The sequence below is a fragment of the Oryzias latipes genome, chromosome 24 (assembly GCF_002234675.1).
Source record: "Oryzias latipes chromosome 24, ASM223467v1".
Classification (NCBI taxonomy): domain Eukaryota; kingdom Metazoa; phylum Chordata; class Actinopteri; order Beloniformes; family Adrianichthyidae; genus Oryzias; species Oryzias latipes.
This window is the reverse complement of record NC_019882.2, coordinates 22,452,022-22,561,393: the sequence shown is the minus strand read 5'-3', so window position 1 is coordinate 22,561,393 and position 109,372 is coordinate 22,452,022. Positions and strand designations below refer to the sequence as shown.

The following is a 109,372-nucleotide window of genomic DNA, read 5'->3' as shown; positions in this document are numbered from 1 at the left end:
CTGCGTAGTAATGGAATTGAATGCTGTCACCACAGGCATGCCCGGTGCCACAAGGCACAGCAGGGGAACCAAATGTTTTCAGGTAAATTAATTGAGTGCGGTCTGAGAGATAAGATTGGAACCAGCGGAGAGGAGAGTTTGTGATTCCAATGACTGAAAGTCGGTCCAGAACGATAAAGTGTGAGATGGTGTCTACAGCTGAAGTTGGCTTCTGATTCACAGCTTCCGATTGGCGAGGGCACTTAAGGAACATTCCGCTGCATATTTCGCACTAAATCACCTAAAACTGGATTAACCTCTGGCTGGACCTGGACTGCTCAAACCTGGATTAAATTATGCATTACATACTAAAGAACACATTAAACCCAGTTTCTGATTTGTGAAAAACTTCCTCTGATTTGTGAAAATGTCACAAAGGTTGATTTTTAATCGCATTTTACGCACTGAGTCCACCTTAGACCGGGTCCTGTTCAAAAACCGCTGGACATGGACTGCTCAAACCTGGATTAAATTATAATTTAGATAGTAAAGAAAACAGTTTGTACTGCCCTTTCCACCTCACCATTGGAGTGCAGAGTGTTTGGCGATGATGTTTTGTGCTGGATTCCAATAGCTTTGGCAAAACTCCTTGAATTCTGCTGATGTATACTGTGGACCATTATCTGTTATGAGGATGGCAGGGATGCCATGCAGCCGAACTGAGCTTTTAGTGCCTCAATGGTAGTGCTGCTGCGCTGATCTTTTAGCTTGTCTGCTTCAATGAATTTAGAATAATAATCCACAAGTATGATGTAATGCTTATCCTCAAACTCAAACAGATCTGGGCCAACCACTTCAAAGGGAAGTTCAGGTGGCATTAGTGGTAGTTTTGGGAGTCGGTTTTGCACTTCAGCACACTTGGGGCAGCTTCTGACCTGCCTGGCCAGTATAACACTTTGCGTGCACGCTGTTTGCTTTTCACCATTCCCAAGTGGGACTGGTGTATGAGGTGAAGCATGTCTTTTTGCATGGTGGGGGGCACAACAATACGCATACCTTTGTAGACGATGCCATCTGTTACCACTAGTTGACTTCTTTAGTCCCAGTATTGCTGCACAGAGGTAAGCACCTCTCTTCTGTTGTCCGGCCAGCCATGCTGGAGAAGACTCAGTTCATTGTTAGTTCGTGTCTGCAGCTCAGTGTGTTTCTCTTCACTCACAGACAGAAAGTTGATCACGAAGACACACTCCAGACCTCCTGTCTCTGGTGTTTTGTTTGACAGTTGAGCTCGAGACAGCGTGTCTGGGAGTTCCATATCCTTGCCTCTCCTGTACCTGACTGTGATGTCATACCACTGAAGTCGCAAGCGCATTCTTTGGATACGCAGTGGTGTGGGCAGCAGCGGCCTTTTGGAGATGTCCTCGAGTGGCTTGTGGTCATTGAATACTGTGACATGTTTTCCAAAAGTTGTCATGGTTTGGGTTTCTTTTGTATTGGTTTTTGCTTTCCGTTTTGGTCTGTCATGTTTGAGTTCTGTTTCCTGTTTTATTTTGAAAGGTTTCCTGTTTTTGTCATGTTCTTGAGTTTTACTTCCTTTGTCCCAATCTGTCCTGATCATGTTCACCTGTGTCTTGTCTGCCCTGTTGGTATTTAAGTCTTGTTACTGCCTTCCTCTTGTGCTGGTCCATTAATGTCTTAATATCTCTAACGTTGTAATGTCCCTCATGTAATGTCCGTAATGTCTTAAATGTCTCTTCGTCTCTGCCCTCTACCATGTGTTCATGTTTTGTACCACAGTAATTTTAGTTTTGTTTTCCTGCTCTGCAGCGCTTTTTGTTAGTAATTAAACCCTTTGCCCTGGAACCGTGTGCCTCCCGCCTCTGCATTCTGGGTCCTTCCTGCTCACCAGCCTTCCCAACCTGACAGAATGGACCAGCCATATTTTTTCCTGGACCCAGCGGAGCGGGACATGCGTTTGCTAGAGGCCTACTGCCTGGAAGCACAGAGGACCAGGTCTTACTGGGACTTTGACCATGCCAAGTTCTTCGCTCCTGCCATGGTGGGGAGTCGTCTTGCCATGAGGGGGGGTCGTCGTCGTCACCGCCGCCGTCCCCGTCAACGTCCGGTTTTTGTTAAAGTAAGGCATGGAATCAGATGGAGTCAGTTCCATGCCTGACACGCCGGCTGACTCCATGCCTGACCCTCCGGCTGATCCCATGCCTGACCATGACTCCATGCCTGACCATGACTCCATGCCTGACCATGACCCCATGCCTGACCATGACTCCATGCCTGACCCGCCTGCCCTCTTGGTGGGCAACTTGACTGACCCGCCGGCCGACTCCATGCCTGACCCACCAGCCGACTGCTGGCAGAAATCAGTCTTAGCCGCGCTCACCCCAGACTTCATGCCAGACCCACCTCGTCTGCCACGCCGGACTGCGCGGCCTCCTGGCCGTCCTCCGGACCTGCCTCGCCGGACTGCGCGGCCTCCCGGCCGTCCTCTGGGCCTGCCTTGCCGGACTGCTCGGCCTCCCAGCTGTCCTCCGGACCTGCATCTCCGGACAGCGCTGTCTCCCAGCCGTCCTCTGGACTCTTCTCGGCCTCGCCGATGTGCCAAGCCCGGCCTCCCTGAACTCTGTTGCCTATCCAAGGTCATCTCACAGGCCCCCTCTTCCTTGGTTGCTTAAGGGGCTTAAGGCGGGGCTAACCCCCAGGTCGCCACACTTTGTTGTAGATTGAGGATGTATATGTGCTGAAACTGCGTGCGTGTTTAAGAAGGAACAGGGAGCGGCAGCGGAAGGAGGGGAAAACGGGAGAGCAGCTCTCCTCTCCTTCCGCCTGTGTCACGGCAGCATATGGTAGTAACAGGGCTGGTTAAAAAAACATACCAGTAAAAGAGAGCAACAGTGACTCAAAAGCCTGCGCCTCCGCGCAGTGCGGGTGCCAGAAGTTTCTTCCACAACAGTGACACACTGTTGCCCCGCGGGCTCCTTGTCTCTCCCTTCATATTTTCTCCGACAGGGAGGAGCGCTTCGTGCCCCCTGACGTCCGGTTCCTGCGCGCGGGGCACGGCTGCCGGTGGACTGAGCGAACCATGTCTCTGAGCAGAGCAGCCAGACTTAATAAGTTTTGTGTTTGAGGGGTGGGGAGGATGCTTTATTACGTGAAGGAGGCTTCAGACTGTTATCTGTCCCGCAGCTCTATGTGAACGAGCAGCCGAATTCAGGAGAACCATGTCTCTATCTCACACAGCGGCTTTGGGGCGGTGGGAGCTATGCAAAGCAAAATGCCACTCAGTCCTCAGAGTCCGTGCAAACGATCACGTGGATTTGTGTTTCTAGTCGTGTCCTGATGTTATTCCCACATATTTACATGCAGCCAAGCAGCAGATTGCGGCATTTCCCGCATGAATTTTATCATCCAGGCTAAATATTGTTGTTAGCGCATGTTAGCCTTCACCCAACCGTTCTTCCGGCTTCGTTCTGCCTCAAAAATGCACTGACCACACAGATTAAAAATAAAATGATGAGCGAACAGGCTCTTCATAACATTCACAACATTAATAAAAGCACGTTTAGAAGTTCATCTCGTATATTACGGAGCTGCTAAATAGATGGGCCAGTGTCGCTGTCCTCTCCGTCAGCAGCAGACCGGCTTTTCCAAACCCGTTGGTGATTTTTTCACACTGCTTTTAACGATTGCTTTAACTTGAAAGCTGCGTCATATTGTAGTGAGTGCACGTTGGGTCTAATGGCACCAAAGGATTGTGGGATGCGGCTGGGCATGGGTGTTTCTTATATTGCACCATGACTGAAGTGTCTAAGAGCTGAAGTGAGGTCCATGCTGTTTGGCTTCTTGTAGGTGTGTCTAATGCAAATAGACTTGTTGCTGGAAACAAGATCATGCATTCAGCCTCTCCTCCGAGACTGCACAAGCGCTCCCGGCGGCTGTCAAATAAATCCATAAATTAGCCGCATCATTGAATAAGTCTCAGGGTTGAAAATGTATGACAAAAGTAGGGGCTTATAGTTTGGAAATTACGGTACTCACAGTGATGTCCACTCACCCTCCCCACCAAGGGGACCTAAATGGCTAAGGTGCAGTTAAAGTTGGCGGATAGGGCACTAAAAGGAAATCTGCTGCTTGCTGGCAGTGATGTCCAAGCACCCCCCCCCTAGGGTCCTACATGTCTAAGGTGCAAGTAACCCTTGTGCTATCCTAGGCACTTTAACATTGGGAGTGGGGTCATCTGGACCCCACAAGACAGTGCGCTGAACCTTTTTTCTTCAATGATTTGTATTCTTCACTGGTGTCCATGGATTACATGAAATCTTTCCAACTTTATCCACCTTTTTCATGGTAGGGAAAACACGTCAATGGTCATCTTGACCGCATAGGATAGCACATTGGTTTTATATTTATTTTGTGTTGCACTTATGACAGGTCAGGGTTTTTTTCCGTTGTCATTCACCACCATTGCGAGTGTCAAGTTCCCACACACCGCAAAGAACGGATGTATGGTGATGGCGAGCCACCCAACTGGAGTCTGAATGCGAGCAACTTGGGACCCTGATTGCTACAAGGGAGAAATTGAACACTGCGTTCAATCGCGGTAGGAGACTGAATTTCATGGTGCCTCTGACAGTCTCTCCTCCCCCTCCCTTCTGTGCTCTGCTCCTGACTCATCCCAGCTGTGACTACTTACCTCATCACCTGCCAGCTCTACTTAAGAGGATTGTTCACCAGCATTCATCGCCAGTTCGTTGCCCCTTATGGTGCTTAATCTGGTCTCTTGTGCTTATGTCTTGCTTCCATGTTTTTGCCTCAAGCTAACTTTTGCTCTCCTGCCTCAGGACTTTCATCCACAAGTGTCACCTGAGTCAAAGATCTCCATGAGCAGCCGCTACGTTCCTGAAAATCCTGAGAACCCGAAAACCGCATCAAGACATCCAGTCACACCACGAATCCTGTCTACGCCAAGTCCTCCAGTCACGCCACGAATCCTTCCAAGACGCCAAGAAACCGGTAACGCTTTCTTTTACAGTATAGTACTTACAGTGTACTTAATTGGTATTTACATTGTACTTATAGTGTAACTACAGGGTACTTACAGGGTATTTACATCGTACTTTTTAATGGGACTTAATGGGTACTTTTTTGTCTTCTCTGTACTTACATGGTACTTGCTGTGTATTTATGTGGTAATATTTGGTTCATACTGATGTGGTACATACTGGGTATTATTAATATACTTACTGGGTATTTACATGTTGTGCAACGGTGTCGTTTGTGGTACTTACCACATGTAAGAACAAGGTATGTACAAATAAAGTACCTTGACCGTATGTTTCATGGTATTTACCATTAATTTACCAAAGAAACTACCCCTTAAGTACAATGAACCTGGACTTGAAAAGAAAGTCAGCCCTATTTCCACTCTATTACATGGTACTTTTAGTAGTAAACGCTGGGTATGTTTACTTGAATATTACTTGGAACTTACCCCTGAAGTACAATGAAACTAGACTGTAAAAGAAAGTCAGCCCTATTTCCACTCTATTACATGGTACTTTCAGTAGTAAATGCTGGGTATGTTCACGTATTACCTTCCTATACACTGTACATACACACTTGGTGTTCTGACCTTACCAAATGAGACAATGCTAACTTGTTGGTAAAGGTGAAGTTACTGCATTGTTAAAACATATTCTGGCCTGATTACTTCTTGTAACATGTGGCAAATTAAAGAGAAACAAGACAGCAGGGAAAACAACAATCTTTAATATGATCCACTTCTGCAGCATACAAAGTGACATCACAATGAAATTTGTTTGTATGTACCACATAGGTATGAACCAAATAGTACCACCTAAATACACAGCAAGTACCATGTAAATACCCTGTAAGTACCCAGTAAATTCCATAAAAAGTACCATGTAAATACCCTGTAAGTACCCAGTAGTCACACTATAAGTACAATGTAAATACCAATTAAGTACACTGTAAGTACTGTACTCTAAAAGAAAGTGTTACCAAGAAACCTAATCACGCCAGAACCTCCAGCCACGCCACTAGGCTACAAAATAAAAAATTATTACTCACCATCTAACTTACCTGTGTTTACCTTCGGGATTCCAGCATCTGGGTCTGCCTCGCCTCAGAGTCATAACACTGATTACTTTTTCCACAGGTCCTGAGTCACCGGGTTCCTCAGAAAGAGCTGGATGGAACAGATATTGCTTTGGTTTAGAGAATTTTATATTTTGTTTGTTGCCGTTTTCTAAACCAAGCTGGTAAAGTGGGTTTAAATTGAAAAATTAAGGTTAATCTAAAATTTCTTTATCAAAAACTTGCAAGGTAAAATTTGACCAACCCCGGGGTTAACCAACTTTCTTTCAACGCAAATTTTATTTGGGTTTTCAGGTTTAATTGTTCATGTTCTGTAATCATTTAAAAGTATTTTTGTTAATTAGCATCCATTTATAAATGAGTTAATAGTTAAAAATCATTATTGTGGTCTGTGGTTATTTATTTTCTGTAGTCTGTTTAACTGCTCCTCTGAACCTAATGTTATTCTGTTCCAAGTCAGCATTTGGTGTGCTACAATAAGCTTTAACATCTAACCTCCAGCAGCAGCTGAGGTAGTTCTTTTGAGACCACATATCACAGCTTTCGCTACATCATCTAGAGATCCATCACAGCAGCTCTCACATCCGCCCTTTCACAGTCTGATAGCATTGCATTGTGGAATTCTTACCACAATAGTTAACAGATATTGTCACAAGGACCAAAGATGTTACATTAAGACCGGTCTTGAGTTTGACTTACAGTACAGTTTTCTGGAAGTGGAAGAAGATGCGGTCAGTATAAACCAGTCTTCAAACATGTTCAGCTTACATGTAGTTCTGACTTCATTATCATTGCTGCCTTTTGTTTTATGTTCTTCAACCTCGTGTTTCTAATTTTAATGCAGCTCCTGTTTTTTAGCAATGCCTCATATATCAAAACTGTCTTCTGCTGTTTTTCTTTTTGTTGACATAACTAGGTTGGTGTCAGATTACATTTATTCTGTCAAGCTGTCCACAAGTCAGTGAGTCCCTTGGCCTTTGATCGCAGATGATCAAGCAAGCTATTTTGGTGCTAAGTAATGTTTGAAGGAATCATTTTCATCCTGGTGCTCATGATGTGAGTGCACTTTCATTGTTCAGAGCTGTGAGAATATGGAAACATCCCCAGAGAACTGGATGTGCAACATTCGATGGCAGTCTCTCCTGAGGAACTGTCTTTGTTTCTTTACTTGTAAGACTTCTTGCATGTTTATAACAGCAATGTTCTGAAGGACATTTTTTAGTCTTACTAAAAGTACCCAATGTTTCGCTGACAGATTAGAATGGAATAAACAGATCAGTAAGCTGTCAAAACTCAATGGTCTCTGCCAAAATAAAAAAAGTGTAAAAAGTCACAAAAATCTCTTTAATGCAATAAACTACCAAACACACTGTGTTCGGTTCCAGGTAAAAATGTTTCTTCCCCTGTCTTTTAGTCACTTCCATTAGGGGGTCCTTACAGCAAATCATTCACCTTCATCTAATCCTTCTCACTCACATCAATAATGTCCTCCTCTACTACATCCATGAACCTCTCCTTCGCTCTTCCTCTAGAGACGTTGTGCTATCCTAGGCACTTTAACATTGGGAGTTGGGTCATCTAGACCCACTAGACAGTGGGATCTTTGTGATCTTCGCTGGTGTCCATGGATTACATGAAATCTTTCCACCTTTATCCACCTTTGTCATGGTAGGGAGAACACGTCAATGTAAGGGTGGGGTCATCTAAGATAGCAGAAGGGTTAAACCTCTTTCCTGGGAGCTTTAACCTCAGTAACCTCCAACCTACACTCCAAACTGTAATATTTGTTTACTGTAGAATCCAAAATGACTAGTAACGCTCACCTGGAAACAACTATTTTAATTGCTCTAGTATACACAGTAAATCAAGACAGGGAGTCGGAAGCATCACAAGATGTCTTTGAATCAGCACAGGGAAAATCAGCAAAAAAATGAAGTGAGGAAGGATAACTGGTTACTCCTAGAGCAAGTGTAATGAAAGGTCTAGATGTAGATGGTAGCTGCTGATGAACAGATGATTCATGATATGCTCCTTAATGGGTTAAAGATAAATCTTCCACAGGAAATATTCAATCCATAAAAAAGCACAAAAACTAGGTCGGAACAACGGGCAAACTATCTCTGTTCAGGTCTGAAAAATAGGTAAAAATTAAAACATGTCAAATTCCATAATAGGTGCGTGACAGAAACCATGGTGGAGGTAAGGGCAATGGCAGAACAGACTTATGACAGATCTGCTCATCTGCTTCCCTGCATTTATCTCCAAAACATCGACTATGATCTGTTCCTCCGATGGATTTATTCCAGATCCATCCTGGATCAAAGAGAACCTCAACATCTCTGCTACCTCCAGCTCTGCCCCTGCATCAGAGCCAATATACCAAGACATGGCCGCTAACTTTAACTATCTAAGTTACTTTTTCCACACATCACACCTGAAACAATCCTCTACCTTTACAAAACACACAGTTTATTCCATAAAAGAGCAGCTTAACAGCTGGAGGGTCAAAGACATGTTCCAGTCTCTGCAATATGATGTACTGATCAATGGTGTCAAATGCAGCACTGAGATCTAAAAGAACTAGAACAGACACAAGTCCAGTGAGTTTGATCTTTAATGTTCATCATAGATACACTTCAACTGTGGGAGGCATCATGTAAAAAACAAATCTAAGAAATCACATAGTGTGATTTTTAATGTATTTGTGTAGTGGAACAGAAAATACGTTCATTTAAAAAAGTTTATTTCAATATTTTGTATGTATCTTGTCAGATTGACTGTGAAAAGTTTTTCAGGAGAAAAAAAGAAGTCCAGAGCTGGGAGACGGGAGAAGGTTGAAAGTTCATCATCTTGGCATTCTGTTTTGCGAGGAGATTTGATGGCTTGGTCATCAAGAGTGAAAGTCCAGCAGTGAATGAAAGAAAAAAATGGTGTCTGATGTGAAGATCCAATGTATTTCCTTTTGCATTAGTGGGAAAGTCTGTACTATAGTGGAATCCAAGGCTTTCAATGCATGAAGAATCTATATGAATAATATTGCTGAAGCGATTGGAAATTCCCTCATTCATTTTTATGCTGATGACACTATTTTGTAGACATTCAGTCATTCAGAAGAGACTGCAATATCATTTCTTCAAAGTAGTTGATTTGCAACAGGCCTTCTCCAGTCTAATCCTCCTGGTCAATACTAACAAAATTACATTTAGGATTTTCAATCGTCAGTCAGCTGAGACACCTTTGTGAGGGCAGTATCTCAACCTTCAATAACAAAACACTGCAACATGTCAGCTCATGTAAATATTTGGGTTTATGGCTGGACAGTACACTTACCTTTGATTCTCATATTAACACAATAGTCTATAAGGTTAAATCAAGAATTGACTTTCTGTTCCCTCTGCAAAGCATAAAATAGTAAAATTACAGTCTTACCTATCTTTATTGTATGGTGACCATAATCCTCCCGACGGGAGGTCAGGGAGAGAGCAAGACAGGGGCCCGCCCACCTCCACCCATGAGTAGGACGCCCAAGAGAGGTGGAGGTCCCCGAAGAGCGTTGTAAACATGGCCCGGCCAGGCTCCCACACAGATGAAATTTTGGAGGGAGCAAGGGCCTAAGGTCCAACCTTCCACGTGTAAGGTGTGTGTTGTTTGTTTGTGTTTGTGTGTTAAAGTGACTACAGTGATCCCTTGCTACAACACGGTTTACTTTTCACGATTTCGCTACTTCACGGATTTGCATCGTGCAATGTGTTCTGCATTCTGATTGGCTAAAAAGTCAGTCCGCTTCTTCTCTACCTGTGCGTCAATAACTTTGCAGTCTAATATGTACACATACGTAAATCAGCTTGCCAAATTTACATTATGTACGTGCAAATTCTCTTGCAATTTCGAGTTTCTCTAAAACCCATAGAAAAAAGAGCAACAACTGTCTATCACTATGTTCTTCTCCTGAACAAACACAGCTGCACCGCGGGCTTCAAAAGAAGAAAACACTGCAGAGCGGAGTCAGGATGCAGCGGCTCAGTCTGTAGAACAGTGAAATACACCTGACTCACTATTTGTCCCACTATACTTTGTATTTTTTCAAAATCATTTTAAATTTTCTCCCGTTTAATCCAATTACTCTCGGGTCGCGGTGGGCGGGGCTAATCTCCGCAATTTGAAGCCTTCTGTTCACATCGATGATTCAAATTATTATTTGACAGTACAGTACAGAAGTTATTTGTTGAAAAAAAAACTTTTATAAAGTACTTTTATTTGTGAAACAAATGCTTGAGACTGTAAAATGGTTTGTTCTTTATATTCAATGTATAATAGAGAATTTAATTGTACAATAATTGTAAACAAAAATAGAGGTTTCTACTTCACGGATTTTGCCTATCACGGGTTCTTTTTGGAACGGAACCCCCGCAAAAAACAAGGGTTTACTGTATTGTCATTATGTTTTTGTATTGTTTCTGCAAACTCAGGTCGTCGTTGTAAATGAGAAATTGTTTTCAATCGACCTACCTGGATAAATAAATAAAGGTTCAACAAAACATCATGAGCAGATGAAAAAGAAAACCATCAAAGTTAGGCAAAAGCAATGAAGGTGGCAAACATTTGCTTGTTGCTAAAGTGCAAAAAGAGTGAGCACAAAGAAAATAAAAATTAAAGCCATCTCAAAAGTAGAGATTGAACCTTAAACAGCTTCCCTAAATTTTCTGTATAAAAAAGAGGAGAAAAGAAATAAAATGGTAAACGGTGTATACTTGTATAGCACTTTCTACCTTCCTCAAAGGCCCAAAGCTTTACAGTCACAAACACATTCACACACACACACATTCACACACACATTCACAGACTCATGACGGCTCCACTGCAGAACACTGGCGCCAACCTTCCACCAGAGGCAAAGTGGGGTTCAGTGTCTTTCCCAAGGACACCTCGACATATGGGCGAGCAAGGCGGGAATCAAACCTGCAATATTCTGATCAGAGGTCAACCGCCCTACAGCCGTCCCTTGCAGAAGAAGCTCTTACTGCCCTAAAAATTACCTTACTGAAATCTATGTTCCTGGAGAATATTCACAATAGCTTGACCCTTACATGAAATCTTTCCACCTTTATCCACCTTTGTCATGTTAGGGAGAATACGTCAATGTAAGGGGGGGGGGGGTCATCTAAGATAACACAAGGGTTAAGTAATTCGAAAGTTTTTTTTTTTAAAACAAACAACTCTATTTACCACAGAGGACTTTAAAGGCTGGCCAACTAGATCAAATGAATTAGTAAGAGGTAAGATAGTAAGAAAGTCCGAAAAAAATAGGGAAAAGTCATGAACGGCGGGATCAAACATTCTCTTCTATTCATCCATTCATCCATTTTCTAATGTTTAATTCCTTTAGGGGTCACAGAGTTTCTGAAGCCTATCTCTGCCACTGTTTGCCTAAGGAGGGGTTCATCCTGAACAATTTGCCAGACCGTTGCAGGGCACATCCTACAGTGACCAGTAAAACAAGAAAAAAGATGGTGACAGACCGGCCCCTGGTGGCCAGCTGAGGTAGTATCTGGGTTATAAATATTGTTTGAAAGTAAACGCTACTGCTTAATAGCTGTTTTTACAGAGAAACACCAGAACTTAATTGTTTATCCTTTCTACAACTACATTGGCGTCTTTAATGCTGTCATATGTCTGATTGAAACACATTTTTACTAATTTGGTGAAGTGATTTTTTTCTGCCCTTTTTGGTGCAAACAATTTGCACAGAAGCTTTCTTCAGACACCTCTTTGTTATATAATAATATAATCATTTGAATTTGAATATTATGAATAATTTCTTCATGAAAATGTACAGGAAAGGGCCTTGAAATGTGTCAAACTTTGAACTGATAACACTACAACCTATTTTCAGTTATAAAATTGCCTTGGGTTTAATTTGTTCTGCTTTTTGTTGACCTTTTAGTTAATTTAAAAACTTTAACTATTTCTATTTACATTGTACAAATGTTTTACTTGGTGTACACAGTAATGGAAACTCTGGGGCTGTGGGCACCCCTCTCGGGTGGGGCCCTGCGTTGGGCCCTCCTGGCGCTGCAGGGGGGCTGTTCTACTGGTTGGGCTGGGGCGGCGCTTTCTTTCCCCCCATGCCTCCCTGCTCTCTGGCTTGGGGGGCCCCACGGCGGTCCTGCTGGCCCTGGCCTGGGTGGCGGATGTGATCTCTGCCTGCTGCCGTGTGGCTGCCGCTGCTGCTGTGGCGGGGGTCTTTGTGTGGGGGTGGCTGGTCACTCTCCCTCCTTCTTTTCACGTTCCACCATCCATTTTAGAAGAACATAAACACTCACCTGAGCACAGGTGTTAGCTCACTAACAGTTTGCATGATTGAATGACTGAAATATTTCACACTAGTTGGTTTGAAGTCACAAGTGTGCGTGTGTGAACACTATCTGTATTGTGTACATGTTGACATGTGGACATTTTTGCAGTTAACAGGTGTGTTTATAACATTTGAGTGTGTGTGTGGACAGGCCCCGCCCTTTGGGATTTGTATTACATCTGAACCTGACTGTAATGATAAACATCCAGTAGCTTGTTGCTTTATGCTGCTTCATGGTTTTACCCCCCCCTCCTTTGATAACCCTCCCCCCCCCCCCCCCCCCCCTCTCTCTTCTTCCCTTCTTTCCTTTTCCGTCCGGTCCAACACAAAAGATTTTCAAATACGATTAAAATGAATAAAGTTTGGCCTCGATTACAAAAGGGGTTTATTCAGACATACCTCTGGTTTGTCAGAAAATTCAGAACCCCTGTTGTAAAAGTAAAATATGTCCAACACAAGAGGCCTTCAGCTCTCATCTGTTTGCCCAGCTGTTGGACAGGACAAGTTTAAGAAATAAAAATAAAAAAAAGTAATGGAATCATTGCCCAGATTACATGATCCATTTTGACCATAGAAATGGTTTAACCCTTGTGCTATCTTAGATGACCCCCCCCTTCCATTGACGTGTTCTCCCTACCATGACAAAGGTGGATAAAGGTGGAAAGATTTCATGTAATCCATGGACACCAGTGAAGATCACAAATCATTGAAGAAAAAAGGTTCAGAGCACTGTCTAGTGGGTCTAGATGACCCAACTCCCAATGTTAAAGTGCCTAGGATAGAACAAGGGTTACAATGAAAAAATGTTAAAGCCATATATAAATAAATAAATATATATATTATATATATAATTTATATAAATAAAACTTCTGTTCATCTTTTTAAAACGTGCTGCATTTCTACTATAGTTTAAAAAAGGGCCTTTCCTCTGAGTTGACAATGCTAGCCAATGACAAACAAAAACACTCTGAAGTGTGACAACCACACTAGAAATTGGAGAATTTTTGACATTATTCCATTTTCCTGCTTGCCTGGTCATTTGAGGAACTACAACCTTTGGCACTTCCTCGTTTGTGATGAACTTGGAGGGTACGGGCTCAGTAGGGACAAATTTGGTGTTCACACCAGATACTGACCAGTTTTCTGAGTCCTCAGACCCCCAATAAAACAAAACTGCATATTTCTGAGTGGCATGACATAAACACTGGCTTTGGCAACTGCCGTTTGAGCAACCACTTTCAACAAAAACTCTAAATGGATACAACCCGTGAACCCAAAACTCAGGCTCAGATTTTTTAGTGTCGTTCAAGTTGCGTCCTTTTCAAAACACAGAAACCAGTTATAAATTGATCATGAAGGAGAAATTCATCATTGCGGTTTGCACCCAGCCAGAATTATATGATACAGAGTCTTTCTTTGGAATACAGCTGTGAAAGAAAAAGCCTGATGCAATATTTGTAAGATTTGCATCGCTTTGCCTCTTCCAACTTTAGGTGGCAGACATACATTATTAAAGAGTAGAAAAAGAAGAAGCCCCTCCCCGTTACTTCCTGCTTGTCTGGAGTGAACACCTTATGCTAAAAGTGTGTTCCTGAAGCAACGTATAGTGCGTTCTTGAACACGCCACACATGCCCTGTGTGTACATGAGGCACATCTTTCCAATAATCAAGCTGTCTAATCAACATCTTGATATTATACACCTGTGAGGTGGGATGGATTATCTCAGCAAAAAGAGAATTGCTCGCTATCACAGAGTTAAACAGATTTGTGAACATTGTGAGAAATTGCTATTTTGTGTGGACCCCGCCACAGATCACAGATAAACTGATTTACCATGGCAACTAGAGCCGCGTACCTTTCCCCGTCGGAAGCACAAATCCTCATGGAGGCATACGAGGAGGTAAAAGATATAATTAAGAAGAAAGGCAACACTGCCACAGTGATAAAGCACACTCAAAATTTTTTTAAATTAAATTACCAGCCAATTAATATTATGAAAATGTAACTTGTCATTTCAACCAGAAAATGTTATGTTTGTAAATCTTACGTGAATGAATCATGTCGATCGTACATAAAAATAATCCAAACTTCCAACATGGCCGAGCCTGGTCGGGCCATATTTATAACACCCCTTGTGGGCCGCCCTTTTTTCCCCGGGGTTCCCCCCTCCTGGGCGGGGGCGGCGGGCCCCTGCCTTGCTCCTACCTGGACCAACCGTGGGCCGGGTGGGTGGCTGCCTGGAGTGCGGAGCGGGTCTCCCTTGGGGGGTCCTGGCTCGTACCTGGGGTCGGGGCGGGGGGATGCCCGGAACTCCTGGGTGGTGGTGGGGTGCTCGTCTGGGGCTGTGGGCGTCCCTCTCCGGTGGGGCCCTGCGTTGGGCTCTTCCGGCGCGGCGGGGGGCTGCTTTCCTGGCTGGGCTGGGGCGGCGCTCTCTTTCCCTCTGCGCCTCCCTGCTCTCTGGCTCTGGGGGCCTCGCGGCGGTCCTGCTGGCCCTGGCCTGGGTGGCGGTCTTGGTCGCCCGGGGGGCGGTTGTTCCCTGCCTGTTCCCGTGTGGCGTTGGGGGAATTCCGGCTGCCGCTGCTGCTGCGGCGGGGGTATGGGTGTGGGGGTGGCTGGGCGCTCCTCCTCCTTCTTTTCACATTCCACCATCCATTTTAGAAGAACATAAACACTCACCTGAGCACAGGTGTTAGCTCACCTTTGCACTAATAGTTTGCATGATTGAATGAATGAAAGATTTCACACTAGTTGGTTTAAAGGCATAGGTATGCGTTCGTGAACACTATCTGTTTTGTGTGCATGTTGACATGTGGACATTTTTGCGGCTAGCAGGTGTGTTGATAATATTTGAGTGTGTGTGAACAGGCCCCGCCCTTTTTGTACTACATTTGAACCGTACCGTAACGATAAACAACCAGTAAACCTGTCTGCTCTATGCTGCTTCATGGTCTTATCCCCCTTCCCCTCCTATTATCACCCTCCTACCCCCCCCTCTCTCTAACGTCCCTCTCTCTTCTTCCCCTCTTTCCTTTTCCGTCCGGTCCAACACCAAAGATTTTCAAACATGATTGAAATTAATAAAGTTTGGCCTCAATTACAAAAGGGGTTTATTCAGACATACCTTTGGTTTGTCTGAAGATGAATAACCCCTCTTGTTAAAATAAAATATGTCCAACACAAGAGGCCCTCAGCTCTCATCTGTTTGCCTAGCTGTTGGACAGGACAAGTTAAAAAAAAAGAAAAAAAAAAAATAATAATCCATTTAAAAGTTACTAATTTCAATCATGTTGATCCAATATGATACCATTAAATTGGATACATTAGTAATCGCAAGGAATTGTGGGATTCCATTTTCTTTGTCTATTTGGGCAGATTGGGGTCTAAGTGTGAGTTTTTGTTTTATTGTCTAGCTGTTTTACTCTGTTTTTTAACTAGTGATTTAAACTGTTATGTTTATTTTTTTTCTGCACCATGAGTTAGAGTTTGGTAGAGGATGATGACAAACCCCCTTGTGCTGTAAAATGTTAATGTTACAGAACTTAAAACAGAATTTGTGTTATTTGAGCTCCTGTCTTGTGATGTGGGACTTTGCTGCGTAATTCATGTGTTTGATGTGAAAATTATTGGTTGTGACTTTGGAAAACATTATCAATGTCAGATGTATAAATAAAATTAAAGCAAAAAATTAAGTTATATCAACATAAATTGTCTTAGGTAGTCATACAAATGTAAGTTGAATAAACTTAATTTAATGAGGTGTGACCAATTGAAGTGATTCAGTTAAGTTGGATCAACTTTTATCCTTTGAGAGTGAGCAACAATATTAATTTAAAGTTGGGTCCAACTGCAGTATTTAGATTGAATCAACTTAAATTTATTAGTTTGAACCTAAGTACATTAAGTAGGACCAATATGATTCATTTTTGTTCAAGTAACGCTATCTAATCATGTGGAAATCATTTCCATAATTTTTCTTATGTTCTTTCAAAGTGAACGTTTTTTTGAGTGTAGTTTACCTGCTTTGTTTTGTCCTTATTCAACAGAGGAACATAATGTTACACATTGTGTTTTTATATTCATATGGAATGTGTATTATTTTATATGACAGAATACTAGGGCCCCACTGAGGAAAAAGGATAAAGTCATAAATTTATGAGGCTGGTTCTTTCTGCAGAAAAGCAAAATATTCTTTTAACAGTTTTGATAGTTATGACAATGTGATACTTCATATTCTGGCACATCAGCATGTCTTCGTTTATGAAACCATACTGAGGTACAATTTCATGATATGCTCCACATCTGTAATTTTAACAACTGTCCTCCTTTAAAACAACTGGTTACAATTTTATAACTTGTCTTTTTTTTCCAATGTGGCCCTAATATTCTATCATTTTACATATAGCCTTATAGTCTATGGGAAACTGTAAATTATCTAATTATAGCAACATCATCTAAAATTCATTATTTATCCAAAATGATTGAAATTAATGATCACAAACGTTTAAATAATGACAGCGGGTCTAGTTATATGTGATAACAATGTATAGTGAGCAGTGAAATAACTATTGGTTTCCATTTGTGGCGACTGCTGACTGACATTAGGGATGAGATTAAATAGATCCTGGAATTTAGCCTGGTCTGGAGCAGGCTAGCTCCACAGAATAAATCTCCATGGTAACTTATACCATAACATATCCTCCTGCCCCCTATCCAGCTTTAGTGCAACCGGATTGGGGATCAATTGAGCCAGGATCACCAAGATATCCTGGCTTAATCCCTTATCCTACTTTTGTGCAACAGGCCCCTGAGTATTGCCTTAGTGTGACATAAACATACAGCGGGGAAAATAAGTATTGAACACGTCAACATTTCTCTCAAAAAACATATTTCTAATCGAGCTTTTGACACGAAATTTTCACCAGATGTCGGCATCAACCCAAGTAATGCACACATAGAAAGAAATCCAAACATTTATGTCCATAAATGAAGTCATGTGTAATAAAGTGAAATGGCACAGGGAATAAGTATTGAACACATGAAGAAAAGGAGGGGTAAAAAGGTCTGGCAAGCCAAGAAAGCAGCTCGAGTTTGTCAGTATTCAGAAGGTTAACCTGCCCCCTATTAGTGCAAAGTTATATCAGCTGGTATAGTCCTGATTGATGCCTTTTAAAAAGGTTTCTCACCAGCAAGGTGTTAGACAAGAAGCATTGCATGATGGGTAAAAGCAAAGAGCTGTCCAAAGACCTACGCAACCTTATTGTTGCAAAACACACTGAAGGCATTGGTTACAGGCGCATTTCTAAACTTCTGAAAGTTCCAGTGAGTACCATTGGGCCCATCATCCGGAAGTGGAAAGAACACAGCATTACCATAAACCTGCCACGGCCAGGTGCTCCTCGCAAGATTTCAGACCGAGGAGTCAGAACAATCATCAGAAGGGTTCTCCAACAGCCCAGGACCACTCGTGGAGAGCTTCAGAAAGACCTGGAATCAGCAGGTACCGTTGTTTCAAAGAAAACAATAAGTAATGCACTCAACCGCCATGGCCTCCATGCACGCACACCACGCAAGACTCCATTTTTGAAGAAGAAGCATGTTGAAGCTGGTTTGGAGTTTGCCACACAACATTTGGATAAACCCATGACATTCTGGGAGAAGATACTCTGGTCAGATGAGGCCAAAATTGAACTCTTCGGGTGTCATGAGACACAACATGTTTGGAGGAAAAATGGCACCGCACATCCCCCCCAAAACACCATACCAACAGTCAAGTTTGGAGGTGGGAGCATCATGGCGTGGGGCTGTTTTTCAGCATGTGGTACTGGTAGACTTCATATCATTGAAGGAATAATGACTGGAGAAAAGTATGGAGACATTCTTGATCAGAATCTGCTGTCATCTGCTAGGCTGCTGAAGATGAAAAGAGGGTGGATCTTTCAGCAAGACAACCATCCCAAGCACACAGCCAAGGTAACACTCAACTGGTTGAAGAAAAAGAAAAGAAAGCTGCTAGAATGGCCCAGTCAATCACCAAACTTGAATCCAATTGAAGATCTTTGGAAAGAACTGAAGATCCGGGTTCACAGAAGAGACCCCCGGAACCTTGAAGGTTTGAAGGCAGTTTGTGTGGATGAATGGGCCAAAATCACACCTGAGCAATGTATTCCACTGGTTTCTCCATACAGGAGGCGTCTTAAGGCTGGAATCACCAACAAAGGTTTTTGCACTAAGTATTAAATAAATTTCAGTAAGCGTGTTCAATACTTATTCCCTGTGCCATTTCACTTTATTACACATAACTTCATTTATGGACATAAATGTTTGTATTTCTTTCTATGTGTGCATTACTTGGGTTGATGCCGACATCTGGTGAAAATTTCATGTCAAAAGCTCGATTAGAAATATGTTTTTTGAGAGAAATGTTGACGTGTTCAATACTTATTTTCCCCGCTGTAAAGTAGGAAACGACAGGAACAAGATTCCTCTATAAAAGATTTTTAAAAAAAGAAAGCAAAACCCTGAGAACTCTGGAAGTTTTGTTTTTCTCAAAAATTTGGACTCTTACATAAAAGTTGCATGTGTTATTTATAAAAACCACATTGAGTCCCATGGAGGAGTGAAAACAAGTCTTGTCATAAAAAAGCATAAGGCGGCACAATGATATCCTCTGTGTGCACCCGGAGCATGTTGGCCATCTGTCCTGTTGGCCTTCACCGTGGAAGTCTCTATATTTAGGTTTGGACCAAATTCTGTTCAGCTCTTTTATCAAATATTGGACGATGTTTATATATATATATATATATATATATATATATATATATATATATATATATATATATATATATATATATATATATATATATATATATATATATATATATATTTTTCTTTAGCTGAGATTTTGTGAGGACTGTCTAAACCAGTTTTAAACCACTTAGAAAACCTGTAACACAGAGAACTGTTTTTTTGTTTTTTTTTAACTTGTCCTGTCCAACAGCTGGTCAGACAGATGAGAGCTGAGGGCCTCTTGTGTTGGACATATTTTACTTTAAAAACAGGGGTTATTAATCTTCTGACAAACCAAAGGTATGTCTGAATAAACCCCTTTCGTAATTGAGGCCAAACTTTATTAATTTCAATAATGTTTGAAAATCTTTGGTGTTGGACCGGACGGAAAAGGAAAGAAGGGAAGAAGAGAGAGGGACGTTAGAGAGAAGGGGGGGGTAGGACGGTGATAATAGGAGGGGAAGGGGGATAAGACCATGAAGCAGCATAAAGCAACAAGTTTACTGGTTGTTAATCATTATGGTAAGGTTCAAATGTAGTACAAAAAGGGCAGGGCCTGTCCACACACACACTCAAATGTTATAAACACACCTGCTAGCTGCAAAAATGTCCACCTGTCGACATGTACACAAAACAGTGTGCACACGCATACCTATGCCTTAAAACCAACTAGTGTGAAATATTTCAGTCATTCAATCATGCAAACTGTTAGTGCAAAGGTGAGCTAACACCTGTGCTCAGGTGAGTGTTTATGTGCTTCTAAAATGGATGGTGGAATGTGAAAAGAAGGAGGGAGAGTGACCAGCCACCCCCACACAAAGACCCCCGCCGCAGCAGCAGCGGCAGCCGGAATCCCCCAAACGCCACACGGGAACCGGCAGGGAACAACCGCCGCCCGGGCGACCAAGCCCGCCACCCAGGCCAGGGCCAGCAGGACCGCCGCAAGGCCCCCAGAGCCAGAGAGCAGGCAGGCACGGAGGGAAAGAGAGCGCCGCCCCAGCCCAACCAGGAGAGCAGCCCCACCGCCGCGCCGGGAGAGCCCAACGCAGGGCCCGACCGGAGAAGGACGCCCACAGCCCCGGACGAGCACCCTACCACCACCCAGGAGTTCCAGGCATCCCCCCGCCCCAACCCAAGGTACGAGCCAGGACCCCCCCAAGGGAGACCCGCTCCGCACTCCAGGCAGCCATCCACCCGGCCCACGGTTGGTCCAGGGAGGAGCAAGGCAGGGGCCCGCCGCCCCCGCCCAGGAGGGGGAACCCCGGGGAAAAAAAGAGGGCCCACAAGGGGTGTTATAAATATGGCCCGACCAGGCTCGGCCACAGTTGGAAATTTGGCGGGGCCCAGCGCTCAGGAGCAGGGACCAGAACCCACCCCCCCGGGACACGAACACCCCCGGCTCAGATGTAATGTGAACCCCCCCCACCGCGCGGAGAGAGCACCGCCGGGCCCAGGAAGCCGGCACCCCGGGGACACGGCCGCCGTTGCAAAGGGGAACACCCCCGGCTCAGATGTAATGTGAACCCCCCCACCGCGCGGAGAGAGCACCGCCGGGCCCAAGAAGCCGGCACCCCGGGGACACGGCCGCCGTTGCAAAGGGGCCCGTACCCCCCACCAGGGAAGAGGTAGGGGACAGATGGTCCTAGGTCCCACCTTCCTTGCAAAATGTGTGTGCGTGTATGTGTGTTTCAGAGGGTGTGTGTGTGCATGTGTGTGTTTATGTTGGGATGTATATATTTAGGGGGGAGGGGTGTGTGTACTAAGGGCGGTGCAGTTAAAATTGGTGGGTAGGGCACTAAGGGGACATCTCCTGATTACTCACAGTGACGTCCCCTCACCCCCCCTACCAAGGGCCCTAAATGTCTAAGGTGCAAATAAAACCGTAAGAGGGGGGGCCCACTCCATACGGCAACCATAGGAGGGGGGCCACTGCCTAGTAACCCCCCTGTTTGAACTCAGGAAACTGTTTGTTTCCTGAGTTCAAAACAGAACCACAAATCCTCTTAACCCTTGTGCTATCCTTTGACCCCACCCTTCCATTGACGTGTTCTTCCTACCATGACAAAGGTGGATAAAGGTGGAAAGATTTCATGTAATCCATGGACACCAGTGAAGATCACAAATCATTGAAGAAAAAAGGTTCAGAGCACTGCCTAGTGGGTCTAGATGACCCAACTCCCAATGGTAAAGTGCCTACGATAGCACAAGGGTTACCAGGGACAACGTAATGAAGACTGAGAGGTGCCCTGTGTGAGGACTCCCAGTACATGGAGCAGAGACTATGGTGATGCTGAAATAATGTATTTTACAGTAAGTGTGCAAATAAAGGGCCACTGCAAAGACATGGAGACGGGAGACGTGGTGCAGTCAAGACAAACTTACTGAAAGCCAAAATAAATGGAGCGAGGAAAATCACATGTGAAAACAGCGACAAATCTGGATCTGCTCAGGCAGATGAGACTTTCACGATCAAGGAATTGAGATCCAGCCAACATAAAGGAGAGAAGCCTGATGCTCCATACCGTATCTGTTTCACACACGATATCCCAGCTGTAAGAGCTTCAAGCAAACTTTTAAAGTGAAAGTCCCACCCTTGTGCTATCCAAGGCACGTTAACATTGGGAGTGGGGTCATCTGGACCCCATAAGACAGCACTAGGGTTATCTGTCACACACCTGGGTGTGTGACATTTGTTCCCCTCATTTGACCCATCCCTTGGGTGAGTGGTGAGCTGCAGACACAGCCATGATCAAAAACCATTTTGTGGTTTTAACCCCCCCCCCTGTCCATCCTCTAAATGCTGAGTGTCAAGCAGGAAGGCATTGGGCATCATTTTTAGAGTCTTTGGTTTGACTCAATCTAGAACTCATGGCCTTCCCGTCACAGGGCGGCCAATCTACCACAAGACCAAGACTGCCCCTCAAGGAAAAATAAAATGCCAGATCTCCTGTGTACAAATGCTCCTGTTTTCCTCCATACCTTTCAGCAGACCCCAACCACCACCCTCCTTCCATCACTGCTGAACAGGTGAGCAGGGAGTTGAGAGGACTCCACCCCAGACAGGCAACCAGTCCAGATGTGTTCCAGAGGCCCTTAAATGAACTGGGGGACCCTCTTCAGCAGATCTATAGTTTGAGCCTGCGGCTGGGGAAGCTGCCTTTTTGTGAAAGGCATCCTGCTTCATTCCTGTCCCTAAGACGAGTCGCTCCAGAGAGCTGAACGACTGCAGGCCAGTCGTACTCACTTTGGATGTAATGTTGACACTGGAGTGGCTGGTCCTGCAGCTTCTGGGACCCAGGTGAAGGACCCTCTTACCAAGAGAAGGTGGTAGTGTAGGTCACCATTCTCTACCTACCTCTTTTAACCCTTGTGCTATCTCAGATGACCCCACCTTTGCATTGAGGTGTTCTCCCTACCATATAATAAAGGTGGAAAGATTTCATGGACACCAGTGAAGATCACAAATCATTGAAGAAAAAAAGGTTCAGAGCACTGTCTAGTGGGTCTAGATGACCCAACTCCCAACGTTAAAGTGCCTAGGATAGCACAAGGGATAATGTGTGTCCCAACTGCTTTTTACATACTGGCAGGCTGTTGTCTCCAGCGTCCTCCTTCATGCAGTGGTGAGTGTGTGTGGGGGCGGGGGGGGGTCAGAACTGCCTGATAAGGAAGGCAGGTCATCTGGTGGGTTTGAGCCCCCCCGCACCTAGTGTTCTCTGATCGGAGGAGTTCTGTCAACAACCGCCATCACTCACTGATGAGCTCCACAGAGATACAGGAGGTCCTTTGTACCAAGTGCAATAGGACTGTATGATACTGCTGGGAGGGGGTAAATGCCCAATGAATGTCCAACTACTTTTTCTTGTTTTCATTGGGTTAATTGTTATATTTCATTACTTTTTACTTCTGCTGAAAACAACAAAAATGTATCATTATTATTATTTGATATCAGATCTACATTTGAAGCAAATGTGCAACTTTTTCTTCTTTTACTTGGTCACGTCAGAGAATATGCTGACTCTGCAGCCCCCACTGAGAGAACAGAGACGAATCCAAATGCTGGAGAGAAAAGCTGATGGTATTTTTAATCCATGACGCAGGAAGCGGCTCCTCCCTGAGCGTCTGTTCCTCAGAGCTGACTGCCATCATCAGCTGTAGGCCCCCACCTGTCACACAGAGCAGCAACATGAGGGCCACCCCCTTTATGTGTGCTGCACAGGCCGTGTGCATTTATACATGACTGTTATATAGGCAGACCTCCAAATCAGATATTCTTTAAACAAACATGTTTTAAATTATTTATTTACCATTTATTGATTAATTAACGAGGAAACAGATCAAAACCATCTCTATTGTTTTCTCCATCCAGTCCAGACGCAGTCCAGAGAAACTGGTGTGCTTAACGTGTTCCTGTAGCATTTTTCTGATGATGGAGGACATCCATAAAGAACATTTACCCTTGTGCTATCTTAGATGACCCCCCCCCCCCCCCCCTTGCCATTGACATGTTCTCCCTACCATAACAAAGGTGGAAAGATTTCATGTAATCCATGGACACCAGTGAAGATCACAAATCATTGAAGAAAAAAGGTTCAGAGCACTGTCTAGTGGGTCTAGATGACCCAACTCCCAACGTTAAAGTGCCTAGGATAGAACAAGGGTTACAAAAGTCACCTGACACACACACACACACACACACAATCGGATTAACACACAGATCAGATTTGAGGCTCCTTTTGGGTCTCCAGATTCGTGTGTAAAGGACGTGTACACGTATTCTAATCACTTTTAGGGCGTTGATGTGGATCAGACCTGCACTTCGCTTTGCTCTCTGGGTGTGGAGAAGGACCAGGCGCTGAAAAAAGTGGGCGTGAAAATGTCAGACACCCCATGATTTCTACGTGAGAGAACTTGAAAAATCACTGAAAGAATCTACTTGTTCTGATTTTATATCATCAAGAGAACGACTGACCTTTTGAGCCCTCCCTAATGCATTTCTGCATCCAGCTGCAGACACACCACTGCAGCTCACATTTCACATCTGATAAATCAATTAGAATCAGACCCTGCTTTTGCAGCAGGGTTTGAACACATGAACAACTGATCCTCTCAGGGGGTCATCCTAAGTATCAGCCATTTGAGAGAATAAAGAGGAGCATTTTTTACTTCCTTGTGGCCACTCGGGTCAGTTCCTTCAGAAAGACACTGGTTTGGTCCAGCGCACTAAAGTGAACTCATTCTCTGTACAACCTACATTTTTGTATTTGGTCAGTAATTAAGTATTGTTCATCTTCTAACTTTCTTCTGAACTTTTATTGATCTTAATTTTCACCCAAAGAAGAGCGGGGTGCAACACTTTCCTTAGACAGGATTCTGCTTCAGATGTGAGTCGAGCTGCATCTCAACCTAGAGAGAAACTGGTTTTACAGCTGTGGGGATTTGGTGGATCTTTGAGTTCATGTATCACTCAAGCAGTGACATTGTTCAGACATTGGAGCACTTTAAGCATTGTGTGGAAGGGATGCACAAAGAGGATGCACCCCTTCCCTGGAATTTATTTATTTATATATAGCTTTAACATTTTTTCATTGTAACCCTTGTGCTATCCTAGGCACTTTAACATTGGGAGTTGGGTCATCTAGACCCACTACCAGAGGTGGGCACTGAGGGCCGCAGTCCTGCATGTTTTCCAGCATACCCTGCTCTGACATATTCTGATTGGCTGGACACACCTGAACCAGGTAATCAGCCATGAGTAGGGCAAGACTATCTGGAAATCATGCAGACACACCGGCCCTCGAGGCCTGGAATTGCCCACCCCTGAACTAGACAGTGCACTGAACCTTTTTTCTTCAATGATTTGTGATCTTCACTGGTGTCCATGGATTACATGAAATCTTTCCACCTTTATCCACCTTTGTCATGGTAGGGAGAACACGTCAATGTAAGGGGGGGGTCATCTAAGATAGCACAAGGGGTATTGGGGGTTAGAAAAAGGAAAAATCTGCAAGACGCTGCCTGCATCCTTTCCTACTTTCGCCTTAATTACCTTTACATGTTGCTTAAGTGTTCTCTGTCCTCCGTAGAAAACAAATGAGCAGGGACATTTATGGACTCACTGGATTGTCTATGATATCTCAGAAGCTCCTGCAGGCCACTTTGCCTATTTCCCCCCACAGGCAGCTCATGTCCTCCTGTAACGGAGGTTGTGATTAAGGCTTTAAGTGTGAGGGGAGTGAAGAGAAGTCAATTTTCCAGTTTTATTTAATAACACATTTTGCTTTATTAATATTTGGTGCTACACTTGTGTTAAAAATGAAAATTATGAAAAAAAGTATTAAAAAAACAAACAGAATTTAAAAAAAGAGTCTTTATACAGAAACATGATTTAAGCTTATTATCCAGCAGCCGCCCAGCTATGTGTTTTCCCAGATTCTCCTATTAGGGCTGGAACCAGTACACAAGCTGTCAGCGCCTCCTGGTGGTCATCCAGAGTCACTGCTAGTCCTCTTAGGCCCCCAGTTTAAACCATGGTGTGTTTTCGGGGGCGTGACAGCGAGTCTGTCACGTAGATCAGGTGTGGGAGCAGAGAAGCAGGTGCAGCAGAGGATCCTGAGGAGCAGACGCTGATCTGACACCAGATCCTCTGAGGGCACCAAGCATGTCAAGACTGACACAAAAACAGCGGCATACATCCATGTCACTGTCTGCAGTTAGCCAGGTTCCCTCACAGTCTGCTGGAGTTTCCTGGTTCAGGCTCGGTGATCTGTTGGTCAACCACAGAGGCATTATCAAATACTTATTGTTTAACTTCAATTTGCAGAGATCCATAGCACATTTTCTGACCCTGACACTCCTGTCAAACACTTGAACATCGACAAACATACAACTGAAGACCTTCTTTCTGTATTCACACCATAACCAAGACAACTGAAACGTGCAGAACATTCCAAAAAGACAACACGGAGAACGGCAGGTTGAGAGTTTTTTTTTATGATGCCAAAAGACTATTGGAACAGTTTAGCCTTTCTGGAATGATCCGGATAATTTAAATAATTACATTACAAGGAGCAAATAGTTTTTCTGTGTGGCAGCCCCAGTGGATTTCAACTCTGGACTGTTGCTTTAAAAATACACATCGTTACACAATGGAGAGGAAAAAGATGTTTAGATTGATTCTTTTTCCTGTTCATGTGGTTTAGGAAAAACGGCTTCCCCACCTGTGGGAAGTGGTGCCAGTTTTATGCCACTCTCCTCCAGAGCCATGAAGCAGCTGCTCTGCTGTCCCGCCCCCACGCCACAGGTCATCACCATGATGGGACCTCTGTCTGCCTTCAGGTGAACCTGGATACTGTCCTGTACAAACACAAAGACACAGATCTTCCAATTCTGACAAAACCAGGCAAAGGACATCAAGAACGACCTGGAAGGAAACCCAAAAGATGATTTTGTGTGAAAGCGCATCAGTGCTGTCTTACCTCTTTAGGTGGAGGAACCTCCAGCTTGGTTTCTTCTGGAGCTTTGACCACCATGACGGTCTGCTCCTGGAAGACTTGAAGCCGGCTGATGTCTTCATGGGTCACGAACGCCAACGTGAAGAAAGGGTTAAGGAAAGCAGCTGAATGACAAACACATGCTCCTGAAACGCCACTAGCTGAACAGAGGAAGAGGTAGCAGGTTGGCCAGCTGTTGGATTTGAAGCAGAATAATGAGCTTTGGAAAAACGACTTCAACATTTCTTTCTGACGCAACTTCAAGATGACAGTGCCAGTCAGCAGGATGCTCTTGTTTAGTGTTGTGATGCTTTCATTTAGTGCAGTCATGCAGTTCATCTTTGTCATAGACTAAATGTTACCTGTAATTAGTTCATCTAATGAATCTATGTTCAATCTAAATTATTTTAAACCTAATTCTTACTGTAAAAAGTCTCATTTTGAGATATTATACTTTAAATTCATGATATTGTGCTAAAAGATCAAATTAACAACTAAAAATCTGTCTTTTTGAAGTTTTCCTGATCCAACAGACTTCCAACCTTTACTTTGACACCAACATGGGGGATTTTTTCAATCTCCAACGATTAACAAAAACTCAAGAACCAAACATCTGGTCCAGAATTCTCAAATTTAACAGAGAAAAACAGCAGAAACATTTTTCTGAGCAATCCAACAAATACTGACCACAAACTTCTTATTAGTACCATAATATCTGTTAACATACCTTATTCCACAGTTTACTGTCTGATATGATCAGTCCTCCACGAACAACAAAGTTTGACACTCCTGCTTTCATTTAACCTTTTGACACCTGAACTTTAGTTTAGAGTTTACATTCATTCGACTACTAGGACTAATTGTTTACACAATTGACAAATTCTGGTTCTGAATTGGAGAACAGCTGCCTGGTGCCGTTAAATTGAGCTTCCATAGTAATGTCTTCATTAGCAGTTTTCTCTGAGGTTTCTGCAGCGTTCAGCAGCCGTCCTGCTTCTGCTTCTCTCATGCTGCTGATGACTTGGAGCAAAGTTTGCATTTTGCAGGTTTCTGGGGGAAAATGTGTTTCAGGGTCTTTCAGGAGCCACAGTTGATACTTCTCCTTAAAAAGACACTCGTTGTTGAAGCTACATTTCACCAGAGCAAAGCTGAAAGCTCCACGCGCTGAACTGAACTCAATCTGCTTTACAGCAACAGAAACTCCCATCACCCATAGACTGAGGTTGAACTTCTGACACAATTTAAAATGGAGTCTCATGTTAAACCATTATATTTTATGTTTTTGAATCTAAAATATTGAAATTTGATGACTTTTCCAAACCTTTCCAGGAGATTTTGTTTTTCACAAACTTTTCAAGGACCTAGAAATTGCATTTTCAATTTCCTGAACTTTTCCAGGTTTGTCATGACCGTATGAACCCCGATCTAAAGATATGATAGGATATGCAGAGTTTTGAAGGTCGTCTGTCAGGTCGAACAGCTGCTGGGCACAACTTTTGATGAGACTGTCCAGAGTGTCCTCCACCAGCTTCAGGTTGTTCACCTCTTTCTGGATCTTGAAAACCCCCAGGAAGCTGGAGACGGGAAGCTTTCCTCTGAAGAGAAGTCCAGACAGAAATATTGATGAGTTCCTGAATTGTGTTTGGTAGAAAAATCCGGTGTCTGTGTTCCTAAGCACGGCGCTCTGATGATGTGCTCACATTGGCCTCCGCAATGTGTGTTCAAGCAGCCACTTCCAGTGAAAAGTCAATGTCTAAAGCCCCATTTCCACTGCAGGTCTTGATGCTCATATCCGATTTTCTGACTATATCCGATTCCGTTCTTAAGTGCGCGACACGGCCGCCCGCCGGAGGATTTTGTGTTGGAGGGGGAGGGGGGTTATTACTGTTCTCAGTCACTCTGTAACACCAAACATGAACGTTCATTGTTAGATTTCTATGAATATCACTACATGTTTTGTTTGGGAACTATTTTGTGCAGCACAATTTTACGTGTCTGTATAAACAAAGGCGGAGCCTCCTGCCCCGCGTTCTTCATGGGTGTCAGGCTTCACGGCTACCAGAAAGGTGACGGTGTCTGCAGTCTGTTTATTACTGAGCAATAAATAATATTCTGAGAAGATGTCTGTATCAAAGAGCACAGGTGAAGCCTCGCATGCAGCTAGAGAGCAGAAGAATCAACACGCACCCCCAACACACGTGGGTGCGCTCCTTCCTCCAACACACACAGCATGCTGACACACATACACACAGTCATTGTACAACACCTGTATAGTTAGTCAGATAGGAAGATAGTTAGTTGTTACTGTTATTTGTCAATAAAGAACACTGCATTGTAATTGTATTTATTTCTGATGCGGCCGCCGGGGGATTTTTTTTTGGGGGGGGGGGGGGGGGGTGTCTGCGGTTAACCGTGACACCGCGGCCCCTGGTGGTTCATCACTGCGGTGATCAAAAATCTGACACCGTCACAGCTCTAAGTGACCCGTATCTGATTTCTGCATTTACATTATACAATGCTGAAACTATCAAACGTAGACGTTCTGAGGACTACGTAGCAGCATTTCCACCTTCCGCGGACATCCTTCGGACTTTAGTGTGACAGCGGTTGTCATGGAGGCAACGCTGCGACGGAAGGAGGCGTTGCCTTGGGCGCTCCAAGTCAGGATGAGGCAGGAGAGGGGAAACGCTGGAGGAAAAAGGAGGGCTGCTCGGCCGGCTCATGTGCTCTCTCTGAGTTTTGAATGAGGAAGTGTTTGCAGACGTGCTGTACTAACAGTTTGATCCAAGTGTTGAACCTTTCCTGTGCGATGACTTCTCTTTTCCGACCGTGGTCAGAAACACCAAAAGGCCGAAGGTGGATTCTCCTTCGGGGTTCACTTTCCCGTTCGGAACAATCAGCAGGTTAAGAAAGACTCCAAAACAGTTCTTTTGGGGGAGACACCTTATTTTTATTACGGTTCTCCGTCACACTCTCCCGCTTTTCGCTCACACCCCCAAGCAACACAACACAAGCAAAGAAATAAATGGCCTCTAGCCTGTTCCAGAGCAACGGTGTCCCGCTTCATTAAATAACAGCGGTTTCCGACTACGGTCTGAGGCTGAAAGGTAACACGCTGACAGCAAAATCAGCACACAAAAAGCACCTTAATAAGTCATGTGATCTCAGTTGGTGGTGTCCTGAGTTGACATCACTGACGTACGACTCGCATTTACTGGGGAATATCTGATTTGTCTGCTTACATGGCACACGCTAATGCACGTATCCGATTTGTTTCTGATTTATTTCCACATATGAGAGAGGCCTGTATCCGATCTGAGAAAATCAGAATCCATGCGCTTTTGTCCTGCTTGCACGTTCACCAATCATCTCCGATCTGTGCCACATGAGAGGAAAAAATCGGAATTGGGTCACTTGAACCATGCAGTGTAAAGGCGGCCAAAGAGCATGCACATGCCTTTCAAGCACCAACAAGTCAAGTTCACAAAGCTTTCCACACAAAACATGCAGCCACTGAATGCTCACTGAAAGTTAAACCAGCTGAACTTTAACCAATCAGGGACTTGGATTTGGTACCGACGCTTGGATAGCAGCCTGTTTAATTCACGGAATAAATAAATAAGTGCGCACGGCCATCAGTCTTATATGGGAATAGATTGCGCCTCTTCAACTATTCATCTTCCACCTGCGAGTACAGACACTAGTATCTGGTAGCCACACAACTGTGTGAACACTGTATGCTAGAAGCACATTCAGGGCGTCTTTACTGTGCTTCACACACCCAGTGTGGATGTAGTGTAAGAGTTATTTGCCGCTTTAACGGGTGAAGCTGTCAAACTATTCACCAACCTAAACAAATGTCCCGTTCAGTCTGCCTCTGTGTATGATGACTACACAGCCAGATGTTGTCAAAAACTTAAAATGATGGCTTGTTAGTCAGATGGAATACTCAGAAGACGCTGGGATGTGTCTTCACCGAAAATGTGACTCAGGAACGTACAGAGAAAAAGACGAAGCAGGTGAGCAGGCGGGCAGAAAGACGGCCGAGGACAGACATTTTATATAAAAGTGAACCCTAATCCATGTTCTCACACACACAAGGCGCCTGAGATGTTTACTCACATCCACTTGAACTTGTTAGCAGATTGCCTCTCAAGCAGACTGATGCCTTCAAGCACATTGGTGATGTCATAGACACGCCGCCGCCGTGTGTTCAGGCTGGTGGTGACGTCCCTCAAATCTAATGCACCATCCGGTGTGTTCTGAAGCAGATCCAAGAAACGCTGTGCCAGCAGTCCCAGAGACACATCTGACAGACAAAGAGGAAAAACAATGACTGACAATGCTGGTTCATAAGAAGCTTCACTTTCATGAATCCTCCTAGTTGAACTAAATGTTGTATTTAACGCTCTTTTCTGAAGCCTTAAAAGTAGCTGGTCGCCCGTAAAATATTCACCGCCTCTAAGTGAAGCTGTCCCCACCCGAGTTTTGACGACCAACGTATGTTTCATTTGGTACCTCACAGCAAATAATCTGTGAAATGAAAGGATAAATTCACATTCACTTTGAGACATATTCAGCTCCTTTTTGTACTGTTCACAAACGAGGAAAGCAGGGAGCCCGTCTGACGGGAACGGTCGCCGTTTGCATCTCCGTGGTCTTTTCAGCCGTCACTGAATTTCAAGTGTGGAACTCATCCGATACTTGCGGTAGCAGGGCTGCGATCACTAGAAAATGCTGAGACTGCTTTGCGCTTCAAGAAGAATGAAGGTAGTCATGTTACTATTATGACATGATAATTATGTAACACTGACTGTGTACGTTTGGAAATCGGTTACCCATGGCACAATCTTGCATGAGTGGCCAAAAAAAAAAAGAAATTGCCATTTTTACCCCCGCATTTTTTCTAGACTAAAACTGGCATTTTCCTGATGTCTGGAAAATGTATATAGAAGCCCCTACTTTTCCAAAGTTCCAGTGGGGGGTGTCTTTGGAGCTCAGCTTGGTGGTGTGGTAGCCTCCTACTTTCTCCTTAGTAGCCTCCTACTCTGAAAACTGTTCTTTATTTCATGAGGAAATACTTGTTCTGTTGTCCTGCTCTCCTCTCCATGTCCTACAAGCTCACATGGGTTGACACAGGCCTCATCAGCCAACAGGGGGAGCCCTGGAAAACTCATCACATCAAACGCATGAAAAAAGCAGGACTTCACAGCAGGGGGCTGAAGATGAGTCTGAGGTTTGAGCAGCACCTGGACTCTGCTCTGGTACATGTCAGAATGAGAACAGAGAGAATCACTTACCTTCTCTGGAGGACGCCTTGGTTTGAATGGTATTCATCTGCTGCTGAGTTCTGCTGTAAAAAAGACAAACGATTCACCAAACCAACAAAGCCCCTTCTCCTCCCCCCATCCATGTTCAGGAACTTCACTTTTCATCTCTATTATCTGACATTTTCTGAAATCTTCACATCGGTTTGGCTGTGTGAGATTACTTCAGAGGGTTAATGTGTGTGATTGCTTCCGAGGGTTAGTGTGTGTGATTGCCTTTGAGGGTTAATGTGTGTGATTGCTTCCAAGGGTTAGTGTGTGTGTGTGTGTGATTGCTTCCGAGGGTTAGTGTGTGATTGCTTCTGAGGGTTAGTGTGTGTGTGTGTGTGTGATTGCTTCCGAGGGTTAGTGTGTGATTGCTTCTGAGGGTTAGTGTGTGTGTGAATACTTCTGAGGGTTAGTGTATGTGTGTGTGATTGCTTCCGAGGGTTATTGTGTTGTGATTGCTTCTGGGGGTTAGTGTGTGATTGCTTCCGAGGGTTATTGTGTTGTGATTGCTTCTGGGGGTTAGTGTGTGATTGCTTCTGAGGGTTAGTGTGTGTGTGTGTGTGATTGCTTCCGAGGGTTAGTGTGTGTGTGAATACTTCTGAGGGTTAGTGTATGTGTGTGTGATTGGTTCCGAGGGTTATTGTGTTGTGATTGCTTCTGGGGGTTAGTGTGTGTGTGAGTTTGTTCCTGCAGCAGAGCTGTGAAGAGTTGTATACATCTGGGGGGTGGGATAAATCACCTGGCTGTCTTGACCTCTGGAGTCCCTTTAACATACGATTCATCCTGTTGAGAAAACAAATAGAATAAAAGTTGTATGGTTAAAAAAATTTTTAACCAAATAATTTCCCTTCATGTGTGATTTAAGAAGTGCTTTTACTGCAGAGACAGCAAATGACAGTGAACAACGAAGGGGGGGTCTAAGGGAAGGGATGCCAGTTTAGCTTAGTCAGTTTGTTAGTTCATTTTAGTATTTTCCTATTGAACTCTATGTATTCATGATCCTTTTGATTTTATGTTTCACTTTTTCAATTACTGATACGAAGCCCATCAAGATGACTGTTGTGAATTTGGGTTATACAAATAAAATTGAATTGAATTGAACAACACCAACCTGATCTGCAGCAGGAGGTTCTTCTGGGACGGAAATCTTGGGTTCGAAGGGGATAACACCTCCACCTTCACCCTCACAGTCATCATCGCCTCCAGCAGCCCACTGATCTTCATCCTCAGAGGATTCAGCTCCCCAGGGACTGACCAGAGGCCCATCCAGGCAGTGGGGCATTATGGGAATGGCTTCGTTGCTGACTCCATTCTTGGAGATGTCCTCTGGCAGGAAGTGGTCCTCACAGATCAGGTGCTGCTCGGTGGAATCCTGCTTGTCTGTTTCCCTCAGAGCTGCCAGCCACACCTGCACACGCCAGAGTCTGCTTCACCTCTGGTTTCCACAGCACATGCCCTGACATTTTAAGTAACGCGACGGTAAAAATGCAATGTTCATTGTAACTATTTCCTACAAAAGGTATTCAAAACATTTACTGTGACTTCCTAAAAAAGCTTGAATATTTAGGAGACAGCATGAAGCAAAAACTGGGAAGCAGATCATCCATCACAGAAACGTCACAGCTGCTGCAGCCGGCTTACAGGATGCTTTTTGATGCCACCATGAAGGTTTTAGAACTTCTCTTCTACAGTAAAACCTTCCAGTTGAATGTGGAGAACTGGTGCCGTCACACTCTCTCTCTGGCCAGTAACAGATTTTTACAAGAACCGGAGAAACCACTGACTCCTGACTCTCCCTGTTTATTGTAACGCAGACATGCCAGCACTTTAAACGTATTGAGTGTGTTTGCATCTTAATACTAGGGGGGGTCTGTCAGGCTGATTCATGATAAACTGGTCTAAATTTAGACCCACACTTCTGCTTTGCTGCTTCACTCATTCTGACTCTATCGGACTAGTGCCTTGCTTTAAAACAAAGGCAGAAACTGGGGCAGCAGCGATGCATCTGAAAGTCAAACGTAATGATAAATAGCTTTTCATGCAGAGTGAGGCTGGACTACATGTTAAGCACTGCGCATGCGCGCAAACTCACAACATCGTGCTTCTGACATTCTAATCTGTGTGAGTGAATCAAGTAACGAGACCATTTCATGTATTTTAGCATGTTTGTACACAAAGACACGAACCGAACACAGAAACCCAGTCACACTTCGGTGCAGCACCGGCTGAGCTTTGCGTCGTGGTTTTGGTTCCGGGCTGGCTCTAGTATGTTACCCAAAACGACCGTAAACCCGTAGTACCGGCGGCAGAGTACAGAGCCTTGTTCTGGAGCGGGGGTCCCACCTTCACGCGTGCGGGGTCTTTGGGGAAGTCGAAGAACCGTTTCCGCGGCCGGTTGAAGACCGCCCTGCTGCCAGCCGCCTGGCGGTTCGGACACCCGGACACGACACACTTCACCATGCCGACCGTGACCCAGCCGAGCAGGCCGAACAAAGCCGAACCGCGAGTCCCTGGAAGGTTTGTTTATGTCCCACGGGGCGTCCGCTTCCAGCACGCGAGTTACCTCTGAACCGGAAGTAGAACTGCCCGAGCTCAACAGCGCCATCTGCTGGCTGTATGGATGCATGTGTGTATGTATGATTTAAGATGGAAATAATATTTATTCAGATTCTTGCCTCTCTTGCCAAAGAAAAGATAAAACCCACAAATACCAACCCAATAGAGTATTCAGTATCAAATGCTCGTTTCCATCTCAATCATTTTGAACCATCCACTTCTGAGGAAATAAAGGAATCATAAAATGTCTAAAACAAATTGGCGTCAGGCCATGACAAAAAATAAAACTGACATCATCAAAGAAATTGAACCCACTGTCATCAACTGAAAATGCTCCACGGCGTGCGTTAATTTCGTGATAATGCCCACGAAGTGGGCATTATCAGAAATTAACCCTTACTTCATTTTTGAACGTGAAGTATCGGATCGGGACTCTGTGTCAGCAGATACTCAAAATTCAGTTCAATTCATTTTTTTTTCTATAGCCCAATTTTACAACAATAGCTGTCTAAATGGGCTTCATACCAGTAATTGTATAATAAAAATAAAATCAGTCACAAAATACAATATGTAATTGCTAAACTAAACTAATCAGACAAAGCCTGACTGGGCATCCCTCCCTTAGAGGGGTCCTCAGAGTTTTTGTGGAGGGCCAAATTAGGAACTCAACATTAGACAGGGGGCCAATTTTGGTGAAAAAAATGGATAAAGAGAAAAAGTTGTTTTTAATAACTTTAATGACCGAGTGTCATTTGTACAGTTAACCAGACCCTCCAGATGTTTTCCAGAGGTTGCTGCTCAGATCTTGTACTTGTTTAGTATTTGCATCATTTGACAGAATTATTTCTTCAGACTTTTTCTTTTGCTCTGGACAAACAATGTCAGCTCCTTACATAGTTTTACAAACTCCCCGTCACTGAAGGACTTGCTTTGCTGGACCGTTTCCAAAGGCACACCGTAGCTACTAGCTTCTGTCACAGCTTAACTGGATTCAGACATTTTTGTAAACATCTGCTGTGCAGCACAGCCTGGTTGTAGTTGTTGGAGCTTTTTGTTGTCCTCCTCCTGTAAATTTGTTATAGTTTAATGATTTTTAACATAGTCATGATTTACATTGAATTTTTTGAGCATTGCATTTTCCTGCTTGCAAAATAGACACATGACTTTATTCAGCCCTTGAGGTACCACAAAGTAAGCATTTGTCCACTTAGCTAGAAAACGCCTTTTCTCCTTGCCAACACAACGTTTTCCCTCAAAAGAACCTGCTCTGCCTCTCTTTTATTGAGGGCCACAACATTTTTTTGAACGGGCCGCCATTGGCCCCTGGGCTGCACTTTGAGAACACCTGCCTTAGCCCTTCTTTTGTTATGTGTTGCCCCCTAGTGATGATCTGTAGGATCTGTTTCTGCAGGTTGGCTGTGGCCTCTCCTGAATTGGTCACAGCTGCCTGCCATTATCTACCCTAGCGTCCTTCCTGGACGGTCCATTCTGTGTTTGGTGTTGGACTGTTTCTATGCTGTCTCATATGTTTGTCATTTCGAGTAAATCCTTGAAACTTTCTGGATGTGTTTGAGTCTTTCACATCTTCTCCTCTTCCATGGGCCACAGGAACATGACCTACGGGTTACTTGAATCTCCTTGAATATCAGACAGTATCAATTCCACCCCGAGAGACAACCATTGAACATGAGAAAACCATGTGTTTTTTGTCCTTACAGCCATCTTTCATGTGACCAAAAATCGTGAATCCAAAAGACAAACCTACACTTAAAACTTTACGTGTTATTCAAGTCAAATCATTGTTAACATTAGCTAAATGTTCTGTAGTTTTACCTCTAACAGGAATCCTGCTTTTCTTAAGCCTTTCAGAGTGAAGTATATCCACATGCATGATTATATATTACCTTTGGCTCACTAAAAAGTTTTTTTCGCAGTTCATTTTGCTACCTGGAAGTGAGACAACTTGATCTCTGAGGCTCCGCCTTTAGCTCCTTGCGAGTGCCGCCCATTTCATGATGTCTTCATAGAGTTGGCCTCAGCAGCGTGTCTGCCTCCCATCCACAAAACCAAACAACATCCAAACTTTTGCAAAGATAGATGTGCACATAAAAGGAAAGCGTTTAGCCGATCACTGTTTTCTTTGTGGAGAAAGTGTGTGTGTGTGTGTGTTAGCCTGGGGGCGGAGCTGACAGCACAGACACTTCCTGGAAGGGGCTGTTCTCACTTATCTAAGTCACAATGTGAGAACCTGCTCCGTGCTGTGGATTGGTACAGGCTGGTTTTTGGAGGAATACTCAGATGGATCAAAATACTTTGTTGGGGGTTGTTTGAAAATTTAACCCTTGTGCTATCCTAGGCACTTTAACGTTGGGAGTAGGGTCATCTAGACCCACTAGACAGTGCTCTGAACCTTTTTTCTTCAATGATTTGTGATCTTCACTGGTGTCCATGGATTACATGAAATCTTTCCACCTTTATCCACCTTTGTCATGGTAGGGAGAACACGTCAATGGAAGGGGGGGGTCATCTAAGATAGCACAAGGGTTAAAAGCTCAAAGTTGACTTTTCACATTATAGATCAATTTTAGATCAATTGACGATGATGTTCAGTACATTGAGAAGGTAAAATCTTGCTTTGCCTTCCAGAACAATACAATTCATGATCAATGTTAAAACACAAGATTTATTCAGAGATGCCAACACCAGCGCAATGGAATTTGTACAAATTTCACAAGTCAAATGAAAAATTCACATTGCAACTCATGAGCATAAACGTACAGCAGAAACATGAACAAACTCATGCCGTGGTCAGAAAACTGCAGCTGAAAACAGAAAGTCATGTATAAAAGAGAAAAACGGATCATATCACATAATTTCAGATTGATTTGTTTTGCATTTGAGGAGTTAGTCTTTGTTAATACACAGTTAGCTGATATCCAGATTACCGGCTGAGCATAAGTGATAGAATTGTGCTTTAAGTCGTGTAATGAATGACGAGTCTGTGTGTCTGATGAGGAGATGGAAGCTGCAGACACACAGCTCTGAGCAGACCAGAGGCAGAGGGACATCAGTGAAAGCAAAAACATGAACAGCAGTTTAAAAGGAAGGTCTCCTCTTCTGTACAGTTTGGGATGCCTGGAAAAGTGGATTTACTGCTTGAACTGATTTGAAAAAGTTTAAGAGTTGGCGTGTTCCCTAACCCTGACCCTCTAGTCCAACTCAAACTCAGCAGTCAGTCTGCATGTCCTTCTTACACCTTCAAAGTGTTCAGATGCTAAAGACCTGCTGGGAGTGGGGGGTCCCCCTCATGCACAGACATGTATGCTCGATTCTTCCAGTTTTTAGGAAAGATCTCTGCTTTCACAGGGGAAAGGCAGGTCACCTGCTCATCACAGCCCCACACTCACTCTTTTCTCTATTCAACCGATTCCATATGCTTAGGACTGAGGGTGTTGGAGCCCCTGGAACCCGCCCTCCCCTGTGCATGCACAGCAGACCCTCCAAAGACAGACCAGGATTTTGTAGAAGGGACACACAGACTGATGTTTTGACCATTCTGAAGATCTGTGCAGGACCTCACATCCTGCAAACTTCAAGGTTTTAAATGAGAACATCTGTGAGGTGGGGGGTCAAAGAGGGCCAGGGGTTACGTTTGCTCCACTTCACTCCGTTTTTCTGCCCCAGCTGCAAATGCTGCAGGATTTCAGACCTGTGTCACTGACGTGCAGGTTTAGTGCACGTGGCTTTTTTTTCCTCTTCTTGCAGAAGATTTAGGAGCAGTTCTGCTGCGGCTCAGATGCATGACTGAAGAGTGCAATCTCCAGTGGGAATGCTTGACCCTGTAAGTCCAGTAAGCTGCATATCTTCAGCCTTCAACGCCTCTTCCACAATAAAACATCCAAACATGGAATGAGGTCGCTCAACGACAGAACCACAGTCCGCCCCCCCCATGTTCCATTCTGATACATGACTGTAGGAAAAGGCTTGTACAAAACGCAAGACAGTTCATAAAAAGATCTGCAGCTCTTTTCTATTTGAATTCATAAGAAATTGCATATACCCAAACGCTTCTTCCCATATAGATTGCATCTAAAGGACTATTCAGTCTGGTCATATGGATATTGCTGACACGCTGCCCGTTAGCTGCTCAGGTTAAATGACTTCAAATAAACTCACAATGGCAGATTGTCTCCAACATTTTCTGCAGTCCCTTCGGGAAACTCGCACCCACAGGACAGGACAGGAACAGCACCGCTCGGGGGGGGGGGGGGGGGGCACCAGAGGGTCTCCGTGTGGTGAAGTTTGACACGCTTCTCGTAAATTTACAGTAACGTCCACACGGAGACATCAGAGCGGCTCTCTGTGTTTCGTGTTCACGTTGAACATCAAAAGAATCAGGCTTACTTAAAGAAGTGTACAGCAGAATGTTCAAACATCAGCAGCTATGAACAGAATATCACATTAGATCACATGAACATGTTCAAAATGTTTAAAACAACAGTTTCTGTAAAGCAAGGCAACAACAACCAACAGAAAGAGACACAGATGGACGCGGAGCGTACTTGACAGCAGCATGAGACTGTCTTGCTCCCAGTTTGGTTTGGAGGCGTGGCCTGACTCAGACTTGGATGCCCTGAACTGCCTGCCTGATGTTCTCCAGCAGTGCCTTGTTCTCCGGACTCTGGTACTGATCCTGGTGGGTGTACATGTCTGTCAGTGTGCTCACATACGTGTCAAAGTTCTGCTCATTCATAGGTTCCTGTGGGGAGAGGAAACTGTCAGGAAGCAGGTGGACACCAGCTGCTGCACACAGGCGTGAGCAAAACTGTACTCCAGGCAGAGTAGTGTTACTTCAAACAGGATTACTTTTCTTTGATGAGTAATGACACAAATGTAGTCTGGTGTAGATAAGAGTAATGACTCTTCATCACAAATTTGATCAAGTTAATGTTAAAAAAAAGTAAGACTACTCTTAGGAGAACATTTCTTTCAAAAATGTACTCGAGTAAATGTAACTGAGAAAAAGTCACTTGTTCCCAACCACCACAGGTGGTTTCTATCAGACAGTGAGGTTTGGAGGACGGACGGGAGGAAGAAGCTTCTCCTTTTGTTCTTTTCTAAAACAACTGAATTTGAGAGAGTGGTCTAGGAAACACAGATCCATGCAGAAATCAGGAGGGGGGGCTAGCGCATGGAGAGATGGGAGGATCATGTCAGCGTATGAAGACCAACTTAGAACATGAGAATTGATGGGACACTGATGTGCAGATGGTAGGCAGCTGATCATCTCAGTAACTGTTCAGCTTTTCCTCACAACTTTTCCACGAGTTTGAAGTAAGATACAAGCTGATTCCCAACCAAGCCATCATATCAGATCTAGTCTCCACTCTGTAGCTCCTTCGAACTCCTTCATGCCATTTCAGCTCCTTCAGCAGATTCCTGCTCGCTCTTTTGGTTCTTATCATCTCTGTGGTTTCTGAAACATGAAGCTGTTTTAGAGGGGTGTATCGAGTAATCAGTTAATCGATTTATCCAAGCAGATCAATCTGTCTGAGGCAAGTTGTTCATTGAATCAAATCAAATCGACCTTACCATTCAAAAATTGCTTCAAAGTTAAAAATGTTAATTATATCTATCTTGGAAAATACCATTTGGATTGAGTCACAGTAGGTTTGTTTTACTATCAAGTAAAAACGACCAAGTGCTTCAGCGGACAACACACACGTGATGTCATCAAACACGGATCAGTCCATCATTCCAGTCCAATGTGTGGACAGACTGTGAATAAAGTCATGTGACCATCCAGTGTCTAGAATGTTCTAAGAATGTTCCCTTTGGATTCTTTGAATGTGGAAAAACAACAGTGGTGAACTTTAGGAAACTAACATGTGAATGGATTTGACATTCATTCTAGTTTACTTGTTGGTTTGGACACAGATTTCATTCAGAATCTGGAAAACTGTTCAGTAGCAGGAATTTCTGTCTGAGTCTCACTGCTGGAAGTTTGGATGAAGATGATCTGGATCCACTCTAGATCAGTGACTATGGCTATGAATCGTATCAGTAACCACAAATTATGACATGAATTCAGTCGTTGAAACAAATCATCACAATCAAAGTGTATTATTATCATTTGTGCTCTTTGAAATTTTCAAGCAGCAAAGATCATTTACATTTTTTATGAAAGACCAAACTTGCAGCAGCTAAACTCAGATTTGAAAAGTGTTTAGACTTTTAATGCATTATAATTTAAATTTAAAACGATTTGGGGGGGGGGGGGGGGGGGGGGGTTATGATTGCTTTCTATACATGTTTTGGGGCAGAGGACAGTAAGTTAGATTAAACAAAAATTCAGTCTTCTTGCCTTTAACATGTTCAACTTGTTTTCATCTTTTTCATTTATTTACACTCAAGGTAACTTATTTATGACCTCTTTTCCTTTCTAGACATTTTCCTGTTTGAGCCTTTCTAAAGCATGATGGTTCGCTCTATTGCATAATTATTAGAAATGACATTAAGGCCTACAGACAACATTTCTAAATGTTCACTGTCATCCTCTGAGGGACAAAGCATCACTAAATCACTTTATTGTCATTTGCATTGACACTCTGCAGACCCTGAAGATCCACAACAGTTGTGTGGGAAATACAAACCCTTACTTTGGTTTTGGGGCTATTTGAAGGCAAATAAAACCTTTGATTGACACTGGTGGTGCTTCATAATACTTTGCTCTTAGTTTTGACCTCCACTTGGAATCCCTTGAAAGGAGGTGAGACCCTGCAGGATCTGTGTGCAGCTGTGATGTGCAGAAGCCACAGTGAACGCAGGAGTTACAGGAGGGGATGACAGTGCAGAGAGAAGGGTCATTAGGTAAAGGATAAATGTGTCTCTTACTCTGGGAGGCATCTGCAAACAGCAGCTATGCTTTACTGGGGCCTCTTTCTGTGGCAGCGGTCTCTACAGGAGAGGAGAAGTCTATTATCGCGCTGGATACACAGCTTCACAGGTAACAGCGAGCGGGGAGAATCACACACAGTCTGCCTTCTCCTCCAGCTCTGTTCCCACTGCAGCCCAGAAGCCCACTTGCACCTTTTAATTAGATCTGATGGAGGAGCCTTTATGACACATGAAGATAATCTCAGACTCACTTCTGAAATAAAAGACACTGAAAGCTGGGAGGAGGCTACTTTAGCTCAGCACGTTGACATGACAACACATTTTGACAGCAGATGCACTGCGACAACACTGAATAACTATAATCCAACACACCTCCATCATCTGACAACACTGTTGCTGCAGTGCAAGCTTCTGCTTCCTGCCCGCAGGGAAAAGTTACACAGAAAGTTAAGGGGAAAGCTATTTGTCACATTGAACTGCAGCATCAAGATCCTCAGACCCTTTCTGGATGTTCTGCAGAAAACAAAAAGTCAATAAACACACTTTTGAAGGTGGGCTACGTGGCAGGTGTCCCTTCAATTTCCCCATAACACAGTGAAGTGTCACGTGCTCCTCTGGGTTTGCATCTCTGGTGTTGTCACACTGATAGAGGTGTATTTTCCTTAGCAGCTTTGCTCTCTTGTTCTCTCCTTTTTACGCTCTCTGTTTCCCTCCTCTGTGCTTTGCGGGGCAGACAGGCAGTGTATGTTTCTGCTCACGCTGCGTATGGTGAGAATATGCAGACAAACTCTGAAGAAAAGAGCTGCAGCAGTGTACTGTCAAAATGTTCCAGGCATTTGTTTTCCAACGTGCTTGTTTTTGTCATTTGCAGTGAGTTGAGCTCTCTCAGCCGCCATAGAACCTTGTGTGGTAACTGTTGTGATGTTGAATCAGAGATTCACATCAAACCTTTCTGGATCCAAGGTATGCAGTGTGAACAGAGCTCTGGGCGAGTTTTTACAAGGTTTCTCCTGCGTTAAAGAGAGCAGGATCCTTATGCTTTCTTGCACTGGCATGAAGTTATCAGCAAACTCAACCCTAATATAACTGACCCAAGTCTCCATCCCAAAAAATGTCAAAACAGCCATGAGCACGTCACCAAAGCGCGAGAGGGCAGTCTGTGAGGTGTTGGAAGCACAGAAGAAGCATGAGCCTCTGAGAAAGAGGAGGTGACAACAGAAAGAAGCAGATGAAGAGTGTTGTTGAAAAAACACCTCCCCCTTCAGCCAAAGGTACACACATCCAAAACAAAAATGAAAGATGACAGACTGACTGCACCACAACACTCTACCGCAAACACAGCCCCTTGAAAGGTGGTCAGAGATTCTCACACACAGAAACTCAGCAGTTTGAAACAGAAAAGTCTGTCAAGTGGAAAGAAAATGGGTTTTTTAATTCTAATCACTGCAGGAACATCAGTGCACTTTCAACCATTTCTTTCATTTTTTAACGTAAAGGAAAAAGCTGAAATGAATGAAAACAGTCTTCCTTTTGTTGGCACAAGCTAAAACACTGGGAAGTTATCTTCTTCAATCTCACCCAAACATTTTGTTAAGACAATCCTACAAGTATTTCCTTTTACTTTTCTGGGTCCTTTTTCCTGGAGGATGTAGAGTGAAGCTTTGATTATGGCAAATTGAGAAATGACATGATGTGAATTCCTGCCCCCCCTGGTGCTGCCGGACTGTGGGCTCACCATGTGCGGCAGCTGGATGTTGGCCAGGCTGTTGATGAGGGACTGGCTGAGGTTGGCGAGCTCATGCAGCAGCGAGTCGTTCTGCTGCTCCACAGCCTTGTTCTCCTCCTCCATGGACTTCAGGTTGGTCTCCATGGTGGTGATCTGCAAGACAACAAGGACTTTTCATATTTAGAACCTGGTGAAGGTGAAAGAAAAGCATGTTGTTAACAGACTGAACGTTTCCAAAAATGTTCCGACTTATGTCAGACATGAAACGAAGACTTTTCTCAGGGTTAAAGAAGCAACTCAATCTTAAGATCAGCAGGTTTGATGCTGGATTGGAAGATTCAACATTTCTTCCTCTCCACCTTTAAACTAAATCCTGGACAACCGCAGAAGTCACAATAGTGGCCGGTATGGAAAATGAGAAAAACGAACTCTTTGTGACTCTCTTTACTTTGTTTGAATTCAGATCCTTAACATGAAACAACCAGGAGGGGCACAGGAACTGAGGATGAAGGAAAATAATGAAAATGAAGAAATGAACTACAGTCTGGAATAGTTTGGTGTGAGCAGTTCCTGCAGACACGTCAGAGCTTCCAATCTGCAGATCTGTTCACTGGTCCGCCCACAGACATTCATGCTTCATGAATTCAGAGCTGGCCCTCCCTCTTCTTGCCTGTGTCCTCAGTTTGATCATGTCTGACTCCACTTGATTGTTGGACTCATTCAGATCTTTGATTTCTTCGTCAAGCTGTTTGATTTCCTCGTCGTTTTCAATGCCTGAAACAAACAGGACAAAGGTCGGTCACTGCCACCCTTCTGTTTCTGCAAGTCCAGTCCGGAACACAAAATGACCTTTGCTTGCTCTTTGCTTGATTGTCAGCATCTCCACGCCGCTCATCCTGGATTTCTTCATGGCTGAGGTGGCACGAGGACAGCCGGACAGACTGGAAGACAAAAGTTCCTTTTATTCCTCATCCTCTCGTTTCTACCCGAAACGTTTCATAAAGCAACTCCTCCAAATATTTAATACGTTTATTTCAGTTTTGATTTAGACTTAAACCTAATTCGGAAGTTTTTATGCACATTTAAATCAACTGAATGGCATTTTTCTTCTTCTCCTTGTTTCAGTCAAAAGAAGGAAAGGTGTTGAATCTGGACAGGTCACCTCCGGTGGGTCAGGAAGCTCCCGCTGACGTGTCCAGAGCCGTCGCAGCCTGGAGTTGGACATGTCATGCCATCTGTCTTCCCAGATTTCCACACAAACTGAGAGCCGTTAACGTAGCTGTCTTTCTGCCTCTTTGCAGCCAGGGGGCAGCCTGATGCACTGCGATGAGAGGCGTACTTTCCTGTCACATGACCCTGTCCATCACAGCCAGGAACCGGACACCTGAGCCAAGGGAGCGAAAGTGAGACCCTGAAAGACCTTACTGGCTTTGTCTAATCTCCAGTCAAATATTAAACTGGATCTAAAACACTGTGACAAATGCTTTGCAGAGAGAGAATGACAGAATTTTCACTTAAAAAGGTCATAAATCTGGAAGCATTTGAAACAACAATGTTCAGCATTTTTGGTCTCTTAATCCACTGTTTCCTAGAATGTAAGACGTTTGATTAGGACTAATATTTCTTTGGTATAACTGAAAGTTATTGTTGTTTCTCCACACAGATCTGGAGATGGTCTGATCCAGTGTTAACTGAGGTAGGGGGTTGCAGGTCAGCGCCTCCAACCCCACAGTAGAGCCTGAACACCGTCAGCAAGTGTGAACCTCTCACTTGATTGGCTCCTGCTCATCCTTGTCCTCTTTGCTTTGCAGGATTTTAATGCCGCTCTTTTTTGCCCGTGGACATCCGGACAGACTAAGACAAAGAGAGGTCAGGGTCAGACAAACATGGACTGGGTCTTCACTGAGGCTGCAGGTGAGGGTTTCTGCACCTCCTGTGAGAAGCGTAGTTTCCAGTGATGTGTCCTGAGCCATCGCAGCCCGGAGTTGGACACCTGAATCCCAGAGAAGGACAGAGGGAGAAGAGAAGTGTCTGAATCCTTTTAAACTGAATTCAGGATGGGTTTTGTTTTTCTCTGTGTGTTGGTTTCAGACTCACCGCAGCTCCTGGGAGTTGGTCGGCAACATGTTGCGGATATTTTTGTCGATCAACTGACAACTGGACAGGCTGCAAAAAGACACCAACCTTTAGCTCAGTGTGCAGACACTTTTCTGCATATTCATAAAACTGTTTCAGGTGTCCTCGTCTCTGGGACAGGATCCATGGTAATGAACTATGCCCAAATGAGCTCTGATCAGGATGGAAAAAAGCAAAAAAAAAAGTGCTGAGCCCCTCTGGTCCTCTGACTCTAATCTCTGAAGAAGCTCCTGCGGCTCCTCACTATCCCACTTTACCACTTTACTACTTTACCGTTTTACTACACCACCTGCCAGACCAGGAGGAATCAGAGGAAAGCAGCTCTGGATCAGACCGGACCAAGCAGACAATGAAAATGCTTCACAACAGTCATCATGTCTTTTTCTTCATGATCATGACATGACTGATCTAAGTTTGAAAACATAACAAAATATCAATCGAAACCTACTAATAACCAATAAACATAAAGTCATGACGTTTCTAAATGAGAGTTAATAAAGGAAAGATTACTGCAAATTCAGAGGTTTGTCCAGTAGACTTTTTCCCATAGTGACAGTTGAACATCCAGGGCATGATGTTCATGAAAAAAACTCCAGCCTATGTTTGTCATTTCTGCCCATAAGAGCAGGTTTATCCTCAGGATACCCTTCTTGACACAACACTGTCCTTTAGGGACCGGCGCAGAGGGGCTCAGACACGGGCCCCCTAGTGGCTACATAGTTGTGCAGTTGGTTTAGAAGGTTTGAGCTTTTGTTTCTGATTCTCTCAGTTACATTTTGTTAAGTTGGCCCCATTTTAATTTATGGTCATGCCATTTTTGTGTTGGGTGAAATAAAACCTCTAATTTGAACATCTTTTTTGTCCTGTGACTCAATCTCACCTGAGTGGACCCTGACAAAAGGTGTCAGAGTGATTTAAGCCCACCCTGAGCCCAGGTTTTTCCTCAATTTTTTTTTTGTTCTTTCCCCTTTTTCTAATTCTTCATCCTCTTGGATTTTGAGTTATGCAGCATAGTGGACGTCTCCTTCTCCATCTCTGTGTCTGTGGTGGGGGTCTGGTGCACGGGAGAGTGGTTGCTCCTGGATCTTTGTCTGACGGTGAGGCTCTTGGATGCCTGGATCGGCCGGGTTGCTGCGCTGTCTGCCCCTAGCCTTGGGGTGTGGGGTGGGGGGCCTCCTGCCTTTGCTGGAGCGTTCAGTGTGATCAAAGTTCACTCTAAGAGGCACACATTCATTCAACCCACCTGCTTATCCACCTTTGCACAAACACCAGCATGGGTATTGTTTTTTCTCTTTTTCCACACCCCTCCTCATGAATATCGGTAATGGGAATATTATGTGTACCTGTCTATGTGCAGAAATCATGGGAGATAAATCTTTAATCGTTGATGCATGATCATACTTCTAACCTGTAAATAGTTGTGTGCAGACTCTTTTTTTTGTTTGTTTTGTTGCTGTGTGAACTAAATTATGTAATTTAATTTACTTATGACACTTTTCTGTTTTAACTTTGTGATACCGACTACCCCCCACTCTAACCCCTTATCCCCCATCTCTGACATCCCACTCTGTTTCTTTCTCTACTCTTTTGCTTCTTTTTTCCGTCCGGTCCAACAAGGAATGCATACAAATGTAATTTTCATAAATAAATCTTAGCCTCAAATACAAAAGGGGTTTATACAAATATACACTCAGTCTGTCTGACGATCCATAAATCTCTATTGTAACAGTAAAATCTGTCCAATACAAGAGGCACTCAGCTCTGATCTGCTTGCACAGCTGTTGGACAGGACAAGTTAAAAAAAATAGAAAAGTGGACGGAATATGAGAGTCAAGGATGGCCTAATACCCCAGAAAATGACACAGGAGCAGTCAGATGAGGATCAGGAGGAAAATGGAGCTTCTGGAGGGTTGGACAGCTCTGAGGACACAGGTGGCAAGCCAAGTGTTGCAGACCTGGTCTCCATCTTTCCTTCTCACATGAGTCAGCAGGAAGCCAGAAATGCCAGGCAAATGGAAAAAAGTGATTCAGAGCACTCCAGCACCAGTTTCAACTTCTACGATTGGAAGTTCAGGCGTGTACCACCTCAACACCTGAACTGGTTTTACCAGAGCCTGAACTGTCTAACTGAGGACCTCTGGAGACTGCTGATACTTCTCATGTAATGTAATGTGGCTGATGATCCAACACGCCAACCATCAGGTCAGTCCCGTCTGTATGAGCCTCAACTAGAAAAATTCACAGACAATGGTGATGTGGAACATTTTCTAATCACATTTGAACAAATCGCACTAGCATAGCATAGAGAATGGGGTTTCCATCCCATCAAGGCCAGAGCTGCATATGTACAAATGGATACTGATGATGCTAAAACTGTGATTTCTGTCAAAGTTTGACATCAACCCAGAGAAATACAGACAAAAATGTCATTCTCTGGATATGAATATTGATGAAAGCCCAAGAGAGCTTCATGCCAGGCTCAAAGAGCTTTACTTGAAGTGGACCCAGCCAACAGGTAAAACTGCTAATGAAATTGGTGAACTGATCATTTTGCAGTAATACTTGAGGATGCTTTCGCCTGAGCTACAGGTGTGGATACGAGAACACAAACCTGAGTCTGCAGCGGAAGCTGCTGAGACAGCAGAGGTGTTTGTTGCTACAGAAGACAACCCTTTTTCTCATTACACTGATTTCCAGCTTACGTGATGAGCTCTTTCTTGCTCTCCTTGCAGGGGGAGTATTTGTGGTGTTTGGAGCTGGGCGTGGTCACCTCTGCCGGGTAACGCTGCTCCTCCAGCAGCTCCTGGAAGGGATCCAGCTCGTCACTCTGGAGCATAGAGGAGAAGCAAGCAGACTGCAGCGCATTACTGAAAATGAAAGGTTCACAAACCTTAACAGGAGATGCAATAACAACACAAAATCCTGCTGGAGCCGTGACTACAGAGACTTATAAACACATTGACCCTGCCCATATCATGACACCCACACCTCTGTTTGGCGCAAACTCATCTGTGCTCTATAGACTGAGGGGAGGGAATGGGGAGGTTAACCAAAGAGGCTTAGTTAAGTCTTCACAGAATAATGACATCTACAGTCAGTTTTATGTCTTATTTACTTGGGAGGATAGAAACCCCACCCCTCACCTCCTTGTGCTCGTCCCCCAGCCGCTTCATTTTGGTGTAGTCCACCGGCAGGTCCCAGCAGTCGCTGTCGCTCAGCTGATAGCAGCGGCTGCTGAGCAGAGCGTGGCGCTGCGGCGACATTGGCTGCAGCGGCGTCAGCACTGTCCCGCTGCCCTCTGGACCACCAGGCTGACCCTCCAGGTCCAGCTCACTGCCATCATCCAGATCACCAACCGGACTCTGTTAGACAAGTTTAGCATTTAACAATCATACTGAAAGCAGTGGGGGTGCTTTATTGTTATTTATTTGACGTTTGCTCATAAAGTTTGAGTGACTGATCCTCCTGGCAGAAAACCAGGTTCGTGCTGCTTCTACTTCCTTAACCCCCCCTCCATCCAGATAAAACACTGTCTGGTTTCATGTTTGAAGCTTTGCCATGTTCAGACTTTTCTTTCACTGATCTCCCCAGCCTGCCTTCACCCAACAGTACATATAGGCTCCAGCAACCCTGTGACCCTGAGGAGGGTTCAGCGGGTTCTGAAGATAGATGGATGGATTATCTGTGGCGCAGGTTTGTTGAAAGCAAATGAGGATTCATGTTTTTCCAGAACCGGGGTGTCAAACTCAGTAGCTCAGGGGGCCAAAATCCCAAAAACGGTGAGGATAAACTTGTTGAACACACTAAAGCTAAACTTTAAAACGTTACTTATTTATACATAAATATGAATAAAAATAGACAGAAAATGTTATTCCAGAATAAATCAACTTAATCTTAAATATCATTTCTCTCCATAAAAATATGTCCTGGCAAAATTACACAAATTAAAAATAGGAAAATGCTTCTTAACAAAACAAACTACACCTGGAAATGTGAATTTGTGCTTTTTAGTAATGAACCTAATTCTGTTTTCTTTACTCGTGTGTCATTTGATCAGAGCTGAACGTCTGGCATCGTTTTGTGTCACACAGTTGGTTTGTGTTTGCTGTGAGGTTCTGTGTTGTGGAGATTCTCAGGATGGACTGCAGGTGATCATCAGTGAGACGACAGCTGTCTGCTGTTTAGTCAGTCTTCATCACTGAGAAGAGCTTCTCTCAGAAATGTGCATCCAAACATGCAGAAAGTTGGAGCCATATGTAGACGGAGCTGGGGCATTTCTGCAGGAATGGAGAGAATAAACTGTCCTGCAGTGTCGTACTTTAGCTCAAGTGTGTCAAAACTCTGCAGCTCCATCAGCTTTATCTGAATCTGCACAGGTGCAGTTTCCACATCAGCAGCAAACGGGTGGTGAAGCAACTCAGAATTCCTTCTCTGTGTGCTCAGCTTCTCAGCAAAGTGTGTATTTGATGTTTGTCTCATAGCGCCGTCTCAGATTCTATTCTTTCATTACAGCCACATTAGCTCCCCACAAATGAGACACAAGGGGTTTACCAGTGATGTCAGTAACATTTATTCTGCCTCCATTTCTCTGTTTTCAGAATCAACGTTTTCTCTCCAGAACCCTGAGGACTAGCGTTCACCAGGGCAGCTGAAGCGCTGCATTGTGGGATCTGCAGTTGATTCTTTAATCAACGCTACATTTCGCCGGGCCATTAATAACAATAATATGAAATGATCTGGTGGGCCGGATGTGGCCCGCGGGCCTCTACTTTGACACATGTGGTTTAGAAGAACCACAGCAGCTGACATCCAGATCAGAAAACTGACCCGGTTTGTCAGAGCAGCCGCTCAGCTGACCATCAACGGATCATCAGACTTCACAGTTTGATGCTATTTAAGTTGTGAGGGAAACACACTTTGGTGTGACTTTGGAGGGGATATCAAGCCTGAAACTAGCAAATTTTATGTGTTACATGCTGAACATGAAACACATGAAACACCCCTGAGGTTTCTTCCGGATCCCTTTTTTTTAGGAGTTTTTCCTTACCTCTAAGGAGGGTCTGAGGGCAGGGATGCCCAGTTTAGTTAAAGTTTAGTATTATCCTATTGAATTCTATGCATTTATGATCCTTTTTGATTGTATGTTTACCTGACAATTACCTGTACAAAGCCCATTGAGACAACTGTTGTTGTCAATTTGGGCTATATGAATAAAGCTGAATTGAATTGAACATGAAACAGGTAAGTGTGGCCACTTCTTTTGAAGGAACCACCCTATCCAACACCCTGAAACATTCATATAATCGATGCTGATCACCAAGAAAATCCCCAACCCCACCTAACCTGCAAGGCCAGTAATTATGAGATAGTCCTTTGACACATTTCACAGCTTAACTATTCAAACTTAAAAATATGACCATTTGATCAAATATTAATTCAATTTTAGTTTTGCAATAACCAGGCCTGAACATGAACAAAGCATCATGGAAATGCATCCTTGCACATCTTTGCTGTCCTGTTGGGACACGACCTCTGCTCCCTACACCTGCCAGTAGAAAGGAGGCGGGGCTTGCACTAAAAAGAGTGGGGAGTGCTGCTTTCATGGGTGGAAGAGTTATGTTAGACCAGAGCTTCAAACATCTCAAAGTGTCTCTGGGGGAGACACTTAACCCTGACGGGGTGACACCTGATGGGTAAGCGGCAGGCCGCCACCAAATAGGTGTTTGAATGTGTGTAAATGAATGACTGAGCAGCGGTGTAAAAGTGTTTTGAACAGCAATAGGTAGACAATGACCATACAAGAGCAGACCACTTACCCTGAAATGTTTTAATGTGTTTCTAAAAATACACCATTTCTAGCCCCCCCACCTGTGAAAGCAGGTCCTGAGGCTTCCCCCCCAAGGCATTTGGGAGCTCTCGACACCTGGTGGACAGGTTGAGGATGGCTGTAGCTGCCATGTGGGCCGCCTCCATGTCATGGGTGTAGTCAAAGCTGCTCTTGCTGCAGGTGCTGCTGGCACTACTGCCCCCTCCACCCCCTCCTCCCCCACAGCTCAGGCTGCTGCTGCTGGGGGCGTAGCTGCTGGTGGTGCTGCTGGCAGGGCTTGTCTTTCCGTAGCGCTTTGCTGCAAGAACAAACACACACATGCACGCCTAGCATGAGGTGGAGCCAGTCAGACAGTCTGCTGCACCACCAACATGCGGATGAGATCCACAGACAAATGCAAAGGTCAGGTCCACACTAAACTACTGTCTCTGTGCACAGCTGCTTCACTGAAAAGACTTAAAACATTGTTAAATGCTTATTGTCCAAGAAAATTTCTTTTTCATGCCAAATGTACTTCATTTTCAGATGTTATTATCTCTCTCAGTAAAAGGAAACCTGCAGAGTATCGTGTCTGAAAGATCATTTGACCAGACATCAGGTGGATGAACTTGGTGGGGGTCACCAAAAATAAAGTTTTTCATAGGAAGGTGGAAACTGCAGGGGGTGGGTGGAGGCTGAGCCTGTTCCTGTCAGCTTTGCAGCAGCATTTCTCCCATCCCTCACAGAAGCATTGAATATGAAGCATGCAGACAGGCGGAGAAGCTGCTGTGTGAAAGTTGTGTAGCAAGAAATCAGAAGTTTGGAAGTGCGTTGCTTCACAGCCCCCTCCATCTACACCCCACACAACCCACGTGAGTCCTCTGACAGCTGGCTCATTTTGCTCCACCTCAGACGTGAGGTCAGAACAAACTTCACAGTTCAACACAACAATCTATGCATTCTATGGGTTTAAACTTTTACTAATATTTACTTTACACATTTCCATGTGAAATGTTTTTTGACTACCAATCTTTCAAAAATACAGGACTACTCCAGAAACTAATACCAAATGTTTCCAAAGTCAAACTTTAGGATCCTTAAAGTGTGAAGTAGTGTGTCACGTGTACATACCGTCGTATCCCTTTGGGGAGGTGTCACGCCCGTGTTGGGACTTGGTTGTTGAGCCTCTCTTGCCGTAGCTTCCCTGCTGGCAGTCGTAGCCCCCGTAGTCGTAGCTGGTCTTGGAGTATTTCTCTAGCTCCTTCGTCAGGTTGGACCGTGGTGTGCTGGTGGGAACGTTGTTCTTGTAGCCATATTGAGGAATCTCCAGCTGCTTAACGAAACACATTGGCCTGGAAAAGTAACCAAAGGCAAAAGATGCTGGGATTATTTGTTTATAATTTATCAAAATCGATAAATTATACACATAAATTACACATCATGATTATTTTAAATAATCATGATTATTTGCTCAGCATCCTGATTTTGGCGTAAAGAACTATCAATCTTTTTCTAAACAAACTAGAAGGTGCAGGTCCTCTGCAGCATCTCTAACAGGAGAAGTCAGACTCTTCATCAGAGCAGTTTGGTCAGGGTTTGCTGATTGAGGTGTCAGAAGTTCAGAATTCCAGTTGGTTAATTATCAGTTTATTTTTCAAAGTTACTTGGAAAAACATCTTGATCCGTGTGTACTATTTATCTTGAGAGTCTTAAAACACACGTTATAAATAAAATATATGTTATTATTAAATAGAACAAAGGTGGAATTTTTGCTCATGAAAAAATAGATTTACATTGGAAACTAATTTTAAAGCTGTGTTTCACTGAATAAACTAGGAACGGCTTTTAAGAAAAATTGATTTAAGAATTTAATGAATTGACATCAGATCTTGTAAGAAAAGAGTGATTCAAAATAATGAATCCTTTTTAAAGGCCAGTCCTAGTAGTTGGTACCATTTAGCTTCACCTCTTGATGTGAATGATAAAACCTGGATGATGGGAAAGATACAGTCTCTATTATAAAGACCCACTCCAATAAAAATGTGATTTTGTTTTGCCGGTTTTTAAACGTGTTCCTGTAGCATTTGTCTCATGATGGAGGACATATAAAGAAAATTAAGCTTAAAGTTGTGTTTCTGAGTATTTCTTTCTTCAAATCATTGCGAATTAGGAGCAGAAGAAAAAAATGCTGTTTGTAAAATCTTCTAGTTGTTGCAAACTATAACCAGTAAACCACAGTCTTCCTGCTCCGCTCCATTCTGATCATCCACTGTCAGACAAACAGATCCATGAACGTCTTTGTTTTCCTGGTCTGAGCTGGAATCTGGATCAGAACTGTACAGTTACAGCACGAACGTTTTTTTAGGACTGTAAGCTTGCGGAAAATGAAGGCAGGCTTACTATGTCAACAGTCCCGCCCACAACTCAGAAGTAAATATGTCCAAGTATTGCGATACATATCATATCGTAGACTCTTGCCAATACACACCACTATTTAAAAGTAGATAGTAAGAAATGCTGCACTTTTATCCACCAAATAAGCTAACCTGGACAGTGTAACAACTGTCATTGTGAACATATGTTGTGCTATATATGTGTTTTCTTGTCAAATACGTTATTATTGCAATTTGCTGCGATGACCTGGCAAACCATCCAGGGTGAACCCGGGCTTAGCCCAACAGTAGCTTGGATAACTCCACTTTCACCCAAGAGCCTAACAGTAGCAACAACCTCATGACCCTAAAAGAATTCAGCAGGCTTAGAGGATGGATGGATGGATGGATGGATGGATGGATGGATGGATGGATGGATGGATGGATGGATGGATGGATGGATGGATGGATGGATAGATGGATGGATGGATGAATGGATGGATGGATGCATGGATGAATGGATGGATGGATGCATGGATGGATGCATGGATGATGGATGAATGGATGCATGGATGGATGGATGGATGATGGATGGATGGATGGAGCATTCCAACGAAAACGCATAAATGCCACATCTTTTCTGAGAATAAGCATGTATTCATCCCTCCATCTTTCCCATAGTGCTGTGTGCAGAGGACACACTTTAGTGAGAGGAGCTCCTCTGTGACTCTCTGGGCCTGTGTTGGTGGTATTTCATGTGGGCACACTGAGTGGACCATACCTGAGGACCCGATCTGATGTCTGGTTGGTCTTGCTGCTGTCAGCTGAGTGACTCTTTTCATGCACCTTTGCCATCTTCTCTGCAGCAGCAATGGGACAACCTGACAGACTGGCAATAACAGGACAGAGGAGGGCTTGGTTAGACTTGAACACAAACACACGGCTCAGGCCAATGAAACCTAACCTTAGAAAAAGTCAGAATGACTATTGTTCATACACACACTGTCTTTTCTGAGTTTTTCAGCTGGTCCCTTTAGTAGTTGCCACAACAACCTCTATCTCATCCTCCTGTCTGCATCCTCCTCACTCCCACCAACCAACCACCCTCATGTCCTCCTTCTCTACATCCATGAACCTCCTCTTTGGTCTTTTTCCTGCTAGCTCCAACCTCAGCATCCTTTTTCCAACATCATCACTGTTCCTCCTCTGAAAGTGTCCAATCATCTCCATCTGCTTCCCTGCATTTATCTCTAGAACATCTACCATGATCTGTTCCTCTGATGGATTCATTCCTGATCCATCCTGGTTTCTCCCAAAGAGAACCTCAACATCTTCATCTCTGCTACCTCCAGCTCTGCCTCCTGTCTCTGCATCAGAGAACAACATGGCTGCTCTCACCACAGTTTTCTACCCCTTTCCTTTCAATCTTGATGACATTCTTTGGTCACATCTCAAACCTTCCTTAACCTGTTCTCTCCTGTTTGCAGATGCTTCTTCATCTATTTTCTACACCTTCTGTTGTTTTGGACTGTTGACTAAGAACTTAGTCATTCACCTTCTCCACCTCTGCTTCCTGTAACATCACTGTTCCTCTTCAGTTCCTCTCATTCACACACAGATTCTCCGTCTTACTGCAGCTGACCTTCATTCCTCTCTCTTTCATAGCAAACCTCCACCTCTCTAGATGATCCTCCACCTGCTTCCTGCTCTCACTACAGATCACTATGTCATCTGCAAACATCATGATCTACAGAGATTCCTGTCTAACCTCATCTGTCAGTCTGTCCATCAGCACAGCAAACAAGAAGGAGCTCAAAGCTGATCCTTGGTGGAGTCCCACCTCCACCTTAACCTGCTCTGTCCCACCTGCAGAACATCTCACCACTGTGGTCCAGCTCTCATCCATGTCCTGAACAAACATTCTTCTCTGTCACTCCAGACTTCCTCATCCACAGCTCCTCTCTCTGGATTCTGCCAGACTTTCTCTAGATCAGGGCTGGCTAACCCTGGTCATCAAAAGCCAAAACCCAGTCTGTTTTTCAGCTCTCCTTGGACTGCTTGATGCTGAAAACCTTAACCAGGTGGGTTCTGTCAATCAGGATGTGAAATTACTTGAGTCACCTAATCAGCAGCAAGCTGCTTAGGGGGAACTGGGAAACAGGTAAGATTTAGACTCTTGAGGACCAGGGTCGGCCAGCCCTACTCTAGATCTACAAAGACAGATGTTCTGACTTTCTGACCTTCTAACAGTCATCCAACTGAAAGGAAAAACAAAGCCTGACAACCATCTTTCACTGACAGGTTTTTATTAGAAAGCTTTCAAAACTATTTTTTCTTTCACTGACTACTTTTTTTTCTGAAAGGAAAAGCTGGAACCAGCAAAACTCATCTCACTGACACAATTATTTTGAAATAAAATACTGAAACTGAAAGTCATTCCTCACTCAAGCAGTTTTCCTGAAATGAAAAGTGGAAAATTATCCCTGACAGACACAACTTTTCTGAAAGAAAAGTTTCTTTGCTGAAGGAAAATGTCTCATCCACCAGCACACGTTCCTGCCCTTCCTGTTGTTTCCCTAATTGGTTGCTGCATAGTTAGATCTGCTTGTCCTTTGAACTCCACAGTCAACCCAAGGGAGACGCAGTGTGTGAATGTACTGAATCCTGCTGCTGTGAAGATGTTTCTATGGAGACTAGCAGATAGAAAGGCTGTGAACTGCTAGCAAACATGAGCTACACTGCTAGCTGGTATTTTGCTTGTTCATTATCCCAAAGGATCTGTGCTGTATAACACACCTTAAGTGTTTGTCTGAGTTTGTGTGGGTGTGAGTTTGGGTGTGTCTATGTTTGTATGCATGTAATTGTACGTGCAAACATGTATGCGTGTGCATTTTCATGATGTACATTTCATCTCTGCCCGTTCAAAAAAGTGAATCTTTCCTCCCAACTGTAGATGGCGATGACAGAGACTCATTTTTTGGCGTTAGAAGAATCTCATTGAAAACTGATCTCATTGTGTGACGTAAACCTTTCTGTCTTTCTGTCGACGTCAAGGAAGTTTGAACATTTTGGTCAGGGAACCAGACTATTAGCATCAGGGTCAAGAAAATGGAAAATGGAAAAACATTTGTTGACATGTTTGTTGATTATTTATCAATTATCTAAGAAGCGGTTCATAGTTAGTGGAAATGCACAAGCTCCAGAGTTTGAATCTTCATTTATATCTGCCCAAAAAAACTATGGATCTCTTTCCTTTTTGTCCTTTGCTAGTGCCGGTAGGATAAGTGTTGTGGATCTCAGTCGGACAGCTGCTGTCTGTTGATGTGGCATTAACATATCCTGCTATCACCATGCTGTGACGACTCTGCTGCTTCAGATCCTTCTGCTGTGATCACAGAGCTCTGTGTGCAGAGATGAGGACGCCCTTGTCGCCTCTGCAAAGCTTTTAGAAGCTGAATATTTGTGTTTGCAGCTCTTACATCTCTGCAGCTCTACCAGGATCCCCACAGCTTCAGACCAAAGCTTGACTTTCAGTTAAAATGCTGAAGAGTCATACAGCATCTACCACTCTAACATCTGCTCAGCTGGTTGAAACAATGCAGTTGTTGGACAGGGAACGCCCCCCCCCCCCCCCCCCCCCCTGCTGTGAGTGGGGGTGTCAGAGATGAGCTCACCTCTTTTGCTCTACATTTGTTTAGGCATTTTAAAAACTAAAAAAAAAGACTTTTTTCAGCTGTGTTTAAATATTTTTCTCTACTTTCAAGGAATTAAAAAGAAAACGCAAGATTAATCTCACAGCCTTTAAAACACTAAACTATTTTTTGGGACAGTCTGGAAACCTTTACTGCTAAAATGTAAATGCATAGTAAAACTTTTGTCTCTTCATCATGTGAAAGATTTACATCAAACTCTCTTATTCTTTTTTATGCGATTTGAGATTCACCTTTGTGGCAAAAATGTCAATTCAAATCTTATTTTTAACCTAACAGTATAAAGACACATTCTGTAATGTTAATTTTGAAAAAAAGTTTCATATTTTAGATTTTTATGCAAAACATTTAACCAGCGTCCTGACAGTTTTCCTGATCCCTGATATACTTTCAGACTACTTTTATTTTATCAACTGTAACATTCTTTGTGCAAATCTTCAAAGCTTTGAAGGACAACAAGTGTCCATCTTTCTTTAGGCCATTTGACTGTTTGAGTGCATTTATGTCACAAAGTGCTGAAACAAACATCAATCTGAGGAGCGTCTGGGGGGTTAGAATCCTCGCCCACAACCGTGCGCCCATCTTTTTGGCTTTAACACTGGGATGTGGCCGGGTGCCTGTTTCAGGTCTGTTTGAGTGCAGGAGAATCTGGAGCTGTTTGGTTCTCCTCAAACAGACAGACTTTCAGAGCTGGAGGAAAAAACCTGCTCACCCACTCCTCCTGCAGCTTACAGCACCCCAGGTGAAGGCCACACACTCACCTGCGGTGCGAATTCCTGTTGCTATTGACATGACCCCGTCCAGAGCAGCCGGGAGTAGGGCACTTTAAAACATTTTCATACATGGCAAGGACTTGGACAGACAGAAAAGGTGAGAGAGACAGTGAGGGTTAAGAGCAGACAGGAGAGTCATGGGAGTTCAGCTCGGCGGTTAGGCATGCACGGTTACATCTGCACCTCTGACAGCAGCTCACACTGCTCACGAGCACCAACACAGCATGCTTGGGGGGGGACAATGCGGCAGATTTTCTTTCCCTGGTAAAAATGTTTTCCTCCGACATTTCTTCAGGGTCTCTCATGCACGTTTGTGAGGTTTGCAGGCTGGAGCAGCCCAATGAGGAATCATGCCGTTCATGCTAGCCACTCAGCAGTGGGGAATCAGGGCTGTGAGGTTTAGAGTGAAGAGGAGCAGGAAAGGAGGAGGCTGAAAAAAAGCAGCTCTTTCCTAACGCTACAGTGAAGTTAATCAAGCATGGACACAGATGCTCATTCGCACCTCGGGTTCTGAAGGTTCTAAGGCTTCTGGCAGCAAGAAAAAAGCATTTGATATTTGCAAAGTTTGGCATTTTACTAAACTGATGTGTCTGCACATGCTGCCAAACGCTGCTTATCTTCTGGAAAAATACCTTTTAAGACTTTCAACAATGACAAACGGCAAATAGAGTCATGCAGGACTGATGTGTCATGGTGGACTGTCCAACAAACTCCAGCATTCGCAAAGGCTGAGAGTCATTTAACAAGTCATTTCAGCAACAATCTCCTGTTCAGGAAACAAACACTAGAAGGTTCAGCCTGCAGTCATCACTGTGGGGGGGTGCACAACCTGATCACACAATCCCAAAGATATTTCCTGTAACCCTTGTGCTATCCTAGGCACTTTACCATTGGGAGTGGGGTCATCTAGACCCACTAGACAGTGCTCTGAACCTTTTTTCTTCAATGATTTGTGATCTTCACTGGTGTCCATGGATTACATGAAATCTTTCCACCTTTATCCACCTTTGTCATGGTAGGGAGAACACGTCAATGGAAGGGGGGGTCATCTGGACCCCATAGGATAGCACAAAGGTTAAGTGCAATTTAAAGCCCTCTAAAAGTGTCTGTCAGTTACCAAAATGAGCTTTCTGATGAGATGATTTCAGATTTCACAGTGTCTGTTCAGCAGCAGGTTTTCCAAGAACAAATATCCTCTATATTTACATGTGATGGGTGTTTTTGGGATCATGTGAAGATGAGTCATCTCCTCTCCCACCCTCCATGCTATCCCACTATCTAAGTTGAACTGGCACGACAGAGGCTGTCAACAACCAGGACTGTTCAGTCTTTCGGCTCAAATGACTTGCTAGATTCTCTGCAGTTTTTTGTTGTGTGTATGTTTTCGTGCAGTGTAACCTCGAGCTTGGACCTACTCTCAGGTGGGACCCTGTCTTTGTGGGGGCACCCAGAAAGGCTGCGGTGATGAGGGTACAGGCCCGTCACGTGACCGGTACCATCACAGCCAGGCGTCGGACACTTGCTCTCCTTTTTTTCTCCTCTGGAAGAATCTGGAAAGAGGAAAAGACGGGTTAACAGACAGACAGTCATATTCATTTTTATCAAGGACTTCTTCACAGCATGATATTCTTTACATTCCATTAAGGATAATATCACTCTAACTTCAAAAGAACACTGATGCATGTATCAAAAAAGTTTCAACTGGAGGGAGATTTTAAGCGAGAAGCTCAGACAAGTGTGGTGTCGTCCTGATGGCTTTGCTGCCGGATGATGACACCATTCTCTACGTCTGTGAGTTGGAACAAGACCACACAAGACCAGAACCCAACAGTAGAAAACAACCCCCCCACTCCGAGGTGGTGTCAGAAACCACCTTAGAGAACCATTTCTAGAAAGGTTTGTGGTTTATTGAATGGTTTAAAAGAGCATCTTTGTTTGGAAGAAATGTTACTTTTAATAACATTCATTCAAATGCAATATTCTAAACAGACACTGAAAAATTCTAAGCGTTCATTGTTTTGAACAAAGTCTGTTTGCTTCTGCCTTTATATCCCAGAATTCATGATGCTATCGTTGCATCAACAGTCTTTTCATACTCCAATGCGTTGGATATCCTCTAACTGTACAACATGAATCCTATGAGTTTCTCCTAGAACTCCTAGCTGGCTTGAAAAAGTTTCCAAAGTATCAGCCATTGTTAGGAAAGTATCCAGCCTTCCTGTTCTCTGAGCTGGGATCAATACTGACACAGAGAGGGTCAGTGTGTGGGCTTTCCATCCTACCTTTAGGGTAGTATGCTCGCTTCAGTCCATCTTGCTGCATCCTGGACTTGCGCTCCTCGGCGGAGCTGCTCAGCCTGGGGCTGTGCTCACCGTGGCTCCGGTGGTAATGCTGATCCCGGCGGGGCATTGAGTGTTCTGAGGCCATACGGTCCCTCATGACCTTTGCCCTTTCTGATTCCAGAGCAATGGCCTTCTCCAGCAAGGACAAGTTTCCCTTGGCCATGTCAAAGGTCTCGTCTGAGTGGTCGGAGGCTATGGATGTGGTGTCCTCATCCCCGTCTTGGCTGGTTGGGTAACCTCTGGAGGCGGGGCTCAGCTGTTCTTCAAGCTTCATTAAGTTCACCATGTCTGAATAACGACGATCCAGAAGTCTGGGCTCCTCCAGTGCATTTTGATGGCTGCTGTCATACCTAATAAAGGGGAAAAGGAAAATTTAAAAACGAGAAATAAAAAGTTTTTTTTTATTACTAAAAAAATTCATTTTTGCAGTTCATTCACAGCTCAGTCTTTGGATCAAGCACAAGGAACGATCTTCTCTGATTGTCTGCAGTGCATCTCTCTTTCTGGACTGATTATCAGGGACAAATACCCACAGCCTGTCCCGGCTACTGTTGGGCGAAGGCGGGGTAAACCCTGGACAGGTCGCCAGTCTGTCGCAAGGCGGAGGAAATATTTAAAGACAAAAAATGAAATCACTAAAAATTACAAAAGGCAAATGTTGTTTCTTGAATCACTATATTAGTTAAGGAAGAAGAAGGCAATTTTAACAGATGGCAAGAATATGCAGATCTCTTACATTCATTGATTAATAAAAGGATTGTATTGTTTTTATGAGACTTGCAGTTTGTTGGCTGGTACTCGTGCAATGAAAATAAAGTTAAATCTAATCTTTATATTGTTTTATATTATTTAAAATGCAAAAGTTAGATCTACAAAAGTCCATCCATCCATCTTCCAAACCTGCTTGTTCTCTTTCAGTGTCAAGGGGCTGCTGGAGCCTATCCTAGCTACTGTTGGGCAAAGGCGGGTTACGCCCTGCTGTCAGTCCGTCATATATGAAGCATGTTTTTGGACTGTGGGGGACAGCTGGAGTGCCTGGAGAAAACTATTCACAAAATACTAATTTTTAAATACTAAATCTGAATGTTTAACTATTTGACGCATAATTGGAACAAGATAAAAATGAAAAAATAAAATCTAAAAAAAAAGAAGATAATATTCTCCTATTTCAAAATATTATCAATTATTAAAATATTGTGTATTTTTCTACTTAAATGCACACTTGTACTGTGACATGCACTGTAAGCCACTTTTATGTGTAACACTACACCTTTCTGTAATACACACATTAGCATACACTGTAACACAGTAACACAGCAAAAAATCATCAAATCCTTATAGACAAGGCAATAATTTAAAGGTTTTGTGGATTTTTTGCAAAGCTCAGACAGCTGCAGTTTTCAGATCTACTCTTGGTGATACTGTCATTATAGGGAGAACGTCTGCTGACACTTCTGAGAGGGAACCAACCTGAAACTAGCATCACAGCAAACCTGTTAATATCTAACTGAGTTGAACTCTTAAAAGCTTTAAAAGGACAAACTGCACGTTTTGGAGCTGGAGTTCATGGTATGTAAATGTTTTTACAGTGTTTGTCTCTTTCTGTCTGTTTTTACATCTGTTGGCTAAGTAACCTGTAGTTTGTATTGGCTCCTCCCTCTTGGCCTGGACTTTCTAGAAAAACTGCTTCTAAATCTCAATAAAAACTTTCTGGTAAAAACAATGAATTAAGTCATAGCGTCAGGAAGAAATGTCCAACATGAAAAGATGATAATCTGATCATTGTGAATGTGTGTGAATCAGTCACACAAAAACCAAAGTATAAAGTACTGCCAGGCAATGGTCTATGGCTGAGAGCTTTTCTTTTTTGCTTTCAAGTCAAATTTTCTTAAAAGTCAGTTGCAGTCGGAGTTAATGAAGAAATGAGAAGACTGGTAACCTGTTCAGGTGATGCACACCCTGTTGATCTGCTGGGTTGATGGATTGGTTTTGGAGGGAGTGGAGGATGGGCCGATCGGAAGGCTGGGTCTCACTCAGTTTCCGGGCCAGATCAAAGCACTGGTTCCTCAGACACTCTAGACTATTCAGACACACCTCCTCTCCGCTGTCCTGAGCCTTGACCCTCATGCAAGGTGCTCCATTTGCATGTTTCCCATCATTCATCATGGCAGCATGTGGGTACTCATCTTCAGGTAGGATGGCGCCATGACCCTGAGCCAAAAGCTTCAGGGAATCCACGGTTTCCCGGACCACATCACTGTCCAGGTCCACACTCAGCTCACCCTTTCTGTCCCCCTGTTCACTAGCATCATCTTCGTCGTCCTCCCCAGCGCTGTTAGATGAGTTGCTGTTCATCTCTGACTCGGTCATGGCCTGGTAGGCTGCATCTGCTGCAATCTTGCCAAGGTTGAGCAGAGACTTGGCGACCAGCTCGTCATAGTTCTCATAGTCCTCTCCAGTGCTGTTTCCAGGACCGCAGCTGTTGTTGTTGTTGTCCTTCTCAACTGGACCAAGCTTTGATTGTCCGTTGGGTTTGAACTGTTTCACTGCTGACAGGAAGACAGAGAAAAAGAATCTGAAGCTGTATTTTGCTTCTGCATCTCTAGTTAGCAATGTTTCATCCAGAAATGTTTCATCCAGAAATGTTTCATCCAGAAATGTTTCATCCAGAAATGTTTCATCCAGAAATGTTTCATCCAGAAATGTTTCATCCAGAAATGTTTCATCCAGAAATGTTTCATCCAGCACGCTTCACCATGAAAACATAAATCTTGTGAAATGGGTGCAAAAGAAAATGTGGATACAGTCTGCAGCATAAACACACAGTAGATTCAAAAGCTCTGCTGAGGAAGATGATAAAAGTCTTGGTTTTCAATAATTATGCTGTCAGCAAACAGTTTTATCTTGTGTTCTCTTCAATTTAATAGCTGCTTGTCTTATGATTAGCAGCATGTTTATTTACAAAAACATGCAGCCCAGAATCATACATCCAAAATGTTTCACCACCCTCTGCACTGACTTTCAGGACAAGACTTCTTTTTTTCCTTTCAGCTTTTCCCTTCAGGGGTCACCACAGCCAATCATCTTCCTCCATCTAACCCTGTCTTCTGCATCCTCTCCTCTAACATCAGCTACCTTCATGTTCTCCTTCACTGCATCCAGAAACCTCCTCTGGTCTTCCTCTAGACCTCTAGACCTTCTACCAATAGATTCACTGTCTCGCCCCTGGTCATGTCTGAACTGTCTCAGTCTGGCCTCTCTGACTTTATCTCAGTCCCAAAGAGAACCTCAGCATCTTCATCTAACTCCAGCTCTTCTTCCTTTCTTTTTTTCCTCAGTGCCACGGTGTAAAGGCCTAACAACATGAGGGACTTTCCAGACAAAGACAGCAGAGGAAAACAGGGAAACTGAAAATGAAGGCTTTTCAGGTGCTCTAAATCAGAAGCAAAATATGTCCTCAGGAAGATAATCTGCGACAGAGCACATGTAATATGTCCACAGTACTATATAATAAGCAATAGCAGAAATGTTCTGCACTGAATCCAGCAAAGATAGCATTTGCAATTAGGCGTAGCACTGCAGTTGTCAATGTGGGATAGGAACCCCAGGCAGGACATTGGGCATCTACACCACAGCCCAGAGACCAGCAGCAGCATGTGGACCTCAGGAGATGGTTGAAGCTTCCAGTGCAGATAGCAATGACGTTTCTGACCAGACCTGTTCCTATTATCGGACTGAAAAAATAAAGTAATGCTTCTGGGACTTACAGTCCCCTGAAAAGAGTGGATGAATGAGGCCAAACACCTACAGATAAATTATTATAGCCAAATTATATTTTATTTATTTTACTTTTTATTTGTTCCTTTCACGAAGAGTACCGCATTACATTAAGATATTCAGTACACTACACACATCTTCATGACTGGAAATGAGCAGTGAGAAAAATATCATTCTTAATTTATTTCTGCCTCTATAACACATCTTAAAGACAAGGACAAAAAAAGAGACAATCATAGATTATCTTTACCGCCTTCCACCACACACTAACTACACATTACATATACATGTTCCTCAAGATCTTTCTATACAAACATAGAAAGTCAGTGGGCTGGAGGCTTGCTGTGCTAGCCAGCTGCTCGGTGGACGGCACTGAGTGCCCATAGCCAATGTGGGCAAACACAGGTGGGGCCACCATGGAAACGGTGCACAAACCCACCTGGGGCCAACTTGGCCTTGCTGGCTGGGATCTAATGGTTGGATATTTGTAGATGTCTATCAGAGTTTGAGCCAAGTCAAACTTGTTTCTATCGTTGTGATTTGGGTGAGCCATCATCCTTTTTTATCTTTTTACTGTCAAATATTATCATGATAACATTGGTGTAGAATCCATTTTTTTCTAATCTATACATGTAAATTCTATACTTTAAAAATTTTGTTTCTGAACATCAACTAGACTCTGTCATTCAGAAGAAATTAATAATGTGCTTTAAGCTCATTCATCCTAACAATCCACTCTGACAATAAATTAAACCTTTCACCATCATTTTGTTCAGTTATGTGAAAAGTTAAATATCTAAACAGAAATATTTATGTTGGATTGTTTGTTTTGATGAAGTTTTCTGTAACCTTTAACCCCTGGTAAATATCAGCAGAACTGTTTGCTACTTCTTGGAATGTAGAACTTTGTGATTATTTGTCTGTGAACAAAAAGGCTGCATGGTGGTGTAGTGGTTAGCTCTGTCACCTCACACTGCAGAGTCCCAGCAGGGCCCTTGAGTGAAGTTTAAGTCATGCAATTTACTTATAACACTCTTATATTTTTACTTTGTATTATCATTTCCCCCATTCTAACCCCTTACCCCCCCCATCTCTTACATGCCACTCTCTCTTTTACTTCTTTTCTTCCGTCCAACAAGGAATACATATAAACATAATTTTCATAAATAAAGCTTAGCCTCAAACACAAAAGGGGTTTATACAAGTATACACTCAGTCTGTCTGTAGATCCATAAACCTCTATTGTAACAGTAAAATCTGTCCAACACAAAAGGCCTTCAGCTCTGATCTGCTTGCTCAGCTGTTGGACAGAACAGGTGAAAAAAGAAATGAGGGAAGACCCATGGAGTGTCACTGTTTGGAAACAAACAGCTTTGTGTGTTTTTCAGTGAAGCTTCACATCAAATCTGGGAGCCCACTAGCTCCCATGTGACAGACTTCCTCACAGCCCACTTCATACTTACTCTGCTGGCAGTTCATCTGCTCTTCATCATCAACGTCATCCTCCTCCTGTTCCTCATCATCATCAACGTCATCCTCCTCATCCAGCCCTCTGACCTCTTCTTCATCCTCGTGTTCAACTCTTATTCTCACGTCTCCTCTCTCCTCTTCTTCTTCCTCCTCTTCATCCCCTTGCTCCTCATTATCCTCTGAGAAGTCGTCTTCCACCTCTCCGTCTTCATCTATCTCTTTTTCTTCATCCTCTTCCTCATCCTCCTCTGCTACCTCCCTTCGCTCCTCTCCCTCCAGTCCAGTCTTCATGGCGTCATTCTGGTAGCTGCTGAAGCTGCCGGCATTCTCGTCTATTTCCTGACCGGCGCGCGGAGACAGGAAGGGCCGTCTTTTGGCAGCTGGTTCCAGTGGTTGTTTGTCCAAAGTCTTCCTCTTTTTGGCCAGTGGACAGCCATATATGCTGAGGTGGGACAGAAGATAAATTCATCAGAATGTGCATTTGTGCAAAGAAACAATCAAAATTTCAAAACCAATCCAGAAAGGATATTTTTGTCTAACAATGACAGAGCAGCTCATCAGGACTTTTGTATGTTTTGCACGTAGACACAACCTAAAAATGAGACTTGTGAGCAACGTTTTGTTCTTTATTTCTGTTTTTAAATTTTAGAACATTACTGTCCAACTGAATGAAAACCTTAACCATTTTTCTGTTGCTGTTTCACTTGGAAGGAACCACTATAGCGGTTAACCCTCTATCTAATGGTTCCTCAAATGTGAGGAGCTCAGAACTGAATTAGAACACATTTCTGCAGGGTGGGGGGAGGGGTCAAAACTGATTATTTTGCTTTGATTTGTGTGTTCATCTGATTGAGTTGCTGCATGACGAGTTATTTCTTCCAGAAATCCCTGCAAGATGAAAGTGTCTGTTGGTATCTCTGCACAGACTCAGTCAATGTTTGTTTCAAGGAAGACGGGGGATCGTCAAGAGTTAGCACTCCGAAAAAAAGGTGTGAACACTTCATAAACCCTGAAATCGTAAAGCTTTAGCTTTCAATGACGACGCTCATGACGGGACTTCATCCGCTATCAGGACAAGTCTAGGTTCACAAAAGCAACTTCATGATGAAAACTGTGCACACAACTCCAAAAAGGAGCCCCAGAGGCATTTGAGAAGATTAATAAACTGTCTGGCCTGAAGTCCGATAAATCCTCCTGTTTGCATGGTTCCCCAGAAATCTATATGTGCTGCTTCCAGAACACCTTCATGAGCTTCCTGAGCTCACATGCATATTGATTACTTGCATTAACACCTCTGTCACCTGGGCTTGGAATGTGCCTTGTGCACATGGAGATGCTGAAGTTTGTGCTGGGGGGTGCTGAAAGCCGGTTTGCAGAATGGAAGCACAACTTCTGCTGTCATGGCTATCTGCGTTTGAATGCAGCTGAGTTTATAACTGGCGTGAAACCAAAGCCTGACTGACATCTGTCTGCAGTCGGAGGCTTTCCGGGTCAGAGCGAACCTCAAGGTGCTGACATCAGCGTGTCTTCTCAAAATGCAGAAGGTTTAGGAACACCTCAGATGCTTGTGAAGCATGCACAATTATATTATTATCTTACTGCCCTTAGTAACATGAGGTGCAGAAACATGTTACCATAGCAACATGCTGGTGTTAAAGGTGAGGATATTTTAAAGAATGAGAGGATGTGGGGGGGGGGGCAGCTCAAAGTGGGCGACACGATGTTCATATCCTATACTACCAGTTGCCATGGGAGACCGGCTGCATTCCACCTAGTCCTCATACTGCAGCAGCAGCACGGTGCTGTCGCCATGGTGACATCCTCCAGTGAGAAGGAGGGGCAGGGGTCGTGAGAGACAGAGAGAGACAAAGAAAGGTACCAGAGGAAGGAAAGAGAGTGAAGAAGAAGAAGGTCTTCTCCCGAACTGATTCAGAAATGCCTCTCTGCATGCAGGTTTCTGATCCCAGCAGAACAACAGGCAGGAATGCTGCAGACACCCCTCCATTATGGAGGATCACATACAGGTGCCAAACTCTGTAAAAAAAAATGATGCTGATGCTCCTTGTTTAACCAGCAGCCAGTGACACTCCCATCCATCAAAACAAGCAGCGGAATCTGAAGTGTGTTGGAACAATCTCCTGTAAGCTGACTGATGCAGGGAAGCAGCAGATTTGACCTAATGCCAGTTTCAGTGTTGTGACTGGACACTCGTCTTAGAGGATTTTCACACTGGTTTCTAAGATGAGTGTTTTTGTCTGTGAAGGGCAGCAGAACGGCATGATGCCGGTGTTTCTTGGTGGGCCACGGTTTGTATCTGGGGTTGGGTAGGGTACTTGGGACTCCCGGGTGGTGGTGGTTATTTTCATAACTATGAAAATTGTAGATCCACACTGAAGGCATCACAACTCATCAAGAGAATGCCAAGAGTGTGCAAAGCAGTAATCAGAAGGTGGCTACTATGAAGAACCTACAATATGACATATGTTCAGTTGTTTCACACTTTTTTGTTATGTATATAATTCCACATGTGTTAATTCATAGTTTTGATGGCTTCAGTGTGACTCTACAATTGTCATAGTCATGAAAATGAAGAAAACTCTTTGAATGAGAGGGTGTGTCCACACGTTTGGTCTGTACTGTATGCGTTGGTTTCAGCAGCCAACAGGTATGTTTGTGTTATTTGAGTGTGTCTGCAAACTGACCCAGCTGTGTTTGATAAGGACATACATGTAAGGGCTACTGTCCGACCAGGTGTCCATTTTCAGATATTAACGGACGATGCAAAGATGTGAACCGTGTGACACAAAGCGAAGGATGGTTGCTCCAGTGAAGCTCATTCATTTCTCATACTGGACACCTCCAAGGGCATTTTCCCACCTTTCTGCACTAAAACAGAGTCCCTGTTTCATCAAGTTCTGTCTAACTCTTATTGAATACAACTTTGTTGTAGGAATTCACTGCAGCATCTCCAATGTTAAGATTAATTTAGGATTCAAGAGTCTCAGTAAGCTTTCAGAGCTGCAAAACAGTGATAGACCCAACTTCAGGAAGGAAACTAGTTACAGACCCACCTTCTCTTCCTCTAAAACTTCTACATCTGATATTTTTGCCATTTGAAGAAATAACCAACTGACAAATCATCTAGCTGGAGACCCACAATCCTCACAGGTGAAATAAAATAAAGTAAAAATAAATACTTGCAGCCATGCTTTTCAAAGGTTAGAATCAATGTTATGCCTTTAACCCTTAAAGTTTCAGAGAAGTTAAAGAAAATGATTTGTAGCTAAAATTGATCTCTACATGATAGTTTTTGCTGTTCTTCACCCAATTTTCAAAGATCTCATTATTTTTTACTTTTAAATCTGATCAGAACTGCTGAGTTTAGATAGAATCTTTGTTAAAGTTGACCTTTAGCTAAGTATAAACAAGTCACACGTGTTCAGAAAGGTTTAAATCAAAAATGGATTATGACCTCTAACACATTTTTACATAGTAATCATTTAACTACAGCCAAATCAAGTTAGGATGGCTGTATTTCCTAGAGAATGATGTTTTGTTGCAGGCATAAAAAGTTAGGGGCTGGTGTGCATTCCTAACAGCTACTGTGAATATAAACATGTACAAACCTGACGGCGAGCAGAAACAAGTTGCATGGACTTTATCGTTCTCGTGATATGTTTCTGGTAAATGAGGCAAAACACAGACATAATCTATTTTTCATATTTTCTACCACTGTTCTACTACTGTATTTCCCCTTGAAAGAGCAATTTGTTGTTTACCCTTGTACTTGTTGCTGTGACAATAAGGGCAATTCATGCATTCTTTTGTCTTTGATAGATTCAGAATATAGATGTTTCTGGTCAAATGCATGGAGTGGGTGCAAACAGATCAATGTTTGGCACGCAATAGAATTTATTACAAAGGAAACAGCAAACCTGCTGCAGTAATTCAGGCACTTCCTGACTGTAGCTAGGCCACCATTTGGACCCCCACCATTGTGGTTACCGTCCCCACAGACTGCAGAGACATTTTTCTTGAAGTTTAAATCTGGCTCCTGAATGTCTAACTCCTTGGATTAGACACAGACATAATATTGTCCATATTTACAAAACAAATGGATGTTTGCTCAGTAATAGAATTGTTAGTAAAAAATTCTAATAGGTGTTAAAGCATCTTTAAGTCTGCTGACCCTTTAACAGTCTTAACAGTCCTAATGCTCATTCTCTACTCTCCACTGCACTGATTGAAGTCCTTCTGTCAATCCTGCATTTGTCCACTGAGTGAGTCTTCATAGACATGTTTGTCCACTGATGCAAATCACTTGAGTTGATTCCTTAAATGTCCAAATTAAAAATCACGTGTATATGTGCTATTTTGCACTCTTTTTGGCACTAGAGTACATTTAAAGAAGAGTCTAAATAGTATTAAAAAGCAAGTAGAGTCTAATCTGTGCACAAATTATTTCTTTAATTTTGTCTATGAAAAAACATTTTCAGGTTAGTTTATTAATATTTTTTCCTTGAATATTCAAATTTTTGGATTTTTGTAAAAACTGGATTGAATCTTTAGATACTGTATTTAGAGAGCATGTTTTGCTGCTCACAGAGTCAAACTCACTTTAAAACAAAGCAAAGAATTTCTTTTCTAAGCATTAAAAATGCTTTTCATGTGTCTGCTCTACTGCAAATGAAACAAGGAAGTGTGACTGCTGACAGCTACAGACAATTCAGAAACAAATACATGATCAAATTAAGAAATTGCTTTAAAAAGGCTTAATATTTAAAAATGACAAAAGTTCGAACAATTACAAAAACTAAAAAAGCTGGACAGCTGAAGCAGCTAAACCCCGTCACAGCAAAAAGGAGTTTAAAGGAACTGAAAAAACATGCAGAAGAAAACTTCAGTCTGAATGTCTCTCACAAATAACAGCCAGTCTGTAAGTTTTGAAGGGTCGAAACTTTAAAAAAAACAAATTGGTCCCAAAGCTCATTCATAACCAGGTCTCTATCTCTGCTTTTTACCCACTATCACTACTCTTTCTTCACTGCCAAGCAAAGCTGATGCATCCAGCAAAGTCAGGAAAACATGCCGCCTCTTGTGTAAATAAAACATCCTTCATCTGTTATGCAGTAGATAACTTTGAATTTCTCATGAGGCGGAAAGCTGTTCCTGCTGCTGCTTCCTAACTACGCACCTTAGCACAACACTAAGGGGTTTAGAAGGACGTTGTGCCAACATCCACACATTTATGAACAATTAAGTTCTAAAAACAGCCATCGTGAAAAGTATGTAAGAGGCAAGCAGAATCATGGTTTTATACAAACTCAAAATGTTTTCAAAAATAGCCAGAATCAACAGATAATCAAATAAATACAATTCAAGGCCTCTTAACTGTGATTCCAGATCAGCTCTGTAGCAGATCCACATCAGATCCAGAACTGCTCCTGATCAGATCCAATGAAGACCAAAAGCAGATCCAGACCATCTGGAGAACTCACCTGCGGTGTCTAGCATACTTCCCGCTGACGTGGCCGCTGCCGTCACAGCCCAGGGTGGGACAGCTGATGAGGAAATGCACATCATGAGCATCTGCTGCACCAGGAAACAGACTGAACATCTTCCCAGGTTTCATTCTTTTCTAGGAACTAATGGCTTCTCAATGCCACCATTTCATGAAACACACATTCTGTTTGTTCTGCATTACTTGTATTTAATTAATCAAATCATTTAACTTGAACAATGTCTTTTTGGTGGACATCTCCTTCTAATAGATAGGAAGACACTACAGAATAAGGACTCTGACAGCAGCCTGGGGAAGGCAGTAAACCATCGTGAACCATCATCAGGACACTTTTGCATTTTTGACACTCCGCATAAATGCAAACAGATAGGTGTGGGTGGGAAGGAGACAAAGATGGCTGTTTCTCTGAAAAAGAAAATCTGGAAATGCAGTTTGAGTAGCTGTGATGAGCTTTAGATTCATCTTAAGCTGTGAGACACACTCTGGCACCCAGTGTCAGCTGATGTTTGTACTCCTAAATCAGAAATTCACCAAGACACAGTTGAAGATTCTAAGTGGAGGGGGACAGGTTAAAGATGAGCAGAAAGAGTTTATGCTTAAAAGTGAAGGGAGCAAAGAATGGATTTAGTAACCAGGCCATCAAGACAGGAAAAAAGAGAAAGAGAATGACGGAGAGGATGCAAAGGCAAAGAGAGAAGCAGATGTGGAGGGAAAATGAAGACAGAGCTTAGGAGAAAAAAAACAGACAGAGCAGTCAACACAAAACCAGAGGGAGATGTTTGCCAAATGTGAGGCACCAGCAGATGTGCGTCATCAATGAATGACAACTGTAGCGTCACATCAGCTTAGCATGTTTTTGGGCTTCTTCAAAGCCATCCTAAACTATTTACACTGTCAATATGTTAGCAGGCCCTTCAACACAGCTCACATCTGCTCCTGCTTTTGGTCCCACAGATCTGGTCCTCCCTTAAAGACAATTGTGTTGGTCCGGCATGACTATTTTGGGACTCCAAATTAGAATAAACCTCCTCCAATCCATTTGTTTCTGACATGTAGGTGTTGGATAGATATGCTTGAAAAAAGAAAAGAAAAGCGTTTTCTATTTGGCAGTTTACAGACTAAACGTCTCAGTACAATGAAAGACACCTCAGAAGAGTTTTCTAGTTTCAGTTCTGTTAACACAAGAGTTTGGATTTATTTCTATGAAAAACACATCTGGAAAGATGCTATACGCAAATTTGTGTTTCTGCACTGAAATGAAAGCTTCCGGTTACCTGAATAACTCCTGTGTGACTGCTTCCACGGCAACTGTGGAGACAATAAAGACTGGATTATAAAGTGGGACTGGTGCCTGCAGCTGTAGGCCGAATCACAGAGATGTCTGCGAAGTCCAATTCAAAGTGTATTTGTCACACAGACACACACGGTACCAAGCCCAATGAGACGACTGTTGTGGTGATTTTGGGCTATATAAATACAATTGAATTGAATTGAACATACACAGTACAATACTGTATGTAGTGGAATGTACTACAAGACTGTGTGACAGATTACAGGCCTAAGAGCAGTAAGTATAAGAGAGGACAAAGGTTAGGTCAGTATGAAAAGACATTTCAGTAAAATACATGACAATATAGCCAACAATGTTAAGATCACAGAAGTGTCCATGCACTGGAAAATATATAATGATGTTGCTTTGCAGAGATTGTATCGGATAGTGCAGTTCTCTGTTGAGAATCAGCTGTGTGGTGTGAGTGTGGATGGGGGGGGGGGGGGGGGGGGCAGGAGTGTGATCAACAGGAAAAACACTACAGCAGGATCTGATGGCTTCGTGTTGATGACTAAAGAAGTTGATGTCTCCCGTTTTTCCATGACTTGAGTTAGAGAGGCTTGTTGAGAAGACCTGCTGTTACAAAAATCAGTCCAAACGTAGAACAGTTTAACCAGTTTTACGTTTTGCCCGGCCATTAGCTCCAGGATGCAAAGCATCCCTGTTCTGGTGACAACTCTGGAGTCCAGCAGCTGCTGCAGGTTTTATGTTGTGTGAATAAAACGTAAAAAGTTTGGAAATCCTGAGCCCTTAAAGTATACAGGATTATGGGAAAATCACTGCTGCCTTTTGGTCAGCTTTCCAAGAACTGCTTCGGTGTTTTGGGTCCAGACACAGCCATGTGTGTGGTCACATCGGAAGCACCAGCGTGTGGCGCCACCAAGTAGAGTCTGTACTTTTAGAGGGACAGTTGGAAGGTTGTTGGGAACTAGAATCCCTAAAGACACGACAATCTGTTTCACATGACCAAGTCACATACATTTAAGTAAGGTGTTTAAAATTAAGAAGACAGGTAGTCTTTGAGGGAGAGAACGAGCTAAAAGCACGAAATTTGAGAGCTTTTCAGGAAAAACACCTCTTATTGAATTTAGGCAAAGTTTTGACAAAAAAGTCAGTTCTTCTGTAACATTTATAGAGTGACTTATAGAATGACAAAGTCAGATTGCTCTAAGCTGGACAATAAACTATCTGCCTGGGCTTTTATTCAGGTTTCTCTTCTGCTGAATCCCCAGGTCGCATCTCACCGGGTTTGGTCCTCACCTGATTTCAGTCAGTCCTTGTCAGGTCACCTGTTCTTCACTCCCAACTCTAGTTAGTTTAACACAATGTTTTAGTAAAGTTGTGTCTCCATTTCTTTATTTAACATTAAAGTTTTTGCATTGGAATTCTTTCCACCAGATTGTAATGACAATCACAAAGTTATGAAAGGCACTGATAACCCAAACATGTTTGCTGCTTAGTTCTTGTGCAGTGAAACAAAACTCAGTTTCATACAAAAGTATATTTCTTTACCTCTGACTCCTTTGGACCTTGTTCGATGGCGCTTTTCAGTCACATTTCCCTCCATCTGAAAAACAAAAGGGAATTATTTGAGCGTCCAGTATATCTTGAAAACGTCTTTGGTTCCTTATAAGTGTACAGTTTTGTCACAAAGCTGTTGATAGCTGTATAAACGTAAGGAGAGCACAGCGGTATAAACTGTCTAGACAGAATAATCATTGACACAAAAAACCTGCCTTTCCAAAGCACCAATTGGCCACAAAGGGTCAAATCAGGTCAAATCAGTGCAGGTTCAAGAAGTAGCATATTCCAAGAAGTCAGAGTTTTGCTGATCAGTCATTTGTGATATGGAACAAAGAGCATCAAAACAACAAAGACAACAAATGCATGTTGTCTGCATGCATGTCTTACAGTGAATATCTCCAAATATATCTGTTCTGTACCTGACAGCAGCTCATGTGTCCTCCACTCAGAGAGCTGCAGGTCTGAAGCTGAAGACTCTTCACAGTAACACAGCTTCAGAAGATTTCTTCCACAGTCATCTTCTGCAAGAAAAAGACGATGTTTTATCAGGGGGCCCAAGGTCAGCTGCTACCTCCTCCTATTTTCCACTCGGTCCTGCAAACTCTGCCTGTGAGGAAAGTTTCTTCATGGTATTCTGATGACATGTTTACTGACATTTCCAAATGCTGGTGCACATTTACGCTTGTTTACAAGAACTCTTCGTTGGTCATTTGTGGTCATATGAATGTACGTTGCCGGTGTGTACATAGCTTTAGTCACATGCACCTGCATGGGGGGTGGGCCTGAATAGGTTGCTGTGGGTTTTTGGGATACTTGGGCGCGTGGAGGGTCGTAGAGAGGAGCGGATGCATCTTAAAGGGAGCGCAGGTGTGTCTTGCAGTTCCCTTGAGGCTCGTACAGCCACCGTAAGGTATGTCATGAAAATGGAATATACCATTGACGTGCACGTGGTAAGTGCTTCAAGGAGGATTTGTAAGGATAATTCAAGAACATGCAAATATGATGCACGGGTGATGCTGTCATACGGTGACCTTACCCTGCACTCCTGTTGTTAATAAGGTGCACGAACTGACTCCTTACTGACTGGAGACAATAGCTGTAGGCATAGGGTATGACCATGAGACATAAGTGGAACTTATGTCTCATGGTCTAAGTGCAAAATCAAAACACTTGTGTCATTTTCTTGGACAGAGTTGCAGGACTCCATCAGCAATTTGCCTCTGTTAATATCCCATCATCCCTTTGTTTACACTTTTTACTGCTTGTTTACAGCCCCAAAGGTAACATTACTGGTGCAACAAAAATGGTGAGTAATATCAGATCTATCCAGCCGTACAGTTTAGATCCAGATTTCAGCCCAGACGAGGAAAACAAAGACGTTCATGGATCTATCTGTCTGACAGTGGATGATCAGAATAGAGCAGATCAGGAAGCTTGTGTTAAAGATAAGGTCCTGTTAGCTATCATACATCTAGGTGGGTGAATTTGTTTTCTGCATTTGACCTGTGCCCTGCGGAAGCGGTGAGATGCCGACACAGTTATGCCCATGAAACCTTTGGTGGCTTAACCCGCAAACCAACCCCTAATAATAAGTGTCAACCAGGGAAGCGTTTGGTCCCGTATTTAGTCTTTGCTCCTTGGCAGTGGATTTGAGCACAGGTCCTTTCAGTCTCAGGGCGGACACTCTTCCACAAGGCCACTGAACTGGTGGCCCGTCAATTGTAGATGTTACTTAACAACTTCAAACCTTTTTCAACTGGATTTTCTCGTCTGCTCCTAATTCACAATGATTTGAATAAAGAAATACTCAGAAATGCAGTTTTCATCTTGAATTATTTTATAAATGTCCTCCATCATCGTTAAAATGTTACAAGAACATGTTAAAATCACCCCAAATTAGGGTATTAAATGGCTTCTCATTGAAGCACTACAACATAAAAGGGTTTTCAACACACAATCCCTGCATCAAATGATGGATTCCTCGACTGCAGGGGAATGCAAGGGAATATATCCTCCATAGTGCACACAAACACATAAAACAGGTGACCGTCACAAGATGTGGACGTTTTGAGTACACTGATGCTTTTAGCATCATTGTGGATAGCCTTTATAGAAAATGCATAGTTATATGTACAGCATTTATTGGCAGCCGATGCTGATATTGTGCAAATAATATAGTGCATCCCTTTTTTTATTGACAAAAGTAACCAGGAAAGCCCCAGACTTTCTGCCAAATATTTATAAAACACAGCAATTTAACTCAATATTTTCTTTATGATTAAGGTTAATAGTAAGAGATGCAGAGCAGAACATGAACAGCTGCCACTTTCTTTAACTTACAAAAACTAAAATGCTTTTTTATTGTCACAATTTGTGCAAAAATCTAAGACTTCCAGTTCCTGGGTTGACAAGCAGCAAGCTTCAATAATTGTCTGTGTGCACTTCCATGCATGTGTGTGTGCACACTGTGCCTGTGTGCGTGTGCATATGTCTGTGAGTGGGAGACTGGGTCCTACACAGCTGGCTGAGCAACGTGTGAAGAGGAGCTTCCTGCTTTTTAGTATTCAGTCCCACTCTCTGCCTGTCTGCCTCGATATGATGCGGAACTCTCCTGTACAAAACACACTGCAGCACACTCACAAGCTAGTGGCTGAGCACAGTCACAGACCAAACATGAGTACAACTGCACACACATGCAACACAAAGCAGTGCAGGTGTTAAAACCTGCATTTTATGAGCTCACTTTACTGTTTTGCTGCAGCAGCAGCAGTTCATGTAGGTCAAAGTCAAGTCAGCCCCAGTAACTGATGCACCCTAACAACCGAAAATATTCCCTTCATTAGCTGGCCATTCAATGGTAGAGGACAGCTGAAAGGATCCAAGCTGTTGATCTGAAAACTTAGACTTTAAGAAAACATGTTGCTGTTTCTTTCTACCATCTACACACCAACCTGAATTCTTGTGCAGTCAGAGGGAGGGAAATAATAACTGAAATGAATGAACCGCCTATCAGATTAGAAGGTACAAGCCAACCGATTCCTCTGTTGATTTTCTGAGAGACATGGCAGAGATGAGAACTTGGACTTGAGGCAGCGGCTGCACAGCCCGGGTCTGATTGCCATCCCCTATGTTCTTCATCATCATCATCATCATCATTTTTTTATTCATAAAGCACCTTCCACCACCAGCCAAGGAGGCTCAAAGTGCTGTACACAGGGAGAACAAAACATAGTACAAGCATAAAACATAAAGGAATAAAAAGCATAAATCCAAATTAAAACATTGTAGAGACATAAATAGAAAAAAAGAAAAAGCATAAAACCAATTTAAAAGACATTCAAACCAGCATAAAGCCAGGACAAAACTGATGCTAAAGCGCTAAAAAGGAGGAACAATTCTTTTTTAAAACTCTCCAGGAGCGTGACCTCTCTAATTGCCCGGGGCAACCGATTCCATAGTTTAGGGGCCGACACAGCAAATGCACGCTCCCCCCCGAAACTTACGTTTTGTTCTGGGAACCATTAACACAAACGGGTCGGTCGAGCGTAAGGACTTTATGGGAGATATTTTAAAAGCTAACTGGAGAGGTAAGAAGGTGCCGTACCTGCCAGGGACTTAAAAGTAAGGACCAGCATTTGAATAAAATCCAAGTATTGCACTGGCAGTCAGTTCAAAGAGGCCAAGATCAGTGTTATGTGGTCCAACTTTGGCAGTCATCTGCATAAAGGGGAAAGTTCACCTTATTCTTCCAAAAAACAGCATTCCCAGTGGCAGCAAGCAAATCGTTATTGTATAACATTGTGTAACAAAAAGTCATATTGACATTTTGTCACAAGATGCCCATTTTAACTAATAGACTTGAGACCTATAGAAAAAAAATCTGGAATTTAAACATGAAACGTTAGGACGTGTTTCCAGATCAGGTTCCAGTCTGTCCAACATCTGCCACATTTCAGGTGGTTTATTAAAAAAATGTGTTAATGAGCCAGACAAAAATAGTTTGTAATTTTTGCATCAAATCAACTCTTCTCCACTGATATGAGTGTAGCAACAATCAAGCATCAATTAGCATTTGAAATTTGATGATTTATTTCACTAATGCATGATCCAAGTCTGCTTGTTGATGTGTTTTATACCAGTAAAACGTTATGTCTGTGAAAAAGATTGTACGGCATCAATATTTCCTATTGTGATTGATGAGCAGTTGTCCGCACCTTAGCTGTAGCTGCTCCTTCAAACAGACAGGGTGAGGTGTGCTTCAGGTAAATAGCTGAACTGTATGATGCAAACACATTCCTTATAAACATGTCAGAGCTGTGAAGGCCTTGAGGTCCGCTTGGGCAATGCCACAATCGCTGGTTGCCATGGAAACTATGCGCATCAATTAGCTTCTGAATAATCAAAGAGCAGCAACTCACAGATCAAACTCCAGGTTCATGGAGACATGAGGACTGATGCCCAAAAATGAGTCAGAGGGCCATTAGAAGCTTTAACTTGATCTCCACACTCACTGCTGTAGATATGATCCACCTAACACAAGTTAATGACTCTGTTCTGAAGTTTACAAGAAAAGAAGTCTGACAAACAAAGCTGCAGTGGTCTGAATTTTAGTATAGGACATTAATTGTAAGTCAACACAGAGCCTTTCCGTTGTCACGTTTTGGTAACTTTAATTTGATGTTATTAAATTAGGTCAAAATAAGGTCTTATTCATTCAGAGTAGGACTTTAGCCCCTGAAAAGACGGGGACTTTGGAATTGGGTTGGACGCGAGTCCACCTACTTTTATTGAGCCATTTTCTTGGGACCAGCGGGTACTCCCAATTTGGAACCTTGGGGGGGGGTCAGTCCATTTCTCACTTACTTTCAATGCTCTCTCCTCATAAGGTAAGAAAGAGGAACAGGAGGGAGGATGAGGATCTGAGTGACCAGAGGCGAGGAGACTGGGCAGGTATGGGGAGCAAGATGGTAGGCGACTTTGAAAGTCAGGGGTTTGAAGTCAATTTTGGGGGGGACACAAGGATCTAACTTCTGAGAGACAACTGTTAAGGGAGGGGGGAGTGAGGAGTTATGTTTGGTTTAAGCATTGACAGCAGATAAGAACTAGACAAAGCCCCCCTCGTGTTCCAAATAGGAAGTACCCACTCCAAGAAGCCAAAATCTCATAGACTTCTATAGAGGAATTACCGGTTTTACTCAGTCATACAGTATTTGTCAGACTAGCCTTCTTGCTCTACTACCTTTTTCTAAAAATCCTCTTTGCTAATCCAAATTTTGATAATATTTTTCTTTATTATAATTTATTCAAGTTAAAAACTGACCAATTAGATGCCTCAGCAGCTTCAAACATGTGCTTGCTGCTTTGTAATGCCATTTCAGCAGCTGCTCTCTCAATCTGATGGATTTGTCTGGTAGAAACCTTCCTCATTCTGTCTTTATCTGCACCAACCCGTGTGTCTCTGAATCAGCCACTAATCTCTTCATAGTACGATGATCACGCCGAAGTTTCAGTGAAATATCAAAGGTTTTTATACCTAGTTCCAAGCATTTAACTACTTCATGCTTTTCAGCAGCAGAGATCCTTTTTCTTTCCCATTTTGTTTGAAAATGTTGGTCTGTTTACTAATGTGGAACATCCTTCTTTAGTAACTTAACTGAACTCACCTACCAAACTAGTTATCACAGGTGTCTGAGATTAATTTCAGTCAATACATTCAATAAATGGATTAAAAACAAGTTAATAATCTTAAAACTAAGGTAAGAAGGAATGGTAATGCAAAGATGCATAAATGTCTGAGAGTGAATGGACTAGTTCCAAAATTACAGCAAGAGTGAACAGATGATCGCTTTGAATCATTAGTGTGAAGCAGAATTAAGTTTATATAAAAGCTGTACTTTTATATTTAACAGTTGTACAGATTTAAAACCATCGCCCCTTAAGACGGTGCAGGGCTGGGGGCTGCTGGCCTGATTTGTTGTTGTAAGAAGCTAAGATCTAGATTAGTCATTTCACTGAAAGTAAACTTTTCTTTCTGATCAACAACAGAACCTGGATGTCATCCAAGTTCAGGTTGAATCACCTCAGCATCCCACTGAGACCTGCTCCCCCTGGGGGGGGGGGGGGGGGGGGGGGGGTCAATGGGAGGAACAAACATGTGATGATCCTCACATCAATCCCACATACACGTGGTTGTTAGTTTGTCAGGTTGGCCCAATTAAAGGAAAACATTTTGCAGAAGGCCGTTCCACATTATCCAGACCAATATTTTCAATTGGATCGTATGCGTAAACCTTCCACTTTGTCACCACTGAACAATGTTCACAAGCAGAAACAGCTGCAGTGGGCCCAGAAATACATGGAGACTAGCTTTGAAACCATCTTGTTCACTGATGAGCAAATGGATGGTTGGTGGATGGCCACCACGTCCCAACAAGGCTGCAATGTCAGCATGGAGGTGGTAGAGTCATGTTTAGGGCCTGAATCATGGGGAGAGAGCTGGTTGACCCCTTTAGGGTCCCTGAAGGTGTAAGAATGACCTCTGGAAAGTAGGTGGAGTTTCTGACTGACCACTTTCTTCTGTGGTACAAAAAGAAGAACCGTTTGTCTTCATGCATAACAATTCCCCATCTCATGCTCTAAGGAATACCTCTGCATCATTGGCTGCTATGGACAGAAAAGGAGATAAACTGATGGTGTGGCCCCCATCCTCCCCTGACATCAACCCTATTCAGAACCTTTGGAGCATCTTCATCATTGGAGGGTGGGAGGCTGTTCAAATCCAAACAGGATGTGGGAGAATATTCTAGTCTGGTCTAGCCAGTCTCCAGATGTCAACCCCATAGAAAATCTTTGGAGGAAGTTGAAAGTCCGTGTTGCCCAGTGACAGCCCCAACACATCACTGCTCCAGAGGAGATCTGTATGGAGGAATGGGCCAAAATACCAGCAACAGTTTGTGAAAACCCTGTAAAGAATTACTTAAAATGCTTGACTGCTGTCATTAGCCGCGTTTACATGGACAAAAGTAATCGGAAAGAACGCGTGATCGGAAGAAAAATGTGTCATGTAAACACGCTGTTCGGAATACTCTGCCCCGATCAGACTCGTTCGGATCAAAATTTCTTTCCGATCGAGATAGGTGGGTTATCCCGATTGTTTATCCGATCGTTGTGCATGGAAAAGGTTCATTCAGATCGTGTCACTACTGCTCTTGTTCACGTCATGAATAGACGGTGTTTCGCTAAAAGCTTTGGAGCTCATACGGGACCGACCAGCTGCTCTGCGGACGCCCCGTGAAAAGCGCCGCTCCGCTGGCTCTTCGCATCTCCCCTCTCTTACACCCCTCGAGGGGGATGCCGGAGGAGGAGCGCTTCGTGCCCCGTGACCCAGCACCCGAGCTCTGCGTACGGGTACGGGTGCTGGTGGACCGAGTGGACCGTGTCTCAGAGTCTGAGCAGAGCAGCCGGATTTATTAATGTGTGTTTGAGGGGAGGGGAGGATGCTATGAAACGTGTGGGTTTTGTTGTTTGTTGGGAGACTTGGATGGACTGCAATCCGTCCCGCCGCTCTGGGTTAGCAGCTGCCGGACTCAGGTGTGTGTGTGAGTGTGTGTTCGAGTAGAGCAACGACCGCCAGCACACACAGCGGCTTTGGGACGGTGTGCGAACTTTTCAAAGCAGAAATGCCTCTTAGTGCTAAGAAATCGTTCAAACAATCACGTGGATTTGTGTTTCCAGTTGTGTCCCGAGAAAATAAAGACTGATGTTATTTCCACATATTTACGTGCAGCCAAGATGCAGATTACAGCTTTTCCCGCATGGTCCTGGATTTTGTGTCCATGATCAAACAAGGCTAATATTAGCCCGTGTTTATAGCCTCTCCTAACTGGCTTCTTCCAGCTCCGTTCTTCCACAAAAAAAGCACTGACCATGCATATTAAAAATAAACCGATAAGCAAACAGGCGCTTCATAATATTCATTAAATTAATAAAAAGCACGTTTGGGAGATTGTCTTGTATATTACCGAGCTGCTGCATAAATGTCTGCAGCAGATGTTTGTTTACAACGGGACTCATGTCCTCTTCCGGGATTTTCAACACTACTGCGCATGCACAAATGATTTATTCCGACCGAATGTGTGACCATGTGAACGTTTGTTCTAATCGGAAAAAGGTTTTCTGATCCCATGTGCACGGTTGAATTTTAACCCGACCATTGATCAAGATATTTTGCCCATGTAACCGCGGCTATTGCCAACAAAGGGTAGATAACAAAGTCTGGTAACACTTTATATTAAGATTCCTTAACAAGCTCTGTTAACACATTAACAAGCATTATAAATGAATTTATAGGGTGTTAGTAAGACATTTATTAGTACAATAAGTCTAATAAGGTTTATTAAATTACTTAGTTAACACATTTACAAGCATTATTATTAGGATGTTTTCAAGATGCTAACACGGTACACGGTAACCTGCCCATCTATGAATAAAGATGGGCAGGTTAACTAATGTCACCATTGGCTAATGAATCTGTCAATCAAACTCATCAGCAAATCAGGCATGCTCGCTTTCAGCCCATTGAGCCTCTTAGTCTTTGCTTTCACACAGGTGACGAAAAAAGCCCCGCCCATCTTTGATTCTGTACCGGTCGGTCGTTAGTGTGTTAGCTTTAGCATGGCTCCTGTAGGTTTATTGTCTTCGGTCTTCAAAAATGACTGGCTTGTGCAACTTTCTTGTGGACTTTGAAGCAAGGCAACAGTGGTTGAATGCTGTTGGCATTGAATGCAGAGAATTGTCTCCTGGTGATGGGATTTGCAATGAATGTTTCACTCAGGATAGATGCTAATACTTTATCCTTATTAACTATGATGCTAGTCATCCAACACCAGTATATATGTTTTTTTTTTTAATTATTTGTCTGAATTAAATTATTATATATCTTTTACAGAACGATTTGTGTATGTTTAGTCTGTTTTAATGTCATAAAATTCTTTTTACAATCTTTATGCTTTGTGGTTGTTTGTGCTAAAAAACGTCCACACTTTAGATGAGGTGCTGCAAAACAATTAATAAACTATTAACAAAGTTAATTAATACATTTGTAAAGCTAATAAGCAGTTTAGTAATATGGATTTAGAAGACAATGGTCTGACTTTAGATGTTAATAAATCTTATTAACACTTTCAGGTATTTGCAAGACATCTATAATGCTAATAAATATCTTACTAGCATCTGACACATTAATAAAGCCTATTAATTTGTTAAGTTAGTTAATAAAACTTATTAAGCTTATGAACACTTCGGCTTGTGTCAGGCATCTATAATGCTAATAAATATCTTACTAGAACCCCAAACAATAATAATACTTCTTAATTTGTTAACAAAGGTTGTTAATAAATCTTATTAAGCTTATTAACACTGACACATTTGTTAAGCACCTATAATATCAGTAAATGCATCATTAGCATCTTGAAAACATCCCAATAATAATGCTTGTAAATGTGTTAACTAAGTAATTTAATAAACCTTATTAGACTTATTGTACTAATAAATGTCTTACTAACACCCTATAAATTCATTTATAATGCTTGTTAATGTGTTAACAAAGCTTGTTAAGGAATCTTAATATAAAGTGTTACCCAAAGTATTTAGTTGAACTTTTGTTATTGACCAAATATTTATTTTTCATCATAATTTACAAATAAATTCTTCTGATTTTCTGGATTTTTTTCCTCATTTTGTCTCTCATAGTTGAGGTACCCCTACAATGAAAATTACAGGCCTATTTAATCTGTTTAAGTGGGAGAACACAATTGGTGTCTAACTAAATACTTTTTTGCGCCACTGTAACTCTGAGACAAAGTAGCCAGGTGAGGTTAAAACAGCAAAGCTGGGACCGTTGACTCTATATAAGAACTAGACTAAGTGACCCCTCCCCCCTGGTGCTCCAAATAGGAAGTACTTGGTGGTGGGATTAAAAAGATAAAATAGACTTCTATAGAGAAATAAACAGCTATCCCCGTCATGACAGAAAGCCACAAAACTCTTCAAAAGAACTCTTCTTGTTGGCCACTATTTGTCTGTTCCCACTCCACAGATTCCTGCAGCTTTTGGTGGCTGGAGGAGGTAACTATACTGACTTACCTGTTCCTGCTCGTCTCCTCCTGTTTCACATAAAGGACTATCATATTCTCCGGGGTCCGCTCTCTTCTAGCTTGTCCTCAGAACTACCAAACCTGATAATCACTTTTAACATTCTACTTGTCAGAAATAACCATTTTTGCTCTGCTACCTTTTTAAACATGTTCTTGATTATCCTATTTTTCATCATATTTTCCTGTAGCTCAAGTCAATTAAGTTATAAACTGACCAATCAGATGCCTTAAAGGTAAGTGGTGTCACGTTGAACGTTTGACAGATTCTCAGTGGAAAGGGAGTGGACTTCCAACAAGCTCACTACTGATTGCTGAAAGTGGTTGCCATAAAACTGTTGGCCCAGACCAACTCGGACCAATCACTGCTCACTGACAACGTCTGGCTCCAACACGTCTGTATCGCCAAAGATGGCGACTGATTTCACTTCCTTTGATTGGAACTGGAAGGGAGTCACGAGGCTGAAGCCACGCTCGCTCATTCCGGTTCTCTCACGTTAGCATTCACACCGGCAGCTGCAATTCGCGTTCTAGCTGCCACTTTTGTCATGGCTGTGCTCCAGCCTCACCCTGCTGATTAGTGATTCACAGCAGCTGTGGTAATGCCTACATATTCTGCCTCTGTCTAACCTCTATTGTCAGAATGCATGGAGCCACAACTCTTATCGCCTTTAGCCTTGCCACTGTTGTAAATGAAACTCTGTATGGATTTTTGACCTGTTTCTTGGACCAGGTTTATTGTGCCCCATACCATATCATACTAGATACTCTGTGGATGGATTGTCCCAGAGTGGTTTCTCATCTTTTCTCAGTCTTCCTCTGCAGCAGTCACTCTCTCTTCACCTCTGTCCAACCACTGCTATTCTCTGCATTTTAGTAAATGGTGTACACTTTTATAACGCTTTTCTACCTTCTTCAAAGCCCCAAAGCGCCGTATAGTCACAGTCTCATTCACCCACACGTCACATACTGATGGCGGCTCCGCCCCCAACACTAGTGCCAACCAGAGGTGGGGTTCAGTGTCTTGCCCAAGACCACTTCAGCAAGGATGGGCAAGGCAGGAATCAAACCTGCAGTATTCCGATCAGTGGTCGACTGCCCTACCACTGCACCACGGCCACCTCATGAATAAAATATGTATATTTTATTCGATTGCTTACCAAATGTCTGGTTTTGTACAAAGTTCTTGTAATATTTTCTCAAAATTGTCTGCCTAATGAGATCCGTGACTGTTATCAATGTGTTTTAGTTATTAATGTTTGGAAAAATTAAAAGATCATTTCTTTTTTGTATTAAAAGTTCAAATGTATTCATTTATTTTATTAAGGTGACGTAACACGTGTCTGATTTTGTTAGAAAAATGTTTCCAGTGGTTTTTGGTTCCTCGTCACTACAGAAAAAGAGAAGATAAAGAAAAAAAAATAATTAAAATGAACAAGAACTTTTTTTCTAATTAAATTAATTCTTCTAGTTATAAATACATCTGCCTCATTAGAAACAATAGCACTGTGGGTGCACTTAGACACATCCCAGATGACGGCACGCCGAGACATTACCTCCAGGGACAGTCCATGAGGCGTCTACCTATATAACATCTATGAATGTAGCAACATGAACATTTTTGAATGACCTTCATTCTAAAATTAACTGTAAAAGGTTCATTCATAATAACTTTTCTTAATGTCTTAAGATACAATCCCAACGGTAGGGCTTTGACTGGAAGCAGACGCTTTCTTTGTATGGTGAGCAACAACCTTCATGTCCATGTCTGTGATTGGCTGGCTTTTGTGGCACATTTGCAGCGTAGTGCCCTGCTCTGTTTCGAGAGTAGAAACCCTGAAAATTGTTTTTAAGTTTGCAGAATAAAAATGTTTTTTTTACTCGTATTTTTAAATTTCAAGTGCAAAAGAAATGAAAATGCATATCTGGTTTTGACTTTATTTTCAATTATGAGACACAATTCTTCCATGGGACACAAGTGTAAGGACAACAGGGAAGCAAAAGGTTCTGCATGGTGTGAAGAGTTTTTAGTCTTGGTTAGTGTTGTTTCATTATGTTTACATCAGATTTTACATAAAGGAACAAAACTTGCCTTAAAAAGGTGTACTTTAAATCACTGAATTACTGTTCTAATTAGAGTTTGAGGACCAGTTTCCAGGTTTAATCAAACAGTCCAGTCCCTTCACGCCATAACTCTGTCCCGCAGGAGCTGAGGAGGGTCAGGGTGACTGACAGCATGATGTGTGGAAGCTCTAACCATCTGTAACGAGAAGCAGATGCACAAACCCACAGCAGCTCTTCCTGCCTGACCAACTGTGTGCAGAACAGAATTATGCAAATTGAAAATCATTTGTGTATTTGCATGTAAGAAACCCGGAGCGAGTGGAACAATTAAAGGGCCAATATCATGCTATTCTTAAGCCTTTCATAGTAAGCTATAGCCTTAGATGTGATAATATATTATCTTTGATACACTAAAGAATGATTTTTTATGAAATACGTGTTATTTTGGCAGCTCATTTTCCTACCCTGATTTAAGACGACTTGATCTCAACACATCAACCTAGAGCCTGCCTCAACATTGTATCTGTAGCCGCGTTTACATGGGCAAAAGTAATCGGAAAGAACGCCTGATCGGAAGAAAAATGCGTTATGTAAACACGCCGTTCGGAATACTCTGCCCCGATCAGACTCTTTCGGATCAAAATTTCTTTCCGATCGAGATAGGTGGGTTATACCGATTGTTTATCCGATTGTTGTGCATGTAAATGTTTCATTCCGATCGTGTGTCACCACTGCTCTTGTTTACGTCATGCATAGACGGTGTTTCGCTGAAATAAAGCTTTGGAGCTCATACGGGACCGACCAGCAGCTCTGCGGACGCCCTGTGAAAAGCACCGCTCCGCTCTCGCTCCGCTGGCTCTTCGCCTCGCCGCTATCTTACAGCCTCACGAGGGGGATGCCGGGGGAGGAGCGCTTCGTGCCCACTGACGTCCGGACCCTGCACCCGAGATCTGTGTTCGGGCTCGGGTGCCAGTAGACCGTGTCTCTCTCTGAGCAGAGCAGCCAGATTTATTAATGTGTGTTTGACTCTGGGTTAGCGGCTGCCGGCTACAGGAGAGCAACGACCGCCGGCACCAACAGCGACTTTGGGGCGGTGTGCGAACTTTTCAAAGTAGAAATGCCTCTTAGTGCTAAGAAACTGTTCAAACAATCATGTGGATTTGTGTTTCCAGTTGTGTCCCGAGAAAATAAAGGCTGATGTTATTCCCACATATTTACATGCAGCCAGGATGCCGATTACAGGTTTTCCCGCATGGTCCTGGATTTTGTGTCCATGATCAAACAAAGCTAATGTTAGCCCTTGTTTATAGCCTCTCCTAACTGGCTTCTTCCAGCTCCGTTCTTCCACAAAAAAAGCACTGACCATGCCTTTTAAAAATAAAACTTTGAGCAAACAGGCGCTTCATCATATTCATTACATTAATAAAAGCACGTTTGGGAGATAGTCTCGTATATTACAGAGCTGCTGTATAAATTAATGCGGCAGCCGTTTGTTTACAACGGGACTCATGTCCTCTTCCGGGATTTTTTAACACTACTGCGCATGCACAAATGATTTGTTCCAACCGAGAGTGTGACCATGTGAACGTTTGTTCTAAACGGAAAAAGGTTTTCTGATCCCATGTGCACGGTTGAATTTTTAACCCGACCATTGATCAAGATATTTTGCACATGTAACCGCGGCTTGTGTTTCTCCCAAAAAAACAAAAGAACATCTGAACCTTTGCAAAGATGGATGTGCATATTGCGCATATAAAAGGAAATCATTTAGCCGATCACCGGCTAAATGGGGGGCGGAGCTGGCAGTGCAGACTCTTCCTGGAAGGGACTGTTCTCACTTATCTACGTCACAATGTGAGAACCTGCTCATTTTCATGGATTGGGAGGGGCTGGGGCTCAGAGTACAGGTTTTTAGAAGAAGACTTGGAAATGTTTGAATGGAATTGCTTGAATTGGGATTGTTTATTCTGATTAATTAACATTATAATACACTAAAAAGCTCCAAAAAGTTGATTTTGCATGATAAACACCCTTTAAAGACTTTTCTGAGTCTGTTACAGAGATTACTGAGCACTGGTGGAGGTGACAACAAATCAAATTTTGAGTAAATTCCTGACTGAAAAGTACCTGGCTGTAACCAGATGACAGTGTGAAATAGGGCCGGATATCACCAATAACTTCCAGAATCGATTCGATTCCCGATTCTTTAGATTCACTCGATTCGATTCAATTTTGAATGTACATAGTTTACACAGTTAGAAATATTTGTATAGAAATACAATAATACTCTATATATGTTTTGAAGATACTCATAATAATCAGATCCATGTAAAATATTTTAGTGAAATAATAAACCAATGAGATTGTTAACACCATACAGTGTTACATGGTTTCTCAAATGGAGAGGCTCCAACAAAAATGTGCAGATTGTTAAGAAACCTGCATTTCAGTTTCGCCACTAGGTAGAGCACATGCTGTAGCATGACACTTTATTCCAGAAGATTGAGCAGAAAACAGTGCTGTAGACCAGTGGTCCCTGACCCCTGGGCCATGAACCGGTACCGGTCCGTGGGTCATTTGGTAACGGGCCAGGTCAACGGAACGTTAGCATCAAGCTAGCAGACTTTGGTTTACTGCTGTTATTGTATTAGAGATGTAGATGTATTAGAGTATATAAGTAATGTTCCATGAACATTCAGATTGTATTTTGTAGAGTGTCTAGCAGTTTTACAATTGTACGCCATGATTGTTCCAAAGATTAGCGAGTAGCGCTAGGGCTCAGGAAAAGGAAAAAAGATCTATAAAAGATCGATCTCTATTTATATAGATCAATTATTGATTTATTAAGCTTGGATCGATTCAGATTGATTAATCGCTTTTATCAACCCAGCTCTAGTTTGACAGTCATGAGCCAGGGCTTTTATTTGACAAACACGCCTTTCAAAGAGCACTGAATGACTGAAGTGAGAGTTGGTTGTCCTGTCCACTGCATGTGTTGTAAACTCACCATGAGTCACTCAGAGCTCCACTTCAGACTGCTCAGTTTACCCTCAGTTTGTTTCAGCACAGCAGCTTCTTCACATTTCACCTAATGATGGGCAATACCACAGATTACAGAGACAATCATGCATAAACTTAGCAGTTCAAGAGACAACTTCCACTGAAAAGTCTATGTAACGCCCATTTCAGGCTTCCGCATGCAAAACTCATTCATTTACGCATTCCTATGCAAGTTTCTGCTACCATTGTCAGGCTGTATCAACAAAATGTGCAGCCACTGAGCGTGAGATGACAGCTAAACCAGGTTGACTGGACGTTCAGATGGTGTCCAGTTCACAAAGGACCACCAATTCTTAATTTCTCATGAAGGAGAAATTAATATTTGTGGTTTGTTCCCAGCCAGAATTCTATGGTACCAAGTATTTCGTATATCGAAATAGAGCTGAGAGGGAAAAAAGCTTAGCGCATGACTCGCATCGCTTTGACATTTCGCACCAAGCCTCCTCCAAATGCAGGTGACAGACGTGCCATTCATGTGACTCACATTCAAGGATGCACATTTAGCGAGTTTTTGAACGTGCGTTTATCTTCAGGTGTTCACACTAGTGGATACTAGCGTATCCATAGGATTCTTATGGCAAAAAATGATGTCAAACCCACCACCATCTTTGCTGCTCCATTCCACAGCATCAGGAGCATCAAGAGCTTCTACGCTTCATCTGGTAAAACTATGGATCAGCTTAATAAAAGAGCGTTTTTGTGTCATCGTAGGTGATCATGCTATGCCAACATTACAATCATCAGTTTACAACCTCACGTAAAAATGTCAATTGATTTTTACATAAATAGGGACCATTTCAACAAGGTTTTATTCCGTCACACAACTTGTCATGATCAGCTTTGCTTGACAGGTAATTTTATATATACATTCATCATTGGGGATCTGCACTTTCAAAAAAGTCTGGTAGTGGTCAGTTGTCAGATAATGAGATTACTGACACCTGCACAATCAGACAAAATTAATTAACAATTGTCAACCAACAATCTATATATAGATTATTTTGTAGATTGCAATATAATATATCTTGTATTATTAATGTGCAAAACTCAGACAGCATTAATAAATTAGCAACATTTCAGATTGACCAAAATGAGTCAAAATGTGAGAGTTTTCAGATGACTTTGAAGATTTGATGATTTTGTTATGAGACGTGTCAGAATCAAAGAGCAATCTGAGGCTGCTGTAGTTCTGTGTCGCAGCACAAATCTTAAAGACTGTTGAGGGGAAAAAGTTAGACAAATCATTTAGATGTTGACCCTCACAGCCACCCAGCAGCAATGAAAGCGGAACAAATGATGTTCTATGGACCTTAACAGCTGACCCCTCCTGACCGGCTCCTTGTCTAAACAAGGTTTGGTCTTGGCCTGATCCAGGTTGGGTTTTTGCGTTGGTCTCTGAGAAATGGTAGTTGTGAAAACTCCCTTGATCTCTGGTCCTCTTTAAAGCAAGAGTCTCTATTCAATTGCAGGTGAACTCTGGTGCGGTTGTCTTCAGCGTGAATGCAGACGATCTTTCCACAGACCAAAGAGAGGAGGAGAACCAAAGGGAGGAAATGCTGTAAGCTCTGTGTGTTTGGAGGAGAAAAACAGCCATGGTGTCAATCTAAAGGAACATGAATCATAAGGCAGTTTAGAAATGTCTGCTGGTAAAGGTGGAGTAGTGAGGAGCTACAGGAGATTCTTCTGCATGAGAGTCAGAGGACGAACGTGATTAGCCACTTTTTGTTTTACTGTCCTGGTCAGAGCTTGCTTTAGACTGTACTCAGACAGGAAGTATTATTTGGTCTGGACTTGAGTCCTAAACCTCACGTTTGGTCTGTATTCAGACTGCCCTAAAGCTGCCTTTCCTGTTTCAAACCAAAGCTTGTAAAAAAAAAAAAGCACTTGACTAAGATCTCTCCAGTTATTGAACAGAAATTACGAGCCCGGGGCAAAGCAACTAGAGACAGAAAGTATGGAAGCCTGTGTTTTGCAATCCAGGATAGTTTACTTATTCAAACTTTATTTCCTGACCAATTTTGAACAATTGTATCAATATCAGGTACAACACTTTTTACTGCTGCTTTGGTACGGCTGAGTCATGTTGCAAGGCGGTTACTGAGCAGACAACAGCTAAGAAGGTACGCTGATAAGTGTTTATCATATAGATTGTCAGGAAAACAGAGTGAGAAGCAATGTGTGTCCCGTTAAAAGTTGTTTTAAGGAGCCTGCATTCATCTGACCGAATTTCAATTAGTTGCTGTGTCTCATTGTTACCTCGTGTTTCTCCAGGCCTTTATGACGTAAACGTCATGAGGAATGTTTCCATCATTAACATCAACATCATCTGAGGAAACTCAGAGTTAACCGAGGCACAATCTGATTGGTAACCAGCAGAGACCACCTCCAAAGATGCGTCTGAGAGTGGTAACTGGTACCAGACCAGGGTCCTCTTAGGTGTATTCAGACTGAAAACTTTTTCTGGGTTATTGGGGGAATTGAAATAAACATAAACTGCACACAGATCCAGAGGTTGACTGATGCCGGTTCTATTGAGACGTAAATGTGAGGATGCAGAGGCTTTTCCTAAGGCTGCCAACAATTATGCACTAAATCAAATGTAAGAGATTAGGATTAATCAATCAATTAAATGATGGATTTACTTAGTTTTAAACTTATAAATGTTATGTGGTAAATAACAATAGAGAGACATCCAGCCATAACAAACATAAACAAAAATATGAAATCAACCAATGTGCGTAAAGCCTTTTTGTGTTCTGGTTTCTCTCCCTCTGGGTTGTTCTCTAGTCCTACAATGTTTTTTGAATTTATAAGCACTTTTCAGAAAAATCACAACCAACCAACATCATTGGAGTTGCTCTATCAACACTCTTCTTATTCCTCATTTGACCAAGTCAAGCTATATTTCCCTTTCTAATCATAAATTATTTGTGTATTTGTTTACTATTTAACTCTCAGATTTTCAGAGATACTGCTTTTATTTTGATGATTACATTTCTGACAATCTAAGAGGTTTTCATGCGGTTCATCGAAGACGTGTCTGTGTTGTGTGTCAAAATAACTCATAAGCATGAGCCGTTCAGTTAGTACATTCGTAGGCCTACAGGTTTTGCATTTGCATATCCTCTTTGCCCTCAGTATTTCCAGACAAATAAAGTTTATGAAGCCACAGCGTATGAAATGACTCCAGAACATCAAACACTGCAGAACATTTGCCTAGAAGGAGAAATTTAAGATGAAAGTTGAAGGACTAATGCAGAAAACATATTTTAACAAGACTGCAATTGAAACTGTTCCCAATACTAAGATTGTTTCTATTGATTAGTCAGGTCTCAGACATTAGCTTTGAGCTTTTTTAAAGATTAATCCACATGTAAATAAAATGGTAAAAGTATGGCCCTTGGCAAAGTTAACCAACAATGTCTTTCCAACACAGTTTCTGTGTTCAGGGGCTAATAACTTTAGAAGGTTGAAAATCAAACAAGGTCCAACTTCATCACATTAGTTTAAACACATTAAAATACAAATAAGCTTTTGAGTTTCTAAATGCATTCTTCAGAAGCTAAACATAAGATTTAAGTGAACATTTTGTTCTCTGGACTTGAGTTCAAGATAATAACTTCCCATCTCTGGTTCCAACATGGAGCTGCTGCATTCGGCTGTTCACACAGGAAAAACACAGACTTGCTAGACAAATGTTCACAGTCTTTAGTTCACTGAAATCCTGCATTTTCTTTTTTATATTAAATGAGGCACAAGGAGAATATGTTAGGGGAGGACATGACAGCCTTTGCTGTTACATTTTCTAACAATTATAACAAAATAAAAAAGACGGGATAAAAAGACGGGATAAAAACAGACTGTTCCAGCCACAGCAGGCAGACCTGATGATCCTCCTGAGAGCAGAGGAGAAGGCTGCCGGGTCACAGCCCACCACAGCCCAGAAATTCATCTCTACAGCTACTTTAGAGGAGGATCTGTGGGAAATTAGGAAGGACTCTCCAGTTTCAGTCTGAACAGCCTGACTGAGGCTCCTGCACGGCACACACGAGCTTCATGACACCCTGTTGAAACGGTCCTTGGAGGCTGAGTGTGACACCCACAGCGGTCGGTCAGAGGAACATCACACATGACGGACAATCAGCGAAGAAGCCACCGGAAGCCGCCGTCAGGTCACGCGTCTGCGCAGACAGCTGTCCGAAGTTTGATGCAATGAAATGTTGGATTCAAGACCAAAACTGCACGGAGACGCGGAGGCAGCAGACATGCGCAGCATGACAACAACACGAACACGGCAGAGGACAGTGCGCGCGAAGGCTCACGCACGCGCACTGTAAGCGAGAGAAGACATGAAGATTACCGCAGCCGCACTGTCACATGCACGGAGGAGAATGCTTAAGGAGAACGTACTGGAAGGTGATGATGGAGGCTCCGCCGTCTCCTCTTCCTCCTCTTCTTCTCCGCTCTGGAGCTCTGCAGCCCACTCCTCTCCCTCTTTGTCCCTCTCTGTCTGCCTCAAGGTCTCTCTACCACACACTCTCTCTTTTGTCGCTGTTATAATTGCTCATGCCTTCACTGGGGGGAGGGGGAGACCAGGAGGGGAGGGGGCGGGATGATGGTGATGATGAAGATGGTGCAGCAGCAAACGAAGAGGACAGCGGCTTCACCTCCTTTCCCCCGTTTTTCCTTATTTTTCAAGAACGCGCGTGGCTCCGGTTGGTGCGTCTGATGGAGAGGCAGCGGCGCGTGTGCACGTGCAGGCTCCAAAAATGGCAACCCATTTATCGACACCCCCCCCCCCCCCACGCACACACACACACACACTCCTTTTAATCAATTCAAAGTGAGCAGACAGGGGGTGTGACGCGCGCGGCTGCAGGGCAGAAAATCTTAGCAGCTTCTCTTGTTAGCGCTGCAGGTGCGTGTAGGCGCGCGTGCGCGCTGTCTTTGTTCAGATGGAGCTGCCCGTGTTGTGTGCGTTGTGTGGCTGTGTTGTGTAGCTGTGTTGCGTGCGTGTGCAGGGCCTTTCGTGATTGTATGGTTGTTACCCCGGGCGGGGGGGAGAAAACACAACACAAGTTCACCATCCCTTTAATTGTTGATTCATTCATTCACTACATTCCCTTTTAAAATGTGTTATTATAAAAATAATGTTTTCAATTTGTGAACTAAGCGTTCAGACAGAACAAAGTTGGATCTTTCATTTATAAAATGACTTGAATAAAAAATGATTTAAAAAATGTTGTAGATGCAAAGCAAACCTCAGTTCAGATAATTTCATGTTGCACTTCCTTCTAGCCACCGACACATCTGTTAGATATCTAAATAATGGCTTTATCAATGTTTACAGCTACAGATATACATTATATATACAATAGACATCAATTCATGGAGGTTTATTGCACATTGCTGTTCAGATCTCTAATGGACGACTTTCCTACAGCTAATCGTGTCGCAGTCCCATCATGCTTTGTAAACAAGCCATTTGGGTTTTCTTACCACCAGGTACAAGACGTCTGTTAGATAATTAATATACATTGTAGATGTCTACCGTACACCTCAGACAACTCCATTACGGTACTCTATTAGAGCTCTCCCAATAGGGTTCTGCTAGATATCTGCACATAGACGTCTCCTACTCGTCTACCTGTAGACATTTTTAGATGTCTACTAGAGGACAATTTTACATCCATCCATTTATCTTCAGTTCCCACTGAATCTCCTTTTGGGATCACAGGATTGCTGGTTCCAACCCAGCTACTGTTGGGCAAAGGCGAGGAACACTCAGAACAAGTCGCCAGTCTGTTGCAGCCTGTTTCTGTTCATATCTGAAAGACCATTTGAGAGCCTCAAAGTTCCACTTCCCTGTTTAGAAAAGCATTTCATTTGTTTCTGTGGTCATTAATCCATTCATTTATAAAAGGTAGCTTTCATATATTAACAATAATAGAAGCATAAAGTGTCTTTTTTTCTCTAAACATAGCAATTTGTACTTATTTACCAGTTTATGTCAAAATGAAATAAACCCAAATATGCATGAAAAATAAGGTCCTCCTGCTGCAGCAGATTTACTTGAAATAAAATAGCTAAAAAAGCCAAATCAAACACATTTCTATCATTGTGACTTTGGTGAGCCATCATCCTTTTTCTCTGTTTACTGTCAAATTTAAGCATGATAGCATCGGTGTAGAATCAACTTCTTTCTTAAACTATATACATATGATTGGATTGTTTTGATGAAGGTTTCTGTGACCTTTAACCCCTGGTAAATGTCAGTAGAACTGTTTGCCACTTATTGGAATGTGATTACTAGTTGTCTGTGAACAAGGCTGAAAAAGCTGCATGGTGGTGTAGTGGTTAGCTCTGTCACCTTACAGTGAGAAGAACCTGGTTCAAATCCCAGCAGGGATTTCTGTGTGAAGTTAGTATGTTCTTCCTCTACAGATCTGTCACACTTCAACAGATTAGCTGCCATCAGCATGTTCTCCTGTGTGTGAGTGACAAACTGGTGACCTGATTATGGTGCTGTTGTCAGAGACGTCCAGTGAACATCTACAATAGATGTATAGTATTTATCTAATAGACATCCTGTGTCCTTAGTCACAGGTGAAAATGGTCTGTCTGACAATCGGTGGAAATGTCAGATTACAACCTGATTAGTCCGTATGGCAAAAATGTTAAGGCACATTTTTTTGTATGGACATATTGCGATCAACAGCTTCTGGCAACACATAAGGGTAAGGTGAAGTAAGTGAGACACAGGCAGGTCCAACAGACTTTTCTTTTTTTGACCCCACCCAAATCCTGAGCATGGAACCTGTGGGCTGTTCACGTGGTAGCCTCATTGTGCGTCGCTGGAGTGAAACTTGGCTGTTTGAAATGAGGAAGAAGACGATCAGAGTTTAGTTAGTTAGTTAGTGTGGACGTCTTATAGGCATCCTATGGACACTTACATATCACGTGCATGCCTCGTGCATGCAGCATTGCACGGTCAGTAAGGAGCCAGTACTCACACCTTACTAACAATTGGAGGGCTGTGTAAAGGGTACTGTACAACAGCATCACCCGTCAATCGTAAATGTGGGATATACTTACAGCACGCACGACAATGGTACGTTCCATTGTTGTGAGATGGCCGAACCAGACTCAATGGGTCTGCAAGATGACCCACTTGTGCTCCTCTTAAGATGCAGCCTCTCCTGTCCATAACCCTCTAAGCCTGGACAACCCAAAAAGAGACCAGGGCTCGAGACAGAGGTCAGTCGCAAAGTCAAACCTATCCAAAACAGCGTTTATAACAAAAACTTATCACTAGAAGTGGGAAAAAGCCAAAACTAGACGCACCCTAGAAGCAGAATACAGAACTAGAATTGAATCTATTGACAGTGAGGGGCATACCACTAGAATGAAACAACTGAGAGAGTGCAACAACACTAAAGGCACTAAAGGTGGTCTCTTAAACCAAAGGTTGATATTTATAAGTGCACGCAGCTGTGTGCTCCACAGAAAACCCCAGGTGAATGGTTGGACTTCCGGGAAGAGACACAGTCAGCCTCACTGAAAACAGAGTGAGCATAAAGAAAACCCAACCAAAAAACTGAATGGGTCGCTCAGACCCCATCCAGTCGCATCAGATACGGATAGTCACCAGAACTGAAGTGAATTGAATGGTTTTCTATATTCTCTATTTTAGTTTTAATAATACTGCACTTGGTGGTAGTGGTTGCTTCACAGTAAGAAGGCCCTGGTTCAAACCCTAGCTGGGACCGTGTAGATTTTGCATGTTGTTCCTGTGCATGTGTGGGTTTTCTCCAGATTCCTTCCACAGTCTAAGGACATGCTTCATAGGTTCATTGATGATTCTAAATTACTCTTAGTTGTTATTGTGCGGTCCTGCAACAGACTGACAACCTGTTCAGAATGGATAATGCAAGGGTTACACCCGAGCTCTGATCGCTGTCCTGAGTGAACTGATGGAGGTTGAGGAGCACAGTTGCTTCGTTTGATCGTGCTGACCTAGTTAGACTCCCCCGATCTCAATAAAACATCAAGACTGAGAACAGACGCACAGGTCGTCTCCACCTGTACTTCAGCTGAAGGGTGAGGTTTGAATTGGAGCTGTGAATATGGACAATGGAAAAAGGAAAATGTTTCAGACAGCAAACAATAGCACAATCACACAATCACACAGCCACAGACAGAGAAATGACTCCACAGCCGAGGATTTGGGTACTCCACTTTGTGAGTCCTGAAAGGAACACTATTTAAAAAAAAATACACATGTTTGGATTGTACAATGATTACACACACCATCAAAGATCACAGTTTTCCTACATTTATCTTTGTTTTGTGAAGTTCTAATAATTTCTCATGTAGCAGGTGATTCTGCTTCCACATTTACATAGCAGGAAAGAATAATCTAAACTGAAACTGTATTACGTACCACACACGCACACAATCACCCATACACACATGTGTACACACACACTTATCCCTCTACTCACACCCACTGACTCACAACTGACATACGCGATCACAGACTCACACTCTCACACATCTGCTCACACACACACACACACACACAAACACTTTTTGGTCAACTTTTGATTCTTGTCACTGCATCCAGCTGGATTTGAATCAACAGACAGACTGTGAATTCTCCAGATGAATTCAGATACCCCCCCCCCCCCCCCCCACCACCACTACCTGCGGTTTGCAGTGTGTAGGTGTGCAGCAGTGTGTAATAGGCTTCTCAGTGCAGCTGCAGCCTGAAGCCTCCACTGAACTCAGTGGGAGAAAGTCAATTACAGCAGAGCTGAGCCTGGCCTGTGGGGGCTGTATGGGAAAAAGATAAGAACATGAAGAAGGCTGCTGACATGTTCTCCCCCCAGATGCATGAAGGGGCAGCACGAGCTGCACTCTGTCTTGCTACACCCATCCAGACATGGAGCCAGACTGCTGCAGAACTGCAGTGCACACACCAGTCTATCATTGATTTGTGTGAGGTTCAGTCATACTTTAACTTAGGGCTCACCATGATGACTTTAAGGCACAATCCAGTCCAGTCATAGTTTGTAATCTCTAAATAAATACACAGGAAGTGACATCTTAGTGTCCAACAAGAGCTGCAAACAAAGTCAAGATTTTTAATTGGTAGCAGTCTCCCTCACTCAGACTCAGGAGTTCACTGCAGAGCAATCCTAGTTGAAACTCTGACAGTAGATGTTGGGTGGACATGTTTCACTGACCTGGACTGCAGACCACACTAATCTCATTATGAGTTCTCCTTCAGCCAGCAGTCCACTTCATGGATGCTGATGCCAGAGGAGGAAATGGATCTCTGCATCTCTCGATCTGCCAGATCATCCCTGGGATTGTAATGAGTCCAGGAGAGGTACTTGGAATTCTTCAACACATGCACTGAGTTAGTCTTGCCTACAGTGGTGTTGTTGAGTAGGTGAGAAGCAGCCTTGTGCACCAGCTAGTTTCTTCAGCAGGACCCAGAGGAGTCACCCGGACCTTTAAAGTTCTAGTATGCCTGAATTAAAACTTGAAAAAGAAAAAAAATAAGGAGAAGGGTTATACTAAGCAAGTCATTTTTAATCATATTCATTGAAAGATTACAGAAACATACAAAAGAAAAAGTCTAGAGATTGAATTCATTTACAGGGCAACGTTCTTGCATTAAGTTGCATGAAACCACTACAAATGTGATGGTGTTGCCCACTACACAGATAGATACCCGCGTGTTCAAACATGGTGTTTGTTATAGACAAACGTGACGAGCACAGAAGTCCAAAAAACAGAACACCATTCAGGTTCAGTTCAGTTAAACTCCACTAAGTTGGGCTCTTTCTTTGGAAGAGTACATTGAAAGGTTATCTGTAATTCTGAGAAACAATGTTTTTTTTAAATAAAATCATTTAAAAAAGATGGAATTCCTGGCTTTTCACTTTAACCCTTGTGCTATCTTAGATGACCCCCCCCCCCCTTACCTTGAGGTGTTCTCCCTACCATGACAAAGGTGGATAAAGGTGGAAAGATTTCATGTAATCCATGGACACCAGTGAAGATCACAAATCATTGAAGAAAAAAGGTTCAGAGCACTGTCTAGTGGGTCTAGATGACCCAACTCCCAATGTTAAAGTGCCTAGGATAGCACAAGGGTTAACTTGAACATACAAGTATGGTTTGGTATCTAACCCAGTCAGCAAAGATGGAAAATCAACATCTAGTTTTCTTAGATCCAGCAAATGTGTCTGACATTGCATCACTTATTTTGCTAGTTTTAGAATATTTTGAAATGCCAAGCACAGCAAGTGGGTCAGTGAAAGCTTATTTACAAGACATTCAGTTATGTTTTAGTACATCTGCACATACAGACTGGAAGAAGTTGGTTTTAAAAAGGGCTAAGGCACTTAATATTAGAGATTCAAGCTGGGTTGTAGGAGGAAAAAAACTTGCGACTGACTCCCACCTATTAGATCACACACAAATGATATGACAACAGTTACCATCACTGCACTATTTACCAGAAGACTGTCAGAGAAGTTGTATTCATGTTTAAAATGCACCAGGATGAAGGTTAAGCCTCAAAGATCTAGAAGCATTGAATAATAAACGGTGTTCTGGCAGATCGGCCTGAATTGGGAAGGTTTTGGGAGGTTGTATGATGCAAGTCTGTCACAAATTGTGTCTTTAGTTTCAGATTCTTCGCTTTGATTTCTGGATTGGTTTCCGTGCAGGTTGGCTATGACTTCTCCCCGATGGATCCAGCCCCCTCATGTGGTTCATCTTGGTTCAGGCACAGCTGCCTGCACTCACTCATTAGTGGCTGTATCAATGTAACCTTTTTTTAAGTCTAAAACTACTGGGGTCCTGGGGGTCTTACTCATGAAGGAGGAAAGGATGGAGCGTTAGATTGACAGACGGATACGTAAAGCAACTGCAATAAAGTGGCTGCTCTATTGATTTGTTGTAATGAAGAGGGAACTGAGCTAAAAGGCAAAGCTCTCCAATTACTGGTCATTCTTTGTTCCTATCCTCACTTATGGTCAGGAGCTTTGGATCATGGCCAAAAGGATAAGATCCTGTATACAAGTGACTGACTTGAGTTTCGTCTGCTGGGTAGCTCCCTAATGCCTTAGTCACAACAGTCTTAACAATTGTGACTATTGTATTCTCTGACTTCATGTCAGAGAATACAATAGTTAATGGCTAAACTGAACAGATTTGGCTAAACTGGCATCCCTGCCCTTAGACCCCCCTTCTCTGTGAGGAAAAACTCCTAAAAAAACGGATTCCACAAAAAAAAGAAGAAACCTCAGGGGTGTCCACATAAAGGAGGGATCCTCCCCCAGGACAGACAGGTGATGTACCAGAACTCTTAGAGAGAAATAACTTATCTAAATCTACAACTACACTTTTAAAGGCCAGCAGACGAGCTTCATCCAGATAGAGTTGGGGGGACGGCCGGGGTGCGAGTCGAGCCGGAGACAGGATCCACAGCCAGGTGTAGGAGCAGGAGCACAGACGAGCCAGAGGCTCACATTTGATTCAAACTCAATTTTGATTTTCAAAATTACATCTGAAAACCTGTTTTTCAGTACTAATTAGCTTTATGTGATTATTATTCTATACTAGTAATTGGTTTAAATGATCCATTTTTAAATTACTGTTTGAAAGATTCTGAAATGATACTTTTCTTGCTAATATTTGTGAATTGTTAAGAATGTGCATCTTCTACATTGAAATCAGTTCAAATCAAGACTTTGATTTTAAAGCCCAGAGTTAGCAGAATAGTAGAACAAGAGTCATTTTTCCCTCTCTTTGTCTAGATGATTATGTGTTAGATGAAAGAAATCATCACTTTTTTATTGTCTGTTAATGCGAGTCTCACAGAGCTCCTATGTGTCCTACTTATTTTAAAGAATAACAGAAGAAACCCCTCTGAGCAGTAACTGCTGCTGAGGCTTGTGCTGTGAATGAAGGATCCTGAGTGAGGAGAGGAGCAGGATGAAGGTAATGCATGCAGGAACATGCAGGAGCTCCCTGGCAGACTCAGGAGAGCTTCACTCTGGCTTGTTTTAGCCAAGCGATAAAAGCTTGTAATGTTTTCATAAATGACTCCTGTTTATTATTTCCCATCAGCCTCCTTTTCTTCACAGACAAGGATGAAGCCATTATCACTTCTCGTGACTGCTGGTCTTTGCGGGAGAACCTCGGCTTCTGTCCTAACTGTGGGGATGAAGATGTTTTCTCTGGAGGAGGGATTTATGTTTGGAATTCAAGCGGTCTGCCTCTGCTGCCTCGCTGGATCTCAGTCTGCTGCAGACCTGAGCAGCATAATAAGAGTTTGTTAGCAGCTCGCAGTGCCAGTGTCCCATTTCTAGCATGCAGGAGGAAGCAGAGATTTGGAATAATACAGGGCATCCACAGATTTGTCTGTTTAATTCCAGGTTGCAGTACTTGAGCAAATGTTTTCCACTTAACCGTCTTGTGATGCTGTTTCTCTGAAGCTAATTTTGTACAATGTAATAGGTCTTTGTGTTTCAGTAGCCCTTTCCCTAAAACACATCAGACGTGCAAACATCTCTGCTCAATGGTTTAGTGGAGAAATGAATGCTTGGTTTTCTGCTGAGGCCAAATGACTGGTCTGGAAGAAATCTTTTCTGTCATGGCTTGTCAGGTGTCTGTCCCTTTGTCTCCATCTTCTGGTTGTCTCTGCCACTCCTGTCCTCTGGCCTTTACCTGCAGGTGTCTTCTCCAGGGGTGCACAAGTGCTGTATGAATCTACAATTCCTACATCCATTGATTAGGTTGTTACTTCAGGAAATAGATGGCATCATATTTGCCTTTTTTTTTAAGTCGTGAGCACTCTGTGGACCTCCAGGCCTCGAGAAGGGAGCTCTGCTGCAGCCTTTTCTCAGGTCTTGTCCAGCTGACTTTGACCTGTGTTGAGCAGACTTGTACTTTGTAATGTTCTGTGTGTTATTTTTGTGTACAGGCCCACTCTCAACAGTGGTGTCTTTTTTACTGAGTGAAGTATGAATTACAGTTGAAAGTAAAACTGTAGGGGTGAAACCACCGTTTTCTTTAGTACATGTTTGTTGGTCCTGGGAGGATAGTGTTTGGCATGTTTTCTATTTTCTTTCATTTCTGGTCAGATGTTTTCTGGGATTAGATAGGTGGGCTTGTGTTTGTTGTTTTGGCCTTGGTTCACCCTGAAGCCTTTTTGCTAAATCTCTGTTGTTTCTCTACATATCTGTTATCTCAAGTTCTTTTTTATTTATCATTAGCTAGTTACTTTTCATTCCATTTTTATTCATATAGCCCATACATACTGGTAAGTGGATAAGAACATGAAATCAGTCATACAGTTCAACAGGTAATTGCTAATCTCAACTAAACAGACTGAGCTCACCTGGCATCCCTGCCCTTAGACCCGCCTCCTTGGTCAGGAAAAACTCCTAAAAAAACTGTTAGAGTGTTTGTTGTTTTTTTCTCTGAAAAGCTGCCGTAGTTCCACTGAGGTTTTGCACAGGTTCGAGTTTGCTTTAAATCAGGGTAGGCTATATATCCAGTATGTTGAAATTGTTATACACATTATGAGTGAACATTTTTTATTTTTCAGTCCATGTAAAGACGCATCAAACTCCCATTGATGTAGTGGTGACTGTAGTGGTGACTGTGGCAGCATCCTTTGTTCCACTTGACAGATCTCACAATCTCTGCAGACCTGCTGAACGACAGTGTCCAACCTAGGCCAGCAAACATACGTGTGTGCTAGTGCCTTCATCCTGACAATCCCTGGATGTCCTTGGTGTAACTCTTTTAACACAGCTTTGTTCAGTCTGGTTGGCCCAGTGACACGAGTTCCCCACATGACACTGCTCTGCTCTGCTGAAAGTTCATTTATTTGCATTTATTTCAGGTTCTCCTCCACTTGGTACATTCATCCTTCCATGACAGAACGACGCGCTTTTGAAAGTTCAGAGTCGGTTCTTGGAGCTCTGGTTACCTGCATTGGTTACTGTAAACATGGAGATGTTCTTAATCTGTGGGCTGTCTTTCTGAAAATACGGTTTTTCCCAGAATGGTTGGTGCTTTTGATGCTTTTGAAGCGTAACTGGGCAGTAGAGTGTTGGTACTTCTGATGCCCACATGCTACAGAATGAAGTGTGCTTCTGTATCTCTGGACAGTTAATGAAGGGACTTTTACAATGATATCTATACTCATTTGATGAGTTGAAGTTATTATTTTTTAATAATTCAACAGTCATCTAATTCTTCAGCATCTTATGGTTATAACTAGCTCGTCTTCTATCTTCCTTTCCTTCCTCCTCTTTGTCATTCTCTCCCATCTCTCCCATCATCTCCCCTTCTTCCAGCCATTTTTCCTCTTCTCTCTGCTTTTATTTCCTTATAGTTCTGCACATCCTCTCTTCTCTCCACCACGTCTGTCCTCCCCGCCCCCCTCCCCCCACCCCATTCCTCACATTTTAAAACATCAGCTCTCTCAGCGTGTGTCAAGCCGCCCGCAGATTCTACCATATTCCCTTCTGCTCATTAATGAGGGTGCTGGGTCCTGGCAGTGCTGAGTTCAAACAATCAAAAACTGCAATTAGAGGAAACTCATGAGTCTGTCTGGATGAGTTGGGAAAGTGGGGCATTGTTGTTTCAGTCAAGTAAAGAGAAAGGATTTCTGTTCTCAGTTCAGGGAAAGGATCTCCAGAAAAAACCAAAGGCAGAGAAGGTGTTAGAGTTCCAGGAAGCATATGAGTTTAGTAAAAAGAGCGAGCAGCAGCAGCCTGAGCCTCCAGAAGCTGCTGCACGCTCTGGAGGGGACTGCAGCTGGGCTCCTCAGCATGCTGTGCCGCTTTGATAAATGGCACTATCACACCACAGGGTTCAGAAATCCACTCATTTCTATATGTTCAAAGCATCACATGACCACTCTCCCTGTCACCATTACATCCATGTCTGTGTGGCCTCAGGGGCAGGATGGACGAAACGCGGCTTCATCACACGGCTCAGCTTTCAGCTCCAGATTCCAGTCCTACTGTGGAATGTATTTTCTCTGGCACATCCGTACCAATTTTAATGAAAAACATTGAAACTTTTTTTCCCCATAAAAAGGTCTAAACACACTCAGACAAATGTTTGTAGACTCATCAGTGTTGCCTTATGTCTTTGTAAAATGAACAAATCACCTAATCCGGGACATGCAGTCTCCCCGGCCATCACTAGATGTATACTAATCATTGATCTGTGACATAAATCAAACACCTACAGAACTTAAATCATTTCAATCGTCTTTTGCGTCATTTCTGTTTAATTCCAGCGTAGGCTGTGAGTTGAGGCAGCACTGAGTTTAGTCTCATGCTAGATTGCACAACTCTATGGACACTGGGTTGATTAAGTGCCTTTTGCTCACTCAGTGTAGCCGACCAATGTACTGCTTTATTAAAATGTTTTTATGCATTCTTGACATTTTTATTACATGTCCTCATTTTTAATATAACAAATAATGTATTTAATGTTTGGATTGACATAAGTCACACTGAAAAGACATGAGGTGAGGCAGGCAGTAGCTCTGCCTCTATAGAGAAGGCGCTCATGAGCTCACGTTTGTCCCTCTGTGGTTGCTAATAAAGGAGTTCCTTGTCACATGTTTTGCCTAACTGGATGTAATGTTACGACCCCAGACTTCCCCTCTTCCAGGCCAGTGTATCTTTGTGAGTGTTTCCCCTTTTTGTTTGCAGGTCCTGGTTGAGCTGGAGTCTCCTCCCTGTGGGTGGACCTGACCCGTCCCACAGAGGGTATAAATCCTGCTGGGACTCTTGGCGTCACTCTCTCCCACCTGGCAGATGATGCTGCAGCCTTACCAAACCATTTACTCATTTTAGCAGATTTAGTAGGGTTAAATGTAGGTTAAAAATAAACTTTTGTTAAGCCTTATCCAGTCTCCCTCTTGTTGTCATGGCTTTTATTTGAGCCGGTCATGACAGTAACATCTCAGCTCTAAAAACTTCTTAAGATTGGACATTGGACACCAATGCTGGAGCTTAAAGCCTTCAAGCTTCAAGGTGGACTTGAAGCCAAAGTCACAGAAATTTTTGATCAGAAAGAGAAGCATATGGACTTCATTTACAAGTAAACAGTGAGCACAATCTGTGTATGTGTGTAGTTGAGTGTGTAGTTGGTATGCTGTGTATGTACATGTACACGTGTGAGTGGGAGAAAGTATCCCACAGCAGCATTCACCTCTATGTTTTCGGGAGGCACAGGCTACTAAACTGCTATACATGTTACATTCTTCCCTGGCCAATTATGAAACTGCTGTGTGTACGTTTTTTAGGTTGTGGAGCGAGTGTGATGGACAAACATGTTCTCAGGTGCATCAAAAGAAGCAGATGGAATGTGAGATGCAGACTGCCTTCATATGGAGCGGTCCAGGTAAAGCTGCCCGTTTGAACAGCTGTCAGACTGAGCTGGATCTGCAGGATCAGAGGAGATCCATCTGTTAAAAAAAACGAAAGCTGAAATGGTGAAGCTCTAAGAGGCTGGTGGCCTCTTGAGGGTAAAGAGGGAACCAGAATCCAAATGTTGGAACCATGCATGGATGTGCATGATGCTGGAAGGTAACATGAGAGATGTGATGCTTCTGCTTCTCCTTCCTGTCTGAGGATGAAAGTGTTAAACAAAGATCCTCAAAACTATTTCAGGCAAACCTACATTCCTATCAACCTACCTTACTTTATTTTGTCAATGAGCTCTGTTTGAGGTAAATATGGGATTTGTATTTGGAAATCCACTTCTAGAGGAGCCTGTCAAACACGGCGTCTGCAGGCTGAACCCAGGTGTTTCAGTTCACTTCATCCACTGGAACCTGACGACCACAGGAATGACGGTCAGTAGAGAGTTCACCTGACAGGTGAAGATCTGCATCTCTGTACAAGCTATCGTCAAAAAGCTGTACTGTTAATGTTTACAGCTTTTGAGACAGCTGACCCCCCTTTGAGCTGAGGGGGGCCTCCTCCTGCCGCAGTCTGAAGGCAGACGGCTGTCATGGAAACAGAAACCATGTGTGCATAGCTGAGCGAATGCTCACTGCCGCAGAGTTTACCTAAGTTATTCTGCAATGAAGAAGCCCTGCTCTTTCTCATTTGCACTCATATAAATCTTTTTTATTTTTTGTCATTTTTCAGGTTTACAGTAAGTTATTTAAAGTTTCACTGTCATATTTTTTGTCTAAAAAGTAGAATTTCTGACCCAGCACTTTCTTAATATTTGAACAACTAATGTTACTTCTTGAGTAGGAGCTTTTTACATTAGCACAAGTTAGCGCTGGGCATCAGGAGAAGCCTCAGCGCAGAGGCTCTGCAGTATTAATTCACACATGGAGCTGACTCTTCCCTCAAACTGCTCACCTTTAACTTTGCTGGACTTCCTGGACCTTTAAGTCCAGACCTGGTCTCCATACAGCAGTAAAAACTTTTCTTTCCTTCTTGCTACAACTTTCCTAAATGCCCCGTCTTCTGTGTCAGGAAAAAGATGTGGTCTGCACGAGGAGGTGAAGCTGCTGCCAGCTGACCTTTGCTCTTCACAAGTGTTCTCTTGCAGGCCAACCTGCCTCAGGCGAGGTCACACAGCCCCACAATTGCTGCCAGGCTGCGGTCAAGGTCAGAGATGTTTCCGGCTCATCGAGCGGCTGCAGGATGGAGACGAGAAAACAAACAAGAACCATTAATCTTCCACCAGGTTGCTATCAGCTGAAACAAGCTTTTCCTATAAACACAACCAAAAAAACACACACACACAAGCATAAATCAGTGTACAAACAAAAGAATACATTTCTTTAAAATATAAATAACTGTTATGTGGTTATGCAGTACATTACTGTTTTTTGGTAGCCTTCATACTTAAACCTTTTTATCCTTTAATGTTGTCATCAGGTTCATAATAACCAGCTGTTTGTGTTAGCAGTGTTGAGATGATGCTGGTCACTGTGAGTGTGTCTGAGGTCATATATGCACAAGCTTGTAGATTTAATATGAGAACTCATGTCAGAAACTCCCTTCGTTTATTTTTAAGAATGTTTTTTAATTTAAATATGGATCATACTTGTTCAAAAATGCTCAACAGCTCTAAAGATACTGAAGCTAACAAAGTAACTTTCTGACATAATCTTTGTTGTAGGACAATTGGGTCATGATTAGTTAGTATAGAAAGTTTGGTGACAATAGCTTCAGCATCTTTAGAGCTATTGAGCACCTTTATTAAATTCATATTTCTATCAAAATTTGAACAAAATATATAGAATAAAATAAAATAAAATAAAGATTGAATTTCTCAAAAACTATTTATTGTTGCTTGAATATGCTGACAAATCTTCATTACCAGCTCATATGAATGTAGAAATCTATTCGTTACGAGAGATTATTGATTTTTACAGAATGGCGTTTTCTCTGAGTTTGCACTTTATTGACGGTCCCTTGGCAGCTGTCTCCCTCTTGTGTCTCCATTTATAGTTCAAAGAGAACACTTTCCATTAAAAGGCAAAAAAACAAAAAAATAAAACTTTTTTCTTTTGCATCTGTAATTCCCTCTCTGTGTTCATACAAAATGATTGAGATACTTGCTGTCACATTTGAATGTTTATCAGAAGAATTATTGAGACCAGAAGTCAGAATCTGTGAAGATCTGAATAACTTTACCAAATCTTCTGAGTCCTGCACTCTGATTGGTTGACCCCTGCTCCCTACTTGTTCCATAGTCAGACAGATCAGTTTTGACACATATATCTCGCAACGAATGTGTCAAAAGTCCAAGCGCAGCTGTAGCACGCTGTGAATTGCAGCAGCAGATTTGAGCAGTTGTAATCGCCAATTTGAGGTTTGTAACTCTACATGAACACATGCAAATGGGAATTTGTCAATTGTGATTTTATTTGTCAAACTTTACAGCAGAAGAATTTTACACACAGATTCAGATTTTTGGTTCTCATTTCAAATCTACAAACTCGTCCATTTAGTCACATTTTTACCATCATGGTTCGGCTCCTGCCGCTGCAAACCCAAAAAAGAATGGGGGGGATACAAGCACTGATTTGAATAGGTCATTATTTTACGCTGTAACAATTATACTAGATCTGCTGAGACGACAAATATTACATCAAAGGTGAAATTCTGAAAACATCTGTCCATCAATACACTGTGGGTTAGGAGGAGGGATGAAGCAGACAGGGAGCAGTGTGGCAGTGTGCACGTGGGGGTGGAGATACATGCACGCTGCGGAAGTGTTTATAAGGGGAACCAGATCCTCCCCAGCCCGACCAGCGACACCGGGGGGCGGGGACCCCTACAGGGGCCCCCTCCGGCGCTGGGAGGCATAGCTGAACCCAGCATCTGGGACCCCAGGCCACAGGACAGGCGTGATTAGCCGTACCATGTGCCGGCCACCGGGCGCCGGACACCGAGACGCGGGCCAAGGACGAAGCCAGGGCCCAGAGGACCCATGAGCCGCCCACCACCCAGCCAGAGCCCTGTCTTCATAGGCCAGCCCCGGCACCCGACCCAAACAACCCAGAGATCACCGTGCAACCATAGCTCCACCCCCATCCCCACTACTCTATCGTACCCCCCCTATCATACCCCCCCCAATGCCCTCCCCACTCTGCGATGGGGAGGGAGAGCCCCAGAGGATCCCGGTGAGCCAGCCCCCAGGTCTGTCCCACCCATACACCTTGATGAGCATCCCTAGAAGAGAGAGAGTTGTCATTGGTGCAGATTTCAGTGGATATGTTGGTGCAGGAAACAGAGGTGATGAGGAGGTGATGGGCAGGTTTGGTATCCAGGAGAGGAACATAGAACAGATTATGGTTGGTTTTGAAAGACAGATAGAAATGGTTGTAGTGAGTATGTTGAGAAGAGGCACAATAAATTAACCGTCCCAATACATTTAGACAAATCTATCTATCTTCACTTAATACACTGTGCCTAAAAGAATAGATCTTTTTTTGAATTTTAAAAAAGAGGATATTTAACATTCTGTGGGTCACTGATTTTTAGACAAATCCTCCCAATTTGACAAAA

At 43.0% G+C, this 109,372-nt stretch overlaps 2 protein-coding genes and 1 long non-coding RNA gene across 8 annotated transcripts; 1 reads left to right on the top strand and 2 right to left on the bottom strand.

Moving 5' to 3' along the window:
* Nucleotides 1-25,503: 25,503 nt before the first annotated feature.
* LOC101172867 (transcription factor E2F6) lies at nt 25,504-34,651 on the bottom strand. 2 transcript variants are annotated; one of them, XM_004083945.4, is made up of 9 exons: nt 34,405-34,651; nt 33,173-33,469; nt 32,801-32,844; nt 32,047-32,099; nt 30,869-31,055; nt 28,192-28,341; nt 26,732-26,846; nt 26,474-26,609; nt 25,504-26,019 (listed from the first exon to the last, which is right to left on the bottom strand). In XM_004083945.4, exons 1-9 carry the CDS (start codon nt 34,519-34,521, stop codon nt 26,006-26,008), a joined length of 1,113 nt encoding a protein of 370 aa, XP_004083993.3. In that variant the 5' UTR covers nt 34,522-34,651; the 3' UTR covers nt 25,504-26,005. The 2 variants fall into 2 exon arrangements, with proteins under 2 accessions (XP_004083993.3, XP_011490396.3); XM_011492094.3 differs by having other exon boundaries at nt 32,047-32,096.
* A 2,629-nt stretch (nt 34,652-37,280) lies between these two features.
* Nucleotides 37,281-93,996, bottom strand: LOC101166026 (myelin transcription factor 1-like protein). 5 transcript variants are annotated; one of them, XM_023952975.1, is made up of 25 exons: nt 93,687-93,995; nt 89,224-89,304; nt 74,421-74,522; nt 73,990-74,044; nt 72,422-72,455; nt 71,125-71,187; nt 65,620-66,068; nt 62,319-62,928; nt 60,320-60,729; nt 59,453-59,587; nt 58,026-58,116; nt 54,336-54,443; nt 52,314-52,534; nt 51,245-51,501; nt 48,520-48,738; nt 48,079-48,230; nt 45,338-45,406; nt 45,171-45,233; nt 45,011-45,094; nt 44,403-44,624; nt 44,090-44,181; nt 43,911-44,014; nt 43,250-43,393; nt 41,512-41,574; nt 37,281-39,376 (listed from the first exon to the last, which is right to left on the bottom strand). In XM_023952975.1, the coding sequence occupies exons 3-25, from the start codon at nt 74,433-74,435 to the stop codon at nt 39,236-39,238; spliced, it is 3,801 nt and encodes a 1,266-aa protein (XP_023808743.1). In that variant the 5' UTR covers nt 74,436-74,522; nt 89,224-89,304; nt 93,687-93,995; the 3' UTR covers nt 37,281-39,235. The 5 variants fall into 5 exon arrangements, with proteins under 5 accessions (XP_023808743.1, XP_023808742.1, XP_023808744.1 ...); XM_023952974.1 differs by lacking the exon at nt 89,224-89,304; XM_023952976.1 differs by lacking the exon at nt 89,224-89,304 and having other exon boundaries at nt 62,319-62,925.
* Nucleotides 91,892-107,845, top strand: LOC111947069. The gene is made up of 2 exons (XR_002872867.1): nt 91,892-93,692; nt 105,041-107,845. It is a non-coding gene; the product is annotated as an uncharacterized LOC111947069 (long non-coding RNA).
* Nucleotides 107,846-109,372: the final 1,527 nt, after the last annotated feature.

What these genes read in the sequence shown, in the direction of transcription:
- LOC101172867 (XM_004083945.4), bottom strand. Translation starts at nt 34,521, where the DNA reads ATGGTGAAGTGTGTCGTGTCCGGGTGTCCGAACCGCCAGGCGGCTGGC. An exon ending in CAAGGCGTCCTCCAGAGAAG is followed by an intron (nt 31,056 to 32,046) that starts GTAAGTGATTCT and finishes TTTGTCTGTCAG; the next exon opens with ATGTGTCTCTGGGACTGCTG. An exon ending in GACGACCTTCAAAACTCTGC is followed by an intron (nt 26,847 to 28,191) that starts ATATCCTATCAT and finishes CCCTTTCTTCAC; the next exon opens with GTTGGCGTTCGTGACCCATG.
- LOC101166026 (XM_023952975.1), bottom strand. An exon ending in ACCAACTCCCAGGAGCTGCG is followed by an intron (nt 45,234 to 45,337) that starts GTGAGTCTGAAA and finishes TCTGGGATTCAG; the next exon opens with GTGTCCAACTCCGGGCTGCG. An exon ending in GATGAGCAGGAGCCAATCAA is followed by an intron (nt 44,625 to 45,010) that starts GTGAGAGGTTCA and finishes CCCTTGGCTCAG; the next exon opens with GTGTCCGGTTCCTGGCTGTG.